Below are 136,121 nucleotides of genomic sequence, written 5' to 3' on the forward strand. Positions count from 1 at the left end.
AAACAAGCAAAGAGAAAAAACTGCTAAAACTATGATTAAAACTCAAAAACATATTTTTTTAAAAAAAGATTTAACATGGTAATAAAATCTGTTGCGTCCAGGGGATGGAGGGAGTTTATTGAAGTCTTCTTGGGCTCACATGGGAAATCATTTAAAATATAAACTTGATATTCAGTCTAAGGAAACTGCAGAGCGACAGAAGAACCAACAATATCTCCCGTTTTCTCCTTTAATGAGTCGACGCTTCTTGCGCTTTCAGACCAAAGAACTACAGACTCTTCACAACCTGCTCAAACTCTTGGTACAGGACCTCACCACACGGGTCAAGAAGGTTTCCGTCTCATTTCTACTCTGAAGCTCACCTTCTCCTGCTCAAACTGCTGACAAATGTTTCTGCTGCTCTAAAGTCTGCTCTCCAGAACTTCCTAAAAACTCTCAAAGTCTCTTCTGCTGCAGGTTGCTATGTAGAACTGTTCCAGAAAACCTCACTAAACCACATGGAGGAGCCTCAAGATAGTCGTCCAAATGAAACCGTACAAAAACCAAACTAGTACAATTCAAACGCTAAAGTCTCCTGCAGCCTACCAGAGAACCTCTGAGAACAGAGAATCAGGACAGGAACTCTTACCTTCTGGACAACCAACGTGGGTTCACAAACAAGAATACAGAATGTGTCTGACCAGAAACCTCTAAAGACTCACTACAGCCAAGATAAAGACACAACTCAGCTGTACCAAATCCACTAATCACTGCACACATTAGCACCATGTGCTAACTGTGGCTAAAGAACCACCTTTACCAAGACAACTATCCAGTACAAAACCCTAAAACACACCAAGAAACACATTAAAGACGATTTTACTGCTGGAAGCTGCAAGCCAACGTCTAAAGAACAAGCTAAAGCAATGGAGCCAAACCCAGTTCAGTGGTGAAGAGAAGCAGAGGAAATGTTTGTCTGCAGCTAAATAAAGCAGGAAGACACTGAGGTGCTCAGGTGTTCCTGATAATACCAAGCAGCCACCTGGACAGCCAATAGGAACACAGCTTACTGGAAGTCCAGAGGGCTGGGTTAGTGAAGGAAATTTAGTTTAAAGTTGAAGCAGAAAGTTAACAAAGAAAGTTGAAAACCACCTTCTGATACCTGAAATCTCTGAGTTTTCACACAGATAACACCTGAACATGTCAAACTGGTTCCATAGTAGAACCATCATTGTAAAAACGTCATAGTATGGTGTGTTGCTCAAAAAACATTACGACCCGGCTGTCTAGGGTTGCCGAGGAGCAACACAAAAACAGGACAAACGCTGGTTTCCAGGAGGTTAGGCAGCTATTTATTTGAAAGAGTAAGTTTACAACAACACAACATGTGAGCAGAAAAATCACAAAGTCTGTCTTTAGTTCAGCTGAAAATATTAGTTTTTGTCTTTTTTTTTATTGACCAAACTTTTCAGGAAGTAGATGAAGAATAATTAAAGCTCTCATGTAGAAGTCCAACTTATTTTGGATCCTTGTGGAGAGTTTAATCTTAGAGTTTGTAAAGCTGTTGAGTTTTTAGAGTCACATGGATTGTTTTGACATTTAATAACCGAGTCCTGAAATAAAATTACAGTTGTGGATTTCTGTCATTTAGTCTGGACTAAACAAATAACAGCAGCATAAATCTCAAATGTCATTATGAGGAGTCTGGATTGAGGTTTCTCACTTGATAATGATCAAAACATGAAATTTAGGTTGGTTTAAAGGAATATTCCACCTTAAACCTTTGAATGTTGACCTAAAAGGTTGGTTTCAGGAAGTGTTCCACCTACAAGGTCCTCACACATCCACCTTAAAGGAACATTCCACCAAAAATCCTTGGACATGCACCTAAAATGTTGCTTTAACTGAGTATTCCATCCAAATTCCTCAGAGACCTGAGGGGCTGGTTAAAAGGAACATTCCACCCAAAACATCAAATAAAGACCCGAAAGGGTGGTTTAGAAAAAAATCCTTCAATGTAGACCAAAAAAGTTAGTATGGAGGAATATTCCACCTGAAATGTAGACCTGAGAAGTTGGTTTGGAAGAATATACCATCCTAAACATCCTTAAATGTAGATTAAAAGACGGTTTGGAAGAAAATTCCACCTAAAATCCTTCAATGTAGACCTAAAAGGTGAGTTTAATGATATATTCCACGTAAAATTCACTACTGTAGACCTTGGAGGTTGGTCTGATGGTATATTCCACCCATCATCCTTGAACATAAACTTAAAAAGTTCGTTCAAAGGAATATTCCACCTAAAATTCTTCAATGTAGACCAAAAAATCTTGGTGTAAAGGAGTATTCCACCTTAAATGTAGACCTAAAGGATGGTTTGGAGTAATATTCTACTCTAAAATCTTCCAGTGTAGACCTAAAAGGTTGATCTGATGGTATATTCTACCCAACATCCTGGAACATTTACCTATAAGGTTGGTTTAATGGTATATTCCCAGAAGAACCCTTGAACATTGGGCTTATTGGTATATTCCACCCAAACTACTTGTACATATACCAAGAAGTCAGTGTAAAGGAAATGTAGACCTAAAAGGATTGTTTAAAGGAATATTTAAACGATTATTTTCATTATTTAATAATCTGTTATCAGTCAGAACCCTGGCAAACTTATTTTCATCAGTTTTTTTAGTGGAAGTCACAAATAAAGGAGCTCTTGGTTTTTCCCGGCGTTACTGAGTCCAAAGCTACTGTTTCAACACAGAACGTTCACATGCATCCACAAACCTCTCAGCACTCAAACACCCACAGACAGGAGGCCGGCTGGGCCGAGGCTAGGTGGCGTCCTCAGACCCACGAGTTGGGGAGTCGCTGAACTTGTTGGTCCGGTTTGAAGGCCTCTGTGTGGTGTAGTAGAAGTCCACGTAGTCGGTGTTGGCTTTGAACCACAGTGACTGGCCACCATCAGGTGGACCGGCTTGTCCTCGTAGGGCTCCTCCTGTAGCCTTGAGGGGACCACAGGAACATTCAGTAGCTGTTGGAGTTCTTCCTGTCAGGCTCGTGGTAGAACGGCTCTGAAGAATCTTGTACTTGTCTTATCTGGAACACTCTAACAGCCTAAACTGTTAACAGCGGTGTAAAGAAGCAAACACACAGGCATAGATTAGGACTCAAACTAGATTTATTTTAGAAAACAAATCAACTTAGAGGCATTTGTTCACACGTGGGTGAATAGGAGGCCGTCCAATCAGATTCGAGGTCTTCACTCTGTAGGTTGTTTGTTGGGTGAGACTCTTGGACCTCCATCAGCTGACATGGATGTTTGATGGTCTTCCTCTCTAGTGCCAGATGATTCATCCATGAATTCAGCAGCTACAGACTGAAATGAAGCTCATGCGGCTGTTATTGAATTCCTGTTCCAGATCAAATGTTCAGGAGCTCACCTTGAATGCAGCCGTCTGCTGTCTGGATAGTTTTTCTCATTCTAGTCTTCAATAAAGTCTTTTTCCTCATGTCAGGATGTGGTGAGACTCTTTCTCAGTCGCTGCAGACATCCCTCATTGTGCATCTCCAGAGAAGAAACAGAAAAACTGGTCACTGCTTCAGCATCACAAACGCTCTCCAGCATTGAGAGTGTTTTAGGAATTAATTCATTGTGTTGTGAACTTTGAAGGAGCAGAAACTTTACAGCTGCCAAAGATATGAGCTCCAATTCTGGATGTTTTAGAAATAAAGTTCATCAAATGAACATTTGATTTTTGCTGATAACTCATGAAATTAGTGAAGAAATCTAACATAAAAACCTGTAAACTCTCAGGCAGCTTTTGTTAAAGTTTGTCTATAATTCTATCATCATGTTCTGGAACCAGGACTCTGCAGAAGTTCCTTCAATCAGATACTTGTGTGTTTCTATTTCAGGCCTCAGGTTTGAACGTACAGCAGAGGATTAGAAAGGAGTGATTTTAATATTTAAATCAGTCCAGTAAATGTTTGGAGTAAAAATGATTAAAATTTTGATTTACAAATTTGTGTCAAATAATATTGTAGAGTCTCACTTAAATATATCCAAATGAGTTCAGTGTATTTACATTTTATAGAATATTTGATTTCTTAATCTCAATACTGTAAGGTCTGACCCTAAATATTCTAATAATGATGTAAATTTAAATAAATAATGTAGTGCAGAGTCATAAACTTTAATCAGCTAAACTAATGATAATAAATATCACAGCACATTCTTAACCTGAACATTCATACTGAGGTAAATTTACATAAATCATGATTGTCTAGCATCTTAACTGGAATATTTCTAACATGAATATTTTTGTATTGCGCTGATAAACAACAATAACCTGACTTTCAGATAATATTTATTGTCTGATTGTGAGACTAAATTCCTCCACATTCTGGAACTTTCCGTGTAGCAGCTGTAGGAATAAATGAAAATAAAATGTGTTCATTTCCACATTATGCACATCTATTTATTCTTAATATCTCAGACTGAATGGTAGCTGGCAGTAAAAACAAACTCATCTGCTGGACTGAATTTCCCACAATGGAAACATGGACAGAATTTAACACTCATGTATCCATGGCAACGCTAAAGTTTCTGCTTCTTACCAAAGTTCACAACACAAGTAAAGCTTTTAATGTAAAACTTCAGGGATGACTGCTGACCATAAGTATTCTGATCAATACTTCATTATCAATATCAGGACAGATGTTACAACTCCAGCTGTTGCATTAGACTGCAGTTATTCACAGAGAAATTAAAACCTCACATTCCTCATAAAAACTAGATGGGACTTTTATTAAATAAAGTGTTGGTGAATAAACAGTGTAAAAAGTGCAAAGCAGCTCCATTAAATCAGAAGATGTGAGACTTCCACAGCATGGATCACCATCTGCTGTGTTGATTCATAGCTGAATGTCAGAATGAACTGAGCTAGAAAAGCTGCTTTGAGCTGCAACATTACGGTCTGACAATCCAACACCATCACAGTTTTCATCTGGTTGTTTTGCTTCAACATGCTGTGAAGTTCAGTTTTTACCTGAATCAATACAGAGATTCTATTTCCAACCAAGACTGGAAGAAAAATTGGAATGTTATGAGGTTATTAATACAACTAGTATTAAAGTAAAATAACTTTCTTAAAAGCTAAAATACACAGCAGAGAAATACAGGTTGAGAAGTTCATTCTAATAATGACGTACAGCTGTTGCAGCAACTAACACGGGTGTTCAGCGGTAAGTTAGCCACCTGCGTTAATTAGCCCGCTAGCTAACTTAGCCGCTTAGCTAGCTAACGCGTCCGGACCAACTGCTCAAACACGACAAAACACAACTCTTCACAAGTCGCTGACTTAACGTACAACAAAACAACGCTCCTGGTTAGAAGTATTTATCTTCTTACCGTGTTTTACTCCAAAAATAAGGTCAACAGCAGCCAGAGACGCTACCACACTGCCGACCATAGATATATATAGCAGACTAGATACGCTAGCGCGCTGTCGTCTGTATCTGTCTATGGTCTGACCAGTCACTGCTCTGTGGCTCCGCCCTCTGAGAATCTTGTTGTCGTTTGGCTCCACACTTGCTGATGACCACTTCCGGTCTCAGAAAATGAAAAAACGGGCCTTTTTTCGTTTCTTTCTCTTACTTATTTTTATTTTTTTGTTATTCTAAATATAAAAATGAAAATCAAAGTATTTTTAAAATTTCGTGTATCCCTTTTTGATCATGAAAAGGAAATATGCCTTGTATTTCAATTTTAATTTTTGTATTTTAAAACGAAAATGAAATAGCCACTCGTTTTTTGTTTTTCAATACCCGTTTCAGAATGGAAAATCCAATTGCCAAAATATACACGGACCCTGAAGCCTATCAGCAGAAGTTTAGCAATCAGAGAAATTCGCCTAATCAGAGTTATGTTGAGTTTGCCAGGGAGGAGTGAGCTCTCTTTCATAAATGGTGCGCGGCCTCCAGAGCTGCTGATTTTGTCTTTGTGAGAACTGCTGTTGCTGGAGAAATTCAAGAGGTCTCCACCAGAGCACATAGTTATGCATTTAAATGAACAGAAGGTAGCTTCACTCATTGCTGTTAGGAGATCTGTCTGACCTGACAATAACTATGATGGTAACAAATTAAATTCATGCTTTTAATGAGCTTAATTCGTAAACTGACTTCCTTAAATACGTTGAAATCGTTTATGAAACAGAACAAATAGTTGAATTTAGAGGTTTTTTTGAAGTGATAGAATGTTTTGTGGCCCATTTTAAAAACAGAGTTTGGGTGATATTTATTGAGGTTTTTGTTGTGTAAAATTGTGTTTTCTGGGAAGTATTGAGAAATGTGAAAATTGTGAAACAAAGTTTTAGTGACTGAAGAAATGCTGATGTTGGATTGAGGACACTGAGTTTGTTGAAATTAGTGTTAAAAAATAGGAGACAAGATGGTAACTGGGCCTTTTTTCATAAAATGTTTAAAATAGAGTTGATTTTTTTTTTTAAATCAACTTATTATTTTGTGAGACAAAGCACATGAACAATTTTTGTTCAATTTATTTGGTTATACATATATTCACAAATAATCCTGCAGAATGAATGACATTTGATCTGTTCATGCAGCAGAAGTAGAAATGTTGGTTTTGTTTCTGTTTTCAGAGTCATCAGCACCACACTTGGACTGAGATCTTGGGCCACAGCTCTAACTGGCCTGTTGGCCCAAGACTAATGTGACTACCAGCTCGCCAGCTGGTGGCTCTCGGCCACAAAGGTCCACAGCTTGCAGTTCGCAGGCTGGTGGCTCGAAAGGCTCCAAGCTCGCAGCTTGCAGGCTCACGTCCAACATCTGGGGTCCACCTCTCACACCTCTTAGCTCCTCTCTCTCCTGCTTCCTCCCTTTCATCCTTGTTTTCAATCCTAATCCTCGTCCCTGCTCCTTCCTCCTCCTCTGGCTCTTCCTCCTCATTGGAGGTCCTCAGTTAAATGTCTTTTGTTTGATTTATTTGATTGAACTCTGTCCTTGTCACTGGGTCTTTAGTCTGGGTGTCTGTTAGAGGTTAGGGTGGATCTGGTGGGGGAAGAAGCATGAAACCTTCCTCATGTTACTCCGTCACAGTGAAGCTCTGCTGTCAGATGTTAAAAAGGATGCAGACCAAAAGTTGTGGAGGTTCATATGTAATAATGTGCTCACCCTCGACCAAAAGTGGAGTCGACAGTGACAAGGACAGAGTTCAGGGGTTGAACTGGGAGGAAAAGAAGTAAGTATTAGTTACTGGTTTCCTCACTGCCAGCAGAGTCTGCATGAAAACAAGGTAAGTAAGATGAGTTGGGAGGGGCTAATTCAACAGGTAAAAGCATCACCTTCTCACATTTCTCATGATGGGCTCAGTGAGACAAAGAATCAGGTGAAAAAGTGAGTTTCATAGATGGTGATTGACACTTTTAGGATATTGTCAGCTGCAAACAGGCTCCTTAAAAACTAGTATTGTTCCCTTAGAAAAATATATCAGATTCTGCCACGTTGTTTTCTTTGTTTTCTTGGACTGATGCTGGATGGACCCAAAATGAAGAGAATGATCAGAGACTTTATAGAGAACAAGGAGGAGCAGGATGTACAGCTAATTTAAATGTGCTTTAGTCAGAATGACCCTACAGATACTGTATGCTTGCACAAATACTTGGTATGTAGTATATAACTGCCTGTGAAAATCTAGTTATTTAAGTGAGAATCAATCAAAAATGCATCTTTGTGTGTTGTTTTTACTTTACAACAACAAACTTATATCCCACAAGTTGTAATATCAGGCAATGTCTGTGATTTTCAGATATTTTTGTTAATGCTCCAAACGAAAAGGCGACTTTAAACACTGGACTGCACCATTCCTGTGTCTGTTTGTTGATCTTTGTAATGTTTTCACCCCATCCGGTTGAGGCAGATGGCCACCCTCCCTGAGCCTAGTTCTGCCGGAGGTCTTTTCCTTCCTCCCTGCTAACAAGGAGTTTTTTTCCTCCCCACTGTCACCAAGCGCTTGCTCAAAGAGGGTCGAAAGGAAATAATTGATCTGATCAAAATATACAAAAACAGAGCATGTAGGGAGTAGAATTAGAAGTACAATATTTAGGTATTAGGTAGTACAAAACAGGAATATTCGTGTAGTTTTTGAATGAATATACTCAAACAAACACTTTGATATGCAGCAGCGTTAAGTGTTTGCATCTTTATTGTGATCCTGGTATATGACAAGTCCACCAATTATCAGCCATTTAAAAATTCAAGTAAATAGACAAATGTTCACTTGATGGTCATGTTAAACACAGATAGTGGATGTTAAAGGGTATACTGGACATTTTATGGAGTGCTAAAGATGAAACGCAGCCAACAGGCAGCAAGCACATGTCATATTTAGTGGATATAATGAATATACACCAAAATGTAAAACAAAGTTGTCAGATTTCATCCACATTCATGAAAAATAAAAGATGCTGCCGTGTAACTGCAGAATAACATGCCAGAATTATGAATACTATGCTGAATATTTTACACATAAAGTAAAATATTTCTTTACGTATCTAAATAATTTTGAGTAACATCGGGACTGTAGAATTCCCCCTTCTCACGTACTGAAATAAATAAAAAAAGAAACACTTAAAACTACTTACAGAAACGTACACATAAACAACAAATAAATGCCAACCAGGGCTTCACATTAAAATAAATAACTTTCAAACACACATTTGTCTCAGGTTGTCAACACGTTAAGAAATGATACATTCAGAAAATGAGGTCTACAGGTTAGAAAGAAGGAAAAGTAGATGAAGTGACGAAGCAGATAGCTCACAGATTTACAGTTTAACAGAAAAATGTCCCTTCCTGTGTGGAGTCACACACTTATTACAGCTGATATCGCTTCCATCCAGGCATGCTGGTTGTAGATAATGACCATTTTATGAAGTATTATCATTTGGCATGCCTCCGCGTTTAAATTCTAATCATTTATAATAACAAAAGCCTGACTGGATAAAAGGATTACAGCTGAATTATCATTGACACAGAGTTGTGGTTTCTGGGATCACAGTCTCATCTACCTTAATTACATCAGCCTTAGGGACGGTCCTACCGCTGTACCACTGACGGAAGATAATCCGTGTCCGTGAATGATATCATTTTTGACAAATTTAAACAATTCAAGGTTGACTGGTAAAAAAAAAAAAAAAAAACGAGCAGAAATACAATCTATCTATAGACGATTAAAAAAAATGAAGAGTTGAAGTGACAGACCTTCACTATTGCACTCAAATTCAAACTCACTACTTGGCACAGAGCAAAGTTTTACCCAAAGAAGAATAAATGTACAAGGACGAAAACCTTAAAATCATTTCTGGAGCATGGCCACACTTATCAAAATGCCTACAATCACACGTTTAAGATAACATGACATTTGGCGTCCTGTGTTTTCACAAATTTAGTGTTTGCAGGTTAAAAAAAGTTTCTTTAAACGCACATTTTCAGTTTGTAAGTTGGAATGTGGGTTTAAATTGGCCAAATGCACTTTTAAACCCATGTGACTTATTTTTAACCAAAATTCAATCTAACAGGAATGCGTTCCGAACACTTTTCATTTACTCACAAATGTGTTTTTTCTTTTTTCCAGGCTTCTTTTTAACAGTCAACTCACCTAAAAAATAATCCTGAAGACTAAAACATTTTTAATAGGGCTCTTAGAGGGAAAATATACATATTAACTGAAATGCCAAATAAGATTAAATAATAAGGGGAGGAAAATTATCTAAACTTTTAAAAAATACTTTGTAGAATATGGAAATGTCACTCATTAGCACAGAAAAAAAGGGGAAAGTGGCCCCAAATGAATCAAGTTTTACTAGATTCTGAAAGAAAACTGATCCTAAAATCTACAATCATTAATGACAATCAATCAATATTAGTAATCTATAAAGATATTTTTAAAAAATCAAGCACAGTAAATCCAGGCCAGTAAATTAAAAAGAAATAAAATTCATTCTGTCGTTAAGAAAATAATTTTTGCGAGAAAAAAATTCAAGTTTGGACTACAAACCTTGTGTGTCTTGTGCTTTTTTCAATGCTAAATTGGGCTGAAATTAAAAGTAATAAATACGATGATCATAATTAGAAAAAAGAAAGTCTGACCATCTCATAACAATCAAGTCTCTGTCGCGAGTCGGACAGTAACACACACAAAAAAACGAGACAACAGCAAAAGGAAAAACAAAATGTGCAAAATGCTGTTGGAAGAAGACCAAGCTGTTTTCCAAAAAGGATCTTAGAGCTGAAAATCATCATTGCTGCTTTCAAATGGTGGAGGAAATTATAGGAAATATTCAGATTTCTTCATTTCTTTTTTCGTATCAAGTCATATCTCATAGAGGGGATTTTTTGACATTTGAAAAACTTAAAGAAAGCTAGAATCAAATGTCTGGTTCTAACCTTGTGACTTGATGCAACTGTTTTAGATTAAACTGTAACTGGGCCAGTATTCAGGAACAGTTCTTTCTTCTAGAAGCATGTTTCCAAATTTCTTAGAGCAGAAAGTTTTCTAGTCTTGTATGAAGTGTAAAATGTAAAAAAAAAAAAAAAAAAAACGTAAAAAAATACGACACTGTCCTATTTATGAATTGAACTTTAGAAAATAATTCAAACAATAATTCATCAGGTTGGTTGGGAAGATAAGATGCTAGTCGACCTACTTATTTGTGGACAGTGATGACAGCCCGAAGACACTTTCTGAAACAAAGCAGATCATCCCAGGAGATACAGCTACAAAAGTACAAGGCAGTGTTACAACATTTTAAAGCAATGTAGGACAACTTTACCAACAACTGTGATACAAAGTTGTTCCACAGTTGCCCCTGTAGAGGTTAATATTTCACACCTACACTGCCTTAAAATGCTGCTTATGTATTGTCACCTTCAGGGCAGAGACGGTAGTGTCAAAGAAATTGCCTCAAGCCTCGCTGCTTCCATTACAGAATATTTATAAAAGCCTGGAAACTTGTGAATGGGGTGTCTCACGTTGTTGCCTCTTTGTGTGAGCGTTGCTCAGCTGCACTGCCCCCAAAACATGTGCCCTTACAGTACTGTGAAACTGGAACAGTAAGAAAAGAACCAAACAAGCCAGCTTGTCAGCCTCCTTCACAATGCCCTCAACCAAAAGAGCGCAAACCTCAGAAAGAGAGAGAACAATTCAGACTCTCCTACACCCCTCCTTTACTTTTTTCAAGCAGATTTCCCTCCAACTGCTGGATGCAAAGGGGTAGTTTATGAGTTTACTTTGAGCCAAATGCAGCATATATTCATCCAAAACATGCTGGACCACTTGTGTAGCCACATTCGAATTGTCCTTCAAACCTAAAAGGGATAATCAACACTCAAAATAGTGTGTGGTTCAGTTTCTCAATAAATCCAAATGCCATTTAGCAGCCATTTCTACTTTAAAACTACTTTTTGTGTGTAAATTCCTTGCAACAAAAAAAAACTGGCCCATCAAAGCAAACTCTACATCCTTTGCATGTGACTCAGGGAAATGTTTTTTTCTATCTCCTGCTCATCAGAAACAGGAGAATGCTATTTTATGTCCCTGACGACTTCAATAAAAACAGCTGCCCCTGGTACTCTGAACCCTTACAGAGCTAAACTATTACCAAGACACCAGGAGGAGCTGGAACTACCGACCCACATGACCATCAGGAGGGATTTCCAACCTCCTGTTCATCATTCAACCAAGCAAAAGGGGCTGAACATCTGTCACCTAAACCCAAAAACGGGGCTTAAATTGACTCCTGTCCTCAACTTGCTCAGATAACACAAGGCAGGATCCTTCACAAGAGAATCGTATCCCAGAATTCCACAATTCATCAGAGCCTCACTGAAACATCTCGCCTCCCATGGAAAAAAGGGGGAATCCTCCAAGTTTAGAAGTAAGTCAGCGCAAGTCTCTCTCTCTCTGGATCTCATTTGTGGATCTTCCAGTTCCTGAGGAGGTGAAGCTTCCAGGTCGGTAGGGTCAGAGAAGAGGTGGGAAGGTGGAGCTGCCCCCTGAAGGATGACGAGGAGGAGGAGGAGGAGGAGGAGGAGGAGGAGGAGGCCAGTAAGAACCTTCCTGCCCCAACTCTGCCGTCTGTCACCCAAGCCTTCAGACCTGCGGCTGCAGACAGATACCCTGCAGAGGAGATACTATTTATTTACACAATTTCTGTTAATTTATAATTAAATAACAAAGTTTGAGTTCAAAGAAAGACGGAGGTACCACATTAATGCATTCAAAATACAACAAAACACTGAAACCTGATATGTGGAACTTTTGTTTTCCCTTTCGATGCATGTTTATGACATTAGCGTCAAGCGTAATCCTTCATCTGAACACTGAGCTTCTTTATTACACAGAGCCTTAGAAACTTTTCTCAGAAGGTTTTCTGTCCGAGGCTCCTCTATACTCTTTATTTCCTGTAGCTTACATTGTCTCTCTAGCTACAGTTGCTCTTCAAGTCTTTGCCAACCAACCATTACCCTCATTTAACGCAACAACACTGGTGTGTCAGTGAGGAAATTATGGTAAGGGCAATATGACAATTTTATATTGTGGACAGTTTTAACTTGGCATATGATCTGCTTTTCAGAGCAACTGTCCAAAAACGTTCTAACTCTACATTAACTAATTCAAAGTGTGATTGGAAAGCCTGATTGGTTGTGATCCTGGGTGATGCTCATTGAACGCACTTTACACCTTGGGGGTGTAACTTATTTTTTAGACAGACGACAGCATAGTGGATGAAGAACAGTGGCTAGTGAATCATCTTCCTTAAAGAAGAGTCAAAGCAGACGTACGAAACACCACTTTGGTCACTTTCAGAATTAAATCACAGCAAAAACTGGATGCAAAGATTTGTAAATTGCAAGCTTTGATCACCTGTTGCTCTGTTGAGCAAATAAGATCTATATGATGCAGATTTTAAACAAAGAAAAATGGGCATTTGCAAACGTTTTTGAGGAAGAAAGTTTTACACATTTGTTCGATACCAAACCATAACTGTGAGTTTGAGAAAACTCCACAAATCACCTTTAACGAAGGGAATTATCTTCATATGGTCTGTCACATTTTTAGCACCATATTTCAGACCAAAAAATCTGAACTGTTTGCTTTTTGATCATCATTGTTTCCCATGTGTGAAAAAACACTAGGTTTCATGCTTAATCAGAAACATCTCGGCAAAACTCCACTCCAATATTTAACACATCACATCTCTTAAATATTGTGCATGCATCTCTAATACGTCAAACCTACTAATATTCCATCCATAACCTGCCTGTAGTCTACCAACAGAAGTGGCACCTTAAACTTTTCTGCTCACATTGAGTTCTCCTTGCATAATGTTAGAGGTTAGAGACAACATACGGTACCTCTGTTGTCTTTCCATGCACAGACAGCAGGCAGAGTGTGAGCCTCACTCCTGGAGCTCAGTCAGAGCCACACAGCATGCAGCTCTATCATCCTTACTCTGGGCAGGACCGTCCACTCCGCTGCCAGTCGTCATGCTGCGACTGCGACTGGTCAGCTTCTTGAGCTCGCTGGCAAAAGAAATGACTTTCTTTTTGTCCTCCCGCACCACCTGTAAGCAGGAACGGATTTGTGTTAATAAAATGCATAAATGCCATAAGAAACACGGTGCCAGTCGGTTTTGAGTAGATCTTGAAGGCAGATAACAGGCTGAGCAAACACTGGATAATAAAAACCTAAATAAACAAAGCTTGCAAAATCATTTAACCTTTATTCGGCGAGGCAGGGCGGTTGAACACATTATTTTCAAGGCATCACAGTAAAAGACCTCCAGTGTAAGAGGTTGATGAATAAATAAAATGTTGGCAGAATTAAAGTATACAGCATAAACACAAAACAGAATAAATACATTAAAAAAATAGACTTACACTACATAAAAAAAATACACAGATCAGCAGCATAGCACATGAAAGACACTGAAAGCAAATGCAGCAACAAGCGACAGGCAAAAGATACAAGTTGTGTTAAAATGCAGGATGAACATGCAACTACTGTGACAGAACAACATGTTAGAAAAACAGGCACTGAAGCAGTTCTTTCAAGCACATGCAAAGCTGTTTGCTTCATGGTTTTTAGCTCATGTTTGCAAATGCAAACGTACAAGGATTAAATTAACACACTTTGTGGTGCACTTTTAATGCAACCGCTGCACAGTGGTTATCTCACAAAACTACAACACTAGGAACGTACAAAAGGGCGAAACACATGCTTAAAGTAGTAATGCACATGAATACAGAATAAAAAATTAAAAACAAACACTAAAAAGTCTCTAGAACTGGAAATAGGTTACCATGTATAGAGCTACCTGCTCTTTGAGTTTAAGAATGAACTTTCCGGCGCCCCTCCAGCGGTTCTGAGCCTGGTAGACGCACTCGTGGTCCAGCAGCACTCGCTGAAGAGGCTTAGTGGCCGAAGATTTCTTAGAGCCGGCGTCCTTGGTCACCTCCTCCATCAAGACGTAGTCACAGGGGTTGGGATTAGAAAGGATACTGCAGGAATACTTTGCCTTTGACAGGGTCTGGTCCAAAAGAAACAAATAGACAGGATATTAACAGATAAAACAAAAAACAAAAACAGAGATGTACAAAAATGTGTGGTTTCTATTGTAATCAAAGAGAACTAGAAAAAGAATTTGTTTGGTTTTACAATATAATATGTAGTATTAGAAATTATGTAGCTTTAATTGTTTTTTAACCCTCTGAATCCCAAGCGGCTACAGTTATTTTCTGTCACATTTTTTATTCACTGTGGGCTCATTTTTCACTGCAGTATAAAGTCCAGCCCCTTTGGAAACAGCACAAGCATGGCTAGACATAGAGACAACAAAGTTATGTCATAAATGATATAAAAAGAAAATGTAAAACTAGATTTGTTTTTGATCATTTCATTTAGAAAAATTGAAAAAAAAGAATGAAATCAACATGCACAATGATTTTTGTGTTTAGGCGTTATCAATACTGGAAAGAAATTCTAGAGACTCTACATACTATATATATTTTACTATTTTATTTGATTCCATACTAGTTTCCTACACGTTCTGAGTAAACATAGCTGCAGTTCAACCCAATTCAGTAGAAGAGCCCCTCAGTTTTTGTCACAGGACTGTTAGTTGCAGCTGAGGCACTAATGGCTTCATGGTTGTGTCAGGGAGTGCAAATTTTTTTAGTTTTTAAAAGAACCAACCAGAGCAAATGATATATTTATGGCGAATTCTAAAATGAGATGTGTAGAATAAAGAGATTTGTTTTAAATATCTCCATTTTAAGCCTAGATTTGGTCAGTTTTCAGACAAAACAGCCCATAACAGATGACTAGTTTAAGGAGTGTCCGAAGCTTAAAAATCCAACAATTTTTCCTGTTTGTACAGTTTCTGGCTGTGATAAATGGTGAAATTTTGGTAATTTAAAGAAAACATGCCTCTGAAGCTTCCTGCTAAGGGTTAAGAGGGTTAAGTTAGGACGCTTCCACCACTCACCTGCTGTATGATGTCCTGAGCAGTGCTGTATCGTGGAGCCTTGATCACAGTGTGAGGCTGTTCTGGTGAAACTTCATGGACCTGGACAAAAAACATGTCGTCTTCTCCTCCTCCTCCTCCTCCTCCCCCGCATCCTCCTGCTCCTTCTCTGCATCCCACGGTCATGTCCTCCTCTCCCTCCAGCACTGTGTTTTTTTCATTTAGGTTCTGCAATTATAACACAGTAACACTAAAATTGCATACCTGAAAAGAAAACGTGACTTGCATGAGAAAACCACAAGGGGGAGCCACACTCTACCTAATAGGATTTACCAAAAAAAAATGTTTTTTGTGATAGTAATGACACACTTATTATGCAGATAATGTCTACTTTAAGATCAGTTCAGATGTCGGTTAGTGACCAAATCTGCTGAAGGAATTATTTTGCTTCATGTTCACCTCCTCTCTTGTTTTGAGGCAGATTCTCCCCACATATCCCTCCTCGGTGCTCCAGCTGCAGACCAGCCTGACAACCTCCTCCTCTGGTGCTAGACAGCGAAACTGAGCACAGCGCTTCACCTCGCTGCGCTCCTTCAACAGAGGAACCTTCTCCTCACACAAGAAGTACTCTGACGGGTTTCCTGCTGATGCCACAACCTGTGGAGACGACACCAGAGGTGAAACTTAAGGTGTGCATGACACATGACAAATACAGATCTCTTAACACAGAACTAAATGTGCACATGAGACTTTCCTCCGCTGGACCTGCAACTGCATCACTGAAACATCATAAATCTTTGTCTGAAATACTAACCATGTCCAGCAGCTGTTTGGCAGTGGTCTGCTCTGTAACACTGAAAACTGTGAAGGGTTCAGGACCAGGAGCTCCATGCACTGTCACCCTGTGCTGCTGGGACGCATGTTTCTCCTCTGAAATGAACAGCTGTGTGGAGGGCAGGAGAGGTGCACAGCAGCAGGTTATTATGAAACATATTGACGTGACATTTCTGCTTCATCAGGCAGTCTTTCTTACTTTCTCCTCTGAGAGCCTGATAAAGCAGAGCCAGAGCGAACAGGATTCAAAGTTATGCTGTTGCTGATGGTGCCAGCAGGATTTCTTTTGAACATTCTTGGACTGCGGTCTACCACGTTTAAATATTAATAAGTGTGTGTCATTGAGAAGGTTTGAAGTTTTTAAAGTGCAGTTAAGCGATCAGACCTAATCTGAACTCTTGCTACCTCAGCACTGGGTCTGAATGAGGCTTACCATGGATGAGGGTGTAGCGCCCCCTGTGGGACCTTCCTCGGTTCTGCGGCTGTAGATAAACAAACTGGACACTTCAAGTGGCTCGTTATGCTGCGTCCTCAACTGGACGTGTCTGTAACCTGAAACACACACAGCGAAAAACAGATTTAGGATATACATTATCCATTACTAGCTAGTGCTATTATATTGAAAGCGTTTAAGATTCAAATATTTGTTGTACCTTAAGACAGGGTGAGTTGTATATTTATTATTGGTGTATGAAATTCCCATCTACAGGTAAAATCAGACCTTTAATCAGTTTTACACTAGTCTGACTCACTAGATGTAGACTGTAGGTACAGGTCTGTCATTTATGCTGCACATTTCATGCAGAATTCTCTTTCACTTCTACTCTGTGTGCTACCGTTTTCAAAATCCCCTTTGCTGCAAGAACCAACAACAACTTTCAACCATCAATGACAGGACTATGGATCTTAGATTTAGCTTATCTATGTATCAGACCTGATTCTAGTACAGTTTCAGAACCAAAACAACTCTTGCAGGACTTGATCAATCTGTTTTCTGATTTGACCATTGTCAGTTGGAGCTGATTTGCCACATCTTTTCACTCTGGCAGCAACATGCTCCAGTGGCATTAACTTGACCGATGTACCAGTCCATATAACTTCACATAAGCTTCTGTCAAATCAGTTTAATACATTTCTGCAAGTGTCACATAGAGCCAGCAAATCATCTGTGGTTTTAATGAGTACAGTGAGCTCCTCCAGAGCTGAAGCACAGGCAGGCTTCACCTTTAGAGCAATGGTTATCACACCCATCCATTCCATTATCTATACACCGCTTAATCCTCATTAGGGTCGGTGCTGCATTAGGGGGGTGCTGGAGTCTATCCCAGCTGACTTAGGGCGAAGGCAGACGACACCCTGGACAGGTCGCCAGTCTATCACAAAGCTACACAGAGGCAAACAATCACACTCACATTCACACCTAAGGACAATTTAGAATCACCAGTTAACCTCAGCATGCAAACTCCACACAGAAAGATCTCAGGCCCAGGCCGGGACGTGAACCAGGAATCTTCTAGCTGCAAGGCAACACTGCTAACTGCCACTGTAAAGCCCAGTTATCATATAACAGTATTTTGCAGGGGTACTGTCATAATATGTTGGGCTCGCAGTACCCAAGATGACTGTGACTGGTTTAAAGAAATACAAAGCAGACTGATAATGCGTGCAGCCACACCAAATTGCACTAAGTTAGCGCTATGGGAGACTAGTTATCTGGGATTCTTACCTGATTTGAGGGCTTTTAGAGGCAGAGTCCTCTGAGCTGTCGTCTGGGAGCTGTTGTTCTCCACCACGGCAAACCTCAGGAAACACATCTCTTCAAAGTGCACAGTGAACTGAAAGTGCTCGCTCCACATGGGGTTGAGGGTGTTGCGGTGGATGGGTTTGGTACGGAAGTGGCAGCTGTCGATGGGCATGCCGAGAACATCCACCTCGATGCAGGGGCTGCCAGCGCTGTTAGCGGGACAAACATTCTGACCAGAAACAATCTGAGGAGAAAATAAAGACAGTAAATGAATGAGCACCAATATTCACACTATGTTTGAGCAGCGCTTGCAATTGCTCTCTAAATTAAGCTCATCTTTTGCTCGTTTAATGAAAGTAGGCCAGACTTTCCAGCAGAATCTCTGTTTTACCATATATTAGTTTAATTCCCCAGGTTTCCCCTCAAATACACAGAAACAGGCAGGTTTATATGTTTAAGGTCATATGAGATCATTCCTCTGCTTGTTTTATCGCATCGGTGTCAGCGTCTTTCCAAATATTAATACAAACTGGCTTTATTGAGGTTGTTACAGAGCAGCATGATTAACCTACAAACAGTATTTGATTCTACTAATCCAGTTAAATTTACATTTACAAGGATGTAACTTCTCTTTTTTCTCTTGCAGTGACGATTATAGTCAAAATGTACTCAGTGTCAGATCCTCACCCACATTGGTGGATCTAAATGAGTACTTAACACGAGTCTGCATGTTTCAGTCTCTAGTAACAATACAGTCATTGTAGGTAGGCAGGTGCAGAGATTTTAGCTCCCCTTGTCTGGGGGATTGTGGCTAAAATTATTTATAATAACCAAATAATTGCGGTGTCTACGGGGAATTTGAAAGAAAAATAATGCTATCATTTAAATTAATTCTGTTTTGCTCTTTTTAGACAATTGAATTACACTAGAAATACAAGTACAGAAAGATGGAGAGAGAATATAAAACTATAAGTTGTACAGTTAATAGCACTGGCAATATTCTCATCTGTATTATTAATGTGATATCCATGTTTCACTTCTTAAATATCACAGTTAACGAAAATTCCAGTATATTGCGACTCACCAAATTTCCTTTTTTATTTAAATGGGAAAATTTGCGATAGATAGACAGTGAAAATGCAGCGAGAAAACGAACAAGCATGAAGCGGTCATTCTGACTGATCCGTATGACATCCTAACTCACCGTTAGGGAATAAACAGCAGGGCTCATTTTCTCCACATCCCTCTCCATCGGACAGAACTGCTGATAAAGTGGACAGCTACGATCCCACAGCACTGCTGGCTTCAATACGTAGCCGCAGCCACCATTGGCCTCAAACAACGCTGTGTTCAACTGCATGGGCAGGTCTGGGATGAAAAGAAAGAGAAAGAACGCTGAATTAGGAATGCAAAAACGAAAACTTAAACTCACACCAATGCTCTTTGTGAGCTTGACTAAAGGAGGTATTAAAGACGATTATCCAGTTAAGGTATTGTCAGCTGCAGTGACTTTTCACCCACATTTGAGCCGCTTTTTGGCAATTAGTTCAACCAGCTGGAAGGAGTGTCATATATATAAGAGAGTGCATGACATTTCTTCTTGAACACAACTGGGCAAATTTAATTCAAAAGAGAGAAAAATGATTTGAGAAGCAGAGGAAGGCAAAGGAAACACAAAGAGTGAGAGTGGGAGTGAGACAGACCTTAAGAGAGAATAAGAGAGTTGTTTAAATGTGATATGCCTTTTAGAGAAAATAACTTCATCTGTCAGAGAGCAGACAGCAAACACTGACAACAGAGAATTTCTGGGAATGGAAAGGTAGAGAGCAAAGTGAGAAAACAAGAAAACCAGAGGGAGACAAAGACAGAGAGAGAGAGAAAAGAAGAGTTGGAGAAAGACAGGTGAAGAGAAAGTGCTGCAGAATTAAGAAGACATTTAGAGAAATGAAGAAGAAAAACAAGTGGTGGATAATTTCTCTGTGTAAACTGGGCATCAGTGTACATGGGGGAACCTCAAATTTAAGCTTTTCAGTCAATTTTAAGGCTCTGCAAAGTTGGAAAAAGCTAAGATTATCATGCAGAAGAGGCCTAGGGGTTGTTTTCTATTACAACAAAATGGAGGAAAAGGATCACATAGAATGCATTAGGCATTTCAACTTCCTTTTTCACTGGCTACTCTTTGGGACTAAGTGATTTTATTTTAAAAAAAAAAAAAAAAAAGGAAAAAATGGGTAATGCTTGAGTGCCAAATTCCTAAGAAGTACTGTCAAAGTCTCAAGTATTGTATTGTTCCCCATCTCTGCATGTTGTCCGTACCATCAGTTTGATAGTTTAGTGCCACCAGCTGGATTCCATGCAGCCAGAACAGCAGAGGGTTGGGGTTAGTAGAGTCAATCCTGGTGGCCGCTGGATACGTCCTCAGCAGCTGGCACACCGTGTGCTGGATCAGCTTCTGAGAGTAGCGACGACACAGGCGTTTGGCAGCGTTCTCGTTGACTGAAGAGATGTGGTAGCACTTGGGCGTACGGATGATGGCGCTGAGAGACGTGGGGGGGTTGAGGACGGGAGACGTCTGCTGCTCCTCCCAGCTCAGCCGCTCAGAGCCACCTTCAGGGAGGACAGAGAGAGACTTTGAAAGGCACTGACATGTTTTTTGAATCAGTTTTTTACTCGGAGTGACTCGGTCCCACATGAAGACCCTCTTTCTGCCAAAGTTAGAACAGCTCAGAGTATGAAATAGGATTTAGCAGCAACTAAGACCAGTTGGTGACTTTAAAATGAATATTAATACACAACAGCAGTATCTAAATTCATCCTAAACAGGTTCTTTGTTTAATACAAGCAAAAAATTAACAAATGCACCTAAAACAGTGACTTCTTGTAGTGGGGTTAAAACAGTAATGTGCACATTAGTTCCTTTTAGTGTCCTGATTATTGAAAAGATTCGTTCAATGAATTGCTTAGTGGTTGACAAGAGCTCTGACTGTTTAGTCCAACTCACTGAACTGAAACCCAGTGGACAGATGACGCTTGGCTTTGGGAACTAGGAAGTACAAATACATTAAATTCTGTTTACTGAGTTTACTGCATATCAGAAGTGAGCTCTGATTTTAAATGACTTAAAAGTATTTTTAAATGGTCGATAGTTCAGCATCATTCTTGAACTTGCTGAGCCTGATTCTGACTATTGGAGCTGCTGACTCAGGCCTCATGTTCACTGTGTTGTATGTTCAGTGAACATACAACACAGTGCACACTTACTCCAAAGGGACAGAGACCTCAGCTGTACAAAGGAATGAATGGATTACTGAACTGTCAGTTCAGTTCATCCATCAACATTAACATTAATGCAAGAAATTAGCCTAATTTATGACCTGTAAGCCATATTTTACGATTTCCATATGTACGCACACTAACAATTGGCTCAACAACTCCTCGGCCCTGCTCACCTCTCCCAGGAGTTCGGCTTTGAGTCATGACCTCTCCTGTTGTGCTGCAGCGAGAAGGAGCTGTGCCAAATATGGACTTCCTGCTCTTTCCTCGGTCCTTCCCTCGACCGGAGCCGGCTGGAGACAGCGTGGACAGGCCTGGGTTCAAACACATCATCAAGAAGACAGAAGAGAAGAGTCAACAATGCAAAGCATGCAGTCACATTAGTGTCTCTCTCTCCTCTTCTCAATCTACATTTGTCTTTCAAAATTCAGATAGCATTTTCTCTAAATGCAGTCAGTTCATGTCATGAAGAGCAAGTTGGCCCTCCGTCTGTAAGGCGTCACTTCAAGTGCATTTGGCTTCAGCACAACTTGATTTGGTTATTATTAATGGCACTAGTTCCATAATACTGTTGTTTGAAAAAGAAGCCTATTTTCATTCTAGTCTTGAATGTTAGTCTTGTAGATTTTGCTTGAGATCTGAAGGACGACATAGAAAATGGAGGAAAGGTCTTTTTTTATGATAATAAAACTAATGTCATTATCATTTGATTTCTATTATCACAAAAAAGTTTGCATCGAACACATTTAAATGTTAAGAATCTTTTATTTCTCTACTGTTTCTCATTCGGTAAATATTTTCCTGCTTCTTTTTCTAAAAACATTAGAGATGAGAAATATCCCTTATATTTTATGAGCAATTTTTAAGATCATTAAAATTGTTGTACACGAGTTTTTCCAAGTAGCATGTCCTTCTAAAATAACTCCAGACAACACACGACAGCAACCAGTCTGCCTGCAGTCTGAACTGGGCTACTCGCTCTGCTTCGTCTTTCTCAGATCTCAGGTCCTTGGAAAATGTAAACAAATAAAATACCAGTGGAAACACAGGCGGGTTTATAAGGGCAGATGTCCTTTAAAGAAAAGAGGAGACAAACAGAGAAGAGGACACTTGAGGGAGGCAAGAGGTGATAAGAGGTTTGACATTTTAGGACCAACAGAAATATTTGAGATAAGTGGTAGCGAGGAATGAAGATAGATTCCAATAAAGAGGGAATAAGAAATGTTTTATAAGTGTGCAGAAAGGAAAGTCAAACATTCAGACCTGCTGAACTAAAAGCTCTTTCTGTTTTTTTGTGTTAAACCAACAGTTTCATTTTACCTATTTTCATTTTTAGCTTATATCAAAGGAGTAAAATGTGGGTAAAAGTGAAGAGTGACATGTGAGAAAGGTCCTGGGTTCAATCTGAACTAAACTACGCCACCAGGACATCACAAAAACATTTTCTTACTGTACAGTAACTTTACTGTTGTTGTGTTGTTTGGGGAATAACAGCACAATTAAGTAACCATATCTTTCCCATGGGGAGAAGATGATTCATCATCTTAGTGGGTGTCCTGTGTGGGATAGGAATGGAGTGTAACACAGGGGTATTAAATGTCTCACAGAAAAAAAAAATCAAAAACATGGGGAAAGGTTTGACCTCTTAAATATAACATGGGAGTGGATTAGAGTGAGACAAGATATAAAAAAGAGAAATCAAACTGACAGCTTCTCAGAAGTAAAAGAAGAGAGGGAGGAAGGAAGATATTAATGCAGAATAAATCAGACTTTACTGGGAAAAGGAGGAGGGGGGTACAAAAAGAGGAGGCCTGTACAGGAATACAGGGAAATGTCTATTCAGATGAAAAGTAAAAGAAGAGCAAAAAACTGACAGAGAGACAGAAAGATAAAATATTCCCTACCAGGGAATTTCACAGCCTGGCAGTAGATGACAAGGTCAGACAGCTCCTGGGCAATCTGTCGACTCTCTTTCTTGTTCTGAGGAAGGTAAAACTCCTCACCCAGCTCCATGTCAAACACCTACAGGTGTAGATAGACACAGGACATGGAAAACCCTGTTAACACTTTTCTTGCAGAGATAGTGATGTACTGCTGAGGCAGAGACAGAATTTCATGGACAACCAGACAGAAGAAGATGGGATTAAACTTCTTCACATGTTCATATTCAAATTTCATACTCTGACGCCATTAACAAATTCAATCTTCATCATGTATTTGCTTTTTTTCATGTTGAATTCAAAACCCTTCTTTGACGAATATTGACAGAAAATTAATAATTAAATTAAAATAAACAGTAATTATTTCAAACAACAAACACACCCAGTGGCTCCTGCTAGCTATAAAGTGAAGTTCTTATGTTTTCTTTTGTCTTGTTTTCTTTCTTTTTAGAGATTAGGTTAGTTTAACATTCTAAATCCCAAAACCCGCTGGTGGGTATAAAAGGTATGTTATCTTTAAAAAAAAAAAAAGCCAAAACTACATCATTTAAAACAGTAAAAGCAGAAAGAATTGTCAGATTTTCAACCTTTGAACTAATCATGTGTGCTGTGCAATTTGTCAGCATTTCATCAAAATCACTTTATTTTACATGTTTCAGGTTGCCATTTGCCAAAAAAAAATGTTTGCATGAACTAGATTCTGTAAAAAACTAAAAATTCTGCACTTCTGTGCACAACCAAGAAGCTATTAGTGACTCAGCTCCAATAGCCATATAACAAAAATTGAGTTTTTTTGGTTGATCTGGGTCAAACTGCAGAATGTGTTCCCACAGCATAATAGAGCACAAGTCATTAAACTAATTAGAATGCTAAGCAGTAAAATACATATAGTATGTAGTCAGATTGTTTTTTCAGTACTGGAAAATCTTGGGGGCAAAAATGTTGCATATGTTGATCCCAGTTGTTTTCAACATTTGTAAAATCCACAAAGAAATTCAACCTTTGCATTTTCAGTGGTTATGGCATTATAACTGTAATTTGCACAGAAGACATTTTTGTGTTCTCTCTGTTCTAGCCATGGTTGTGCTGTTGCCATAGAGGTGCATGACTTTATATTGCAGTAAAAACTGCTTGAAGTATTTACCTTTCCTTTGCTCTGTACAGTGCTGTCAGCCTTCTTCATCCTCTTGGGCAATTCATCGACAGGTTGCTCCTCCTTTTCTGCTGAGCTCTTCCCCTCTGGCTTGTCGTCCAGGATGTTATCTATGTAGACAAAACAGGATATTACTGAAACAAAATCTGATACCTGAGCTTCAAATTAAACAAACCATAATAACTTGACACAAGGACTACACTGTAATCATATGAGTACATGACACATTCTTAGCATCTGTCTCTGTGACATTGCTTAAAAACTGCATGTCAACATGCAGCCACCATAGTTAGTATAACAGATGAATATCAGTCAGGCAAGTTAACATCCAAACATACCCATGTTTAAGTCCTTCTTTCTCCTTAAGGTCAAAATCTGTTCTAATTCAAGTCATATGAACATCACTCTGTATAAAGTTATATTAAAATCTAAGTATACTAAATGTAATTCCTGCACAGCATCCCTAGTCCATATTCTTATGTAAAATGTCAGCAGGCAAGATTAGATGCAGTATATTTGAAGAAACTGAACTGTCAAGGATCCATAAATAAAAATTATGCAATGGAGTGCTCTTGATTTACTGTACGTTAAATCACCAGTAAGGCATAGATCAGAAAGAATACGTTTAGCAGCTGGGAATCCACTTCCTGTAAAAACAAACTGACTTTGTATTTCAAGTGAGTTTTTCTTGTTACTTTAATAAAGTCAGAGCATTGGCTGTCCAATGAAAATATATGCACATTTTCCCTAGCTTCCACATCCAAACATGGTAGCTGTCACTAGGTTTGAAGCTTCAAGTTCATGATTAACACTTTTCTTTTTTTTTAATGTTGTGATCACACAGGTTGATCTAGTGACTTACATTAGCAAGTTTATAAAAAGGAATAATGAGACAACAAACATGTTCACTAGGTTTTTCATTGTAGAATTTCCACAGAAAGAACTATTCTTTAACTCTACGGTGGTGTAGAATTGTTCATAACAGGACTTTCATTTTGGAACTCTAGCTCCTCTATATGGCATAAATCTCAAACGCAAGGAAGTCTTTGTGCAGGTGGGAACAATTAGAGAACAATTTTGAAAGAAAAACTACAAGCAGTTATCCAGTAAATCCCTGACTACTTGCAGAGCTCATCAGCGTGTTCCCAAGCAAAGACCAACAGAGGCAGCTCCTTGCTAATATTCAAAGCAATGTCTCTCAACTGTAAACAGGAGCAACAGTGGGGAGTTCTTCCCTCTGCTCCCATTCCTCCTACACATTAACCACAGCCAAAACCACAAAAAGAAGCGAATCAGCTTGAAAATGCAGAAGCTTTTTATCACAGAAAACTTGTCTTGATTCTTGACATTTGGAGTCTCCCTCTTTAAAAATGGTTCAGCAACAGAGCTGACCCCCGAATGTCACGCTGTAGACAGCAGTCAGAGAAGTGAGCTGGAACAGAGTGTGACTGGAGGGAGCTACCATTCAACCGGAGATGGTAGCAACTTGGCAGCTTAGTGCTCAAGTGTTTGTATTTGCTCGGCCAGCTGACGTTGAGTAGTAACCGTGCATAGTAAAATGGAGACAGTCAGGGTGGAGTGTGTTTTACTTAGTCTGGATGTCTTGTTTGCCAACTGTTAATATTAGCTGGTTAATATTTCACAACTACAGGTTTCGCACAAGGCACCAGTAGCAAAGCTGAACCAGGCTGCAAGGTTTGGATTAGAGATGTTTAGGAAAGGTCCATGACCGGTAAGTTCTGCCGACAGGGATTAGGAGAGAGCAGTGGTGGGACTGGGTCTGGGACAGGGTAGTTTCCCCTGGTCCGTTGTTTAGCACGGGGGCAACATAGGGCCTGAGAAACCAGATGGCTTTGTTTTGCTTCCCTGATGAGCCTGCCCAGCCGCTGGCGAGGTCACAGACAAATACAGTATATGGAGGGAAGGAGGAAGGGAGGTGATGGCGTTTGTGGGAGAAAGAAAAATCACGCTGACAGTAAATTGTTTAAACCCCGAATGTCCACGGTTTTCTACACACGCATCAGATTTTGATGTCATTCACAATCACAAGGACAATCAGTATCAAGGCAGACAGCACGTTCTCTTCCTGTCCTGACTAAGCACTGCATGTATATTGCAGAGCTTTTTTAAGAAATTATACTTCAAGCTGGTTTCATGGTGAGGCAGATACTCTACCTCACATCACGACTAACACAAAAAACAATGTCAGTTTGCAAGGGATTTAAATTAGATATTATTTTGGATGATGGCTACATAGGCTGTATATTGTTATTACTTAAACTGAAACATGGCAACCTGGGGGGGTTGGTATGCTTGCTATTGCTACAAGTACATAACAACGATAAAACATATATAAATCACAAGTAGCTATTCCTTGTTAGCCATCTAGTCGTGAAAAATATGCACATGATAGCATCTTGATGAGCTTAAAAAAACTGTGTGAATTAGAGCAGCTATAAAGCAGAACATAAGCAGAACTTTTGTAGTGTTGTTAAAACACATGCTGTCTTTTTTATTAGCAACAGTGGTGGGTGAGGGGGGAATCTCTTGCAATAGGAGGCAGAAGTTCAAGCTGTCAGTGTAAGCAGCACATTAATTATTCCTCATTCAAGCAACGCAACTTCCAGAAAATGTTTTACTATCATATACAAGATTAGATAGAATATATGTTTTACTGTGTTCCAGATATTATGCAACAGTACTTTTTTTACTGCTTATTATAATGCAAGATAGTTACAGTGCAGTTGAACAGAATCTCACAAAAAAGCAGAAAGCCAATAGCTTGAATAGTACACAGAAAAACATAGGCATCATTGCGTTGCAAAAATGCAGTTCATAAGCGCTCTTCTTCATGCCAATGTTTCCTCTGTAGAGATTCTGCAGTGGTAGACGGACATTGCAATGAAACTTATGTGAAGGAAACATACAGTTCCATTTAAACCTAACTGCAGGGTCAATATCTGAATGTAGCCAGTGATTTTATTAAGAGGGAAGTTTTTCAAGAACAAAAATGAATGAGTGAAAGAACAGCAGCTGTCACTACACAACAGAAACAGATGGAAATAATGGTTTTCAGAGAGGGCTTCATCAGAGCTGTCAATTTACCTTCAAGGCCATACGAGGCAGTAGAGGCTGCGAGGCCATCAGCTAAGAGGAAAACAAGCAAGATAAAACAGGAAAGGAAAGGAGTGAGAATAGAGTGTCAACGTAAAAAGAGACTCAAGTGTTAAAAAGAAAGGAGACAGAAAAATAGTTCTAAACAGAAACTGACTTAAAGGTGAAAAAAATCTGAATTTATGTTTAAGTTATGTTGTATTTAAACCCTTTTGTGTTAGTGTTTCAAATCACAAAATCCACTGCAGTTCTTCTTACCATCCGATAGAGACTCATAGTCGTAGTCGTACTCGTCTTCTTCTTCTTCCTCTTCCTCGTTGGTATGGTTGTTGGGTGAAGTGACCCCCGGTGACCCGTTGCTTGCCTGGGCCTGCATGTGAGCCAGCTGGTGAGCCTGAGAAAGGATTATAAGAAAGATTATACCTGCATCTGAAGAATGATATATAACTATCCATTAATTGCAAATACACAAGCTCTTACCTATGGACAATCTATAGCGTAGAGGCTATTATTTTCACATCTATTATTGATGTAAAGCAGCACTCTAATGATCAGCAGTGCTAAATATTAAATGTGCTGAAGCTACCTGGAAGGGTCTTCAAAGGATACCTTATATTAAATATAAATTGTGCACATGTTGATACTTGTGAGTTCAGGATGTGCTTCTTCTCCACCTTCTGTTTGAGAATGTCCACCGGCGCCTGATGAGCTTTGAGCTTCTTGTTCTTCAGCAGGATCCTCCCACGCAGCTGCAGCGGTGACGGCAGGTGAGGGTCGTCGCTGAAGTCGCTTTCAAAAAGGAATCGTGTCACAAGACGTTCCCCGAACACCGTCTAGTGAAGAAATATTTGAACAGGACAGACGACTTCAACATAATCCAATACAATGAAATGGCAAATTAACAGAGGGGACTAGGAAAAAAAAGAAGGCTGCAGGAGAATCCTCAGCTTGAGAAAATGAGTGTGCTTTTATCAATGCAAAACAACATTACAAATAAACAAGACCACGGTGATGTAAGTTGGCCTGAGGCACAGAGCTGTCTGAACATAAAAGACTTTTCTTTATCAAGCTACTCAGAAGTCCCATCTCCAGGGAAGATGAAATGCTGGGAAGTTTCGTGAGATGAAAGCATGATGATATTCCATGATGTAGCCGTCGTGCCCAGATATGTGTGGACTTGAGTATACTGTGTAACTTTAAAAAAAAAGAAAAAAGAAAGGGACACTTGTAGCCCGAAGATTAGAAAAGCAAGCTTCTGGCTGGGAAGTCTGCCAGTTTGAATGCCCAGAGCAGCTGAAAAAATGTGGCCAGGGAAAACAAATGAGTGGAACTCTATTCTTGCTCAAAAAGTCACTGCAGAGAGTATCTCCACCTGTTAAACAGTTAACGGTCATTCAATGAAAAATCCATCAGTGAATTCCACTTGACCTCCTCAGAATCAACTGATTTTTTTATGTACAGTAACTTTAGTATATTCAATGGCTCCATGCAACATTTTACCTTCCTACTACGAATTTCAGGCCCTCGAAGTACATAGAAGTAGGATGGATTTTTCATTTTTTAAATTATTTTTCTGGCAGTTTTGAGACCTCAAAATTTCATAAGCAGAGGAGATAGTCATATGGAATATTCAGGAATGAAAAACACATTTCAGCTATATTTAAAAATGCAACCAAATCACTTTTATATTCTTTCCAGGCGTCACAAAGTATAACCAGAATCTTGTTTTGCTCAGCTTTTTCTATAACCAATTTTGAGAATCTTTATTATGGAGTACATCATAGTTTCAATTGCAAAACTAAAGCTATTCTACGTAAGAAAAACCTGCTGATTTGTTGAGGGTCAGGAGGGAACTTGTTCAGATTTGTTGGATTGTATATGAAATGGCGAATGTTTAATTTGACTGAAATTTATTTTCATCTTTTATTAGCTATATTACTAATCATGAATCAGCAAATTAAATACCAATAACACCAGAAATAAGCTGACAACACATAAAAAAATGGATATGCTGACAATTTAAGTCATGTTTGTGTACAAAGTCTAAATTTCAGACAGAGTGGCCGTCATACCTTGAAGATTTCAGCCATCTTGCGTTGCTGTGGGAGGGAGCAGTGGTTCTCTATGGACAGGACGACGGGCATGTCAGAATTGACAAATGCGGCCCGGTTAATTGCCTCCACCACATCCTGAAAGTTCAGGAGAGTGAATAAATTCTCAGAAACAATAGCTACAAATCAAACATGGGAACTCAGTGAAAACTAATACAAATCTGATTTTCAAAAAAAGCACTGAGTCACAGTTTCAGACTAAATACAGGCGTTGGTCTAAAAATCCAATTACATAATACATAATATGATGCTGAAAGATAGCCAGCTGGTGAACTTAAAAAAATTCCAATATGTTTAGTTTTCTGAAACAAAAGAATTCCTGCCTGTATTTGTCGAGATGAATTCATCAGCTGTGTTTGAAGACAGAGCTCTGTTCTTAAAACTTCCGCCAAGACCATTAAATGAAGCATGGGAGCGGTAAGTAATGAGAACTAGTGACTGACTGTTGCTTTGCTGACAATGGACATCTCCTTTATGAATTAAATTATTCATGTGCATTTCGAACCTTGAAGGGTATCTTAGTGGTGAGAGTGTGTCCGTGGTAAATAACCGGCATTCCGTCATCTCCATCCCAACAGTCCAACTCGACACTCCTGCAGCCCTGTAGCAACACCTGAGTAACCAGACATTCACAAACAACTGTCAGCTTTCTACGAATATGAGTTAAGGATAAAATATTCTGAGCATACAGGGTAAAGAAACACACAAAAAAATATTTGTGTTAACCCACTTGACTGTAAAGCTCAACAGAGGACTCTCCTTTGAGCTGGTGCCCAGTAAGATAGGTGTTATGAGAAGACTCGATGTAGTAGTAGGACAGAGGGTACTGCAGCTCCTCTGGATTCATCTGGGATTCCTCGTTACGAGAAGCAAAGTTCTCCTTGTCCATCAGGAACCTGGAACAGACAATTTTATGGTCAAGTAGCAATACATGATGACAGACTAAAATGATCAAACAATCACCAAAGTGTTAATCAAAATGTCATACTGTACAAACATACCATGCAGAAACATAAAGTTGCTTATTTTTCACAGTTGTGTGATACGGTATGGCATATAGTTGTCTATATGGGTGATTTTTATGTATTTTGCAATATTTAAAGTTCCGCTATACCTTGCAAAACCTTCAAATGACATCCAACCCATTTGTTTCATGGATGATGAGGGTTCAAATTTCTGCAAGAGAAATCAAATAATTAACATTATTGATCAGACGGCCCCTTACTTTTGTTACATCTCTGGTTTCACTTGTATTCTATTAATGCAGATGCAATGAAATTCTGAATTTGTTAAATTCACACATCTCCCACTATCCATCTACTTCAATGTCATCCTTGCATTTATTCACTCATTTCTCCAGACATTACCTGTATAATGCTGAGGATCTCATCATAGCTCAGGTGCTCCCTCTGACAGTTGACTAAAAAGTCATTGAGCTGAGGAATAGCTAATCCCAGAACCCCTAACGATGCGTTTTCAACCCCTGTTCCATTGGTCACAATGCTGGCAGCTGCAATAGCATCTGAAATCTGCTTCTGGTTGTCAGACATCTGCTGCCTCGTCCGGATAAACAGGCCAAGATCTGAACCGTTTCGGGTTAATAAGTCTGCAGAGGAGAGGAACAGATTAAGAGTAAGGGAGAAAAAGTGCTTGTGAGCATGATTTTCATTGCTGTAACTATCTGTTCTTTTACCAAGGTCTGGCTGGAGCCCTGTGTCTTTGTCATCTATCCTGAGGTTGGTATAAAGAGGAGGGGATTCTGGACTTGAGCGACTGCAGGGGACAGCAAAGGTGTCAAACAGCTCTTTCAGGTCTTTCCTGCTTCGGATACTGTTGAGAAAAAACAATCCCAGAAGTTAGTTCAATTTCAGTCACCTTAGAACGACCAGCAGATAATGTTAGGACAAGCGTCTGTATGCAGATAAAGTTACTAGAATACAAACACTTTGAGAATGTGAGAAAATTAGGCAGACTGTGCATTGAATGGATTCTTTTAATTGTTGATGACGAACTGATGCAAGAGTCTGAAGAGTCGTTCGAGCATTAGATTCAAAATCAAAACTGTAAAAAGTGTTAATAAAAAATCTAATGTAATAGATTTCAGCTACTAACTTTACGTATTAATGGAGGATTGCCGATACACTGGTTTACTGAAGAGGTTAAATTTTTCCTTCATGTCTGTAACTGTGTTAGAGCATAATTCCAAATGAGACTGTTGGGCAGCAGATGAGAGGACACACCACAATCTAAGAAATGTAGGAGGACTGGTATGAGGATAATCCTTTGTGTCCATTCATTTGACACGGAAAAATTTAACACAAGCTAAATATTATACAGACAAGAATGCTTGGAAAATGTCCAAGGCATGAAAACCTCAAAAGGCTGAATTCGTTTTATCGCACTGTCGTTAGCAGCGATTGATAAGAACACCACAGTTACATAACAAGAAGGAGTGAGATGGCAAAAATGCTGAACAAAAAAATGTACAATACACATATATCAATGCTTCAGGCCACATTGATTATTGAAGTATTTCATATAAGTACAAAAATGTGTTTGATCCAGTTTGGCGAAACAGAATAATTCAAATGCTAAGTACTTTGAATTAAGCCAGCAACATATGTCAAAAAAGGCAGATCTCATCTAATAATTTACCTGAATGACTTGAAAAGCTCGACAAACTCAATGAAGCTCATTGTGCTGTCAGAAATCATGAGATTCTGGAAGCCTTTGAAGCAGCCTTTACCTCGACCATGCCACGATCTGCTGCTCCAAGCACTGCAGCACAAAAAGAAAAGGGAAAATATATTAACTCCAATGAATTAAAAGACAGTTTTAGATATCTGTGAGGTCAAATCACACCTCCGCTGCTTTTTTCACATACCCTGGCTGAGACTTGGCAGTTCCTGAAAGGATGGGAGAAGATTGTGGACGTGACTGGTTGGATCCTACCATGCTGGATGAAGAGGAGGAGGAGGAGGAAGAAGCCAGCAATCCAGAGCCCTTGCTGGATGAGAGGGAGAATGGTCCAGGGAAACTGTCTTCTGTGGCGGCAAAGGGGGACAAGAGTAAATAAGCATCACACAGACAGAAGGCACAACACAACAGGAAATAATAAGATAGTGATGTCCCATGAAGATTGTTTAATTCTTTAATTTAGGTATTGTGTAGTTTTTTTGGAGTACTAAAATATAACACCTTTCCAAGACAGTCCAAATTAATCGATCTGGCCGGGTAACTTCTGCATTATGCATGAGTTTAATATTTAGCTAAATCCTCACTTGGCATACATCTACATATTTTTGATGCTATCTGTGAATATAAATGGCTCCATGAAAGGTCACCTGGATCTTCTTGGTCGATGCTGTCAGACTCTGGTCCGTTCCGACATAATCCTTCCTTACAGCTTCGAGTTTTCCTGGAAACCATCTCGTCATCAGTGGCATCTCCACTGTCTCCCTGTGTCAGGTGTACAAACACAGATGGTAACAATGAGTAACTATTCAGTAATACGGACAACACCTGTGTGAGCAGAACATGTACTGTTCGAAAAACTGTAGAAAACAGTGGCATTTGTAAGGGCCCTTAGCCTTTCACACTAATGGCATAATAATAGAAATGAAGTGTGCTGTTGAAGATAACAATGAAACAGACTGGCCTAAATCATCTGCAGATCAGCTCTTTGGACACTTCCGCTTTACTTGTTCACCCACATTTTATTAGTAACCTCAGCTACATGTGACCATCAAAGGCACTACAGACACAGAAGCAGAACTTGTATATTTACTGACCCTGACAAGAACTTTCTTCTTCTTTTTGGACTTATCATTGATGCCCAGAGGGCTGTTTTTCTGGGTGCCAGGTTTCTCCACACCACCTGTACCCATGTTCCACCTCCGCCCACCAAAAAGCTCAATGGCCTGGGCTAGCGTAGGGCCTTCATACCTGCCATCCTCCTGCAAGAGATGAACACACAGACATAGAGGATTACAGGGACAGGAAGATGCGTTAAAATACGTTTAGCTCAAGACAATCTTCACCCTTTCCTTTAAGTTAAACATAACATCCTCCTTTCATCTATCACCTTTTTTCATATAATTTTTATGTTCTGAATCCATATTTAACGATTTTATAAAATACTAATGTTATTATTTAAAACCACATAATCCTCACTTTTGTCCAGCAACATAAGCTAAGGAAAAATAGGCGAAGAAGAAGAACAGTTAGATTGATTTAAGTTGACTTTAGGAGCAAGCTCACTGGGGCTTTCAGATTTAAAGAGCAATAAAGAACCTTTTATTGTGATGGATAATGCATAGCCATGCAGCTTTAAAGAATGTATAATGCTGAAAATACACCTATAGTGCTTGGCTTTCACTTTATCAAACATTCCCTTTGGTGGTCAATTGAAATTCATACATTATTAATTCAGACATTGATTGAATAGAGTCATGTGTGCACAAGCAAGTTTACCTGATACAAGCTGACATACTGCTTTCTCAGCCACTGTAACCTTTGGTCAGGAAACTTCTTCAATTTCCTGGTTGCATTCACCAACTCTGACAGGCCCTTGTGAAGCATTTGTGCCGTGTAATTGGGGGCCACAAAGTGCAGGAGTCTAATGGTGAAAGAACGCTTAAAATATTTAGTAAACAGCAAGATGTGTTTGCAGAGTACCAGCACTGCAATGCATAAGTGAATTTCATGGTACTTGCCTGTTATCCGTGGTACTGACACCATAGAGGAGACTCAGACCATTCTCCTCCACTGTCATCTGGCACAGCTTGTTTTGCAAACATACAGCATGGACATCGACTCCCTGATGACCCAGAAACACTGCCTGCACATTCAAATAAACACAATGTTATGAGAACATGTCAAGCCATGACTGCCAGACTTTATTCAAGTGTAAAACAAGATGCTAATCTAGCAAAATCAAATCACTTCACAATATTCAAGGGCTTAAAATTCAGTCTGGACATCAAAACAATACTTCTTTTCACAACAAACCTTCACCACTGATAGGTCCAGCAGGCCTTCTGCAAGTCCTGCTACTACAGTCTGTCCTAATCCCAGTGGCTGCTCTGTAGGGGACGCTCCTCCACTTTGAGGTTTACCTGCCATGAATCAACCCATTTATATGTTTGAAATGTAATAAAGGCAGAGGAAATTTAGAAACTCATGCACGGATGCACACATTTGCAACTAGTTTAAATAGTGCGTGTTATGAAAGACATGGGGCAAACACATGTACAGTACTGTATGTTTAAGACATAATAATGCTGAAGGATATATAATTTTTCATATCATGAATGCCTGTTCAGCATTTGTTTAAAGAGTAATAATGTGAGAGGAAATGGGGCTTGTCTGCATGGCAGATAAAAATATTCATTATGTTTAAAGTACAGTGAAGACAAAAAGAAAATGTTCTCTACAATATGGAGAAAAATCTCACAAGCCATGTGAATAATCCTTAGAGAGAATAACAATAAACTGACTCACCGGCGAGAAATCCTATATATTATAAAACATACTGAGTAACACAAACTGTATACAATAAGGCTATATGAAAAATCAAATAATTAGACAAGCAGACTTGTTGAAATGAGAAAAATGATGTACCCCAGGTGAGTGTAGTGTTGTCAGGCTGTAGTCGCAGCAGACAGCGAGCTGTCAGGTGACTGTCCTGGTCGTAATGAATGACTGTAGCCCCCTGCAGCAGAAACTGGTGAACATCTGGTTGAAGTGACAACACATACCTAGAAAAAGAAGAAAAAGATTGTTGCGAGTCTGTTGAAGTGCAGCGGCTGTGTGTGTTTGTAAGTGTGAGTGTTTCCTACCAGGGAACGAGCTCCGTGCCATGGCAAAAAGCTCGGTGTGTCTCCTCAGTCCCCTGAAACTCCACCTCTTTCACGATTGGCTCAAGCGACAGGTCACCCTCCGAATCGGACAAGTCCCCAACCATGAATCTGAAGATGTTCCAAGAGCAGACGGAAAGAAAGTTTAAAAGACACAACTTAGTATCTGGATTTCAAGATGATGTCAAAATTTAGTTTGATGATTTCCATGGAAATCTGCAAATGCATGTTTCAACATTTAATTTCAACTACTGCAGAAAACATTGTAAGTCTGATATTTTTAACATGTCCAAGCAAACCTTATCTAAAGTAAGATAAACAGCAAAAATGCACACTGTCCTGAGTGCGTCAGTTGACCAAGCAAAAACAAAAAGGGCCATGCATCTGTTATTGCTCATTCCCTCATTAAACAACCTTTTATTCAAATGGAAACTTAAACTATGTTGATGTTAGCAAACACTGTTCAAACTCCTGTTACTCTTATTGTACAACCACTTACAAAACACGGTTTGTGTCTGGCGCTGTCCTAAATGAATGGGAACTAGAATGGGAGAAGGAAACAAAGAACGACGAGAGGAAATGTAAGAAGAATAAAAGAGGACACATGACGGTTTTGACAGTCTGAGGTGAGCAAAAGAGATGCCAGTGGAAACGAAATCCAGAACACAGGAAAAGAAATACTAAACCTCTCTGAGTTAGGTGATATTTATCTGCATCCCTGTCCAGATAGATGAACAGCTGGCCAAAATTAAGTTGAGCTGTTATCCGGAGCGCTAACATGCAACAATATGTCAGAGTCAGAGCAAATGGTCTAAAAACACAGAAGATAATCCAGGTTTCCTTAATACAAATGTCATAGATCAATTTTTTACGTTGTCAAATTGTCAACTTGTGTTTTTAGCAACCTGTCACCAGTGTGCTGACACATAGCAGAACTCTGTTCTTTCACGTCCTGGCAGGAAACTAACTTGTTATCTTTTTATGTGAGCATACCTTAATCGCAATAAAATCTGCAAATGTGCTCCTTTACAAACATGTTATCTGTGGCTGGTGTTTATGAAAGAAAACTGTATTTTGAATGCTCCTAAATGCAAAATATTGTTGCATTCTACCACCTACGTTGAGTATATCGGAGGACAAAATCTGTATTTGTATCACAATGAATGAATTTGGTATTTAATTAGGAAGATCTTTGTCATTAAAAACTGCAAGCATACAGTGGCAAAACAAATCAGAGAGTCAGATAAGTTTTAGACTTTTGTGCATCATTCTTTAGCAGTCAAGTTTGTTTCACAAGAGATTTCAGCAGTTGTACATCTACAAATTCAACTTTGCAGGCATCGTGTTTTTATGCAGAAGTAAGTGATTACTCATGGCAATTACTCACAACATGGAAGAATTCGTAGTTCTGATAATAACCAGAATATGACAATTCTACTTTAACGAGGAGTTCATCAAAGAGGTTTTATGTGACTTACTCTAAAGATGCCAGTAAAGTGATAGCATGCGTTATATCAATACAAACCGAGACAGTGATAGGTATGTGTTGTTGCTAACTTTTAAGCACCATAGAACATGTAAAACAACATGAAATCAACCATAGAAGTTACATGAAAAGTCACACTGGAAAAAAATAGCTAACACTGTCATGTTTTAACATTAAACCAAACACAAGATTGAAGAAGTAAACCTCAGTAAAGAAAAAGTGAAAACAACTCTAATATGCAATCAAATCCTGTGCTGATTTGATTGCACTGTACTGGATCAGGTGCTACGAATCACTACATACTCCTTTATATGCTACTTAATGTTAAAAGCCTGGTTATAACTTGCACACATCCATTACATAACATTAAAATACAGAAACCGCCTTTTGGCTAGATGGGCTCACACCCCCAAGACACAAAATACTCCCTATACAAACATCATGGAACAAGACACAAGTTTTCAATGAAATCTATGTTTTCAGTTAAGAACTGGACTCTATATAAATACAATATAAATGAGAAATAGTGCAAAAATGGGGACAAAAAAGGAACTAACTGATTGCGGCAGCGGTCCCTGAAGGAGTTGTTTCTGGATGTGGGGGATGGGCCAGTAGAAGAAGGACTGGTGGATGACTCATCAGGATCTTCTGCCTCCAAACTGCGATTACAAGATCTGAGGAGCAGGAAGAGGAAAAGTCAGACAGACAAAGAGCAAAACATTAGAGAGGACTGTGCCAAACACTTCATAGTCTTTACTTTCTGAAAACATGCTTTGAAGGATGCAGTGTACCTGATAATCTGAAGGATGTTGCTGACAGTGGCTTCTTTCTCCGGGACATGCAGTCCGTCTGGGCCTGACCGCAACATGAAATTGTGCTGACCGCTGTAGTCGGACACAAACTGGAGAAAGATCAGACAAAACAGAGTGAGATAGATTAACATGGTATCTGATTCTTCATGTTTGGGTCAGTTGTATCAGATGTGTGTAGAATTTGTGCATGCTCAGAGGCGTTTGCTGTACCTCTATTGAGTCCTCTGTGTTATCTGGAGGTGGTTTGAGGCTGATGATGCTTGCTGTGCCATCCAACGCATCACTTAGCTCCTTAAGAAAAACTCCACAGAACGGCACAACCTATAGTGTATGGAGAGAGGAGAAGAAAATAAATTATACTGTAGCCAATCAATCAAAGATGCTCTAAGTAAACAGAAACCCACCTTGCATCCTGGGATATTGAGTGCTCTGGTCACAACCTTCTTGTACTCAGAGGAAGACTCGTGCTGAGCCATGGCATCCTTTAAACTTCTCATGGTCTCGATGTCTGACTGGTCCATAAACTGCCACATTTTCAGCACCTTCCGGGACCTTAAAGACAAAGAAAAAAACAAAAAGTCAGCTATTTCTTAACAAATCCAAAAAAAATACATAAATGACTCATGTACACAATATCTGTACATATAATATGTGAGCATATTTAAGTTCTGTGTTTCTTAAAACCTGAGTCCAGCCAGGAACTCCATGACACCGTTGTAGTTCCCCATGTTCCAACAGCATTTAGCGACATGGACCAGATAGGAGAAAACTTCCCTCTTCTCCTCCATGGACCCTGCTGTCAGGATCAGCCACGTCACCCATGAACTCACCTGCATGATCAGAAGTTCATAGATAATAATATTAGTTACTTTCACACCCAAACTGAGTGTTCTTGCTTCTCTGCTAGGTTTGTCACCCAAAACCCAGGAGAGTAAAGACAATTTTCTGTGAAATAGTGACAAGCTGTGCCTTGTGAAAGGCCATATTATAAAAATCTACTTAATTTTCTGAATAACCTGTTTATTAAAGTTAAGTTTATACAAGTTTTCAATATTCAAAGTGAACATATTTTGAGAAAACTATGAAAGAGCCTTATGTTGGACGAATTAATTCATATACTCTGGTAGAGGCATAATGTGCTGCACATTTACGCAATAGCTGTGGACATTTCTGATAACAGGTGATGTGTCAACCACAGGATGACTGTAAGTGTGTTAGTGTGTTATTACAGGGCTGTTACTAGGTGTGTAAATAAAAACCAGGGAACCTGAGACAGCATTCGCAACCATCTTATGGTCAGCTGAAATGCTTTATTGTGAATGCCTAATGAATTCTGGTCTGGAGACCTGTGTCTAAAGTATGCAAAGGAGTGTGCCTGCTGACCACACACTGAGATCAACACACACACGCACGCACGCACGCACGCACGCACGCACGCACGCACGCACGCACGCACGCACGCACGCACGCACGCACACACACACACACACACACACACACACACACACACACACACACACACACACACACACACACAAGAAAGAAAGAAGAGATCAGATGTCTATCAGCTGTGCGCTCTGTCTGTGCACCGACTACCCAAAAGACACGGTGGCAGAACCAGATATGTATCAGGGTCAGCTTCCCTTCACATTCTTGGCAGAGAAGCAGAGAAACACACAAACCCCCCATACAGGAAAAGCCCAGATTTCAGTCTGGCTGCTTCTTAGCTCTCTGGTGTTTTTGTCTCTATGCATTAGAGCCTCATGAATGTATCAGCACAAACATAAAAACACACCTAAACTCCTTCACCCCCTTGCAGGTGGTAAAAACATCCCCCCTGGCCCAGAGATCTATTACTGGGTTATGTAAGGACTTGTAAAGCCCACCACAATCTGACTTCACAGGAACTAAATAAAGCCACATATACACACACGCACGCACACACACACACACAGATTCTAAAATATGTAACATAGTTTCACATGTACTATTGTTTCCATTCTGGCACTGTCTGACAGAGAACTGGTAAAATGTGACTTTTTTCCCATGTCACCACTGACCTCAAGCACATGCATAATGCATTCAACCAAACCTCATGTTTAGAATACCAACTTTTTAACATTCAGCATTTATAAAACCATGAATACTCATATGTGAACCCAGGGCACAGACACGAGTGGTGCATTATTGCTATATAGTGGTTCGGAAGCCTACTACTCCATTTAATGCAGTAGATTAGATTTCCATGTTTTTTTTTTTGTCTTTTTTGTGTCTGCCTCTACTTTTACTGTCAATTAAAGGAAAAAATCTTCCCCCAAAACTTGAATATCATCATACAGAAATATAATACTCAATTCTCAATGGATTTCTTTCTTGGAACACGCTCATTGAGTATTTTCAGTCATTTTATCATAACAAATTGCACATCTAGGTGTTTTTTTTTTTTAACAGGATCACTGTGTTTAACTTTTTTTAATACACTGATTTTATTCTAAAGTCTTGTCTCACTTGTCAAAATTGTCATACAGATCAGATACAATGCCTCAGTTCCACAGAATCTCCCCCAGAGTTTTCAAAAAAGCAGCGTTACTACATCAATGATGCAGGAGCTTGTAGTAGATCGTACTGTATATGGCTTACTGACTGAAACCCTGCTGCCCAATAGTCTCTTATCTGTTACTCCCCTGCTCTGTGTGTGTCAGGATGTTCGTGTCACGCATGCAAGTCTTGTATCAGTCGGTTCTAGCGTTATGACATAATGCAAAGCATGTCAGCATTGGGTTTGAATTACAATCACCATCTAAACCATTCTGACTGTCTGCAAAGTGGCTTTTGGAAGTGCCACAGGTCAAGGGATTGCTCTGAGTTGGCATCTCTTCTGATATTCCAGATAGCAGAAGTGAGTCCACAGTGTTGTGTGTGACAGATAATAGACAGGATATGAGCAGATGCTATATATAGAGTTAAAATGTAATGGCACAGAAGAATGGCAAAGAGCAAAGAAGAGATGAAGAAAGAGTAGAACAGACTAAAAGTATGTAAAAAGTGTCCTCAGACAACAGCCTCCCTTACATGCATAGCTCATGTCTTATCAATAGCAGTTTGATAAAAGTTCAAACACACACAGACACACAAACACACACTCTGAACTGGAGCTGGGTACAAGATGATCTCCCCTTTGATGTTTGTATATGTGTCCATCTGTCCGTCCTTCTGTCTGCCTGTCTCCATCTGTGTGTGTGTGTGTGTGTGTGTGTTATTATTTGAACTATGAGGGTCAGTTTCTCCTTGATACAAGAATTACATAACGGAGGTTGACGGAGAACTATTACAAACTCAACGCATGAGCACATACTGCTCCTGTCAACGCTAAACACTTCGGACAGACATGAAGAGGCCCAAACTGCTCACCATTCCCTGCCTCCCGATTTTCTCTTTCCCTGGCTATCCTTTTTCACTGCATAGTGCTTCACTCCCATACATGGCTTGAAAATGAACAGGATCGAAACGATTAGATGCTTCTGATTTAGAATTACAAAGTCTTGTCTCTAAAGCTAATAAATGACTATCTGAAAACAGGATGGTCCTGTTTAATCCCAATATTACCCCTCTTATCTTACCATTTTAGTAATTATCCGTTTTTTAGGCATAGCTTGTTTTCAGGCATGCATTTAACAGTTATTTTATTTTCCAACAAGATATGTTTAATGTCAAACCCAAACATGTCCAGTTTACTAAAAACTAAAAACACAACATTAAAAAATGGAATATAAAAGCTGGAATCCATGATTTCTTTTGCCATTTTAAATTATTTGATTGCCAAAATAGTTGCTAGAATAGATCTGCTTAATTTGGACATTAACTAATAATTTCTGCTTAAATTATGACCGTGCTAATGAAGGTTTGTTGAAACTGTCAAATCATAAATGCAAAAATTAATGTATTATATGCTCTATGTGGCAAGTGTCTGTTAAAGAAGTATTGAAAATGCATCCTTTAGGACATTTCTTTGGTAAATGTTTGACACTGTACAACGTTGTTAAGAAAAATCTCAGGGAATGTTATGCAAACTGTGGCATACAGTCTAGAGTGTCACGACTTGAAGCCACTCCAAGGTCTCATCAGTGTCTTCAGGGGAGAATCACTGTTGTCATTTGACTCTTGTTTCATTGTGCCCATATATGGCTACGGTGCACATTCGGAAAACTATTTTTCGTGTCTCTCCTCTCACCGACTTAAATGAAAACCAGCTGATGTGAAAGGCATGCAACTTAAAGATGACATCACCATCCCCGATCAATCTCGCTCCCTCCAACACTTTCTCTTTCTCCGCGGTACAGTGTTAGGATTGTTTATTCTCCAAGTCACTCACCGTGAAAGACACAAGGCTCGGGAGTAGAACTTTAGCTAACTCTCACCAGCATGAGTGAGTGTGTTTGTGGACATAGAGCATGCGCTTCAGTCATAAGCTGATAAGTCTGGGCAAATGCAACAGGGCAAAACCAGCCTGAGGAAAACACAATTACCGGCCGGCTATTCCTTTCAACCTTTCACATTAATGTCAAACTGCACAACCTGCATTCTCACTGCCTCTTCATGGAGAGTCACTAAAGGGCACTCACCACATCCGAGTGCAGTTTTTTATTCAATACCTTCTCAATAGCTGACAAGTGATATCTTTGAGGTATGAAATATATCACCAAAAGGTCGTGTTTAAAAGCTTCTCAAGCCATTCAGGAGTCATACCATTTGCTGATTGGTATCACCAGTTCTCAAGTGACTGAATCAAGTAGAAAACCCTGAGGTTTGGAGATATAAACTGACTGCGACCATCAAATTTGAAACCGATCTTATCGACTTCAGAAGGTCATACCAAAAAAAAAAAAAAAAGAGCTAAAGCACGTACTACTGCAGCCTCACACACATTGGCAGATGCCTCACCTCATTGAACCGGGCCACCAGGTCCTCCACAGCGTTGCTTCTCTGAGCACTCTGAGTAGGCATGGTGGGCGCTGACAGCGAGGCCTTGAGGTTTGGGTGACGTTTAGCTTGACACTCGGGACTGCCTAAGTCACGAGTAAGGAAGCAGAGGTAGTCCAAGGGGAAGACCTGCAGCGAGACACAGTCTTACTACACCACCTTCTAAAGTGGATTAGTGAGCATAGACTGGCATTAGAGCTATAATAGAAACAATCTTGTCTTCTGCTATTCTCCACATTCTTTCGCATTCATCTTGCAAGAACCATTTCATCTAACGTCCTTGCAATAAAATACTGCTCTATAACTTCATCAAAATGTATTACTGAGCATACATTTTTCTGCTTGTGTTAAGAAAAACCTTCAAATGTCAAGTTTTTTAAAATTCAAATCACCAGTTGACAGCATAAGGAAGTTTTTTTTTTTTTTTTTTTAAAAACTCCAGTACGTATACTCTATAGAATCTTTCCTACCTGCTGGTAAAGCTGCTGCTCTTGCTCAGTGAGGATGCAGGCGATCTCCTCAGGGAACTGAACAAGGTGGCGCACCTCTGCCAGCTCCTTACTGATCCCACTGACACTGGGAGGAAGAGAGCTGCTGCTGGTCATGCTGTTGGCCAGCTGACGCTCTGGAGGAACAGATAAAGAAGGTAGGAGAGACAAGATAATGAACTTGAAGCTATTTGTTCAGGTGACATTTACATCCCACTAGCATTTTGTTGAAGAGAAACAACACACAGATACATGAAGGTGAAAGAAAGAAGCGAAAAAAGGGTTGAAAAGGAAAGAAACAAAGGAAATCAGAGTACTCATGTTCATACCAGTTAAAAATAAAAATACGGCAGACCAGGAATGAGATAAGGATTAAAGGTGAGACATTATCTACTCTGATGTTTCCCTTTCACCATAAAAGTTAAAAGCCTCAATAAACTGCACATCTCTTTTTTCAGGATTAACCTGGAAGAATCCAGTTTTCTGATCCGTCAGATACTTTATATCACGCGCTCTATTCCGAAGCCCACCAAGTGACCCCACGTCAACCGTCTGGAAGTAGACAGCAATGATCACCTGCCAGTTCCAGTGTTTGGATTTCAGTTAGCTCCATTAGTCTGTCTGTTTACACATATACACACGTACACACATAAGCAAACCTGTCCTCATCTCTACTAACAAAGGACTAATGGACAATTTCTACGCTTGTGCAGGAGCTGCCAGGTAGACATACAGTACATTGTCGGGATGGATGCCACATAAACAGACTTTTTTCACCGCAGGAGCCTGTCCAGGAATCATTTGAGTGACTCTTGGAGGAGTTTCACCTGCAATCAACTTACAGATCCTATTTGAAATATTGTACCTGACCCCGAAGAGCCTGTGATCCTAAGCAGACTATTGGGATGAGGTTTGTAGCACTGGTGACTAGTGGAGCAAAAGAAAGCAGATGTTACTCGTATTAATATGGCTCAAGAAAAAGACTTATGCACGGGTGAGTAAAGTGTTTGTGAAGTGCTTGCCATAGACCTCTCAGTTTAGCAGTTTGATGTGTTGAATTAACGAGCTGTGCAGATAGTAAAAGGCAGGGAGATGTATGTCAAATAAAGTGGACACCAGGAATTACACAGACCATCTCTGGTCATTGTCAACTGTCATACACGGAAACCTACCTGCCCCCCCCCCACTCACAACTGCGCAGATACAAAACTGTGCATGCACACACATGCAGGCACACACTTAAACGGTGTCCTTGGTAACCATTGAGATGTGCAACAGGTAGGCATGGCAACAGTGGTGACTGCTCTGCAGGAACAAAACTTGCTTATTTACACAGTTTGATTTGTGGATCCGGTGGCGCAGCTTCTGTAATGAACTCACAGTGTGGGCATACGTGTGTGTGTGTGTGTAGGATAAGAACACAAACACACTAAGCATAAGAGAGACAAAGAGAAAGCCAGGATGAAAGGAGCATGCTTGGAAAACCGGAATTGAGGTCGAAGCAGGAAGAGATTGTTTAAACACGGAAGTTATTGGTGGAGAAAAAAAATCATACAAGCATAAAAAAATGCAAGATAGAGAGGGGAAAAAAGTGAATGCTAGAATAGAGATGGGAGGAGAGGAGAGAGATAAGACAGAGGACGGAAGGGAGATGTGGAACAAGTGGAAATTTTGTAGTTTACATTATGTGGCAGGTGTGAGTTATCTATCACAGTTAGAGAAGCAGCATAAACCACTAAATCCTTTAAATGTCCTACGCAGAAACATACAAGGTATAAATGATGGCTCATTAAACACTGCAGGGCAGAGCACATTTTTCCTAGATACTTTAGCAATAAATGAAACGGAATGAAAAAAAATGTGACTACTGAAAAACAGGATGGTGTTTCCGAAGGTCTGATGTAGTCAGACTACAGAGAATAAAGGAGCTGTGAATAAATACTGAGCAAACCCAAAATCCAAAGCATTAATACTGTATCTCTTTAGCATGGCTTTTTACTAAAACAGAAACAGCTGCACCTTGAATAAAAATCCAAAAATGAAGAGCTGAACTGAAGCATTATATATCATACTAAGCAGTCAAGATGTGAATTTCCACCAGATTTACAACATTTGTCATCTGTCAGCTCCTCTCTTCCAACTGCGTACAACAAGTATGCAAAAAAAATGCCATAAAATCACTTTAAAGATTGCTTTTTATCCCTGGCTTTCTGCAAAAATACTAATACTTTTGAGGGGAGATCTCTCTGGCTGAACTAATACAACCTAAAAAAGTTAAACTGGTGTTAAATCATTACAATGTAGATTAAAAACACAGTAGAATTAAATGAAATATGAGTGTTTATCTTTTAATAAAATGTTGGGAAGAGTTTTTGCAGCTTCAAACAATCTAATCTTCCATCTCCCAAACAATTATGACAATATCTCCACATCTGTACAGCAGAATTTTTATTACAGGTTTCCCTTGTGAAGTGGAAATTGAGACACACTCAAATTAGTTATATGAATTTCATGACCGTGCAACAGCCTCAGTCATTCATTTATTCATCCTTTAAATGAGGCAAACACACGGGCAGACAAAGCTGTCAGCCAAGATGCTAACAAAAAAAGGTCTTAAGAGATTCTGGGGAATTAATGAAATGCAAATGTGCATTAAAACAGAAACTCCCTACTTATAAAGCAATGACAATCATTGTTTTGTTGCCAAAGCAAGTTTATTAGATTCAGCCACCGTGCTGCTTTATCATGTGTTAGTCATGTTCCCCTGAAATTCTACTTGCAAAGCTTCACTCAAACCGTGCAATATCACCAGTGATAAACACACTCAGATAAATAAACATTAGGACGGTTTAGGGGATAGAACAAGGTTTTGGATTCCAGCGTGACACGTGTACTTAATATAATTTGTTGTGAACCCATGTGAAAAAGGCCCCTGCAACATTTTAGAGTATAAACAGTGGTTTGACAAACATTGATGAGTAATATTGAACATGCAGCTATTGAAATAACATGAACCTGGACTAATTGACCATGATGCCTCTGTGATTTTTATGCATGGGTCTACTCATCTATAATGCATACTGAATATAAATACCCTGATATTGTGTGTGGTGTTAATGGAACAGTTTCTAAATGTGGCGGCAGATGTAACAGGTTGCCTGAACATCCTTTTTAACCATTTTCATGACATTTCTGTTTAAAGAAATACCATGCCCCTGAGACAGGCAGGAAACAGAGGCACATGTGTGGTAGATACATGAAAAATAGCATTTCAGTATTCCATTTAAGTCTCATCAACAGGACCAGTGAGCCAAAGTTCACATTAACATTAAAAATGCCTATTATTTTGGAAAAACTGTGCAACACTGTACATCACAGTAAACTTAAAGCTTATGTTTAAAGCTCACTGAAAATGAGAAAATTCACTTCCTTCTGTATTAAATTATGTAAAAACCTTATTATTTGTCATAATTTTTTGTCACATTTTGCCACACCTCTGATTATAGCAGCAGCATAATATTTCAGTCACAATCATCACTTCATTAGACACCATGTGAGCCAGCACATTTTACATTTAGAGAGGAAGCGTTTCAAAGGGTTCACCTAATGGCAGGTCCAAAGCAAGATGAGGACAGTCTACTCTGGATCGTCAAGCACTGATTTTGTGATTGATCTTTGAGGCTGCAAACTCAAGATGAAAGGAAATGCGTGAAATCTTTCATCAGTGCCTTCAGGATTGTTTTGTTGAGCGAATCACAGTTATTTATACCAACCAAAGGAGAGGAACCTTGAACAGCATTCATTCTTCAACTGATGACAACTTCCATGCTGGAGTATGTAGGGCACTCAGACAGGTGCAGCACGAACAGCCTGAGATGAAGGACTGTTAACAAAGTAGTCATTTGAACTTTTAAGTATATTATAATTGCATGTACAACATAATTTTTATCCAAAACAGTCTTGGCGACCTGAGGGTCAGCGTGCACACCAAGTGGGCAAAAGAAAATCCCTTTACCTATTAAGGGCAAAAATGCAGAGGAAAATACCATTTAAAAAGCAAAAAGGCTTATTGTAAAAATCCTCTAACCAAAAAGTTCCTCAGTTTAAATGCAGTAGAAAAACATCTGGTGTAAATAGCCCTTACTGACACATGCGCTCGAAAGCACATACAAGTAAGGTCAGATGCACCCTTATCCAAATAAAAACCAACAAGTAGCAGTAAACAGACTAACACATACCCAGCAGCAAGTGTAAACAGACAAGAAAAGCAGCGCAATGACTTAAAAATACATAGGTCACAATGCAGCAGCAGAAGCAATAAACATTGATCTTTCTGACTGCTGACAATACTGACTCATCAGGGAGTCTCCCTTTGGGATCACATATGTGCACTGTTGCACACACGGAACCAGGTGCAGAAATAAATATAACATCCAGGTCCTTCTGTCCTTCGTCATTAAAGGTGAGGTCTGCGACAAAAACCAGGGTAAAGATAAGAAGTTTGAACTAATCAAGCAAACAGTTTATTCTTATGACACCAAGAATCACTCAATCTAAATATTTATAATGTAATTATGTTAAGCTATGCTGTAAATGAGGCCCAGCTCAACTTATGGCATGTTTGCCAGCCTTTACAGAAAAGAAACTCTCTCATATCTCTGTGTAATTACAGCGATTTGAAATCAGATTGAACACGCGGGTGTTACTGTATTATCAGGGTCAGAACATATCCATAGCCACATGTGACATTCACAGCATCAACGCAGTGTGACGTTACCCAGAAACCCTGAAGTTCTTCACTGTCATGATGTCACAGTCAAAACATGTAACACTTATTTTTTTTATCACATAGTTTTCAAGCTGTTGCATCACCTATTGCATATTCAAATAAAACATTTCCTTTTTTAAAGCTAAATCTATATTTGCTACTGCTCTGTAGCTTAGTTTGGATACAGGCCATCACAGTGGAATGGTGGTTACTATGCCTTGAAATTATGGGTTACCAACATCTTTTTATTCAGATTGCCAAATAGAAATAGACTAAATACAAGGAATCAAAAAGGGGAAAAACATAGTCATGCTCTGTGAGGTAAATAATCATTTTTAATAATTAATCATAATTAATTTGCCAGTAAGCAATTTGCCATGAAAAACATAAAAAAACCCACAGATATCGGCAAAACATAAATCACACTCATAGGTGTATCTCAAAGACCACAAGTGCTGCCAAGACACACACAGAAATGTTGAGCCGACATTTGGTACTGATTGGACAGCAAAAAAGAAAAGGTAATGCGCATGAACTGCATACTCAACAGAACCAGATTCTGCAGTTTTCGCAAGTAATAATAAACTTAGGTAATGAACTAACGTATCAGCATATGTGACCAACGTGATCCAGACTTAAGATAATAAATATTACTTAATCTAATTTTAATCTCACTGAAAGTAATTTTTTTTTTTTAAACTGGCGGCAGGAATAAGATTTCCTGATTACCATGTGCATAAACGGCTCCAATATTGTACGAGTCACGTCTTCTGGATTTCTCATTTCTGCATAACAGCTGAGCAATGACCACACTAGACAACTTGCAACCCTCCCTATTGACACATACTTTGCATAAAAACACATGAACACACATGCAGTTAAACTTCAACGCACACGTGCACCACGGACTCACTGACAACCACTTTAAAGTCCCAGCTTCCCTGCACAGCTGTGTGGGTGTAAGTCACATTTCCTTTACTCACTGATCAGCTTGAAGTCCATTCTGTTGGAGTGCTTCATGGTCGCGAGCTACAGCCGGCCGCTCTGCCTCCCACACTGACAGCTCAGTGCCGGGGTGACCGAGGTACACTTGTTCACATTTGAGCCGCCAGACCCGACTCTCCTGCAGCTGCTCTCTCTCTCTCTGACTCTCTGTTCTATTTCTCTCCCCCCCTTACTCCATTTCTAACTTGGACTCTTTCCAACTTGCACTTTGTCTTCTGCTCTCTTTCGCTCACCTAGCTTCTCTCGCCGTCCTCCCAAAAAGCAAGCAGTGGCTGCTCGATCTCTCTCGACTACATTCACGATTCCTCTCTCTCTCTCTCTCTCTCTCTCTCACACTATCTCTGCTTCTCTCTATGTCTCCCGCCCACTCTTCACTGACACCATACATAGTTCACAGCCATGTGCTAGAGTTAGACCAGCCAGACCATCCCCCTGTATAAACATACACTGTCATAATTCATGTGTCCATATTAACAGTCAGAAGCAAGTAATTAGGTGCAACTAGGCGCCCAAAAAAATCTCCCCTCTCTCTCCAATTTTGTCTTATTTTGTAGATTACAGTTTAATTCATTTCCCATTATGCAAGATTACTTCTTGTAAGGTGTTTTGGAAGTGTTGACATCATACCTCACTTCCCTAAAGTGGCATTAACGATTTTATTAGGTAATGACTATTAATAGGCTTGTTTTTTGTTAATCACTTCAGCCAGTTCTTATGAAGAAACTATAAATATCTTATATTAATCACTGTAAACTGAATTCTCTATGGATTTTCATTATAAAGACAAAATAAGTTAAATACATAAATCTACTAATCTAAAAGAAAAAGAAAAGATGGACAGAAGTACAGGAAAAACTGAAAATAGTTGCAGCCTAACGTTGTATAAATATGTATTTTAAATGAAATATACTGCCACTTTTAGTTTATTTGAAGATAAACATCGAAATCGCTTCAATTACATGGTGAAAAACTTTCATTCTTACTGTATGTGTGCATGTGTGTGTATCCAATACTGGTCATAAAACATTCAGATGAGTATATTTAGCAATAATGGCCACATAAACAATGTGAGTACTTGAAATCCTTGAGACTTCCCTTCACTTTGATTCCCAACCACATTTGCTGTTAATAGGTCCTAAATGCTGGCGTGCAACACAATGTACAATGCCTGACTGAGAGGAAGCGACAGAACGAAAGAAGGAAGAGAAAAGACCCACCAATATTGAGCTGGAAGGATGGCAGCCTGTAACTGAGCTGCCCACTTCCTTTTCAGCAGTGCAGCACAGTAAATTGTGTTATAAAGGAAATGATCTCAAGAAAATCACTTAAAACAGCTCCCGTTTTACAGTTGACATAAATATCGCTAAATCCCAGTGGTTTTCAGTAGATTTTTTTTTGTATGTAAATGAGGACTGTGTCTGGTTCAAGAGTAAAGGATGTAAATTAAATCAATGCCAGACATCTGCAATTCAAAGAGTGACACCTACTCAACAGACCTAAAGGATGCATCGTTCTATAATTGTTATCATATGTATTGCACATGGATTGTAAATATTAGTGCTGCTTTAGGTCTTCTTATTTCACAGTGATGCCACTGTTTTGTTTGTGAATTTGGAGTTTCTTCAGTTTTGACTTGCTGCTTAAAGCTGTTTTTTTAATCTAATTAAATGGATTGTTGCACTGCTGTCCTTTATTTCTTTTTTACACCTTGCAACTTTAACCCATTGCTTATTTGTCAGATCAATACTTCAAACGATGACCTAAACAATAAATGTCCGTATATGAGGATTTGGTTTCTTCTAGGGCTGCAACTAATTGTTTTTATCAATTCATACATAAATTCGTTTATATTTGACTTTAGAAATTTATACATACAAGAATATGTCCCTCCTCCTTTGTATTAGAAGCACATTAGGAAGGTATCTTTTCATAAACAGAGTAATGATTGCAGCGAGAACACCTGGTTCAATTTTTATATCTGACTATTTATTGAAGACAGCCTTCAAAAATCCTTTCCTACAACCTAAAGAATACTAAATAGTATTTCCTCCTATATGCAATATACACATATAGGAAAACAAACATGATGCAAAAATCTATACAGATTACAAACACAAAATCACATAAATGGACCCATGAATTAGTACTTCACACACATGCCTCAGGTAAATCTATTCCGGTTATGACCTCAAACATCAGCAGTGTTTGAGCTGACACAAGCTTGACAGGCATCAGGCTTCAAACAAGACAAGCTCTACAAAACATAAATAACTGATTCTAATTATCACCAATGATTTATGGTCTCACAATGCCTTGGTGTATCTACACGTGTTTAAGCAGCTCACTTCACCTTGCCCTTGTCTTTCCCAGTTGACAGTTATTGTGCAGCACCAGTACTAGTCTTTATGGGGGTCGACAGTTTCCGTCCAACAAAAACCTGCCGCACTGACCCGGACACGTGCCACTTCAACTTGTAAAATATATTTTATCATCTTTAATATGTTCCTTTTGACCTTCCTTATAACCTCATGATTGATGTTACAAAAGTTGTGTCATTCACGTCACAGAATTCAGCAAAATGCCTTTACATCATAATCGTGACATGTAGAGAATGTCGAGAAAAACATTCTGCCTCTCACCACTCACAGTAAAGCTCTAAGAATACACCAAGGCCAGTCAGATAATTATTCTAGTAAGCCTTTAAAGCATTTGCACCAAAGCCAGCAGCTGAGTTGTGCACGCTTTATCTAACATCAGCACCTTACAGTTTGAAAACATTATGATTGGAAACAACATACAAACCCACTGTATTTTCTGAAAAACAGACTGGAGATGTTTTCTCGAAATCCTGATCTCCATTTGTCATTTTTATGGGAAAATATATGAGAACCATATTTCAAATGCAAATGTAATTATTTAACTACTGCACTGAAAATGAAATAAAACCACTGACACATGCTTATTTCAAAATAAGTTCTATTTTAAAGAATTTCCAGCATTTATCGCCAGCAAAAACATATCTTTTATTTACGGTTAAGATCTAAACAAACACATCTGCCTGAACTACCTGTGAAATGCAGTTTCTATCAGAAAGAGTTTTATTTGAGAATAAAGAACCTCCTGTATTGTAAGATTGGTGTTAAGCCAATAAGCCTTACAACTAGCAGTGCAATATTAAAAAACTGCCATAATTTTATATGGGCAGTAAAATAGTCACTATGGGTACTTGGAAGGGAAAAAGTGAATGAAATTGCAGCTCTGAATACAGTTTAAATCACAGAGAACTCTTATGTAAAGCAATAAGAGCAAGGGAAAATAGATTTCATTTTTTCTTTGTGAGAAAGGGGCATTCTTATTTTAGAGAGAAAACAAAAGCAAAAAAATAAATAAATATGTGTGAACACACAAAATAAAAGCCTTTCTATGGAGATAACACCCTCACCAGAGGCGACAGCCAGTGGTTTCCAGAAACGATGAGTCACATCAACAGATAGTGAAGAAAACCATGTTTCTAAAGCTCTAAGATTATGACAAACCCACAAGTGACACACATGCATGACATGACTCCAAAAGTTAAGGAGAAAGTTAAGAGAAACACTAAGTGAAAAGTGGAAAGTTGAGGAAGCCACAATCCACACTCCAAGAGAAGAGTTTAGGGAAAAGTTAAGGGACAAATTAAGGGAAAACTTAAGCTAAACATTAAGTGGAAAGTTGAGGAAGCCATTACTACTGTAATCTATTACAGTTTTTTAAATAACAGTATGCGCATCAGTTATATGGATAATATCATTGCTGGAGTCAGACATTGCTCTTTCTGGTACACAGATTGTTTCTCAGTGTGTAAAAGACAGAAATGTAAACACAACAATGTGAGTCTAAGTCCTAGAATATTATGTTCAAGCGTAATGTCCAGTATCTGGGTTGCTTTGGTACTGGGTTACAAAGGCAACAAAAGTCAGACAGGGAGCCTCTCATGCTATGTGTGTACCAAATCCTAGTCTTGCCAAGACTTCTAAGCTGCTATGTGTGCACGTGTCCAGCTCAATTCTGTTTCCTGCAACACCCATTAGAAGAGAACACGGTGTCATGTTAAAGATATGCACTCTGTGTGTGCCTGTGTGTGCTTGTATATGAGTGTTTGTTGTCTCAACAAGGTAGACTGACAAAAATGAAAGCTCTGCTATTAACATGACTGATAACATAACAAGTCGCAGAGAAGCGCATGCAGAAATGTATGTTTTTGTGCGCTTGTGTGTGCATCTGAGCGTGTGTCTCCGTGATCCTGCCAGAGACAGCCTGTCCCCTGGCCCGCTGCCAGTGGAAATTAATGTCAGGATCAGCTTACATTTAAGTCATACGTAACATCATTGTAGAGAAGGTGGACAGACAGTTACCAGCTGAGCAAGTGATCAACAAGCGGACTGGCTGGACGATGAAGTCATGTGTAGAGAAAGTGAGAGTGAAAGGAAGAGGTGAAATACCACAGGCATGAAGAGATTTTGTTGATTTTCTAGTCTCATTGGGGAGATATGTTTTACAGATCACTTTTTAATTTCTTTCTAGCTGCTGCGCTCAACAACAAAAAACAAGAATATATTTTAAGAGCTTGTTATGTCGAAAAATGGCAACATAAATAAAGATATAGCACTCCTGAGCTTTTAAGAGGAGCATGTTTGAAGTGCATATAACCTCTTTTTGGATGCTTAGATATCACCTGAAGTGTGTGCGTAAGTGCTGAGAGGAGCCTGTGATGTCAGGAGGCCTTTTTTTATTCCCTACACCACTTGAGCATCCTGTGTAAATGAGTGGCTAAATCAGAGAGAAAGAAGTGTATGAAGAGGGAGAAAGGATAGCAAGGGATGTAAGGAGAAAATGAAAGAAGGAAAGGGCAACCACTGGGATCAACTGCAGACCCCAACTGACCCAGATCCCACTGTGGATAAGGAACCATGTGGGAAAAGAGCAGAGAGTAAAAGAAAGAGTAGACCACAGGGGAGTAGTGAGAACCTTAGTCTGCACAGATTAAAACAAAAGTCCCTCTTTCACTTGTCATTCAGTTTCTGCACCTCTGTTTATCACCATTGCTGAATATCATACTACATGTCTAAGTTGTGTTACACATGTAAGCTACAGTATAACGCTCACCTTTCAGCACAGCGTGGCCGTTGGGGCACTGGGGCAAAGGGTAAAGTAGAGAAGAACGGGCACCTAGAGCGGCTGTAGCTTCCAGTAATGCTCCGGTCAGCAGGGAACACACCGATGTCCTCTGGCCACAAGCACGATAAAACCTACAAATACATTCATCGGTGATTTTAATCAGAATATCTAACGTCATGTTCAGTGTTTCCATACTGTATAGCAATTGTCTGCTTTTGCTTTTTTAATAGAAATAATACAATTCTCTGTTTAGTGTAATCATATATAACTATCATATACCTAAGGATTATCTCTAATATACTAGGGCTGGCCCGAATAGCAATTTCTGGGCTCCGGATATTCGGCCCCAATTAAGGACGAACATCCAAATATTCGGATTGCGCAACATCATCTGACGATGGGGGGGAGTAGACGAACGGAAGAGCCGAATACTTGGATCGCACCACATCGTAGTATACCACAGTAACGACCGAATATTCTGATATTCGAGTCCAGCCGTACAATATACAACAGCAAAGATTAATATTGATTTTTGGGGTGCTACAAATCAGCAACTATGGCCATGTTTTAACATATATACAACATGTAGAGCTGGCAGATGAATTGGAGTGTTTCAATTAAAAAACATGCAGGTTTCTCCAACTTTCTAGTAGCCAGTGTTTGAATTTGGAAAATAAATCTTAATCTTCACAATTATTTCAGTAATTAAAAATAATAATGCAAAAAACTTTACTCATCTTTAGCTTGGGTAGGTGTGCAACTACAAATTTGCTGCATTATCAATTATTCTGCCAGTTTTTCACTCATCTATCCATTGCTTGATAAAGGGCAAAAAACAAACCGCAAATGAGTCCAAAGCAATGTTACCAAATTGCCCGTTTTTCTTTATCCACAGTCCAAAATGTTAAGATGTTCAATTCATTATTCTTTTTGCAGTAAGTTCGCTCATTTTTTAAGCACCTTTTTAGCAATGAATTAGTCTCTTTCATTTAACACCTAGACATCTTATAAAGCCAGAGCACAATTTTTTCCACCTTAATTTTTTTGATTTTCTAAAGTTTCACTAAAATCACAAAAATAACAAATGCATTCCTCGAATTCACACAAAACATTTTGGTTCCAATCTGCTGACTACGTATAAAACTAGTGGAGGTATTTTACATTACTGGAAAAATTCTGTCAAATGAAAATGCAGCCAAACCTGTGTGGATGAGAAGGATGACAACCCCAGGGATGAAGGCAGGAGCTCAGATCAGGTCTGGCTGGGATGGCACTGACACCATGTAACTCCCCGAGACAGATGCATCCAGGGCAAGACAACAGGAGCTTCTTGGCAGGATGAATCAGGTCGACTTCCTCTCTGTCCTGATCATAGTTGTTAACCTGTTGAAGAAGCCATTGACAAATAGGTCATTTGATGGAAACCAAAACTGGAAACTCTTTAGTTTGAGAGGGTGAAATTACGATTCTGACATTTTGAAATCGTCGATCAGCCACAACACTAAAGCCACCTGCCTAATACTGTAGATCTGACATTTGTGCTGCTAGAATGCCCTGAGCAGTTGGAGAATGGACACAGGAACTCTCAGGAGTCCTGTGGTGTTTGCAACCGGAACACTGGCAGCAGCTGTGGGCTGCAGGGTGGGGCTAATGGATTGGACTCGATCAGATTTGGACCTGGGGAGTTTGGTTTTGGCTCTTTGTTGTGGAACTCGACCTATTCCTGAGGAGTTTTTGCTAGGTGGCAGGGTGCATTATCCTGCTGAGGGAGGCAACAGCCTTCTGGGAGTGCTGTTGCAATGGAGGGGGGTTGTGCTTGGTTTGCAACACTGTTTTGGTCGGTGTCCAATATCATTCACAAGAATGCCAGGACCAAAGGTTTCCCAGTAGAACATTTTGTTGTTCAGAGGCGATCAATGTTATTTTCTTCACCTGTCAGTGGTTTTAATGTTATGGCTGCCTAGTGTTTACTCATCTATGTTGTTCGCATACAATAAAATCTGAAAAAATAAGAGGAAAGCAACATACGGTTGCAATTTTCAACAAGACAGAATAAAATTAACTCCATCAACATGATGTGAAAGATCACATACTTTACATAAGGCAAGCTAAGCTTTGAATTAATCTTACATTCATAGAAAAATAGGTTCCATTTTTTAATAAAGTGTCGACAATAACAGTAGAGCACACCTTATACAGTGTAAAGTGATGAAGCCAATCGTCATTGCCAACCTTGAAGCAAGTATTAACGGAATAACTGAGATAAAAAAAATAAAAAAATCCATCATCCGGTGTCATTCCACCTTTCAGACTTTTGTAGAACATTTGAATCAGAGGTCATTGTCATCAGTTCCTCTGCTGTGCTTGTTCACGGAAGCAATTTCCTCTTGAAAGAACAGAAATCAAAGCGTGAAAAGAATGAATTAACGGAGAGAAACGCCACTGAGGCACAAAAACAGACAGGAAGAAAGGTGGAAGAAGATTCCAAACAGAGTGAGGCAGACACATACGCACTGTAGGTACACAGAGAGGGTGACTAATAGGGAGATAGAAAAAAGAAGGTGCGAGGCAGCAGACAAAGGTAAAAAGAGAACGCAGAGCAATCAGTGAGGAGCTTTAACTGAGTGAACATTTTGACCTTAAAGAAGAAAAAACTCCCACTCTTTCAGTTCACACTCTTCTTGGAATTAAATCCATCTAACATAAAAGGAAACACTTATCCAAAACGATCAACTTCTTCTCTGTCCTCGAGCGAACCTGCAGATGGGCTCCTCTGGCACAAATTTCACAGAAAGCCATTAAGGCAGCATTTTGTGGGACTGTAAGTGGGCACTTATGCCTTCAGCGGGGATGGAGATTACAAAATCGGACAAAATCAATAATGGAGACAGAGTGGGAAATGAACCCAATACAAGTTTAATGAGGAAATACTGCTCGAGTGTAATAATCAGTAACGGGGTCTATCTGCGGTGCTTCATAATAGCGGTGGGAAAAAGGTGACTGAGAGGCATATTCCACTGAATTCTCATATTAAGCACATGTCGTTTTTGTATTAAACACTGATTGGCAACGCTGTGACACAACAGGCACACAAACATGCATAGCATATAAAGTACACAGCCAACTAGTTGTCTTAGTGGGATGGGTTTCCTGCATGGGGTGTAGCCTGGCTGTTGTCAGATCTGGGTCATCCCCCGGGAAAGGAGACATACCAGGCTGCACGTTTAAAAAGGGAGTGAGTCATAGTTAGAAAGACAAAATAAGGGGGTTATGCATTAAAAAAAAAAAACAAGAAAAAACAGACATACAAGCACAAGCCTCCTTTCTCAGTAAGTAGTTGAACATAAGATAATATGTAATGACTCTCATTCCAAAAACAAGCTTATTACAAAAAGGTCAAACTTTCATTAGGAAATTAAAGAAAAAAGACTGAGAATAGACATTTTTGTACTAATAGCTCATCAGACTTTTGTTTTTTTTATATTCCTATCCAGAACATTCACTATCTAATACTGCTCGTAAAATACTTTTTTTCCCTCCTGGCATTTAGAGATTGTACATATCCACTGCAGAGACACAAAGTCTACTACATTAACAGGACATTTTTCCACATTTAACATGGACCTAAAAGCAAAAATTTGACCTGAGTCAAACAGTCTTCTGGTCTTTTCGTATCTATTCTGCATTTAGTTGGGCAGAATTTTGGTTAATTTAGAGAGGATTTTTCTGTTTCTATTGCTACTGAACATTCATGTGTACAGAAGATTCTATGCTAGTTAACATTGCATGAGTATGGTATGATGAACTACCTGTAGAAGTAGCTGCAAACAGGCCAGAACAAAAGATAATATGTACTGTGAGTTTATGTCTATACCCTGTTTAGAGCTGCAATAACATGTCAATGAATCAATTAGTTGATGAACAGAATTATTTTGATAATCAACTAATTGTTTTTGAAGCAAACATTAAAGCAAAATATGCTGATCAAGGCTGTCAAATGTGAGAATTTTCTGCTTCTGTTGGTCTTACATGTACTGTTGTAGTATTACTATAAACTAAATATGTTGAGGGTTTTGGATCTTTGGTCAAAAAAAGATATTTGATGTCACCAGGATATGGCCTGATTTTCATCAGCAAGAGATCTATTCATATTTTCTGGCAGTAAAAGAATGCTACTAAAGGAACCAGAGAAGACGATGATCAAAATCAGGCCTCAGCAAAGCCAGTACAAACACATATTCAACTAAAGTCAGTGATAGTTTACATTTTGTACTCTGTAAGATGGGTTATGATGAGTACAACTTACAGTGATAAAGGCTGACAAGTACCAAATGTTTCCTCTGGGATTTTTATTAATCCCATCTACAGCAAAATGAAAGTCTTAAACAATGAATCATAGATTAATCAATTGTTCATAGGTCTAATAGCTGTTCAGGAGAGAAGAACCAAGTCAGTTTAATGTATTCTGTGGTAACCACATGGGGCGAGTTTTGTTTTCCAATCAATCTACTTACTTTAAGTACTTAAAGTAAGTTCTTCTCCCATGATACTTTCACTTTCTCAACAAACATTTTGGTTCTACTGTGGTACACATATCCAAACTTAGAAAGAGGCGAGTAATTAAGTAAGAGAAACTGTGCATTGGAGTGTAGAGGTGCATAAAAGTGAGCTCGACTCCAAAGAACACTGCAGGGAATGTAGTGCTGCCTTTGATCGACACAGAGCAGCTGTCTTCACACACACAAACAACCTCATTTTCAAACTCCATGCAAACACATGGGACATATAGACACACGCTGAGTCAAGATCACAAAAACACATGCTAATAGCAGTTATGTATGTGCGTAATTGCTCTTAAATATGACTTAAAATAAAGCCAGAGAAGAATGAGGGAGTGAATGTGTGAAGGAGTGAGGGGGCGGGGGAGTAAATGAGCAAACTATTAACTGGTTTTAACCTCCATTAAGAGAAAAATAAACAAAAATTTCACTGTAATTGTCCATTTTTGCTAATACTTTTTCAATCTCAGGATTAAAAAGAGAGACAGCGATCCCAGGCATGCAGACAAAACAACACAAAGTACTCTTTTCCAAGTTGCCATAGTCATAGCAGACATGGGGGCAATAACTGTATTTCAGCTCAACTACATACGTACAGGTCATCCAATATCAATGCGTCCAGGATGTTCTTCTTCATAGTAAATGACTGTAATACTGAGCTTGCCATTCAGCCATTTAGCAGAACTGTAGCTATATAGGACGGCTGCCACTAATGCAGCACTGTATCTCACATTACAGTGTGTGTGTGGGAAATATTAAAGGCCTGAGCTCTGCATAAGGAAACGCTAGAAGCAGCTGCACTATTCAGCTCAAATAAATGTTAATTAAATATTATTGTCTTGACTAATCACCTGATTAATATTCATAGAGAACAGCTTGGAAAACGATTTGTGTGTGAGGACATTGTGGAGACAAACATATATTGCGCTCCAATACTATACACAACACATTTTAATTTTAGCTATAATATCTCACACAACTCACTCTCGCCTCTCCATCCTTGTAAAATTGTAAAATGTCATTTACTTCTCCCACTAACAGTATGGTGCCATCTTTTCAAGCAGTTTGGCCACCAAAGTTAGAAAGTGACAGCTCATATTCCTCCATAACAGTTGGTCCAAAGTAATAAAAACTGTGTGTATATATGTATATATATATATATATATATATATATATATACACATATATATATATATATATATATATATATATATATATATATATATATATATATATATATATATATATGTATATATATATGTGTGTGTATATATATATATATATATATATATATATATATATATATATATATATATATATATATATATATATATATATATACACACATATATATATATATACATATATATATATAAAAACAGCAACTCCTGGGATATTTCTTCTAGTATGTTATTATCCTTCTCTTGGACAAATACTTTCCTGTCTCACCATGACTGAAAAAGCTCCAATGTGACTGTCCAGGGAGGCCTAATGATCCATGAACATATCTGTTTGACACTTGCTGACACCTGTAGAGTTAAGAAAGAATTTGCCCTTGTCAAAATCAGGGACTATGCATGTGCCGTTTAATGACAGACTCATGAATTAAATACAAGAAATAAGTGTAAATTGTAAGCTATGACTTTCATATTACCGACAATCAGTGCACGTAACCTACAGTTATGAATGAGTGTGCCATTAAGTCCCATTAGCGCCCCGTTGGGTAATTCCTCTGCCTGGCAACAGCCATTCTAGGAAAGGATTAGCAAGGGGCACTGTGGGGCACCGCACAGACTACTGAACTTTGAGCTGGAATGCGCGTGCACACACAAAGACACACATATACAAACACATGCGAAAATGCAGACATGCAAACACATTCTGACTCATGCCCATGCCTTTATGTATACCATACCAGACGCATACATTAAGTATGAGCATGCAGGATGCTGGAAAAGCCGATGCTATCTCCCTGAAATCCAACCACCCACAACTTGAACTCTCTGCTTTGATGTCTCTGACCAACCAAACTCAATCACATACTCTCACAGTGACACCCTCTCCTCATACTAACAGTCGCTTTATATCAATTGCACACTCCTCTTCAGTTACTCTGCATATTCTACAGTGTTCCCAGGCTTAGGTACCACGACACAATATAGCTCAGATGTCTGCAAAATGTTACGACAGCGTATGTTTGTCTCTGTACAGTGAATTCTCCCTCCCACTATTGCCATTTATGTGCACAAACCCACGCAAGGCCACAAATTTTAATTTGGTAATGATATCATGCTGTTAAATGAAGTGATCACATGGGACTATCACTGCAATAGCACCATACCTCCCAGATGTACTCTCCCACGAAGCTGACTTTCAAGGCACAGAAATGCATCATTTCGGTTGACGTCTACTTTTAGAAGCATCATGGAGGGTCGAGGTTAGTTGAGGTTAGCAGGGGGTTATTCTGTTATTCTGGTCTGTGCTGTGGAACTGAGGTCACTGGAGAGATGTCAGTCTTAACCCTTCCCGTGCTTGTACATTTTTCAACAGTTTTTAGGATGAGTTCTGGTAGGACAGGAGAAGATTCAGGTATTTGGTTGGAGTGTTTTAGTGTAGAAATGTGTACAATTTCATGATACACCTGATTAAAATCCTGCTTAAAACTACAAATGTGGTAAATTTGGCCAATTAAATTTAAACCACAGTAAAGACTAGCAGCCAAACATTACATGTCATATGTTTAAAAGCAAAGCAACTAAGGAGTCATGACATTTCAAAGACTTCAACTTGACAAATGAGAGATCAAATAATCACCTCTACTGCATAGTACTCCACCAGGTTCCAATTGTGCCAAAAAAAAGTTTGGCAAAGCAATATGAACCCAATAAACGTCCGCTGAATCTCTCTACCACTTCATTCGTGAAATGCTACAAATCACAAGAAGATTTAGGTCCAAGCCCCATGTTCCTAAAATCCTTCATAGCACTTGGACGGTGTGTTTGCGATAATGCAGTGAAAATAAAGCCGACAAAGCCATCTGAGGAAAAATGAAGAAAATGTGCACCCTGCCCACCCAACGCGACAAGAGTGTTTAAATCAACTGGACCTGGTCTATTTGAAAACTCGTTGAGAAGCCAGGTATGTTCAGCAGCTCTGGTATCTCAGCACCCGGACACTGAGACCCCACCCATCCTGGAGAGTGTAAACCAAATCAAAGGACATAAACCAAGCACACCCAAACATGCCAAGCGCAGATCCCACCACTCAGGTTGAACATGTGATAAGGCGCTTCGAATGTGTTTCTTACTCTGCAATCGTTGGATTTATGTGTACTCACACAGCACACCACTCTCTTTATCCCAGCAACTCCTAATCCTGGTTTGCATCACAGAGAAACAGACAACCTCTCAGAACTGTCCTGTTCTGTTCTCAGTTTTTCTGCCATCGCAGTCTCCACAAGGTAATGTTTGCTTTCCTGCACCCTGAGTCTGGACTGTCTCACTGCAGGCTGAGTGCAGCACTCATTTGTACAAGCTCATGAGCAAAACAGAAATGTGTGTAGTTACAGTTTATGCAACAGGAGCGCTATACGTTTAGTTGATTTTTGAAGTAAATAGAAGAAAGTGCTGCAAACAAAAATTCAAAAAAATAGTCTTCCTTCACATGTTCTTTTTTATTCCATTAACTAAAAATACAATAACTGCGGCAGGTGCAAACATTACTACTTACTTATCCCCCATCTTTATCAGTCACTGCACTTTGCATCTTTTTTTTTTTTAAAGAGTTTTTCTATTCTTGATTTAGGATTTTCATCCACTCTTCCTCGCAAATCTGACATATTCTTACGTTGTCTTTCACATACAGCATGTGTAAAATCTTTTCCACACAAATTTTCAAAGCTTCAACATGTTTGAAGTCGTCCATGGTAGATTCTGAGGTCTGCTTTTAGTCACTGTCCTGCTGCAGAAGACAAGCTTTTTCCGTTCCAGTGTCTTGACTAAGTGTATGACATTTGCATCCAGAATTTGCTGATATTTAGTGCAATCCATCCATCCATCCATCCATTATCTATACACCGCTTATTCCTCACTAGGGTCGCGGGGGGTGCTGGAGCCTATCCCAGCTGACTTGGGCGAAGGCAGGGGACACCCTAGACAGGTCGCCAGTCTGTCGCAGGGCTACATATATAGACAAACAAGCACTCACACATTCACACCTACGGGCAATTTAGAGTAATCAATTAACCTCAGCATATTTTTGGACTGTGGGAGGAAGCCGGAGTACCCGGAGAGAACCCACGCATGCACAGGGAGAACATGCAAACTCCATGCAGAAAGATCCCGGGAAAGCCGGGACGCGAACCAGGGACCTTCTCGCTGCAAGGCGAAAGTGCTAACCACTACGCCACTGTGCAGCCCTTAGTGCAATCCATTCTTTCCTTTACCTGTGCAATATCTCCAGCATCACAGACTGTAACACACTCTCAAAGTAAAATATTTAGACTCCAGTGCTTTGTATGCTAACTTTTCATTCTGTCAAATTCATTTTCCGTTTCTTTTTTTTTTTTCTCCAAATACAACTTAGGGGAGTTTGGCCAAAAAAGGTCATTTTAACTTCACTTTTTTGTCAAATGACTCTTGTTTTGTCACGTCAGTTTTCCCATTGATGACTCCTTCATTTATTAACCATCTATGCAGTTATCCAAACTGAATTTATCAGCTCTGGAAGTGTCATCAGCTGAAAATTTCTACTTGAAGTTTCAATAAGTTATTTGATGCCTAATAAGTTTAAGGTGCCTTAACTGGAGCACGTGTCACAATCACATTTTTTTCTATGTTTATAAAAACTTAATAAATAGAATAAAAAGTAACGGTGGTATGGTAAAAAGGTGCAGAAAGGCTCACTATTTTGTGACAGCAGTTGCTTCTTTCATTTCAAAATCAATAATGTGCACAGGGAGGGATGTCCAAACCTTTGCATAAAACTGTGTGCAGACATTGATGCTGTATGTATACATGTTTTTAATGCGTGTAATCACAGCCTGTGTATACACGTGTATTTACTGCATGCTGTGTGTACATGTGCACTTTTGATCAATGTTTTATCTGAGTGTATACTGGATGAGTGTAGGTGGTCTGTGTCCATGAGGGTCTAGTCTTTTGAGAAAAAAGTGTTTAGATTAGAGCGGCCTGATGTCGGAGTCTGAGTATCTGTGCAGAGAAACAGACAGTTGAGTCCATACGGTGGGTTATATAAACAGAGAAACACTTGAGAAACTCTCCCTTTTTAAACATACTAAGACAATGATTATCCAATTAAAAATTAAGTTACACATCCAGCAGATGATTGGAAAGGCTCAGCTGGAATTCATTTACATAATTATGCAACTATAACACATTAGGGATGAGCACAAATCATTGTCATGGAAAACTGCCCATAACATACACAAAGAGAAATGCTCATACACAAAAGCTCCTTTTGATGCACATATGAATAGGACAGTTTCTCTCCTGATACCCTACTGATATATTAATGGTGGATTTTCAGTGAATTGCCTTGGCCTCAACATTACAAAGCATTATCCTTCTGAGAGACGTGTCTGCAGCACAAACTGGCAGCAGCATCCACTCAGTGGACACAGAGGCAAGAAACAAGAGAGAAATTATGCTAAAAAAAAACTCTAAACTGAAGAGAAATTAATATAATATGAGAATTGAAAAATAAGATGCCTTCTGTTATCACACAAGAACCAATGCAGTTTGTTGTTTCTACAGAGGAAGCCTCTCGTGTGTGACTCTCGCCTCACTGTAGATTAGGCTCTTAGTGGTTCAGTGGGTGGATTATGACGCCAACATTTCTAGGGATTAGACTCATGCAATACTGTTCTGAATATGTAATGTAGATGTTGTAAGTGTGTGGGCTTGTGGGAACCCCCAAAAAGGAAAGACAGTTCCATAGGATTACCAGTGTTTGTACTGGACTACATTGACTGTCACATGAAGAAAGCAGTCCACATTAATGCATATACTGAAGGGGAAAATAAGATAAATTCTAGGTTACAGCAATTATGAAGGTAAACACAAAAAATCTGGATTTCAAAACTTGTATTTTATAACAGTGCATAATTCATTATAGTGTCTAATACCACTTATGACCTGTTGGCTCAGAGCTTTAGTTACACAATCAGGTTTAAGCCTTCCATACAACATCTAAAAACTTGTTTCTAAAAAGGAGTAAATACAAAGTAGCCTCAATAAAATTGTGAACCAGTCCGGAACAAAACATGAAAAGCAACTGCAGGCTGTAGGCCCATTTCCAATGACAGGAAATCAAAATGAAATAATGACAGATAAAGACAGAATGAAAAACAGTTAGAATGATAGGAAGGACAAAAAAAACTAAAAAAAAGATCAACAAAGTTTGAGGAAGGTTTGCCAAAACAGGAAGAGAGTTTGAACAGACAGCAGGAGGAGAAGCAAAGATGAAGTGGAAGAGGAGGTGAAAAATAGAAGATGAGAGAGAAATATATGAAAAAGACCAGAGTGGCAGGAAAGACAAAGAGGGGAGGTGAAGAGAGAAAAACACAGGGGAGCACAACAGAGGAAATGGAGAGGGAGGCCGAGGGTGACTTGAATCATAATCCCCTGTTGAATTTCACAAGGAACTGTTTCACCAAAGATCCAAGAGCTGGGCCCACCTCCCAAGCACTGCCTCACACCTTTAACAAGCTTAGGGTATTATGGTGTGTACTTGTGTGTATGTGTGTCAAGAGCAGTGCAGAACTGGGAGGTGATGGGCAAGAAGAGAAACGAAAAAACAAAATGCATGCAGTTCTTTAGGATCTCAAACAATATTCTGTCAAACTCTGTCAGCTTCAACACAAAACAGCAACATGCTGCAGCCTTTCAGACATGAAAACAAACTTAGAGATAATCAGCTCGTGGCTGCATTTGCTGGTCATTGACCCTGTCTGGAGCCACCACTAACAACAACAAAAAAACAACACACAAGTAATGAACAAGAGGAAAGTGCAACATAAAATAAACCTACAGAAAAGGACTAAATAATGTAATCTGCAGAGAGCAAATAAGGAGTAGAAAGGGAATCAGAATCTGAATCTGAATTAGCTTATGGCCAAGTACGTACAAAACATACAAGGAATTTGGTTTTGGCTGTTGGTGTCACTAAAGGAATAAGGAAAGAGAAAACTAAAAAAAAAAAAAACAGAAAGAAGAAAAGGGAAAAAAACAGTAGTAATGAAATCAAATGGAACACAGTATATAGAGATATTTACAAAGCTAGAAGGAATATATAAACACAGTAGTGCAAAATGATAATTGCTAGAGTGATTATACAGTGCTAAAAGCAGAGAATGCTGTTCTTAGTGCAAAAAGTAATGTACATATCCATTGGCATATTTTATATTGTACATGTGTGAAGGAATGGCTCAGCTACTTATCAGGGTGATGGCAGTGGGGAAGAAGAAGAATGACAAGTTATGTTTGGTCACATTTTTAAGACCAACAAGTTAGTAGAAAATGTTATGTGCATAGTGCAACAGTTTTGAGGAAATTAGATCAAATTATTACTATTACAAGAATCATAGTAGGTCATTCTGAATGAATTTAGTTAAATTAAACAGAAGATAAAAGGTAGGATGAAGGGACTGTATGTCTTTAGTAAGCCTTGATATTAAGTAACTGCACCACAGCAATGTAGGGGACTGGGACAAAAACATAATGTAGTAAAGCAAAATAAGGCACATAGTGATTTCTAAATGCCTTATTTGAGAATTGAACTTAATCACATCACAGATCTACTTCTTCATCATCATTTTTAAGCATATAGCAACAGAAACAAATCAACATGTGCAGCGGGCAGAAAGGAAACATGTAGAGTGTCCTGCATGGCAGCTATAAGGCCGTGGTGTGTTTCTGCAACAATCAATGGCAGTTAAACGACACACTCAGCCCAGCAACATCAATGGAGGAATCAAAGAAGACAGGAGGTCATGTATGAAGTCTAATTAAGGCACTTAGAGCTTTATTAATGGTTGAACAAATGAGTTAAGACTTGGAAATGTTGAGGTCCTTGTCGCAATAAGTCCTGCAATGTAGTTGGAAGTGCGTTTTCATTCCTAACAGATGATTTAATTTTACATTACAAGGCAAAAAAAAACTCCCAAGTGACATAAGAAAATAAAGCAAGAATGAGACAAAAATCTACAAGATGAAAGAAAAGAGAAGCAGGAGGTTAACAGCAGAAGTGTAACAGAAAGGAATATGACAGCGGAGTTGGAGACTGAGTCGGAAAGAGAAAAAAAAACGTGGGGTCATCGTGAGGGCCAAAACAACCTGGAACCCATTACCCAGAGCACCCGGCGGGACCCCTCGAAACCACCACACTCCCCCACTTACAGTTCTCATGATGTCATACTACAGCGAGCCACCACATTCTCCTCTACATTACAGCGCACAGTCCTGGTCAGACAGCCAGAGATAAGCTTGACAAATGTTTTTTTTTCCTCTTTTGAAAGTGCTAGACATAAATTAGTCCTGATACTACATGCTGCGGAGAAATGCGGTCAGTAATATGTGAAAGTGGTTTTAAAGTACATTTTTACTTGGATGAATCTAGAGACCCACAACATTACTACTGCTGCAACGCGCTGTACCTTTCTACATTTTCAACGTCAAGTAAATTTAATTTCCCTCATCTTTCTGCACAACTTACTTAGCTTTTTCGTTTTTCACGTTCAAGTGAACACAAGAGCAGATAAGGTCAAATTTATTTGACATAACTACATTAATACTTCCCCCCTGTTCAACTTTGCATAAGACATTAAGCTTAATTAACTACACAAATTCTCTTGCAGTAACATTGATTAGACAGTAGTATAAATCTCACAGGACAGTTCATTACAGCAACCAGACATAATGAATGAAAAGGTGCTTGAAGCTGAAAGTTTTTCCTCTAAGTACAGCAAGAACTCGTAGTAAACAGTTTACTTACTGTAGCACAGAAAGAGGGTTGATATATTGAAGAGAAAGGAAGAAAAACCACCAAGCTCCAGTCCCTCTTAGCCTCTAAGTGAGAGAGGGGAGGCTGGAGCGAGAGAGCATGAGAGGGAGAGAGAGAGGACGAGAGGGTGTGTGAGAGATCTCCACAACAGTAAAACCAGCAGAGAAGGGGAAAGCAGAGGGAGAAAGATAGAGGGGAAGGAAAACGAGAAGAAGGAAGAAGACTTGGAGATCTCTCCCCTGACACAGAGGGCACCCCCATATTAGGTTATGAGGCAACAAGCCCATCACAGCCCAGCAGTAAGAGGGGAGATTTTATCAGAGAGCTCACTCTAAACACACAAAGACACAGGAGACGCTGGCATACAAGGTTTCGATCGATCCTTCTCTTGGAGCCGGTCCAATGTGTAAACAATGTCAAATAAAGCCTCTGTGTTTTGATTAGGGACGATTACACAGAACCTGAAAACGAACCTTAAAGCTACTCTTCTTCATAACCAACATCAGCCATTTGGGCCGAGGCTAAGCCTGCACCACAAATGATCAATTTAAAGTCAGTGAATCAAAGACAAAGCGACGTTTATGTCACAATATAGTGCTCTATTCATTTTAGCAATACAACAAGATAACTAGCAGGAAATCAGGAAATTAGACTTAGCAGCAGCCTGCAGCTAAACAGAAAATATTGCTGTGCCAATTCAATTTGTCTTGTGCAAACTAAATATAAGATTAACCACTATCTCCTACAATCTCATTAAACTGTAGTGTCTGTTTGACCTGGGCGACATGTGATAACAATATGTGAGGCGGTGCATTATGTAATAATTACATTTATTCTTGCAAATAATTAATGTGCTGATTCAAGTGATGCATTTAAATGACTTTTTTTTGCCTGACCAACAGCCTAAGATAAAAAACCTGGATAAGAAAGGCAGCAAACCTTCACCTTCCCCTTCACCATTCTCATCATTACATACTTATTTAGTTAACCTGGTCCATATTGAATAACTGGCTAATTCAGTCATGCTACCACCCTGATAAAAATCCTCTCCTGGGTAAAATCTGTGGTGTAACTGAGCTCAATATAACTTTCAGGACATCTTAATGGCTAAACAATATCCATGTTCCAGCTCGGCTGTTCAGGTGACGCCGTGGGGCCATTAGACCAACAGAGACTGAGGTGCAGCCACTTGATCCTTGCTATTAGCTTCGCTCGGGTGAATGTTTCTATGCCAACCTCTAATTAAAGACCAGAGCTGTGGCTCTTCTGCTGAGGTCAGCCTCTTCATTGTAGCCCACAGCCCTTGCAGTTTATTGCAAACAAACCCTCTATCATCATTATGTCCATCAGCATGCTCTCCGCTGACACATTAGACACTGTTAACATATAAACAGTGGTGGGGAGTTAATGACAGTGACCTTTAAAACATTAACAGAAGTATACACTGATTATAGTTACATGGATCTGCAAAGCAAACAAAATATAAATCAAGGAGATGGTCAATTTCCTTAACAAACACAATTATGTTCATTAAATATTTGAATTATACTTAATGTTTTAAATTCTACAAGCCATTTATGTTTTGAAAAATTGCTTTTGCTAAATTAGAAGCGCTGCATCCTGCTGATGTACCCTCAAACAAGACACTGAACAGAACCTGACCTCTAACCTGGGACAAGTAAAGCAACAATTCACAAGCATATACAAAAGAAATACTTAGCTACTACCTCTCTACAGGAGAAAAATGAATTTGGTATTTTGGTAAATATCCAAATTTTGCTCAAACCAAACCCATAGGGAATTTTGTATCCTGACACACATGGACACATAATCACAGCAGTCACAGGTCTAAATGAATACAGTGTGTCCTATTGCATCTGCCTAATCAAGTGGAAAAACTAATCTGTTTCATGCCCAGTTGACATCAAAGTGGTTTTCAGAACAAAGCAAACAGCTGCCCTGCCCTCCGTCTATGTTTTGCATTTCTTTGATCAATACTCCACTAATGAGGCTGGTCTCCTGAGCCTGTAACAAGAAGTCGAATTCGTGTGTTACACTACATTTATTATGCTAATTGTCTTTAGAAGATACAAAGTCACTGATCAATACGAATTAAGGCAATAATATGATGTAGTCTGACATGGTGTTGTCCATGTCTGTGCAGCAAACAGAGACACCAGCATGCAATCTCTACCCTTTCCCTACACCATGGAGTGACAATTACAGTGTAGCATTAGAAATTCTACATTTACACACAACTTGTAATAATAATTCTTGAAAAAAATGTAATTTTTAAAAGCATGCTGCCCTCTGGTGGACTAAATATACACACTAAATCTTGCATGTGAATACTACTACCTATATAAAAAACAACTGACTTCCCATGTTTGATTGTTAGTTGAACAAAACACGCAATCAAAAGACTTAATTATGGCCTTGAGAAAAATGTGATTGTCAATATTCACTATTTTTGCCATATTATATAGACCGGATAATTCATCAGCTAATCAGACGAATAGTCAGCAATGACGGTGACATTAATTATTTCTTGGAGCAACCGATTAAATTCTTGATTATTGTTTCAATTAAATTATGAATCCTTTAGTCTGAAAAATGTCAGAAAACATTAAAAATAGCCATCTGATTTTCCAGGACCATTAGGTGACAGCTCTGACACACACACATACACACACATACACACACACACACTAAATGCAGATCAAAGCGTAGCAGAAAGTACAGCTGGTATGCCAACAATTTGTAATGAAACTCAAGCTTCAGCAGTCATAGGTGTTCAAATTCCAAACATGTTTATCAATGTTCATCTGCAGGATGAAAAAGAAAATCTTCTCCACTAGATGGCACCAAAGGATGATCTATATGCCAATGCTCATACTCATTTAAATCGGCTCTCTCACTTTATCACAGGTAGTTCCACTATATATTTTACACAAAAAACAGAGCGCAGGAGCGAAAATAGAGTATATTTAAAGCTTAGTATGTGAGTAGAGTATGTGCACACTGTTGTTGAACTCTTTAGTGAGCTACATGCTGTTCATCAAGGTTTGATTACAGTATAAACCTTCAGATCTACTCAGATGAGCCTTATCAGTTCAGCCGTCAGTATTCAATTTTTATTTTAGACTACAATGAAAGATACTTTAAGCCTCTCAAAAATCCCATTTTATCATTCATCTCAATGATGCTGCACAAAAACAGAAGATGCACTCAAAATCATCAGCGCACAGCATCCTGTGAGCTTCAGGGTTTAATTTTGACTAAATCCCCACTGATTGACCTCTTAAATTTGGGCCAAAGAGTTAGGAAGGGGAGGTGACTGACTATTTTTACACCAATTGTGTTATTCTTTGAATGCAACAATAACAGCGTGACCCACAACTGATTCTTGCTTTTGGGAATATTGCTGGTTTATTTTCACACAAATGGTTTATCAGTGAACCCAGTAGTTACAGTATATGTGGTGTTTTGAGTTTATATTCAACACTAAAAATGTGATTACGTCACTGGAAGAGTACAGAAACTGTGACACATGTAGCAGCCATGCAGTCAGAGTGTTGTGAGCAGAGACACTAAATCACATGAAAGTGATGAAACTGGGAGAAGTCAAAAGATCAGAAACTTTAAGCGTCAGTCACCAAAATACCATAGAATGATACACGATTTCACATAATAATGCATTTCCGAGGTTATAATCTAACAAGTGACACACGCAGTCCTTTTCAGACAAGGTATATGGAACATTGCTGGCTTCGTCAAACTGTTAAAGTAGCGGCATTATGTCATTCAAACACAGTTAACCTTTCTGTTAATGTTCCTCCTTACTTCATTGAGAAATATCCACCACAGTGCCTGAGAGAGCCAGTACATGCGCAATACTTGTCATCCATGACAGATTAGACAATACACCAAATGAAGTATAATGCAATAAAAAGCTAAATCTAAACTCACAGCAGTTTATTAAAGTGTCACTCCTTTTTTCCACATCAGGGATAATCTATAATTATAAATCAATAATGAAGTCACCACTGTTGCTTTGTGCGTAAATGTACACAACTCTCTCTCTTTGAAGGCCCTTGTGGATCCTGATGCTGTCTGATGCTCTAGGTTTTCAGCAAACTTGGAGGAAATAGTCCTTAACAGCTGGAAGCAACAAATTTCAGCTTCTGTTAAAGTCTTGTGGGGGGAAAAAAACAGATTACACTCATAATAGGTATTAATAACCTAAGCCGTTAGTGCCTGTTTTTATCGCAGTAAAGTTTAATTGTTAGGGACATTTCATTTATAGTTCAATAGATTTGGAATGTAGAGCAAAGTTAGTGAGTATTATGCCTTTGTGATGATTTTGGATGAATACTGGTGCTGAAATACAGAAAAAGCCCTCCCTAAATCGCTTCACATAACTCAAGGTATGGTTGCTCTGTGCATCTGACAGCTACAATGACAGTCTGTTTTTGTGACTTGGGTCACAAAACACACTTTAACAATCCACACTTCTAAATCTCTGCAGGGATGCTGTTACATTTCTGCAGCAGTGAGAATTTCCAGCAATGTCACAGAGATGCAAAAGGCCTAAACCAACAGCAAACGTAGACACACACACTAACCCAGTGATGCAAAAACACACCCACATGCAGCTTTGACACCCCTCTGTCAGTGCACAAAAACAAACAGATAAAATGTGCCTCAGCAAGAACAAGCGCAGCAGCCACATGTGCACCTGTGCAGCGGATTCGAGTAAACTTATAAAAAAGCAACGGAACTGAGTCTCACCATGTTTTAACAGCCGACGGGTCACATTGTTCGAGATACTGTCAATGTGAAAAACAGTACTCCTTACAAAGGCATGCTAGATATTTACAGTCCTACCCCTTTTCTGTGTAAGCGGACATCTGACTAAACAAGAGTGTGTCCCAACATACACCCACACACACAGACACGCACACACACTCTCTCTCTCAGTGTAATCTGTGGGTAAGCCATAACACCCAGCTGGGCGAGAAAGTGGCCTGCTCGGCACATTCCTTTGTAGTGGCACAACACCCAGAGAGAGAACATAAGAGTGACAGACACAAGGTTAAATGAGTGTGACATACAAGGAGGCTACCAGTGTGTGTGTGTGTGTGTGTGTGTGTGTGTGTGTGTGTGTGTGTGTGTGTGTGTGTGTGTGTGTGTGTGTGTGTGTGTGTGTGTGAGTGAGTGTGGATGTTTATGTGCATGTAGGTTTGGGGTCTGATGGCAGGTCTGATAAAATCATAATCCAGAACTGAAAATGTTCTTTTGTTCCCTTATCAAGTCATTTTATAGAAGTTTTCGTTTTACATTATGCAAGTAAGATATTGTGCTTAATTATTTCTTATTCAGCGGGATGCTCTTTGCTAATAAAAACTGAGATCTGAAGGAAGATATGGAAGATAATGAGATTTATGAGATTGCTTAAAAGCATAGGTTCACCTTTGTATCTCAGATTTGTATCAAAAAATACTCAGCTGCTTCTGTGAAAATTGAAACAAGTTTTGTGTCACTTTAATAATGCTGGCCATTAAAATATTTCTTTAAAATGAGCTTGGAAATAGAAATGATGGGAGAAAAATTCCCCAGTCATCACACCACATCAAAACGTATTCCAAAGTTGATGTGAAAGGAATAAGAGGCTTATCTTCTAACACTTAACATTAAGTTGAGTATATACTTTTTTGTATAGAATTAGAAAGTTGGAATATAACAGAAGGAGGAAAGACTATTGTTTTAAGATATACTTAAGAAATTGTGAATCTATCCATTTAATAAATCCAGTTATTTAACTATCTTGTACCACATCTGAACATCCTTTTAAAGCTATTTTATTAACTCTCTGCCATGGTATCAATCACCACTATAACTAGAGTAAAATCCTAGCTGGCACTCAGTGACCCTTCAAGTGAAATTTTGCAATAAGTTTGATATGATCAGCATTCATGGTGCAGTACTTAAGTCTACCAATAAGATAATTTATACAAAAGTTGCTTACTGATTTAGACCAACGACACAAAGTGTGTAACACAATACACAAAAAATATACAAAAAAAATCATATTTTTTTAAATAGACTTTCCTTGCTGATTACAACTGCACATACAAAAAAACCAAAACAACAGAAATCCTGTACTACACTGCAAGCTGCATTGTTTCTAAACTCCTGTTCACCTTGTAAAAATGTATGCCCCATCCCCTGCCAGCTGTTACAGCCTGGCATCATCTACATCTTTTTTTTTGTCTTGTATTTTTGTCATCCAAACAGTGTTTCTATGGTGCTCTACAGTAAACACACAGTAGGTTAAAAATCCCTGCTTTCAAAAAAAAGGAAACACAGTGGATGGGCTGCATGTGGACTAGCTCAGTCTGTGATTGTAATTAAAATTTCAGTCAGTTCTACCCTTTTAACAACCCTAACCTAATTAGTAGAGCATTGCTTAAATTGTCAGTGTTTATGCACAGGAATCAACACCTCACACTGTAAGCCACAGATTCCCACATCCATTTAACATGGTCATAAAAAGAAGAAAAAAATATCTTGTTTTGCACATATATAGCACGTGTTGCTATGCCCTTATTATTCCTTGCGAGCATACACTTAAGGAAAACCACTGAGATAAATGATGCTGACTCTCCGATGACCCCAGCAATGAAGCAACCCAGTTTATTTACTAAAACAATTACCTGGAAAGTCAATCAATGCAACCTCACCTCATGAAAACGTCTGGCACTGAACGAGCATTTTATAACCGGATATTTGTTGGATATTTTATCTGGAAACACTGCCTTCCAAACAAGCACTAATTAGTAACCAAGAGGTGGATGTTGTTTACAGAAGCGGTTATCTGAGCTCTTAAATGACCTGTTTTAAATGAGCAAAGGGGTGGAAGGGACACAGCATTAAACAGAGCAAACAAGAGTAAGTATAACAAGAATTTCCATATTTCTGAGGCTCTATTTTAATCGAATTGCTTGGGAAGGTAAAGTTAATATTTGCTCACCAGAAATAACCCAGCTAACCCCAAAGTTAGACACCAATAGTCAGCACTGTAGTGTAGTACTGTAAGTCATAGTAGCATTAGCCGTAGGTCTCCGGAAGGTTATCATGTTTGTCCTAATTTGTTCCAGAGAATTAGCGAGAAAAAATGTTTTCAATCATTATCAGTCAATTCACATATAGAGCTTTCATAACAAACTGGGTTTGGGACAAAGTTTAACTTGGTCTACGGCTACAGAGAAAGGCAGAAAATCTGATTTGCTTAATTTGATATTTCAACAGCTTGTATTCTCTTTTGATATAATGCAGCAATTTACTGAAGAGACATTCTGAGATTTAGTATAAACAACATTTAACACACTGATATCTTCAATTTGCAGAGCATTGAGAGCTATATTTGCAGCTTACACATGAGATGTGGTTTAATAGTCGTACTTAGCTTTTCAAACTGAAAGGGAAAATGAATGAAAGGGAATGTACTGAGCGTGCAAATGCGTGTGCGAGTCTTATTATCACCAACAGCAAAGCAACAACATGGAAGATGGAGTTAAAAGTGCATGTGTGTGTGTCTCAGAGAGAAAGAGAGGGAGAGTAGTACTACCACAAGAGCTGATAAACTCCTTTCCCCGTCTATCAATCCACCCAGGCAGGAAATGATGCACATGTTCAAGATTGTCGGTCTTGTGAAACAATCTCGACACTGATTGTTTTTGTTGAAATACTTTTCTTTTTGAGCTTTCTTGCCTACTGTAAAAGTAATAACAACAGACATACAAGAAGTCAAAGTTATGAAAAGTGATGCCATGCTGTAGATTAGATAACAGAAAACCTCCAGTGTAATCAACAGTCTATCTGGGTGTGACACTTCAGTTCGACCGTTCACCTTTCCAGTTACACAGATAACAGCTGGAATGAAAGTGAGCTACAGTCAGTCGCTTAATTTGTATAAAGCACTCTTACACAAATTCCTTAATAAGCAGGCATTTCTGAATCAAGCAAATGTGTTCAATGTGAGAACTGCAAAACACACCAACATTTATTTAGTACAAATTTGCTACTGCAGCAAAGGACAGTGTGGGGTGCAAAGAAGGCAAACATGTTATCACGCTTGAATCTTGAAAATTTAGCATTGGAAGGTGTAATTTGGCCTAATTAGCACTATTTCAAAGTGAGAGGAGCTCAGAGTATTTGAGGTGACAGACTGGAGCACTTGAAAGCTGTGAATGGGTCTTTTCTTGGCTGTATCATCAGTACAAAAGGTTAATGACTGAGCAGGAAAATATCTGCATAAAGGAAAGAAGTCCACTTTGACTCCCAAAGAACAATCCAATCACCAAGGTGAGGCTGAATGAGCTAAAGCTAATGAATACCCTTTGGAGAATACTGATAACACAATAATGACTTCTGAATGTGTTACAAGTTAAATTTGCAGGACTGACTGGCTTCTTCCCCACAGCAAGAGGTGAGGCTTATGTTATATTCGTACCAAAATCGTGTAAAAAGAGGTTACTTTTAAGAGATGCTGAAGTAATTAACCTGCTGCATCCCAAAAGGCATATTTTGTTTAAAGAAATCATAAAAATCACACCCTTTACAATTTATGGAAATCTGTAAAAACTCAGTACATTTTCAACATTCTGTTGGTCACTGAACTCATTTTTGACATGGTTTGGTCAAAAAGTTTGTCCAAATCTCAGCTCAAAATTGAAATATTTAATCAAAATCATCATATTCTACATGTTTCATTTAATTATTCACCAAAAATAAAGCATCTACACTGACAAGATTCTGTAAAACAAAATAAATAAATAAAATTCGGCATTGCTCAGGACAACCGTGAAGCCATTATTAACTCAGCTGCAACCAACTGTTACATGACAAAAATTCAAGGACTTTTCAGCTGAACTGGACTAAATTGCAGGTTGTGTTTGCACAGAGTAGATAGGAGACATTTTCAAGCCATGGCTGTGCTGTTTCCATAGAGGAAGCTTTATATTGCAGTGAAAAAATGAGCCTATAGTGAGTAAAAATGTGAGAGGAGCAGAGGTTTAAAGCAAATGACCATTACATAGACTAATAATTTCATAAAATTAGTGGGTTTATAGTCCAACTATAGTTACTACTGTTGGGTTTAAGGTGCTTTGTTAAAGAATACAGTCAGAGCAGTTCATGAAATACAGCACAAGACATTTATATTTGCTTTCCCACCACAGATATTCCTGGATTTGATCTGGCAACCTTCTCACTGCAAGTCTACTTATGACAAGATATACTGAGGGAAACAGGAAAATACTGGCGTCCCTTTAGGGAAGAATTCCTGCTCCTAAAAACTACTTGCATCCCAAGTGATGGGGGGAAAGATATATTTACAAGCATCCATCTCCCATCCCAGTTCCCACTCAGCCCAAACTGCTTCTGTTAAAGTATTTAAATGGTCACTAACCACTGAGCCTGACATCATTTTGAGTTAAATGAAAGGACGCAGCAGGGCTCTGATTGCTAGACTCCACTAAGGCAAACAATAAAATGCTCCTGGTTTCAGGGACTGTTTGATCCCTGCACCAGGTGTGTGTTCACGAGAGTGTTTTACCGTTACAACAGCATAAAGTAAGGAAACACTTCCCTATCCTGCCTTAAACTTCCCTAACACTTAATGGTAGAATAATTTTGGAAAAGATTGTTGTTACACTGATTAGTGTATCAACAGAATTGACACAGCTGTGAAAAAAATATTTACTACATTTCAATGCATTTCAATGACTAAACCCAGAAAAAGACTACATGGATGCATTCCATGAAATTAAATAATAAAGATGTCAATGGAAGTAGCATTCTGAGAAGTTAGCACGACTATAAAGTTGAAAAATATTAGACATATTGGCACCATGCTCTCTGCAATTAGCCAACTAGCCCCAGAAGACACATGGAAGCAAATTCAGAGATATATTCTCTAAATTCTCTCATTTGCCCAACACTATACCTTTGGTGCTCCTCTAAGAAATCACTGTATAATCTTTAAAACGATTAATAACACTTATGTTGTTTATTCAAAAGTATTTGGACCAGCATTTTTTGGTTATTGGCAGCACAACAAAAGCTACATACACTCAGGACAATGCAAAGACTCTCATAAGCTAACTAATTACACAAAAATGCACACAAAAACACTGAAGTACAATGCTTTGTCTTGGTCTAAACTTTCTCCTTGCTTCCTCTCTCTATTCCCTCTTAAATAGTCCCCCACCACTAGCATGATCGCTTTTCTCTCATGGCACATTTTCTTCTTTTTCCACTGTTAAAATCTCATTTTCTCCCCCTTTTTCTTCTAGCATGTTACCCCTTCTATTACTCTTTTCCTCTCTGTCACTGTTGCCCTGCTCCAATCCCTCCTCCATATAATCCTGTGTTCTCTGGCTTGCTTCGTTAGTTGTAGCAATAAACACACACGGCCACAGGATACATCTAGAAAACTCCTCAGCATGATTACTGCACAGTCAGGCTTAAATCCAACATACAGGGGGCCCATGTACCATAAAGTGTGACTGTGTGTGCCAAAACGCTTGCACATTTCCATGTATAAGGTTGTGTGAATTGTGTGGAGAACTAAGCAATCATTTATAATCTGTGTGTGCAGAACACTGCATACATAATATTATTCTGGCAACTTATCGACTTTAGTCTGACCAGATGGTTCCACGTGAAAGAAACATGCTGTACTTCTTTGGTTTGCACACTGTGTAAGATTTTGACTACAAATCTGCTTGTTGTGACTTTTTCTGTTGTATATGATCATAAAAAACAAATGCATGACTGTATGACTCCCATTTGTTTGTAATGGGATTTCTTCATCCTCTTTTCATTGTGTTTTTTTCTTTATGATCCTGATGACAACTCTGCTACAACTCCACTTATTCACCTCTGCTCAATGTTGTCTGAGTTTCTCTGGTGATCCTTTACTGAAGGAGCTTAGATTGTGTTTTGACAAGAGAAGTGCTGGCAACTCCCCCACTTTCAATAGGTTCATTATTAAAGCAGCTCTCCCTGGACTTAACTCAGCCCGTATTTCTGCAACCACAAAGGAGTCATAAAAACACTTTGGCAAAGTCAGAAACCACACTGCAGCATGCACATTGAGTCTCAGTATATGTGTTTTTATGAAGCGAGTGTACGAGCCCCCCTCCACACGTGAGAAACTTTAGACAGTACAGCTCTGTTGTAGCTATGCATGAATCCATTAAAAAAAGACAAGTACATATCCATCCATACTATGCCTGCAGTGCACATGCCAAAATCCCATCATAAAAAGGCAATTCCAGAAAAAAACGCAGTCACATGCACGCTCATGTGCCCGAATGAACACTCTTCTACTTTTAATATCTGTGACGACCTGATTTGAATGAAAAGTGCTTTAGAAAAGTGAGTTTGGAGAATTTTAGTGAGAGATTAGGTAATCACATTAGTTAGCTTACTTTTAAGTTAGTTTGTTGCAATAACATCAAATGCATTTTAAAATTATACACAGCCTGCAATCAGTAGGTGGCAAACATTGAGCCAAAGGAGCAAAGCAATTGCTATTAGATATCTAATTAATTAGCATGAAAATTTTTGGTATACTGCATTCTGCAATAAAAATTAAAGACCTGTCATATGGCTATACCTACACAAAGCAGAAAAGTAAATATCAATATAATATGCCATTAGGTAGGGAAAACAATGAACTAACTCTTGTACAATTCAGTGGTTGGTATGTGTCTTCAAGGCACTGGGTTTCAGCTTCCATGTGCTTTGAGTTTTTACAGGAAGAGAAGGGATAAGATAAGAAAAAAACAACAGGAGAGTATCCTGCGTGATGCTGCTGATTCTCAGTCCTCACATAATATTTGCACTTCTACGAATGAAAAGCATGACTTATTAGCTTCTCTTGAAAGACAGGGATAAGCAGCACATTTTCTAACTTGTAGCTGCCAAGGTTGCTGAAGTTAAACAGTTCCTGAGAGAGGTTTTCATGTTTGTAAAACTCTCCTGCTTGGAAACTTTATAACAACAACAAAAGTCCCAGATCTCTCCACGTGTCACTCAGCCTCTTTTCCCTCCATCTTCTATCTCTTTCTTTCTTTCTTTCTTTCTCACTCTGTCTTGCTCATTCAGCCTCCCTCCAATTTCCATGGCTATAACTTCAATGCAGATGCCAACTCTGCTCAGTCTCGATTCACTTACATGCACACACAGAAGGCTCAGTCATTCAGTCTGTCAGCAATATGGGGAGCAGAACTAACAGAGAATAAATCATTTTTCCGCAGCAGGGGCCGGAGCTGAACAAAGAGCCAGTGTGTATGCGTCTCTGTGTTGGTATATTAACATATTCCTTGGACAAATTATTCATCTTCCTTGCATTACAGGCATAACATTTCAACCCAAACAGAGGAAAGCAAAAGCCAAGAACCACTTTTTCTTCACTGAGTCAAGAATCAATCCAGTCATAAATATGCTTGTGCCACTGCAGCTATTAAGTATTGCATTTTTATTTTTTATTTTTTTTAACTTGTGGCAAAGACAGGATAATTTAAGCAAACCAGATATAAGCCCAATATCTCAAGGATTAAACACACATCAATATGGCGGTGGGGGCCCATTGAGGACATGGATTTCTGCAGGTTTATGTTGCAGAAATCAGAACTGGGTTTTGGGTGGCATTCCTAGTCCACTGGTATTTCTGAAATTCCATTACAGGATACCAGCACTAATGAAATTTCCTTACATGTCGGCCAATAACATATCAGACACCAACCTATCATGCATCCCTAATAAAAACTGAATAGTTTTCCACTGCGACATATTTCCTAAACTCATAAAAAAAAAACCTAAATAACCCTCAGCTGAGAACAATTATGGTAAATGAGTTTAATTGTTTAAATTAAACTTATCTGAAATCCTTTAAAGACATTCTGGAACAGCTTTTTATTAATATGAGTGTGGTAACAGTAGCTTGGATGCCAAAGATAAACTATTCAGGACAGCACAAGTTCACTGCACTGCTGTCCTCGTATGACTTCATCGGCAGCTTCTGCAGCAAATTTGAATCCTTAAAGTCTTGAATGCTTTTACTACCCATCTCAATGTAAGTTTGTCTTATGAAATATATACACAGACACTGCATGCATTCATTCTCTTACCTGCTGCAGCTTAACTCCAACAAAGCATAGCATCCCTCTGCAGACTCTGAACCCTTCACCCATACCCCGCATTAAGACTGGCCATATATCCTTCTTGGTGGGAACCCAGAATCTGTGATCGACAACAACCATCCAGACATCCTCTGAGATACGTCCTGACGGCAGAGTCCTGACAATAGCTCTAGTCCCGGTACACACTGACTTTGTGACCTGACGGAAAGAAGTAAAGTATCTTAGCATTTCTAATTAGTTTGAAGCATAAAGTCAATGAAAAAGACTGTGAATATGTTTCCACAGCTATGAAGTAAACAGAAAATGTTAAAAATTCAATTTTTTTGACAAAAACTGTCCCATAAATACCTTCTGATTATTCTTGAAGAACCGCCTGACCAGGACAGTGGAACGCTCTTTACGGTTCCTAACAAACTCTGTGTTATCTGGGTGCGCCTCTCCATCCTCCTCATCGGTACTGCTGCCCCTGCTGCAGTCCCTGGTCCACTCTGGGGAAGACCTCTCGTCGTTTGCTGTCATGTTTTCAAGAGATGATCGCCGAAGGAATAGTTTATCCAGGGAGAGTCTGTTACCTCGAGGCCTCCTGTTGAGCCTCTCCAAACTTGAGTACGCATCTTTGAAGTTGTGCTGGTAGATGTGCCCATTTTTGCGATGCTGCCGGTGGCTGGTGAGAGGGGAGTTGCAGGGAGATGACGTCAAAGAGCTTGGTTCACTGGAGGGACTGCCCTGAGATGAGAGGAAAGGTGATGTCTAAAAGCAAAAAAAACCACAATATTTTCTTATTAATTTTCTCTAAAGCATTACATTTACAGTTTAAACATTGTGATGTGGTGCTTATCTTACACTAAAAAACATGGCTAGCATTGTCTTCCTTTACTACCTTGTGGAAAGCCAGCATGGACACAGGGAGGCTGCCACGGCGGATGTGTCTCTTCTTGGGGCAAGCAGGGCTGGAGCTGAGGTGAGGACTGAGAACAGGGCTGGAGCTGGGACTTGGACTGGATCTAGGGCTGTGGCAACAAAACGTGTCTGGACTTGTGTAAATGCTAGACGAGGTACATGAGCAATGGGTGCTGCCAGTTTTGTTCCTGCCTGCATCCACACTGTCTCCAGAAGTGTCCAGCTGGCACACAGACCCCTCTGAACTTTTCCTGGATACCTGATTTACTCCTTCATTGTTCACGCCAGCCGACAGCTCTGGATATAGTTTCTCTTCGGTGCTTTCAACTTTTGAGCTGTAATCAAAGCAGTCGTACTCTTCGTCCAGAACTGTCCCTTTCCCGCTGTCACATGACAACTTCCTGTATAAGAGTAGGGAAGGGCTGCTGCGCTGTTTTGAATGCCACAGCTGGTCAGAGCATCGCCACGCTTCCTGGCCGTCATTTGCATGTTTGGCTTCTCTGCTGGGTCTGCTCCTGGTGGATGCAGGTGAAACATGCTGAGCCAGTACTGCAGGCCCAACTTGTGTCTGATTTTCTTCTGTGGCCATCGTGTCTGTCCTGTGGCGTCCTGTTTCGTCCTTTGTCTCACTGCAGCTTTGAAAAGATGAAGCACTTGACTGTTGATGACAGCATTAAAGAGAAATTGTGACATTGACTTGTTTTTATCTGTTATTAGAGCGGGAAGATCTGGCTGATTGTATGATTTGGCAGAAAATTAGTCATCAACTTTTTTTTTTTTTGCCTTTTCTACCATGAGAATCTTTATATGTAGCAAGATATATGAACATTTTTTCAGGTGTCTCTTGATGTATGGGAAATTAGTACAGACAAATAAATACCATTTTAATCAAAAAATCTAGAGATTGATCTATAATCATTATTCGTAACACTGTATATTTTGTAAAGTGGCAGCATTCATGTTTACTAAGTCAACTGGTTTGGATGACTACTTCTGAAGGGAGTGGAGCACATTCTGTCTGGGCCTATTAACCTATTAATTTACATAACAGTAACGTAACTTTAATCATTTCATCAGTAGTTATTAATCCTCAAGATTAAATGTATTGTTTTCAAGCCCAAGTTAATTAGATAGGTTATTAAAAAGATCCACATCAAGTCATGCTACACAACAGTCGTAAGTTTTGTATTCAGTGTCAGTGTGCCATCATGGGCATAAGCCTGTACTGAGGCAAGTAATACCTTCAGCTTCCAGTGATTTCTTGAGTAGCTAAGACAGCACATCCATACAGAGTGTGCTCTGTCTGTGTGTGTTGTGAAAACAGAAGCTTGTGCAGCTGTACAAACCGGCAGATAGAGAAACCCACCGAGGCGACCCTGGAGAACTGAGGAATTTCCTTGATAGCGTGGTCACAGTCACAGCTTACAAGCCCATGTGTGTCCCTGTGTGCAGGAGCTCTGTCTGATCCCAGACTTGTTTATGTGACATGATTATCCACTTGCAGGCCCTGAAGAACAAAGAGAACACACATGCAGAAAATATTATTTTTCTGGTTGTACATTTTTACTCTTTCAGGCCACTAAAGCATATTTGAATGGGATATGATAAGACCGCTAAATTAAAAAAAAAAACATGACAGAGTCAAAGCAAACCTGAGAGATGTGAGAAGCAGATAAAGCAAAAGGCATTTTTCTCAGCTTGAAAGATTCCAGATTTTCTTTCATTTCTTACTCATTTCTTTCATCACATCAGCTATTTTACCCATACCTATTCCACCAAATTATTGCACAGAGCGTAACTCATTGTGACAGAAAAAAAAAGAAATAAGACTTGTTTTTTACACTCATCACAGCTACAATAGGAATACAAATAGTACATTTTAATTTCTTGACATTGAGATGAACTAAATGTTACATTCATGGTACAGTTAAACTATTGTTTAGAGAAACACCGTATTGAGGTAGTTTTTTTCCCATTCTTCGATAAAGTAGTGCCTTAGAGAACAGTATGAATTAACTCCACACTCTGTCCAACATCATCATCAAAAACAAGAAAAAGAAAAGTCCCCTAAACACCCCTCATCCTTAACCACACAAGCTGGTTATCTTCATCACCATGGTTTCTGCTTGCCACTATCACAACTCTTTATTCTGACACTGTCCAGCAGTCTTGAAATACAGCACTGCTGCCTTGAAATGAAGGCACGTACTGTTTAAAAGAAGTCATTATGCAAACTCAGACGACCGCCAGTAGCTGAAAAAGAAAAAAAAAAAGAGTGACTGATGATGTACATCCATAATACTACACAGCATGCCAATGAAACCGAGTGGTCCACTTTATGGCTGGCATTCACCACACAAATAAAGAGTGGCGATTCAACAATGCTTATTTCACTTCTGTCTATATGAATCTATCACAGCAGTAATCGAGTGCATCAGAGCTGAGCAGGGAAGGAAATACATGCTTAACACACATTTAGCCACAACATGCACGCATACTAATTTGTGTGGTTCTGGTGTCGTGACGGTGGCCAACGATGAATAAATCTAGAAAACTAGTGCCTGGAACCTTATAATTAGAGTGACCACAACCCCTAATTTCCTGCCAAAATGTGAGGGCCACAGTTGGAATGTGGCATGTTTTGTGTGTCTGTGTGTGTGTCTGGGAGGCACACACACACAGACACACATATCAATGTGTCTGTGAATGTCTCCAGACAGTTTTCAAGGCTCTGTGCAACATTTACACAGATAGAAATTCAGTCAAAGGGATGAAACAGACAATTTCTTCATTCATAAACTAACAGTGGCATAAAACTTCCTCTGCTGTGCAGCTTAGCAGTGGCTTTTTGATGACACTGACTTAATGGCTCAAAAATGATAACCTGTGATGATGGGACATTAGAAATAGGACTGCCAAATGGCGCTATTAATCAAATGAGTCCTGCACTCCATGACAGGCAGATGTAAAAACAAAACAGAGCTCCACTGGTCATCATTATACCATCACTGCTGAGGAAGCTTTAAAATAATAAACCATCTCACATAAAGAGGAGACATGCAAAGATTCTGAATTTCCTCAGAACTAATAAAGGCCAGTGATAATGGATATATGAAGCGTTTCTATTCAAAACGTTCTTTAGCAATCAGTATAATAAAAATATATAATTTTGCATGCAACATAGACAAAACTATCTGATAGAAAATAATTTGCTAATTCATTTACAATATTTACAGTGCATTTTTGCAGCACATCAATACTGCAAAGTGAGTGGCAGTGAACACTGTGGAAACTTGTTTTATGGCCTGTCATAAAACAGATTATAGATGTCAGGGTTCACACAGAATTTTTGTAACATCTACGTTTAACAACACAGCAACCTCTCACATATGAAAACACAAAAAAATGCATCTATTGTTAAGTTTATCGTCTCTTATCCTGTCTAATTTAATGGAGTATAATGAAACGTAACAACAAGTCCCAAGGTACATTTCACTGTGCTGGTTGCACAATGTACAGCAGAATACTGCACCACTAGACTGAAACTGCAACACATGGGGGCTGCTTCCCTGGAGCAACATTGTTATGACATTTGACCCACTGACATGCTGACATGACAAGGAAAGGAAAGGATTTTCCCCTCAGTTTCTGAAAGTTTGTCAGAAAAAGCTTAGCCGCGGTTAAGCTCATCAAAACAAAGTCAATTTGCAAGCGCTCATGTTTTTATCAGCCAGTTTTCATCACGTCAGACTGCATTTTTAGAGCATGCTGTTCTTGATTGTGGAGAGAACCCAGGCCAATTCACGACACTAAGAATCTCACCAGCATGTGTCACAGTTAACTAACAGGTCCAACCAGATTGATCAAAATCTGGCAAAGTATGCGCAACATTAGTTAAGACATATGACTTTATACAGTATCTCTTTCCAGCACTTGTGTTAATTTTTGGCATCAAATCATAAATAGGGATCGATTTACTTACAATTACAACAATGCTGCATCTTTCTGCAAACCTGTATGAACTCGCCTATATTCCCTATTGCCTGAAATCAAGTTTGGTATGTATAATATTGAGAGCAACTGTCATCAAGTTTAGGTGTGGCACAGACAAGTCATGGCAACAACAACAAATGGAAGAAGAAATGAGAAATGAACGATCAGAGAAATACATAATCTAAAACATGTAAAACAACATTTTTATAATTAGAAACCATCACTGTGCAGCTTCTAGTTATGTTGCGACCACACAGATGTTAGCCGTCTCGTTGAAACCAATGTCATGTGAGGACACACAACACGACACATGTCAGAGCATGGACCTGCCCTATTATGGGTCAGGAGGGCAGCACTAGGACAACATTTTGGTTACTCAAGGCAAGAGGTTCCATACTGTGGCTTTAAATCCTGAAGGCATGCACTGAGAAGTATGATGTACAGCTGTGTTTTCCATCAAGCTAATTTAAAATCACTCAGAAATTAGCAGCGGGATAGCTTTTCCACACAATGGAAACTTGAAGTTGATACATGCGTATGTAAAATGAGGCTTGATATAGATGTGCTGTGCTTCATTTAGTGTCCATCCTCATTTTTATCCTATAATTTACAGAATGTGCAAAAAAAACAGCCAGAAAAAAAAGGCTTCTCAACACCACAACCACGGCTGATCTGCTATGTGTCTGTCTCAAAAGGTGAGACTTACAAACACACAAAAGAAACCAGCAGTAATCAAAAAGAACTATGAAAATTCTGCAGAAAGTAAACCTAAAAAAAACAACTACACACACTTTATACTGTTCAAAGTAGCTCTTATTATCAGCTGAACTGTGACCCTGACTGGCAAAGCAAATGGCTCTTCCAGGCTAAATCTCAGCCTAAGGCTAAAAATGCAGACAGACAGACACACACACACACACACACACACACACACACACACACACACACACACACACACACACACACACACACACACACACACACACACACACACACACACACACACACACACACACACACACACACACACACACACACACACACACACACACACACACACACACACACACACACACTGGAAACCAGGCCACTCAGAGTGACAAGTGCACTGACCAAGATAACACTCAATCACTTCTACTTCACTTGCCTTATTACATACAATATTGTCCAACACATCAGATTACAATCCCTATATGAAGGTTTGCTTCTAATACAATTCTTCTATCTAACCTTCTGACAGTACTTACACGTCATGTGGCTTTATGGCTCTATAAAAGTAACGCTCCAAGTTTTCCAGGTGATACAGGATTCCTGCTTACTATCTTCTCGTAAACTGAGTGAAACAGTGTGTGGCTGAGAGAGACGGAGCAAACAGACAACATGAGGGATGGGCCTTCCTCACCAGGTTCAGCAGCCAATCAAAATGCATTTTGTCTTCAAGTTTGGACATAATTTATTAACAGACATGTATCACCTTGACAGTCGTCTGACCGACAGTTCCAACACAAAACAAAAGTCTGCAGTGACTTATAGTGACCTAAGTTCCAGAAAAAATTGCAGTGCCAGTATTCTTGCTAACAGCTGGAAGAGAACACTGACACCATTCTTATGTTTGTACTGTAAATATGAAGCTGCGATACAGAAAGTGAGTTTAGCACAAACACTGAAAATATGAGGAAATAACTTCACCTATCCAAAGGTAGTTAAATCACACTAACTCTTTTGCACATTCATTAGTGCATTACATTGTTTTGTTTTGTTTTTAAATCCATGAATAAAACAACATGTACAAGCTACGATTCAAATGTATTTACAGAATAGAAGAAATCCCATCCTGAAGTCAACCAGCAGAAACTTCAACTGTAGCACATATGTCCTTAGTTGTACTTCAAACACAAGCTGGAAATTCAAAATTTCAGATTCATCAAATATTACTAGAGGCAAGTATTCTCTGAAAAATGGCAAAAGTTTCAAGCAAAAATGGGCACGTATATTGTTTTAGAGAGCTTATATACTTTAACAGAAGCCAAGGATGTCTCATCAGCAATAACCACACCACCACAAAACCTTTAAGAAATAAGGACAGACAGTTGTCTGCATTTATCTTCTGCCTTCTCTGTTCTCTCCAATAAGACCCGATATTTCCCATGATGCAATAAAATGTAACACATGTTGATGAAAGCAAAGGGGTATGATCTCAGCACCTCTGAAGGGTCCTGAAGAAACTGGATATAATCAGAGTCAGATGGTTAACAAAGAGCTGTGTATATATTTTTTTTTTATTTGGGTGTGCGTCAGTTGTTCCCTCATTTATCTCTAAAGGTTACTTGCACTCTGCCATTCTGTGCACAAGTAGTAGTGAGGATGCTTTCAAAAATAATGCCATGCATGGTTTTGATGATCATTTAAATCTGGCACAGCTACCCCTTGTCTTTAAAACAGCACCAACCCTAAGAGGTACCCTTGTGTGCAGTTTTTCAAGATATTTGGCAGGCAGGTTGCTCCAAGTACCTTGGAGATCAGTTCTGAGGATTCATACTGTTTCTGCTTCTGTCTCTTCATGTGATTCCAAACTGAGTCAGTGATGTTGAGATCAAGGTTCTGTTTGGGCAGTAATATCTGTCACTCGATTCCTTGTTCTACTTTTTGCCAAAGATGCTGTAGTTTCTTAGAACTCTGTAACTATTTGAGATTGTTGCAGGATGACTTTGGTATGAATCAAACACATGCCTGATGATGTGCGGTGAAACATCTAATAAAGTAGTTGTACTGTATATTCGAAAAATGAGTAGACCACGTCATTTGTCACTCAATCACTATGTAGTACTAATTTTGTGTCACATAAAGGATGCTAATATGTTTAAAGTATAATTCAAATGGCATCAAAGTACCATGATCTTCAGAATTAGAACAAATGTACTTCATACTCTTGCTTAGTAATAAAAGACCAGAATGCTGATATCACTCTTTGATTCAGCAGTGGGATTATAATTTCAAGTATGGACAGACCAACTGTCGGCCTAAACAGAACCAACAGCATAAACAGAACAAGAAGCACCAAGTTGCCCTGAAACAGAGTCTTTAAAACAACAATTAATAATGCTTTAAGATATGGACATTGGTGGGAAATAAATGTGACAGAACAGTGAACTATTAAGAAAATAGAAAAGAACGGCAGACATAACTGTAGGAGACAAATTGATCAATCTCAGTCGATCCCACATCAACAGAGAAGAGCCTAGGCTTAGGTATAGGCCCTAAAAAAGTTGTCAAATAAAACAATAAAATAAAAAACTTCGTCAATCCCTAATTTCAAGAAATATTGTACTTAAATGAAACAGGTGGCGAAAAGCAGGACTCTGTTAACCATTAGAAACTGATGAACAACAGGTAGCTCAGGGCAAAATTATGGGAATAGGATTAAGGTTAGGATTATTTTTTTTAGGGTTAGGGTTATTTTTATTTTTTTTTGGGACACTCAACCACTCAGCTATGTGTAATAACCTCTTTATTAATAATGGGTATTCAATCATAATAAGTGACAATTTGTTTTAATGAGTTTGTGTCTCAGGACTGGAATAGTGTTTGAACCCCTGGCCAGAAAGCGCTGTTTATCCCCTCAACACGGGGCCTTCACTCCTACATAAAAGCCTTTTTCTAATGTCCATTCATGAGGGATTATTTCACAACTCATCCAAACGATGACTCACAGCCCGTTATATGATTAGATCCACCGTCACATGGGGGCACAGGAAAGTAAAGCCCACTCAGTGAGGAAGCAAGCAACAATGCGGTGAAAACCTTTGATATGCACAATTATTTTTTTAGGCTAACTTTAAAACTGCACAGTCAGTGGGCAAAAGAAAATAAACGGCGTGTAAAAATACAAAAACGAAAGCTGTATTCGAACCAAGCTGAAATGCCACTTATCCTCCTGAGCCTCCAAAATACTGGACTAAATACTTCGCACTAAGGTTTAGTATTGGATCTTGAACATTCCACTGGCATACTAAGCAGGTCAGGGAGAGAAGGAATCCCCTTTTCTGTTGTGTAGAGGTCAGAGAAAATAAAGGCATGCCATGTGAGTACAATAGGGTGACGTTCCTGCTGGTGTCACCAGTGAAAATTTCACATTTCAAATAGATTATCCCTTTAGTCACAAATACTTTGCTGATGCCAAGAAGACTAGTGACTGTTAGTACCGCAAAGAAAGTGCTTAAATTAAAATTAAGAATGCAATACAACTAGGCATGGACAAACCCCTGGACCAGCAATTTGAGAAAATGGACTTAGATTCAAATGCTAACTATAGACAAGTATTTAGTGAAGCATTATGAAAATAACATTAAATTTACACTGGGCCATGAAAATCAGAGTATCCATTAAAAGATATTTTTTGACAATCCATGCACCCTGACAGCTACGCAAACCACAAAGTACATTAACAGATTAGCACATAGTCAAGAGGAATGAGATTCAAAGTAGATATTCGGTAATGTGGGGCTGCACTGGAATTAAAAATGTGTTATACAGCCATCTCTAAGTTCCAGTAACACAAAATCCTGCACAGTTCCTTTAAAGTCTTCAGCATTATAATGCAGTCTTCAAGACATAGAGCCCCCCTCTCTTTAACACAGGGGGTCAGAGAAGAAAAGACGCATCATATGACTACAATAGAATCACATTCCTTAAAGCTTCCACAGTTGAAAAGAAACCAATCAATGTTACCATGCAGCACAAAGACCTCAGCATGGACACGGGTCAGTGTAGCTGGGAAGTTTAGAAAGATATGTGCTTTGCAAGATAAAACAAAGATAAGAGTGTTTCTATTTTACAACATATGCAGCATATTTAAATGTTATTGTGGATTTTTGGGGGCATATTGAAAGAATGACTGTGGGCAGAGGAATTTTGATCTGGCTCAAAGAAAATCAGACCAGGGGGTAATCAAATAATAAGCACCTGAAAAAATTCTGAACCACTGCCACAGCTAACGTGTCGCAACCTGGCGTGTTTGATTGTTATATATATAAAAAAAACTTATAAGAATCCTCTGCTATTAAGTTTTTAATCTATTTATAGAGTAAGAGCTGTCACACATTAACTAATAAGTTGTGGATTTCTTCAAAAATCAACAGATTAAACAAGTAATTGCATCACTTCTGTTTACTGTTGTGCTTTTAAAACAGAAGCAACTGAATAATACGTTGATTTAATAAAGCACTTCAGCTATTTAATAGACACTTTATTTTTACTCAATCTTGAGCAAATTTAAAAGAAAGCCGGTGGCGCCCAACTTTGGGCAGAAAATCAAAGCTCAACTGGGTAAGAACTGATGAAAAACTGCTTTCCACCGGCTGGCCTGAAAATTTCAGCAAATTAATTTGGAAAAAATGTACTTTTTCCAGATATGCATGATGGCATCCAATTTGTTAGGAGAATTTAAAGCACCAATTATCAATCGTTTGAAGAAAGTCTTATTAAATCTTCGGTTTTGGACGCAAAATGAGTCACTGGTAGGCAACCATATAAAAGAGAGCTGGTTATGTTAATCATAGACACTTAATTGCTCCAAAATGACAGCATTTCTTATATTTATACATGTAAGCAGCCTAATTAATGCCTCTAGTGCAAGATGATCTGTTAATAATAAAGACTGATTCATCTGAAGAGGCAACGCAGATCTTCACACACTAAAAATCTTCAACACTGTGATGTCTCCGGAGTGATTGAGGCTATGGACTGAAATAGCTTAGATTCATGAAGATTTTACTCCAACCAGTCACAAGAATAGCTCATAAATACTCAAACAGCTGCAGGGTGGAAACGCAGGAATATGAGTGATTTAAGTGAGAGAAAACTGCCATCCCATTACCAATTTATAATGCCATCAAGTTGACACGGACAGCATCAGTATCAGACAGACAGGATGCAACAAAAGAAAAGGAAAACAAAGCTAATATGATGAAACATCATCATGCAGTCTTTTGCAGGTTACCTTTCATTGTGAACAAGCACTCCATCTGTCAGTAACAAAGTGAGAGGCTGGGAGCAGCGTTGCAAACAGAACAGACTTTTCATGCAAAAGGGATCTGCAGAACATATGGCTTTGATTAGAGGGCAGGGCAGAGGGAGACGCCAGTGGAAACTGCACAGAAAGAGAGAGAGCTGCTCTGTGTGTGCACATATCTGTTTGTGTGTACATCAGTGTAACAACAGAGCGAGGGGCTGAATCAAGGAGTGACTGTGTTTTCACGGTGGATGAGCGCATGAATGTATGTGGGGTGTACGCATGCACTCGTTAACAAAGGCAGAATAAAAGATGACTCAGAAGGGGGAGACTGCTGAACTGAAACAACATTGTTGTTTGTGAGTTTGTGTATCTGCAGCAACAGCAAGAGTGCTATAGTGGTGGTGTGACAAACGTGAACGGTGCCAATAGAAATCCTGGTGCGTGTCCATAACGTATCTTGCATATGGGGCAAAATTTACACTGTGATCATCAGAAAGATAGCGCAACATACATTTTACTGTTGATTAAAATCCACTGAACAAAGTTTGTGTGGTCTCCTTCCAATGCTGTTTTGCATATAGGCTACACACTGTGTAAGAATATAGTCTAGCTACAGCTACAATCAAGGTTTCAATAGATAATTCACCCAGTGCAATGCAATCGATAAATTCACAGTTGTTGCCCAGACAAGACAAATCCAAAATAAGTCTATATCAGACACAGGTCTGAGCAAATGGAAAATTGATTTCAGCACAGAAGCATGTTGCGTGGGATCTGCCTTATAAAGCTGAATCATTTTTACAGTAATTGCTTTGTTTACCATTTTCGCCTTTGCCTACCATTTGTTCATGTTTGCACGTGTCTGAACTATCCCAGACAGCATCAGTTCCATGAGGATACATTACTGCAAACAGTAAAAATATTCCAACTTCAGTATGGCAGTTTTTAAGGATATTTCTACTTTTGTGCACACAAACTGTACAACAACAAACTTTGCATGTTAAACCTTTTAAACCACACTCATTTTCAGGATTCAACTGCTTGAAAGCTTGGTTTATAGCTCAAGCAAGTAATTCTCAAAAACAAGAAGGAAAAATTCAACTATGCTTGGGCAGTTCCACGGTATGGCATGGTTGAACTACCAGAAATCATTCATCAGATAAGCAGCTGGCAGTGGACAAAGATGGTGGTCAATGGTGGGGATACGGGACTCCTTAACTGTGTCCCAAGTTATAAGACAGCCACAATTTATATTTTACATATTCAGTTATAGCCACCTGGAACCCTAGTTATGAATGACGGGTTCCTGCTATCACATACTGATAAAAGATTACAATTCATGTATATTGGTTCCAAATATATCGGTCAGTCAATAATTTGAAGTAACCTTGTTGCACCGCTGTCTCACATTCAGTCCTCAAATGCAGCCTTGGAGGGATGCAGCTCCTGAATTGAGACACAGCTCATGTCTGGGAAAATTCTGGATTCAAATGCAATGATATAAGTGAGCCAGCGAACATTTGCTCCGAGAGAAAGTCTTGGCCAAAGCGGGTAACACATCATTCAACTGCTGTCCAAGGTAGCCTGCAAGTACCTCTGCATCTGTGCTTCAAGTACAATATAATATTCAGCACCGCAGAGGAACACAGCCATCACTCAACATTCCCCCAAAAACACACAAAGTAAATATGCTCATCTCCTTGGTAACTACACATATAGGCGTTAAAATCATAGAATGATCCATTACTTTTTCTTTTGTAGTTGTAGGTTAGTAGGATTTAAATAGTGTAAATTACTAAATCTTTCTTTAAAGATTTTTTTTGTCTAATTTAGCAACAGCTTTCACAGAACTACCTCACAGTGTAACTATGATATATTCTTGGCTTATAACAGACTATCTGTGATGGCATGTAGCTCCAGTGTGGTCATATTGAGCTATTAACGGCATTTTATTCTTTTTCACAATGTATAACAAAAAAAAGAGGTCAAAAGTATTTAATCCCAACAAAAAGTCTACAGCTGTAAAGATGAGACCTACAGTTAACCTGTGATGTTTTACCATGAGTGGGTCCCTGTTTTGTTTGTGTTGCTCACCTGCATAGGGATGCACACTCATCCACAACCACGCCAATGATGCAATGCACATTCCTGCCACTTATTTATGGGTATTCCACTGAACAACAGCTGGTGCAGGTAAGACCTAAACAAAGATAACATTATACGAGGGTGAGGAGGCAGAATGTGTGCTGGTAAATAATTAAAACCTTGCAGAATTTTAAATGTTCCCAAAATAGTTGGCTTTGCAAAGGCTGCATAATGAAGGAAATGTGTTCAACATGTAAGTTAGAACTCAGGTATGCAAACTCCAAGGCTCGGCTGTAATTTCAGAGGTAATCAAAGTGCAGCAGAAGTTTGATAAGAAAGAGGATAAAATGATGACTTACACAGTTGCTATCCATTTAGATTAAAAGTCAGCTGTGACTGCAATCAGCACTACCCTACAGTCAGACACTGCAAACATTGTGATGGCACTGAGACAAGTGTGGAGCTGCACAACAGCAGAACAAATGGGAAGCATATATTGGAGTTTCTGGAAGCGAGGATGCACAGACAATAGCGACTTTGGACACAAGTCCAACCAGTCTCCCAGTCCTTGTATGCTCCAGACGTTTTATTTCAAGATGCTACTTTCCCTTTACTTCCTTCAAGCCATGATGTTAAAGCGCTCATACTGACTGGAAGTTGAATAAATATACTGGATGCAATACTAAAAAATACTAAAAAAATACTAAAAAAAAACCTTTTCACCACAGTACTATAATAACATTGTTTTATTGAACAGTTGCTGATCGAACTGTCTAGATTATAAGCTGCCACTTTATCACGCTGTGTTAAACGCCTTCTTTCATGAAAGTCATAATGTTCTGTTTTTGCTGAAACTTTTTTCAATTCAGATGCTGCAGTTTGTAGTTGTGTCAAAATGTGTTAGTTATTTTGCCCACCTCGTCAAAATCAAAGAGAATAGACCAGACAACAGAAAGTGTCTCTATAAATGTAATACAGTACCTAACCACCACAAACTAGTGTTACTCTCTAAAATGACTGTAATAAACTTACTTAAGCTATGAAGGTAGAAGACAGACTCCCTGCATGTAGGCTGCAGGTTTAACCTTGTCATTGACTGCAAGTTTCACAATCCCCTGTCAGGAAGCAACAACAGGACCCTCTAGGCTAGTGACCTACCACACTGAAATTTTCAAGTAAATTCTCGCCTCCCTTCAGGCAAATTTACCACTAAAACAATAAACCTGTTACTATCTTGAGGGAACAATGAATCTACATCCTTTACTGAGCTTCATCCAAGCATTGTTACTGGTTTAAAGAAATCTAAAAAAAAAGCCAAAGCATTTTTCCCTATAGCAGAGTTATAATGAGGTGCAGTCAGACCATTCTGTGATGCAGAATGGTCTGACTTTGCGAGACAATTTTGAGGGAACTGTGTAGCTGCATATTTGGCTTAGCTCCGCCAAATATGCAACATAATATGACTGTTGTGTTTACAGAAATACAATTTTCAAAAAAAAGAAAAACTCAAAGCATTTTTCTCCTATTGCAGAATGATAATATGAGACTGCCAGACCATTCTGTGCTGTAGAATGGTCTGGCAATGCAGGAATACAACTGTGGCAACAGTATATATCTAGCTATAGACCAACCACAAACAACATTTAACACAGAATAGAATAGAACATCCTTCATTAGTCCCACAAGGAGAAAATTTGCAATTTCACTGCAGCAAAGTAACAGTAAGAAAAGCAAGAAAACACAACTACGGTATATTTAAGAGGTGAGGTATACACACTATATATACACAATATAAATAAGAAAAACAGAAGGACACAAGGAAACTAAGATATAAATTTAAGAATATTTACATCAATGAATTGCACTTGGGTTTATTGCACATGACAGTTGGCTAACTGTCATTATGTGTGTGTGTGTGTGTGTGTGTGTGTGTGTGTGTGTGTGTGTGGTCTATTAGGAGCAGTGCTGATTATAAAGTCTGAAGTTGTTCATGACCTGTTTGATCAACATGACCAAGAGCCAGAGATGGTGAGCCACCCTCCAAAACCCTCAGATCTCAGTCAGTGAATCATTTGCAGGATGCTGGATCCGTGGAGGCCCTAATCCTGTAAAACCCAAAGGATCCACTGTCAGCATACTGGTGCTAGACACCACCGGACACAGTTCAAAAGCTGTTTTCATGGACATCAATCTACCATAAAAGGCAGGTGGTTTGTCTGCATCCTTTCACTTTGCATTGTAAATAAGAGCTGCTTATTCTACTTGTATGTCAAAGTTGCCCATGAGTCTCTGCACGACAGACACCGGGCAAAAATTCTTGCCCTTCTGAAAGGCTGCAAGATTCTGATCTGGATTTGATTAATCTGGCAGTGTTTCTCTTTTCATTTCCATTTGGAACTGATGAATGTCTTTTCTTTCGAGCAGCAACATCACAGAGAAGCAGGTTAAAGGTCACTATTCTCCAGGGATGCCTGGGGGACCCTTCCTATCTAAACAGTGACCTCACCTGTCAGACTAAAAACAACTAACAGCACATTTCAAAGGGAATGCATGAGAATCATTGCCAAACACTTAGCGTAGGCAATAAACACAAACAGTTCTGTTTTCGCATACAGCAGTGCAAACTAGGAGCATTTACTTTTCGTTTTTACGTGACAACCTCGTACATAAACGAACAAATGAACAAACAAATTTCGCCTTTATTCGCTTCTCGAAGTGCATAAACACGAGTAAAAGCCCCAGCTTTACTATGAAAGCTGTTTGGGGTGACTTCAGGGTTCACACACCACTTCTGGGAACCACTGACACAGCGAGCAACTCCACAAACCGCCTTCTCGACCAAAACACACACGAAAAGTTGTTTAAACTCCTGTCCTGTGGTGTCAGTTTGAGGAAACTGCGGCACAAACTTACCAGCCAGTGTTGTCTAATCCACTCGGCATCCACAGAATCGCCGCATGAGGATTAGTTGAACACGTTCTGCTGAAGTTCTCGTGGACTGAGTGGACAGTTGATGCAGCAGCTCGTGTTGTGGTGGGAAACCGCTCAGTGTGCTGCGGTGCGTTCAGGGCTGCTCGGAAAACTGAGCTTCCACTGAAGAATCAGGTCTGCAAGGCAGAGGTGTCAAACTCGCTTTAGTTCAGGAGCCACATACAGCACAGTGTGATATCAAGTGCGCCGGATCATAGCATAATAATTGATGGTGACTGATTTTTTTTATTTTTATTTTCGTCATGTACACAAGCGTGCCCTTGGATCGTAGGCAGAAAGCTCCCACAGGCTGACAATGTGACAACTGCCCAGAATAAATGGCAGTAAATAACCAAGAGAGAACAGCAATAAAGCACCAAGAAATATTAGGTTTCAGCGTAGATAAAGGAAGCTTCTTGGGACTGCAAAAGTTGGCAAACACACCAGGAAGTGGTTATAACAGAAACACACTCACTTATTGTGGTCATTTTTAAAGGACAAAGTATCTACTGTAAGTAATTCAACAATAAAAAGCAAAAATGATCTGAAAATTACTTTTTTTAACCTATACTGCCTTGTCTTAACAGTTAACAGCTTCATCAAATACAGATTTTTTTTTCCCATCTAAACTTCTCACATGGTTTCGGTTCAGCAAATGTTTAAATGATTCAAAATCTCATCAAGGAAAAAAAATCAAAGTTGACAAACTGACGACAGATTTGTGCAGCAGAACTTGTTTTCTTCTTCTTTCTATTAATCAGGGCACAGCCCCTCACATTTTACTGGTGTCTCTGTATATTTAACTGTGTAGAAAGTAGTGCAAACTAGAAGCAGCCGTTAAAACAGTTACATGCTGCTTCATAACTTCACATGTTCGCTGTGTCTCTGTTGTGTTTAGAAATTTGCACCACTAAATAGCAATACTTGCAAATGTGGGCCCTGTGTCAATATGGTGTCTTGTGTGCTAATATGAATGGGAATTTCAAATGATAAGGTAATTACAATGCACACAGAGGTTATATCATATGTCAATAACAGGCTGTTTACTTCATATGAAATCAGCCTAATCTGTGAAAAGTTCCCCTCAGAATCAACTGATGTCTTCATGTAGAAACAACTTTTGCATATTTAATGATGCCATTCAAAATGTAACCTTTATACTATGAATATTTTCCGAGTTACTGGCCCTTCAAGTAGGTGCGGTGGTTTTAAATTTTTCATTACTTTTTCCAGCATTTTTGAGGCCAACAGCACAAACCGACAGAACTAGAATGGAACACTATCAAAGTGGAATTTGAAAGTATTTCAAACAAACACTGGGTCTCCAAAACTGTTTGATCAATGTGATTTGTCCACACTATAATATAAAACATGTGAACATCAGCGTTGTTTCTCCATTTCACGGCCACAAGTTTGGAAATATGACTGTATTGGAAAATTGTTTTGACACAAAATGAATAATGGCTTGAAGATGAGCCTGCTATCAAAATGTAGGTAAAATGAGACATTCCTGGGCGATAACTAGTTCTGATCAATTACCTATCTTACTGGTGATATGGCTCTTAGAAGCTCACCCAAAATGCATTTTTTTCTCCAGTAAACTAATAAAAAACAGAAAACACATCCAGGATTGTATATTTTACTCTGTGCTATACACACTAAACAGGTGCAGTTTTGGTATTGAGACCATTGTGTACATGATATTAACACTTAGAGTTGGTTATAGAAAAAATCGTGCAGAACAAAAACTAAATTTTGGCTTTGGATTGTGGCAATGGAATCGATTTAAACGGATTTAGTTGTAGCTTTTAACAGAGTTTAAATGTGTTGTCATCCCTCAAAAATCCACGTGGTTATCTCCTGTGCTTTGGAAGTTGTGAGGGCTCAAAAATGCTGCAAAAAAGTTGTGTGAATTTAAAACCTTGGTCTGTAACTCAGAAAGCATTCATAATATGAAGGTAAAAGTGTGCATTTATTCAATAAATATACTCAAATTACTATGCAAAAAAAAAAAAAAAAACATGACCTCATTCTAAGTCACAGTTCCTTCGCTGTTTGGAGTGTGTGGCAAATGCAATTTGCAGTATATCAAATATTTAATAGTGCTTTTATCATTAGTTCAGCGCAAAACTTAATTGCAATATATCCAACGGCACCCGAAGGCAGCACCGCCTTTGCACTCAGTAGCCAAAAGAGCTGTGGACAGGAGGACAATAACTGCAGCTCAGTAGTTTGTGTGTGTGTGTGTGTGTGTGTGTGTGTGTGTGTGTGTGTGTGTGTGTGTGTGTGTGTGTCACTACATCGGAATGTCTGGCAACAGTTTCTCACCGTAGCCAGTCGTTCCCTTTATGCAGCATGTCCTATACATTGTAGCCTCCAGCCTGGGATGATTCGCTACAGCCTTCAGAGTTAATGTTTGCTATGATATAGATTTAATACCTATTTGGTTTTACTGAAGCGAGAGCACAGAAATCATTTGACCTGACTGCTACAAAGAAGCTGCTCCAGCTAGTTTATATCCAGTGCAGGTTGGCCTCCACTCAGACCCTTTAGTCATCCTCAATCATTGTCACACTTGGATGGGTTCTGGCTCGTATAAGCTAGAGCCAGATGTGTCTCACCTCAGACAAATCAGTCAGATTTCTTCCTGGAATGGGTTCAATCGGCAGATGAATAGCATTTGTAATGGAACAAGTCTTGTAACATGTTCGTTTCATTGACAAAATGATGCAGGGAGTTATGTTGCTTCTCTCTTAATTGCACGATCGTTTATTCTCATTATTGTGAAAGTAGAATAAAAACTAGGTTGCCAAGGTGCAGTTGTTCCTCCCCCGAGACAGCAAAAGCACGTGCCTGAGAGAAAAACCCTTTTCCACTTCACAGCCTATAACTGCATTTATTTCAACTTGGAAAATGAGGGATTATTTTCCAATTCCCTCCAGCTCCACTGATGGGAAGTCTTATGCCATCCGACAGGAATGTGCAACCCTTCCATTCCTGCAAGTCTCCTCCACCCGGGAGCAAGCAAACCTTTGGGAATCCCCAGCTCCTTTTTCCAGTGTTATTTATCACATTTACATATCAGCACGTGCTTGCAGGGAATTACTCATATAGAGCTCTGTCCCATCCCCTCCCTCCTATCAAGCACTGTGCTGTCATGAATGGGACATTTTATATGATGCTGCTGGAATAAATAACAGGCATTTAATGTTCCAGCATATATATATATATATATTTTACCACTCCATAACATCTAATGTAAATAGATGTGCTGCAAAATTACATTCAAAGAAGTACAATTATGAACCCAAAATGGACCAGAGGATCTCCATCTGCCTATATGTATGTGTACTGAGTGTATTAAATCATGTTAAAAAGAAGAAGTAGATAAGGAAGAGACACACACTGACTATAAATACAGAACTCACCCTGCTTTCCATCTTTCTATTCATTTCAGATTTCTTCCGCTGTCAGAAAATATTATAAGATAACACAGAGTTTTGCAACCTGATGAAATCTTGTGTTCAGCTTGTGCACACATGCGCACACTGAGAGATACAAGCTTATCTGAAGACTACAGATTGCATGTGTGCAAGCGATGAGAGTATGAATACAGCGATGACAAAAGTTTTTTTAGAGCCACACACCACTAGTGTGAAATAGTGCAGCTTATATTCCCTCTTCCAGAGCAAGTTACTCAACAATAAACAGCATAAATGATCTAAAAACTACTTTTTAAAAAAACCTATACTGCCTTGTTTTCTTCTTGTATTAATATATTTGGTTGGCATCTAAATAAATCATAGAAATCTGAATGCCAGTTTCACAAGTTTCACTTTACTGCTTTGATATTTTCTGTCTGCATGGAACATTTCTCTTCGATTCATCCAGGTAAGCTTAGATTGTAGGCAGAAAGCTCCCACCTGAACCGCTCCCACAGGCTGACAATGTGGTAACTGGCCAGAATAAATGGCAGTAAGCAAACAAGTGTCGGAAAAGGGAAGAGCAATAAAGCACCAAGAAATATTAGGTTTCGACGTAGACAAAGGAAGCTTCTTGGGACTGTGTAAGTTGGCGAATACACCAGGAAGTGGTTGTAACAGAAACATATTCACTTATTGGGTCATTTTTAAAGGACAATGCAACTACTGTATTTGTTGTTGCAGGTTGAAGTTTTAAAGCTGCAGCCATAGAACGATGCCCAACCAGGTTTTCACCTCCATGGATAGATAACAACTGTGAAAATGTGACCCCAAAGATACCATGTAGCAGCAGCATTTAAAACAAAAAAATTGCACTATATGATTCTCTATCAACAAAGCGTTGTGAAACACTGTAAATCATCTCAGTTACTGAATTTATGACTGTGGTAAAGATGCATTCAAGAGCAGGTCCTTATTGTTGTGCATCCTGCCCTCTGCTGTCAGAAAAAGTTTACTACATATGCATGAAGATAAAGCAAGTAGATTACTAAAAGTTCAGTAACAACTGATACAGCAAACGACAAACATAGATATGTAGATGACTGCACTGCAACTGAGCATAAATTCAAAAATAACGCTACAACTATAGGTGGCTGCCTTAATCCTGCAACACTGTTCTAATTCAGCTTTTTTACTCTTTATCACAGTAAGTCTGGAGTTCGTAGCTCCATCTGTATGCAGTTAGTCCTCTATGGAAGGTACAAACCTTTTTTTTCCATGTTTTTTTTTTTTTGCAAGATATGAGTTATACAGTGACACAATGCGATGCCTTCCTTCACAAATTTGTGCTGTTTACAAATAATAAACAAAGGCACAGTATGGCCACACAAACGCACAATGCCTGCAGCCCACTGAGCCAGGTATTATTCCAAGCAGCACCATCGACAGCTACCTGACTCAGTGTTTTGTGAAAAAGGTTACATAGCCACAGCCTGGTTGCTACTCATTGTCACCTTTTGAGTCACTGGCGAAGCTCCGGTGACAACATGAGCTTTTGGACAATGCTTGTACACGGCTTGGACGAGTTCCAGAGTTTTCAGTCGTATTTAAATGATTTTAGGAAATGTATCGAATGAGTTATGGGAGAAAAACTGTTTTTCAGAAGCAACACAGACAAATAATGCAGTTAAACACAAATGCTGTAATCAAGACCCCAGACAGCAAGAGTTATAAATTCAAAAAGAATTTATTATTAAATTACAATATACTAAATATAACCCATCACTATGCAGAAATACGTAGATCTTAATATATAGATGTGTTGATGAAATACCTGACAGAAATAGTTAAATAAAAAGTATTAAAGCATAGTATAAAAACCCTAAAACAGCTTTAGCAGGTTTATAAGGCTTATAGGTCCTGAGACTGTTTACCTACAGTAACCATTTGATGGAAATACAACACATTGTGCTTCTACTACCAGCATTCAAGTCAACTAAACTAATATTCTGAGAGAGAAAAGAAAGTCAATGTGAAAGCAAATCAAACAAAAGAAACGGAAAATGAGCGTAAGTGACATCCGACTGTACTATGAACAATGATGAATAAACGTCACAGTTTAATGGTACTCGGATCACAAGTGGTGGAGTAATTTCATTATATTTCACACTTGACCGCTGTTGCTTCACGTTACTTTAACAGTAATTACACCCCAGTGCTTGTTGTAAGATTTAATCATTTAATTCCACTCTGCTCTTTTGAGCCCATGGATGGAATCAATATGGGGCTGAAAAATAAATAAATAAATCTGAAACCCATGCTAGCAACAAAATATACTTTCTAATAAACTGTCTCTTTTTTTGCAGTGTGCTCGTGCACGGATGAGATGAATTTCAAACCACAGCAAATTACACATAAGATAAATTCAAATAAACCCTCAGGTTAGTCTAAGAGAACGTTTTCTCCAGCATAAAATAAGGTGCGATGCTTAGTTCAGCTTCAACATATCGCACCCTTCTGTGCCTTAAAGGACTGGTTTATCTCAGTTTGACTTCTCAGAGAAGATAATTAAGGAAACAAGCATTTGTGCGTGTTTGGTAGGAGGCGTCACTTTAAATTAAAGAAATAATGTGCAAACTTAATGAAGTGCGTAAAAGGAAGAACTACAATAAGAATCCGTTCTGATCAGGCAGCTGTGCAGGTCTTAACACGTGGAACGGCAGCAGAAAGTGGAATTTGAGAGAAATGAAAAAGAAAGAACTTAAGCAGCAGGCTAGCAGCACTGATTTTCTTAATTTCTGAGCTGTATTGCACTCAATTAAGTTGTGTCAAACAGAAAACTGCAGTTGCTCTATGATTTCATCAGTAACTGCAGTGGGAGGCTGTTAAATGCTCAAATTACAGTATGATTTATACGAGATAAAAACACAGAACACACACAGAAGCCTGTGGTGGAAATCAAAGGTTTCCAACAAATAACAGATCAAATCAAGAACAAGGAGGCGTGAAAAGAAAAAGACAGTACGGCTTTTAGCACAACATCAAACACGCTTTGAAATATATCAATGCAATACATTTTACGACTTTTGCAAGTCTTGTTTTTTTTGCCGGCAGGTTAAAAAAAAAAAAAAAATCAAAATCAAAAAGCCTGTTTTCACCAGAGACTCAACCACTTATTGACAATCACAATTTGACTACACCCAGCCTCAACTTGGCACAAGAATCACACGCGACTCCTATTAGTCACTGAGGATGTCACAAAAACAGTGGCGCTCGAGCGTAAACCCTCAACATCCGCTTTCAAGTTTGCGGACAAACTCTGTTTTGCTGCTATTTATGCGATGGGCGCCATTGTACTGACAAACCGGCAGCGTATTATGCATTCTGCCTCGGGTCCTTGAATTAATTGAGGAAGTTATCATCAGAAAACGCTTGAAGCCATCCTTGTGCGCAGCTGTTTCTCAGCTGATTTGCTGGATTATAGTGGCAGCTTATTGACACTCTCTACCCTCTCACAGAGACAAAGTAAATAACATCCCACTCCGAGCATCACAGAAAAGGTACTTTTAGACTGTTGAGAACACTAATTTGTCGATTTTGTTCTAAGATAACATTAAGTGCTAGTAAAGATGAGAGAGCTCACTCCTGTGCTGATGAAGAAATCAGTATGGTGGGATACAGGTCTTAGGTATATCATTAAATATACTATTAGCACCCGACTTTAACTAACGTGCACGTAAAAGCTTCCCAGCACAAATTGCTGGTTATTGAGCAGCTACACTGAGGGAAGCTGGAGGTTAAAGTTCCAACATAAGGCACTTCAAGATAAGATATTGTAAAGGAATGGAAAAAGGATTGTTATAGGTAAGACGGCTGGGTTGAATTTAGGTGTTTGGGTTGTATAAACAGGTGAGAAATCCCTGAGAGAATCACAGTATGACCCTGATTTTATGTAAAACCATGTAGCCAATTTAGGGATTTACTTTCAACTTTTGTTTTTGGTGACTTAGATACTACCAAAGATTTTTAAATCAATGCTTCGTCTCATAGGTCAGACTTACTCGTTTAACATTCCCAAATAATATCCATAATAAAATAAAATATGTACTTTTTTTGTGTGTACTATGACTTTTAAATCATGTAACAGTATGAACAGTCCAAGCGCAATAAAACCTTCTCTTTGGCTATTTCATTCTGGTTAAAGCAAAAGGAAAATGGGACTTTGGAAATCCTTTCTGAAACTGTTTCATTCAGCTGAAACTCAAATTTCAGTGTTTTTTATGCTGCATAAATTTTGTCAAGAGGAAATCTGTGCAGTCAGCAAACCAAGTCGGCTCCTTAGAGCAGGATGTGGTTTTGGATAGAAGTCTCTTCTTGCTCTAATTTCACTACAAGATGTGCTCATTTATATAAAAAAAAGAACATAAAAGCTTACAGTCAGTTACACAAGTTGACTCATATGAATCAACATGTATAGAGCTACACAATCCAGCTTTAAATTTCAAACTACTACAAGTGCAAACTGACCCCTAATAGATAGATTTCTGCTTTTAACTCTCCAAAGAGCTTCAACCTCCTCACAGGTTTGCATGTAAGTAACAAGTAAAATACAGTAAGTAAATCAAGAACATAATATAGTGGTAGAAAAAAAGGATACTTAAGAGTAAAACTGCAGCATTATACGCTGCTTCTCAGGTCTTGCGAGAGTTCCTACACCACTTCCTAACTGCGATCCCGCTGGTGCTCACCACGATGCACAGAGCCCCTCCGAGGCTCCACAGGGTGGGCGCGCGATTAAAGAAAATGAACTGGAAGATGAAGGCCAGCACCACATCTATAGTCCTCATCAGGGCCACGGGTGCGGCTTTCTCGATCTGCAGGGCCTTGGTGAGGAAGGTCTGGCCGGCGATGCCCAGGAGGGCGATCAGCATCAGCATCCAGCGATCGCGGCCGCAGGATGGGATCTTCCATTCCCCCAGGACGGATACGGTGATGATGCTCTCGACAAAACCGATGACGGCGTAGTACCAAACGGAGAGGTAGTAGTGGACGCTCTTCCCCATCTTGCGAAGAACAACAAATGTACAGGCAGCAGCTATTGCTCCTGTAAATAAATCAAATAATAACACACAGAATAAACGCAACTATCTGTGGAATACTGGGAATGAATAAATCCACAAGAAAGACATGAGATTTAAAGGCCAGATACTTCCAATTATTGAATTCCTCATGGAATTACTTGAGTCATTTAATTTTTTTCACATAAACTTTGAACACAATTTCCTGATGGCCATAATATTCTAAATTCTATAAATATATCCCTAGTCTTACTGTGGTATTTCTGGCATGCATCAGATTTTTACTCTTGAACTCCTGTAATTTAAAGGATCCATATGGTGAAAATCCATTTTTATCGTGTTCTGTAGAGATTTAAAATAAAAGCTGTTAAGATATGAAGACATGTACTTGGGCCATTCCTCAAGCCCCTAGACAACTAGTTAGCATCCCAGTTTTGCAAGCAATCTAAATGTAACATCTAATTAACCAATAGCCATCCAGCATAAACTGTGACTGACAGCTCTCACAGCGTCTTCTTACTGAAGGGGGCGGGAACAGTAGCAGCTCACTGGAGTAAAACAGACGATTTACAACAGTCCTAAAACCACGGGTTACACAGTCATGGTGAAATGAACCATCTTTGCAGTATTTTGATGTGTTTTTAATTAATTTACTGAAAAGGGGACACAATATGGGACCTTTAAGGATGTGCAAAATATAAATTTTCCTTCATTCTCTATAGTAAAACTTGCCACTTTCCCATCTTGCCACTGCCAGAATGACAATATTTTTTTGTTTTCAGCAAACACAGAAAATCAGGGGAACATACACTGCCATGGCTGCCATAGCTGCCGCAGTGAGCACAGACACACACTCCATTGAAAACAGTGAACTCTCTCTGCACAGTGTTGCTCTCGCATATTTAGTGTGAAGCGCAGGATTAGTCTCAAATGAGAGTTGAAAGGGAGAGAAAACTCAGAACTAATTGTTCCATAGCCATTTGGGATACACTTTGAGATGCTTGGGTGGCACAAAAGAAAACGCAATTAGAACTTCAGAGCCGCCATTCAATTTCTAACTGGGTGTTTCGAGCATTATATTTAGCAAACTGTTTGAAAGTGAGAAACCAGCGAGGGATCACGACTCTGCTGCTAAACTAACTAGCGCTTTCTGCCAAGTGGAAAAATCGAGCTTCAAATCCCAGCAGCTGGAACTTCTAGTTTCTGATCAGTCACTGCTGTAGAAAGTATATTCAGCTTGTAAATGTTGAGCACCGTGGCAGGGAGAAGACTGCCCCAGAGGAAAATCATGATTAATTAGAAAGAGCACATCTCCCAGCTGGCCCTCATGTGCCAGGGGGGATGTGCTATATTCAGATCTGGTATTTCTGATGGCAACTGTGAACAAAATTCTCAACATCATTCCTCAACTTGAATGATTATTTTTGACGTATTACGATCAAACAAATCAGTAGTTTTATCACCTGCAAAGGCCGCAACAGTCCCCTTGATGTGGTTGGTGTAGTTGCCCTCGATGCCGTGGACGCGTTCGCCAAACAGGAATGGTGGTCTGGCAATGAGGATGACTCCGGTGAGGGTGAAAACAGTGAAGACACAGTCCCAGATTGTGCATTTCTCCTTCAGGAAGACCCAGGCCAGGAGGGAGGTAAAGACTGGATTACTGAGAAGTCAAGGAAAGAAATGGTTTAACAGAAGGAGATGAGAGAAAATTCAATAAACAACATATGCAGCTGAATAAAAAGAGCAGCTGTAAGTGGTAACAAATTATTGTCTCAACAGATTTGTCTTATATGAAGTGTGCAGCTCGATTTTCCCTCATATTTAATGAATGATTGAAAAAGAATATAGGAGAGTCGGGAAGAGAGAAGCAAGTTGAGGAAGGAAAATGTAAAAAAAAAAAAAGTGAGCTAAAAAGACAAACAAGACTAACAGAAAAAGTGACAATTGTAGAGTTTAAAGAGGATGGAATGTATCTGTACTCTTTGTATAATCTCAACTAATCCACAGTCAATTAAGCCTTCGTCAGCTCTCACCTGAACATGATGACAGTAGCATCCGCCAGCGGCATCTGCTGAACTGCATAGAAGAGCAGGATCATGGCATTGGAACCGATGAAACCCCGGAGCACCAGGAATACACGTTTATCTCGGGGACCCAGGAAACCTGTCCTGGAGGAGCAGAGATATGAGGATGATGGATGAATGGATGACTGAATGGATGGATGGATGACTAGACGGCCTGATAGAGGAAGTAATAAACAGGAAATTTCAAGAAAAGGGGATGGATGGAGAGAATGAGAGTGGGATAGAGGGCTGAGGGATGACAAATGAGTGGAGGGTCGGAGAAAGGAATAGATTCAGGTAATGTGGAGATGACAGTGATGAATGGACGCCTGGATGGAGCTGAAAAAAGGGAACGGAGGCAGATCTGTGGGTGATGAATTAATGCGAAAATAAAGAGGAACGTAGAGGGTGAATAGATGGAGGGATGAGTAGGTAGGTGAATGAATAGGAGTACTGGAGGTAATCTTTGGGAATACAATTTAATTTCATGTATCTGTCAATGCGATTCTCAAGCTGTATCTCCCAATACAAAGAAAATCATAAAACGAGAGTAAAATGAATGATTTCAAGGATCAGTATTTTCATTTCTTTCAAAAACTTTCTCATAGTTATTTTGGTATTACTTTCATTGGCCACATATTTGTGTATTGTTTAGGCATCAAGTAATGCGTTATTTTTTTATTTTTTGCAGGGCAGATAATTAATAATCAAGGACACCATCAGACAAATACCCAAAAAACGAAAATGATATACATTTGTAGTAAAAAAAAAATGATGATCTTGGTGTTAAAATTTAGAATAACACAAACTCCAAAACAACAAAAATTTGTTAAAATGCCTTCCTTTTTTTGAAGTTTTACACATGCTTAAGTAAAAAAGAAAGTTTCCTCATTTTTCCTTCAGTGTTGATTGGCTATGAGGCTTGAGATCTGTAACCAATCAGATAGTGCTGTGAGCAGGACTTTGAAGGAGATCACAAAGTTAAAATTATTATATTTTAGTAGGAATCTTTTTATTTCTTCAAATATTACTGATAATGTCAAAAAAAATGCTGGATATCGGATGTAATAATCAGTCAGGTCGATTGTCAGGGTTCTTTCCAACAGCCTGAAATGATCAGTAAAACACCAAAATCTGCCTTAGAGCTGGCAATAACTGTATTTTTGCTTTTTGGTTCACTTTAATGTTGCACTAAAACTCATTCAACCATTCTCTCATACTCTTATGTAAAGTAGCAGTGTCTTTCTGTTACCGGTTTGGTCTTGGTGAAGGGCTTGTGTGCTCTATTTTCATTTGGACATACCAGAGTCAGATTCCTTCTATGTGATCACATATGTGGCCAGCAAAGCTGATGCTGATGCAAAACCTGTTTGTGTGTCTGATGCAACTCATTACTTTTGATTTTGTTGCACCAGGGAACTGATAAACAGATGTGTGGTTCATTAGATAATTTCATTGTTGTTAAGTGACAGTGGCGCAATAAAAAAACAACTGTTTGCCACTTTACAGTAACATCTGTGGGTATATTAAAACCGCATCATAATTTAATGTGGGGAGGGATAGTTTCAAATCTTTCCAACACTCCATTTACATGGCATATTTTCTCATCAACAGCAGTGAGATGACTCGCACATATCCCTCAGAATATTTTGACAACTTGATGACTGAGCAGTGAAACCAAGATATTTAACTATAAATAGTGAGAAAAGAAGTGAACACAAAAGCAGGACTTCCCCCAGAGACAAATTACTAGAAGGTGCTACTTCACCGAGTTTATGCTCTTGATCTAATCACAATAAATAAATTGCTGGTTTGAAAATAAAAAAACATTAGTTGGGAGTGTAACAAAAGCCCTAATTATGTCATATAAACTTTGTGAGAGTCTTGAACTCTGCTATTAAAGTGGTGCTTACTTGTGGTAAATGAGTAACGGCACAATGAAGAGCATCTGGAAGAAGCAGCGAATGGCGCTGATCTCTATGGCGTGGATTCCCTGAATGGTTTTCACCAAGAGGGCGATGATGGAGAAGAAAACTGTGGCCAGGAAAGCATAGAACAAACCCAGGCCTGGACATTTCTTTGGTTTCTCTGAACCTGTGAAAAAAAAAGAAGAAAATAGTGAAGGAACATGGAGTGAGTGTAGAGTATCCCTGTTCTATATTCCATTTACAAAAACACTGCTTATTGTGTTGACACTGTGAGAGCAGGACGGAGCGGTGAAGCTGGGAGCATGATATTAAACTCAGTGTGGACCTGGGAGAAAAAAAAAAAATCAGTTGTGAACAGCACAAACAAAAGATCCGCCAGAGACTGTGGTGAAGTGTTTGCAAACCCTGCCTGTGGGATAACAAACTGATATGCCTGCAGAGATTACATTTCAGCCCGAGTCTACACAGCCATCATTCTCTGCACTCACCATTCTATCTATTACATACGGCTTGTTGCTTTCTTAACCTCATATCAAGCCGAAAGGCATGGATGAACGGACACCTCTCATATTTAAGCTGCAATATTTGGGGAGATGTTGTAAGATTTGCTTATATGGTGATATTTTCTATGCTTATAGTACCTGCATTATTGCTTGGAATCTGATATATGACCATTTTATCGCTTCACAGTCCCACATGAAGTCTGTAAACAGTGATAAACGCAAATCAGCCTGCACTTTTATACCCAGTGCTTTCTTTGTGACATTGGGATTTGATACGAGGTGCAATAAAGAACTTTCCATCATGCAAAACTGATATGCAGGAGCACTGAGGGCTTTTCTTACTTCCTTAAAAACAACTTGCAAAACTCAATCTAGTTGAACCAGATTCTTAAACAAAAGATACCCAGATGTATTACTTGTTTGGATGAAAATGCAAAAGAAAACCTTATTTATCAGTGGGGTTTGTTAGTTTTGCCTACAGGTAGTAACCCTGATAGTGGAAAAAGTGCACAGTCATCCATCCTCTGGAAGGATGATGTAAACGATAAGCTGGTTTACAGCATGATTTCCAATCAAAACGGTTGGTATTTTCAGGCACAGTATAAAACTGTATAATGTTTTTGGCATTTTTTTGGACACAAAGCACACATTAAGACGTTTACTTTTGGTGAGGACGATCTTTACAAACACCCATAATCTGAATTAAACACAAATAATACGTTTTACTTCACATTCTGCTTCTTTGTGGAGGTGGGATTGTGATTTGTAAGATAAAACAAAGATGTCTAAACTTTACAAAAACGTGCGTAAAGCGCGTCCCTGCGACCACGTCCCGGTTTATAGGCCAAAAACGCACACGTGACATTTCTGTTATCGCCGGTACATGACGTTACGCGGTTGTATAACGTGATATTACGCAGGAAGTCGCCAGTTCTGTAGCCGTTAACCGCCTCGTTTCTGCATCTTCTCAACATCCCCAAACTTTATTGAGGATGATGAGAAACGCAGACACGTTGGTTTCAAAGTCTAGAAGCGTGCGCTCCTCTACCTTCACATGCGCCTCCCTCTGTGGATGCGGGGTCGCGTCTGACGCAAAACACCCGCGGGCACAGCGTTTTCTCCTCGCCGCCTTCCAGTGAATTTTCGCCTCCTCTCGCATCGTCTTCCTCCTCCTCCCTCTCCTCCACATCATCGCCATCGCAGTCGCACGAAACGTGACTTCGCAAGAGAATCCTCTCCGCCGTGCGCTCGTCTTCGTCTGCGCCGCTGCTGCGTTCGTCTCGGTCGTGGCGGTTCCTGCTGCTGCTACTGTTGTTGTCATGGCTGTCAACTTTGTGAAACGCCACGGTAACGTCGTCCTCTACGGATAAAGCCCGCTCGTGTGTACAGTGGTTACAGTCGCCCATGGTAAGATGTGGCGGCGGCGCGGCAGCATGCCTCGGAGAGAGTGCCGTGCGCCTTCCCCGGTGTCCTGAGTGACTGAGAGACAAGGTTAATGACTAATCTTGGTGGCAGGACACTGGCTCCCCATGCGCTGGTTACTTTACCCACAGGGGGGCAGAAGTGAACCCAAACCAACTCTGCTGTGCAACTAAACCTTGACCCAACGTTTACGCCCATTTCAGAGGGAGCTGCTGCGATGTGAACCAACCAAAACTCAGCTTACCCTCATTTGGCTCCACAGTGATCCTTATAAAACACACATAAAGTTAAACTACATAATTACAGGAAACAATGAAGTTGCTCAGGCCATAATTTTCGCATCATAATCATCATTGTACTTAGTGACGCATTTAGCTCAGACATGATGAGACTTTAGGACAAAATACAAACTCAGTCATAAGAATGAGCTGTAATTATATCATTTTAAGATCAGAAAGTTTTTCAGTATTTTTTAAAATCTGGAATTGGCTTAGAAATATGTTTTGTACACAAGCAGATTTTTGGGGTAATTAATGGCTTCACTACTCTATTAAAGTCAAAGTTATTTCATTCTTAAATCATTTCCATTTGGCTTCACAGACATAAAACACACGTGAAAGTCTGGCAATCTGATTCTAAGTAACATTAAAGCTGCATATCATCATTTTCAATCAGTACTCAAACCTATGTCATAATTATTGTTACACCTTGTGATACTTTTAGCTCAGAAATAATGAGATTTTAGGACAAATTACAAATCCAGACATAAGTGTGAGGTCTAATTATGACAACTCAGAAATTTGATATTATGATGTTTTTCAGCATTTTTTTTAGCGTGAATTTCCCTCCGGATTAATAAAGTATCTATCTATCTATCTATCTATCTATCTATCTATCTATCTATCTATCTATCTATCTATCTATCTATCTATCTATCTATCTATCTATCTATCTATCTATCTATCTATCTATCTATCTATCTGTCTATCAGTTTCACTACTCTAATGAAGTCAGAGTTTTTTCATTACCAACAACACTTTAACATCACTTTCAAATGCAGAATTAGGAGTTACAGCACTGTATTGTAAGTCAAAAATGCACACTTTCATAATGAACTCAAGAACAAAAGGTTATCAAGCAACTGACTATAACCTGGATGGGTAGGAAGTGATGACTGCTTTGATTAATATGTAAGGAAGAACTGAAAAATCTAAGAAAAACATCTCCGTTTTAGTGTTTTTAGTGTTTTATTACCACTGTACATAAAACACAATGATCAAGATGACAAAGGAATGGCTAAAAACCTCGATCCTTACCTAACTACATTAGACTGATACAAGTAAGTCCAAACTGTTTTGCAGAAGTAGCATGTTACACTGCATTGAAGGAGGTGATCCATGTTTTTTCACTAAATCTACACTAAAACTACACTAAAAAGGCTAAATCTATTAAAAAACAAAAACAAAACACCAAGTGTGGTGCCCTTCAACATACAAAAAAAGTAACATCATAAATTACACAGTATTGTAAAAACACATTTGGCAAATTGTTTTGTCAGTGAAGTTTGTTAATTGTTATCGATATTCTGTTTCCTTTTGTGTGGGAATAAGAGGGCGGTGTGAAAGCACAGGTAGCATGTGCCGCACAGTGGTTGGCTTTTAGTTGTGGAGTAAAGACAACAATGGTTTTTGTCAATCAGGGAGAAAAGGGGCAAGAGTGCAGTGAAAGAGAGAGGGCTGGGTGGCACAGTGGGATGCTTCTAGCTAGTCATTCATCGGAAATCAACACCACCGAGTGTCTGTATCACGCATGCGGTTTTGTTTAACTGAGAGAAAGCAGAACAGCGGGTGTGGGTTTTTTCCCCCTAAAGTTTCTCACAGTTTTAAGTGGGATTTTTCACTTTATTGTGTGAAATAATTACAAAACCTGCCAAAGAATGGACGTAACTCTTCGGAAATAGTCAAATTTTTACCCATACGGGAAGCTCGTTGTTCTGTTACTGACAAATTCCCCTTAATATTACCAACTACATCACCGCCGCTGTCATTAAACCGAGGCTAGATTCCAGTGTGAGGAGGATTCTTGCACATTTGTGAGATTCTCTGTTTTCTACAGAGTATCTACTAACACTCTGAGGAACTCTCACAGTCACAGTATGAGATTTAAATGCCCAGGACTCAAATCGATCAGCAGCCTTGATGGAACACTGATGTTCTAAACTTCAGTTTGGAATAAAAGTAAATGAGACCAAACCTACAGATATCTCAAGAGTTTAAAACCACATACCTATTCATAATTTATTTTACTCTGGAATTAATTTGTCTAAAAGAAGACTTTAAAATTACAAAACCCTTCTCTCCTCCCTTTTATCAAAAAATATTCCGCTATTTAGCAATTATTGAAAGGTCATCTGCCAATTCCTATTGAAGTTCTACAAGAGAAGATATGGAGCTGAATAGCAGAGGCATATCTTATAAGAATAAAAGCTTCAGGGTTTAACAATAATCCAAAGAAGTAACTTTATAGCTTGTTTTTCCTGAAAGAGTTTCAAATTAAGTTTAAATGGAGTATAAGGATAAGAAATGATATAAGAAATCAAGATGAAAATGCAAGGAATTTATCAAAAATTACCTAGCTGCTGCAGGTTTCCATACTTTAGGGACTGTATAAAAAATACTTTCAGTCATAATGATGGAAATTATGTCAAGACCAGCCGAAATTAACAAAAATAAACCCAGGCAGCAATTTCACCCCTTGAATTTCAGCCTAAACTAACCTAAAGGTCCCGATTTATATTTGAAAAACCTCTTTAGATTGATGGCTTGAAACTGTTAGTGGATTGAAACGGGACTGACAAGTTCAACAAAGTTGCAGAAGAAAGCGTGTGAATGGTAATGTGTCCCAAAACAAGCCACGGGTTTAATTACTCAAATCGATCATGAGATGCTCATATATCTGAGTTTTTCCCTTGAAGCTGGACGCGAGCAGGAACACCCGGTCGTCAATGGCAACCAGGGAAAATGATCGCGGCGCCTGGATATTCAGCTCCTGAGATGGGACAAACTGGCCCCTCTTGGTGTCCCATTGGTAGACCTGTGTCAGTGAATAATCGCTGCCCATGATGGCGTACTGCCAGTTGCCGATGGAGACGGGCTGGAACACCATGGAGCCGCGGGAAGGAAATGTCTGGACCTCCTTGAACATGGCACCGTCCCAGCGCATCACCTTGGAGTCCCCGATGAATCTTGTCAAGCATATGAACAGATCACCTTTGAAAAGGACAAAGGTTCAAGGGACTGTTCAGTTTACACATTCAAGCTACTAAATCTGGACCTGAAGTAGAGGAGCTCACAAAAACTGTTTACGTAATTCCAAAATAATTCACTGCTCGTTGTCAATAGCTATTCAGGAAGGAGCCGCTAATAGGTGAGACTGCTCCTTAGGAGAGAAATAATACAGATAATATTATACAGTAGTGATTTATGGGCAGGTTTTATAGCAGGGACATTGGCTTTTACCACTTTATAATGAAAGCCTGTGACATGCTGAGCAAGAAGGTAATAAATTACAACTAAGAGTGTGAGTCATGAATGCTTTATTAAATTAAGCACATGAAGGAAAATGTTGACCCTGGATTAAAGCCCCCATTAAACACATGACACACCCTGGACTGACTGAATTTTAGCTTTAAAAACGGAGTAATGGTGTTCTAGGACGAACGTGAGGTGAAAAATCACTCGCAGTGTGCATAAAAATAAACCCTGCGTATGTACATACACTGCTATGTAAGTCGCAAGTCTCACCTTTGACCCGAAAATGTTTTACGGAGAAGACGTCCTCCATCTCCGGTATGTCAGTCCTGCGGTCGAACTGTTTCTGGCTCCTGTTCCACTGGTACACGACAGGCCTCTGAGAGCTGCTGGACAAAATCAGGTGGGGTTTGTTGGAGATCTCCAGATATTCTACATCTGTGTCCCGGTACCACGGGTGCAGGGACTGGTGGGAGTAGAAGCCATTTCCGTTCCATTTGTACACCGTTGTGGAACCAGCCTGTGAGAAAAAGTCGTTGAAACGTCAACTCAGGTTTCACTTCATTCAAAACACGTTTCCGGTTTTTGGATTAGGGGCTCAGCAGTGATTTACAGCAGCAGAAAACAATTAAAGACGCCGAGATTAAACAGCGAAATGCAAATTTTAGATTATGGAGCCAAGTGTGTGCACGCCTGAGTGTCCCCAAGCATATGTGTGAGCGTATGCGAACATTTGGTAATACAAGGCTAATCAGCAGGAGCAGACACAAGCCGACATGCTGCAGAGAAGGACACCGGGGGAAGGACTGGCTGACACGGTGGGTGGCTATCTGCCATAAAATGTTCCTGTTTATGCTCTGCTCACAAGCTCGAGTGCTTTTGAAAGCAGGGAAAGGAAAAAAATGAAGAGGAAAAAGCCCGACCTTGGAGCTGTCAGCGATGACAAAGAAAGACTCCCCGTCGATCATGAAGGTCTCGATGTCGTTGGGTTTGCGGATCTTCAGGATGTCGATGTCCTGGATCTTGATGAACTTGTTGGCCGATGTGTCGCGTTTGTAAATGTGTGAGCCGCCGAATAACTGGGCCACGATGACAAAGAGGTGGTTGTCAATGACCATGGGCTTGCAGACGACAGTGGAAGTGCCTAAACAGTAGCACAAAAAAGATTATTAATACTAGACAGATAATTATTAATTTGAGAGAAATAGATAGTTTGCTAGCATTTGTTTAGTATCCCTTAAAGAGCGTCTCACCACAACTCATGGAAGAAGTGGTCCTTTACTTAAGTAGAAGTAAGAATACGTGATTGTAAAAATACCTCATTATAAAGTATCGTATTGTGAAATGGCCTCTGTGACTGATATATTATTCAATATTATATCCTTATGCTTGATTACATATGGGTCAATATATTACATATACATTACATGTACATTTTGGCCCTTGAAACAAAAAGTCAAACTGTACATAACGTCCACATCAAAATTCACTATTTTTTTTAAAAATGGTGATTCATTCTTTTACAAAGTTTGGATGTAAATTACACAATTTTATTTACTCTATTTAAATCAGATAAAAAGTATTATTTTAATCACAGTTGCTGTTATTCAAGAAAAATTGTGTATCATAAGGATTGAAAAAAGATAAATACATTCTTTATCACTGTTGTTTTACTGATATTCCCATGTTAAATTACAGGTAATGTGTGGTAAAAATCACTGAAAAAAATATAAATTTACATGTTGGCTGTAAAAAACACAACTGAACAAACAAATAACAACAACAACAAAAAGACCTAAACTGTAGTAATTCATTCTTTTACAATATGTGACCATAAAATTACACAGAAAAGTATGATTATTTTACAGATATTTTCCTATGTTTTTACTTTGACTGGTTTTACCATTTTGTTTTGTTTTAAATTTCTTTTATATCACTGCATGCCATTTTATAAACATTTTTCTTGCACCCTTGCTGCTAGATTTTCACCACTTTTTTTTTTTTAATATTTATTTTACAGTGTAGCACCACGCTTTATTAAATGTACCTGTGTACTTTCCACCACAGTTAACCAGATTTACCTAATACAATCAATATATAGTTCCTCCTACATTGTCATCTAAGAGGGAAGCAATTACACGGAATTTCTCCATTACACTCATGCTGTTGTTTATTCGTTTTAAACTCACTTTCAATGGTGTCATACATTCTGAAGGTCATCTCTACGTGATCCCATTCCAGGAAGCTGCAGGTCCCGGCAAAGGGCTGGGCAAACACAACGTACTGCTCTTTGCCAAAGGTGAACGCCTCCACCGATATGGACTCAAACTTCAGCGACTGATAGGAGGCGAACTCTGAAAAGCATGACACAACCACGATTAATTTTTATGCCCAAGAAATCCACTCAAACTCACAAATTCCTCTGACAGGAATAAAAAGGGCGATGCGGTCAGCTGTGCTACTGCTTGTATGATACCTATATGAGAAGCGGGAGCGATAATAGCAACTGTTACCTGCCGTCATGCAGTCAAAGGAGTGTGGCAGCAGGTCGTTGATCTTCTTCCCCTGCTGGAGCGGCGGCCCGCTGCAGTAGATCTGGTCCAGGGTGGCGTTGGTGTGATGCATCCACTCCACCAGCCACTTGAGCTTACAGTCACAAATCAGGTTGTTGCCTCGTAGATCTCTGCACGCATGAACGGATGCTCATGTAAATGTTACAACATAATATCATTAATAGTTACACTTGAAACGTGTATTCTAAGCGCAGATTCTGTTATTTCCAGTCACTGCCCAGTGTCTGGCTGCACTTTGGCTTCCCGCTAACAAAGCCACAAGTGTCTGCTCATCTCCCACTCTCAGTCTGAACAGCTATTAACTTTTGATGAGTGTATTGAATTCACAGACACAGGCATTATTCCGTTTGCTTGTGTCCTAAGTCAGGATCCAGTTCTTTTTCTCCGTAATTGACTGGCTTACCATTTATCCCGACAACCTGGCACCGAAACCCAGCCTTTTTCCTCCTCTCCTCTTTAGATTTCCATCTTCTTTTCATTTTCTCCTTTACAGCAGTAAATGGCCTTTTGTACAATCTTTTATTTCTTAGACCATTCTCCTCAATTTTCTCCTCTTTTTTCACTTTTTCATCCTATTATCTCGTGCTGAAATTTCTCCGTTCTGCGCCGTGACCTCATAATATTACTGCGTTTAATCCCACGGTTAAAGAAGAAGAGGGAGCGGGTCCAAGGAAGATTTTGTTCGTTTCACAGTTTGGCCTGTCTAGACTACCCTTCCCCCACAAATTGCTTTGTAGCCTCCAAAATCTTACATTTGTGCTCTATTGTTCCACTGTCCTAATTTCAGAAAAAATGCAAATGAAGCCTATTACTAATTCATGATAGTTTGTACAAAAACTTCTTCATTACACACACGTCCGCCCACATAAAAGGATGATAAATGAACTACTCGAGCAGAAAAATAATTCTAAATCTACTGAAAGAGTAATCACGTATGAAAGTATTATCACATAATTACATAAATAATATATATAGTTTATGTATGCATGTCAAGGGTGGAATTACTGTGAATACACTGTCAGAAATATACTCACACTTTGGTCAAAGCATCCATGCCCTTGAACACATCTTTGGGCAGCGTCTCAAGGTTGTTGTAAGCCAGACTCCTAATCAGCAAAAAGAGGGGGGAAAAATACATCCAGTGATTGGATTAGAAGTAGATTCTCCACACAGTAGACAGAGCCATTTCCAGTTTTTGGTTGGTAGCCAGACTTGCTTGAGAAAGATAAGAATAAACCAACAAATTACAAGCCACCCAATACAAACAGTGAACACAACAATGACAAGATAACAGGTGTGGACAACAAAATGTTAATAATTAATTTCCCTAACATTGGTCAAACTTTATGCCACTTTTTGACCAACCTAAACAGCACCACCGTTTTTCCAGCGCTGTGGAGCCGACGGCGTCTTTGCCAGCCAATTAGGACTAACTGACACAACTGCAGAGATATTTTATTTGTGAGCGAGAGGCTCAACTCCAAAACAGAAAGAGAGATGTGAATGAAATGAAATGTCAGCGTAATTCATGGGGGCTGCATTATTTATTCAAGAGTTGGTCCTCCGGGGGAAGAGAGACCATTTTACTTTGAGTTTGTGCAAGAATGCACTCTCCAAACAGATTGGGTTGGAGCAGAGTGGTCAGGATTGTAACAAGGACGTATTGCCTGTTCCCATTAATAATGTATTCACAGTGTGCGATGCATTTAAAATAGCCTGTAATATCACATTTATTCTCCTTTTTTGGGAGGATAAAAGTTTTCCGTAAAACAAGAACGAGAAATGACACAAAAAGATTGAAAGATTGCACAGACATTTTTGTTACTTTAGGGCTTCATTTACGTAAATGACTGCAGGTCGCCCCGACAGAAGACAATATGACCTCATATGTTAACAAAGTTGCAGCTCTGCCAGGATCAAAACCAAAACGAGAAACAACTCCTTGTTTGTTATTTATGTTGCCAGTGACATTTTCTGTGTAACTTTGCATATCTTGAATGATTTATGCTGATATTATTTTATCCAATTTCCTCATTCTAGATTCATTATAATTTACCAACCAGTTCCTTGTCAGATTCACACGACTATTAAAAAGGAGCATTACAAGTTTTGGTACAGTACGAGTCACTAAAACCAGCCACTAAAACTTTCATGCTGAAGTTAACTTTAGCGTGAAAGAAGAATTGCTATTTTTAAAGAACACTAGTAGAGTACAAGTTGCTGGTAGTGACTCAGACCTTGTTAATGTGAGGAGGTTCATTGTCAGTGGGTTTCAGTAAATAGATGCTTAATAAATTGTGTTTTGCAAAATGTGGGCGTGTTGCAAGCACTCAGATATAAAAAAAAAAGTCATGATCTTTACTGTTTTATATATTCAATTCAATTCAATTCAATTCAATTCAATTCAATTCAATTCAATTTTATTTATGTAGCGCCAATTACAGTCAAATTGTCTCGAGACGCTTTACAGAACCCATATGCCTATATCATGGGTGAACTGATTGCTGAGAAATATATTTTAAAAAATCTAAGTGCATAATGATCTGGGTCATTTGAGTATATGTTTACATAGAGTTAATAGACATGTAGAAATATATAACACATAATCAGAGGGTTGAAATGCATCAGAAAAGGGTTACAGGCTTGTGACTTAACAAGTGAACTGTCAAAGAAAGCTTGTGTGAGATCACAAGATAGACAGAAAAGAGATGCTATGAAGACTGGTGTAAACTTGACATGCAGTTAATGGCATGAGGAGACATTCAGGTGGTGATTAATAGTAGTTGGCTTATATGACACACGTTGGTTATTGCAAAGCTGATGAACTGCATTGTTTAATCAGTTATTTCCAAGGTAATTTTTTTCTAACATTCTCTGCCTAGTGTGCAATTAAACTGCAAGTGACCAAAGATCAGTGATTCTGCTTGTGTTATTCTCTGGTTCAGTGAATGTGACAATCAGAAAACACTCAACAGCAGCACATACAACATGAATTAAAATGCCCTCAGCAGCTGAGTCCCCGTTAATTGTTAAACTGAAGAAAACAGTTAGTGCTCCTGAATAAATGAAAGCACCCTGAACACTCCGATGAAATGTCTTTTTGTAGGAAAACCCATATGAAATATCACTGTTTACCTAACAAACTGTGCAAGCTAATGTTTGTGCCACTTCTAATCACTTCTTCTTTATCTAAGTTTACTTTGCCTCACTTCAATCATGTCTGAATAAATGTTGACTGCCTCTCATATTTGACTTCCTTCCTGCATGGTGCAGTATTTGATTAATGTAAATACATGACAGAGCCACTCGTGCATCTGTTTACACATGATGAGAAAGTACGCAAATATTTGGTGGCATTGGGCTGCATAAATGTGCACGGACCAACCTGTCAGAGATTCACATTATAGGTCAGTCGGTTTAACGTTACAGGACAGTTATGTTTAGACTCGACCTACAGGTCACTCACATTTCAGCTATCTTTAGTTCTGGCTGCTTTGCAGTTCATTAAAGGGAAACACTGATTATGAAATCACTGTTTAGAAATTGTTCTTCTGCTTTTACTTGCATTAGGATTTTGTCAACATTATTTCTGTTTACAGGAGACTCTCCTTTAAGACATCATTGATCAAATACCATAAACACACACATGCACTCAATGTGTTTGATTATCACACTCACATTATATGACACCGATCTCCAAAAGGTCCCACTGGTGGCAGTCATCATATTGGTCACATTAGGTTGATTTTTGACATAGCTCTAACAGCTATTTAAAGCATTCATTTTCCATTTTGAAACGTAAAGCCAGAGTTTCATTGACTACTCTGCTGGTCCGCTAATACAATGAAAAATCCAGATCTGCCCTTCTGCAACCGGATCCAGCTGACACCTCCGGTCACCTTGGGGAAATGACCACTTCTGCCTACCTTTGCATTTTCGACAGTGACAAAGTGATACAGTGACAGAAAAGGGAAATTGAGGCCCAGCGTATGTTGAAATACCTTGAATACTAATATCCCATTACCTTTTCTGACAATGCTGCCTCAACAGAGAGCGTGTGAAAGTGGCTTTGCAGACTGTTAATGTCAGAGAAGAAAAGTAATAAATCATAACAACTGGGGAGGAAGGAAGGAATGAGATATAGGGAAGCTGAATTAAACAGGAACAAGGGAGGAGATACGGAAGAAAGAGGAGGAAAGCAGAGAAAAAAAATCACGTTTTCATCACTGTCATTGCAAAAACTAATTACTTACAGATGTATCAGTGTTTTCAGGCCTCTGAAAGCATATGGGGAGATGGATGCAATTTTGTTGTTCTCAATAAATCTGTGGGTGAGAAATATTTCATTAGCTTTTGGAGAGATTAAGCTACATTAACACAATAAGAGTAAACAAATATGACTGTAGTGTCATCTATTGTGATGATCCACAGCTTTCTGCATCCTCTTGCTTTGTGGCTGTGAGGCACTATGGAGATTTTTGGGTACAGAAAACTCAGTCCTGATTGCACATTATACTGTTTCCAGCATATTGGAAAAATGTCAAAATACTTGATACTGTAACATCCAGACACATGTTTTCATTTATTCTAGATAATTATATTTACGTTAAAGTTCCCTGCAGTGAGGCTGGGAGTTTAATGAGAGCAGCAAATTGTACAAACTAATAAAAGTCATCAGGATATAGAGTAAATTGTTCTGCCCTAACCAGGCAATTAAAGTGAAAACATCTCTGTGGGTGATCCATTTGTGTATATACAGAGCTTTTAAATGATTTTTGAGTGTGGTATAGAGACACTGTTGTCCCACACTGCAATGCTAAATGGCTGAAAGCAGCAATAGAATATAAATTCATAAATTATTAGGGAAGCTGGTTACTACAGTGACATTTTTGGATTGATGTTTGCTGTTTTGTGCTTTGCATCTGCTCCCATTAATATCCGATTAGGACACAATGTGTATTATGACGCTCCACCACATAGATGTACTGTATACATGAGCCATTTACAACTTAAAAATAAATACTTACAGGTATTCGAGATGTGTTAAACCCAGAAATGCATCCTCGTCAATCAGGTCAAAAGAGTTTGCTGTGAACAATCTGTGAAGAAAACACAAACAAGACTATATAACATCATGAAAAGAATACAGCTACAGCACTCCTCTAGATTTGGATGTAGTTCCCTTGAAATTTCCACAAATGTTCCTCCCAGTCTGTTTCATAACTAAACTGAGTTGAACTCGAATTCAAAAAGTCACATTAAAAATTGATTTGTGTGTGCTATTTTTTGCTATCACCAAATCCACGAGCATACATTTAATATCTGCATATTCTGTTTGATGTAAATGTCCCGATTACCAGCCACGATGCTAGTGGCAGTAATTCTGAATCAAAAAACTGAAAAATATAAAGAGACAGGGTGTGAGACTAACAGACAAGAGACTCTTTCAGCGTTTCCACCCACAGCATGTGGTTAAAGAATGAACAAAATGAATTAAACAGAGGAATGAGTGCTCGCTCCAGCATATTTTTCATGAAATGAACAAAAGAGAGAAAAGGATACCTCCTCCCACTTGTTTGTGAGTCACCGGTTAGACCACTACACTTAAGTGTCGTGTCCAACAACAGCATATTGTGCACCTCATCTCACATAGAATCACATCATGAAGGGGTATTCATGCACTTTCTATCCAGTGGAAGCATTTGGATACTGCAGGGTGAACAACTTTTACAGAAAAATCTCTTTAGTATACTACTTCAAGCTATGAATATAAGATTTCAGATATAAAACATCCTTTAAAAATAAGGCTTTAAGCTCATATTTCCCAAAATATGAACATTTTGGAAATCTAATTGTGGAATTCTGTGACTTTTTCTTACTGTTGGCAATAGGATGCTGAGGAAACCAGTCACAGTGACTTTATACACCCACAAACAGGTAATGCTGGCCCCAGAGAAGCCCCCACTGATTAGACAGTGCTTTAATAAAGGTGAAGACAGGCCAAATCACCTTGGCAGTAAATAATAACAGATGGGGGCAGAGCCTCTCATTCACTTTCCTCTGTTATATTTATCCTGCTTCTGGTCACGAGCTCTGATGCACGATGCCACCTCCTCCTGCAGAGTTCAGACCGATTCAGTGTCAAGGAGCGGATGCCAAGACGAGATATTTAGCTGAATTAAAATGATGCTCTTCGACAGCGTGCTATTATTTTCGGAGCACAGTTGAGCCTGTCCTTGCAGTCAGTTAGTGCATCTGCAAATTGCTCAACAGACTCAATCAAGACACACGATAATGTCAGATGTGACACTAAGTGAAAGCATTGATGGGATAAACTCCACGGTGACGTGTGTGGCCTTTATTTGGCTTTTTCTGCTGGTGCATTCTTGCTCGTTGCTTCCATCTCTCCCACTCTATCTCTACCAAACACAGTGTTTTTCTCTCTCTCCCTCATCCCCTGCTGTTAGTTGCTGTAGCCATGTGGTGTATTGCATAATCCTGACACCATTACAGAGAATCCCCCCCTTTAAATCTGCATATCAGCCTCCATGGAAGACCTCTGGGGAGACACGGCTTCATTGTTTGAGCACTGAAAATGGATTTATAGATAGATAGGTTGTACTCACAGCAGTTGCAGGGCAGGTGTATGAACAAAGCTTCCTCCAGTGATTTCATTGAATCCAGACTTGACAAAAGACCTGAATAAAGTGAGAACATGTGCAATTAAACAACAAAAAATATGCGCAGCTAACAAACATTTCATAAAGATGACACAGTGATAGGGTGCCACGAGCTTTCTGACAGTGTATTTGGATGGTATTTGTGGCACAATGAAACCCCAGACTACTCACAGTGAAACGACGTCCGATGGGAAAGTGTGAGGCACGGATCGGACATTCTCACACAGGGCATTGTCTTTTGTGCAGGTGCATCCAGCAGGACATCTGGGCTGCCTCACTCTCCGTCCATCCGCCACCAGCACCAGGCTGACAGCGGCGACCCAAACCAGGAGCGTCAATCCTCTCCATCCTCTTCCTCTCACGGCTCTGTCCGGGTATCCCATTCCTTCTGTCCCGGTCGGATACTACCACTCCTGCACATGCAACTTCTCAGGCAAAAAAAAAAAAAAAAAATCCGCGAGGTGTAGTAGAAGTAATCACAGAGAAATCTCACGACCGTGACGTTTTATGTTCTTTCTTTTCTCGTGCGTAAAAAGCACAGTTTCTGTGTTTTTTCTGAATTTTTTGGGGAGCTGCAGAGGCTCAGATGCAGCCTTGTGTCTATGCTTCTTGCTTCTCAATATGAAAGGCACCAGTCCAGCGGATTTGTTCTGCGAGGCGCAGGATTACAAATGCGGGACAGACGGGACATGAGAGCAGGAAACATCTCCGGTTTGATGCAAAGGAATCATCTCATCCTCCTCCAACAACAAAAAGAAGTCGGAGCGCAAAAAAAGAGAAACGTTTCTACCTGCCCCCAAAGTCTTGCCGACTAAATGCTGTAGCCATGAGAGATAGAAAAGAATCCCGTCCGAGAGAAAGGGAGAAAGAGGGAGATGGAGGGGGGAGAGGCCCCAAGGTGCACTTTTTTATCAGCTCTGCCAGCTATTATTTATGCGCGCTTCAGAGCCGTGCATGGCTAATGGGAAGCTGCTATTCATGAGCCTCTGAGCAAATGCACCTGCCCCACTCATTCACAGGCTGCCTCCTTTCTTTTCCCCAGCTTTGGCACAATGATGACTGAAAATAAGATAATCCATAACACCGGAAGACAACATGCATCCTGTTCACTCATTAAAAGTAAGATTACAAGCACTACTTGTAATTAAATTAAATTATGTTTGGTGTTGAGTAAATGGAGACAAAAATGAAGCCCCACAAGCAAAATGAATTGAGACCTAAACAAATATATTGAATTGATATGAAACACAGAAACCCCCTAAATGTGTAAATTGCAGCTACTAATAAAAATCTAACTGATTCTATCATGTCAGCGATGACTAAGTTATAATCAGTGTAGAGATTTGAATTTACATTGTAAATTTTAAGGCCACATGTTGTAAAGGAATTAATATTTAGTGCATGTGTGTGACCATCACCGGCCCTCCCTGAAAGCTAAGCAGACATTCTTTATTAGAATTCCCTATTATGAGCCAGGGAGGGCAGTGCTACACCTCAGTGATGTGTGGGGGAAACAAAGACTGGACAGGACGAACAGGACGAACAGGACGGTTCGGGTGGGCCCATCTCGGCCTCTTGCCTCTGGGCTCTGGGGGCCCTCTGCATCAGTACCAGTGGTCTTACTACCCGTCTCCCCCGCTGCTCTGTCCTCATGGGCCGGATCCACACCAGACTGCCTCTTACTGTGCACTTCACATACTTCGCACGTCACTGTATATAGTTACTCTTAGGCACATATAGGGACATGACAGTTAGGGCCCTGAGAGCAGGTGGGGGCAGGAACGATGGGCTCTGTGGTGGGGCGGATGGCAGGGCTCTGCGGCCTTGTCTCTTCCCCATCACCCTCTTGCTTGCCTCCCCTGCTCTCTAATTTGTTTTTAATGCACTACACACACTCACACCTTGGGGGTAGGTCTGGGACGGCTCGGGGAACTTGGGCCAGGGTAGGCTGCAGAGTAGCCATCCTCTGTGGTCCTCTGGCCTGCCCCCTGGACGCCTCGCCCAGCCTCCCCACTTTTAATGCACTACATGACACTCAGGGTTACACTATCACGGTGCAGGGATAATGTCTCCAGTCTGGGATCGGGAGACATATTAATAGGGAGTAATGGGGGAGATTTCACCAATATGGCCTCGCTGGTGGGACCCGGCCCCCTTATGGCTATGGGGTGGCGGGGGTGGACCATCACCCATGTTGCTGTGGCTGGGGGGTCCCCGGAACCTGGGGGCTGTGGTCGGGGGGGGGTTCTCCTGCGTGCCCGACGGGTCCAGGCTGGTGCGATGGCTCTTGGTGGGCTGCGGGGGCTGGATTGGCCGTCCTGGTGGGCGCTGTGGCTGTACTGCGGGCTGGTGGCATGTGGTGGCCCTGTCCTGGTGGGCTGTCAGGGCGCGTTGCGGGGTGTGGGGGCCCTGGGTGTACTGCGCTCACCTGGGGCCTGGTGCGGGGGGTATGCGGGGTGCCTCCCTGTCGGCGTCGCCGGGCCCCACCACACTGTCCATTTTTACCCTCTGGACTCGCATCGGGTCTCGGCTCCGATTTCCTCTGACCGGCTCCCGGTGGTGGCCTGCCTTGTGATGGGCTGGTTGCCGCCCTTTCGGTGGGCCGCTCGGCCCCTGTGTCTGGCTTCCTGGCTGTGTGGGGCCGTTGGCCCCCTCGGGGGAGGGGGAGGGGGTGGGGTTGGGCTGGTCGGGTAGTGGGGTGGGGGGTTTGGTGGGGACTGGGGTGGGCGGGGTTGGGGTTTGGGTGGTGGGTGGGTCCTCGTGCCCCGGGCCGCCTGGGTCGGTCTTGGTGCGCTGGGGGTGTCGGTAGCTGCTCCCTCTTGTTCTCCGGGTTCGCGTCGTTCACGGTGGCCCCGGTGGCTCTCTGGGGGTGCCACCCTGTGGCTCCTATGGCCCGGGGGGAGGGGTGCCCTGTTGGCTTGGCCCTGCCTTGCCGTGATTGCTGTTCTGGACTTCGGGGTCCTTCACACTTGCATGTTTGATCAGGTCTCGCCAGCTACTGCCGAGTCTCATTTCAACGAATGATGGGACCCGCCAGAATGTGCTGAGAATCTCTCCAGAGTCTCTACCCTAAACTCATTCTCTCTTGCACTAGTATCCTCTTCTGGCCTATTCTATTATATTCTATACTATCAAGACATCCACAATTATGGTGCTCAGTACCGTTTGTTTAATTATTTATTTATTGATTTTCTTTTTCTTTTGTGCTGGTTTGGTTTTCTTTTCTTTTTTCAAATTTTTATTTATTTATTTATTTTTTTTTATTCATTGATGGAAAGTTAGTAGTTGGGAATAACACACCACCTTACAATCTTTAATTGCAATAGCACCGCCTGTTAATTTCTATCCCTGTTCATCCTGTTCATCCTGTTCGTCCTGTTCGTCCTGTCCAGTCTTTTTTTCCCCCACACATCACTGAGGTGTAGCACTGCCCTCCCTGGCTTATAATAGGGAATTCTAATAAAGAATATCTGCTTAGCTTTCAGGGAGGGCCAGTGATGGTCACACACATGCACTAAATATTAAAATATTTGGCTGCAAGACTAAAATATGCATCGAACTCATACAATGTTGACTCCCCTTTTGTGGAGTTAAACAATGAGAAGAAATGCAGACAAAAAAAAAAAGAAGAAAAAAAAAAAAGGACCAGGTGCCTTGCCTGCTGGCATACTGTCTAATGCACATTGTAATTCTTTCATAGTCAATGGAGCATCTAATATGTCTCTGTAATTTTACGTTAGTTTGGGCATGTTTAAATTGTTGAGAAAATTATGAATATCTTCCATGTTTGGGTTAGCTGCTGCTGAGTATAAACTCTGGTAATAATTATAGAAGATCTGGTTAATTTCCTGAGGTGACTGAGTATATTTTCCTGAGGGATCCTGAATTGCTGTTATGAAGGATTTTTCTTTATTGTGCTGGAGTTGGTTCGCCAGAAATTTTCCTGATTTGTTATTGTGTTCGAAATCATTATATCTTAGTTGTTGTAATAAAAACTCTGTTTTCTTGGATAGGATTTTATCGAGGTTTAGTTTTGCATTTTGTAGTTCGGACCATAATTGATCACTTGGGTTTATTGCATAATTCTCTGTAAGTTGTTTAATTTTTTCTTCAATTTCTTTCTCTGTTTGTAGATCTTTTTTTTTCTTGTATGAGGAGTACGATATTATTTTACCTCTGATTACAGCCTTTCCAGTTTCCCAAAGCAAAGATGGGGGTAAGTCATTAGAGTCATTGTTTTTTAGAAAGTCTGCCCACTCACTCCTTATTACTCGATCAAATTCTGGGTCTTTGAGTAGAGAGATGTTGAGGTGCCAAGTCTGAGGAGGTTTAGGGATGGAATCTGTTTGCAGGCTGAGAGATATTGGTGCGTGGTCGCTGATAACGATTGGGTGGATTTTAGTGGTAACTTTATGTGCGATAGAGTTATTTAAGAGGAAAAAGTCAATTCTTGAAAATGTTTTGTGTACCGCAGAGAAAAACGTATAGTTTGTCTTTGTTGGGTTTTTGAGTCTCCAGATGTCGTCTAGTCCAAAATCTTTCATATAATCATGTATGACTTTAACTGATTGTGACTGTTTTACATGTATTGGTCTATTAGATCGATCTACTGAAGGGTTTAAAACTATGTTGAAGTCACCACTGATAATAGTTGTTGAGTTAGCAGATAAGTCTGCTAAGTGAGAGAAAACAGTGTGAAAGAAGGCTGGATCTTCATTATTCGGAGCATAGAGGTTTGCAATAGAATATAATTTATTAAAGATTGTTGCCTGGATAATAATATATCTGCCCTATGAGTCCGTTACTGTACTGTTTAAAGTGAATGGTACTCTCTTATGGACTAGAATGGAGACCCCTCTTTGTCTGCTGTTATAACAAGATGAAAAGATGATACTATAATTCGAGTCTGATAAACATTTTTTTTCCGACTGTAGTAAATGCGTTTCTTGGAGGAGCAAAATATCTGCTTTTAATTTAGAGACATAGTCCATGATTTTAACTGTTTTTGTTTGTGAGCGTATGCCATGAACATTTCAGGCTACGATATTAAACTTGAACATAGAGAGAAAAGATGTTGTGTCACTGAGTATGTAGCAATATAATATAACATCTGTGTGTGTCCTTGTGAGCTGTCTGTTGTTGTCTGTGAGCTGTGAGTGTGGGAGAGAGACGTATACAGCAGGTCAGGATCTATATATACATTATATAATAGCACATCATTGCCTGAAAAACTATCAACAAACACATTATAAAACATACAAGCACAATAAACATGGGGGGTACATAGAGTGTGAGTGAGAGTGTGGAGGGTGAGTGTGTGAGAGGGGGAGAGGGCTAAAGGGAGACATATATATATAGAGAGAGAGAAAAGTAGAAGGAGGAGGGGGTTCTCCAGTGGGGAGTGTAGGTTAGGAGAGTGAGACATTTACACCTGTGAGATTTTTTTTTTTTGATAACACTTTCTAGCATAAATGACTAAGTGATATATTAAACGTTTAAGCCAGTTTTTTGTCTTTTTTTTTTTTAGAAGAGACAGGGGGTAATGGAGGGTTCCCGAAATAGCTGCCCATCTATGTACAGTTTGTCCACAACCAGTGCAGTCCGTTTACCTTTCTGTCTGTGTTCTTTCATGATGGGATATAATACTTTGCGCCTCTCGTTGATTTCCCTGGGAAACTGGTCGTTCATCCCGAACGACGTGCCTTTCAGCTCCCGTCCTTTGCTTCTTACGAGCACTTTCTGCTGGAAGTGCTCGAACTTTGCAATGATAGGACGGTGTCGGTTTCCTCCTCGGGGTCCGAGCCGGTGGACGTGGTGGAAAGTGATGTTTTTAACAGTTTCCGCAGGGATTTTAAGTGCCGACACCATAAAGTTTTTAACAAGAGCCTCTGGGTTATCCGGTGTGGAGTCAGGGATACCAGAAAAGATCAGGTTGTCCCGCATGCTCCTCGACTGGATGTCCAGGACGGTCTCCCTCAGGGTTTTGTTTTCCTTTTTAAGTGTATTCACCTCTGAAGTGACAGCTGTCAGCGTGGACCGGAGTTCGGTGTTGTCCCTCTGCAGATCCTCTATCTGCTGGTGGGTGAACTCCAGGCTTGCTTTCAGGTCTTTTATCTCCTGGTGAAGCAAACTAAGGATATCGAGCTTCTTATTAATAGACTCGAGAACACTTACCTGGATATCCGTGACCTCCAAGTCTTGTGTGTCCGTCGAGTCTGCCTTCTTCCTCTTGCTCGGGTTGGCGTCTTCCATCGTGCACTGGACGAAGTAGTCGTCAATAAAGTTGTCAATGTCCTCCACTGTGAGCACTACCGTTTCCGATCTTGAGCAGGCTATTTAGTTAGGTTGTTGTTTTTTTATTTATTTTTTTTAATACAAATACGTCGAGATAACGGCGATTTGTTTACTTCTCATCTAGCAGCTGGGAGCCGCCATGTTGAATGTCGTCACTCTCGCTGAATCTCGCGATGTCAGAGCATCTCCGCCTCCTAATGAGTTATTGATGGTGGAAGTGTGAATCTGTGAATATCTTTCCAACTTTATTGAACTTGGGGCCACTACCGCCTATGGAGTGATATATTGAATTTTGAAAAAAGCATTTAGCCATACTTAAAGCTTTAAGTGCTTTATTAACACAGAACTCAAAATTTGGTATTGTTTTATTTTCACATGTTCTGTCTGAAAAGAGGTGGCATCATTTTAAATAGTGAAATGAAACTAACAAAATGTAATGACCAACCAGTGAGCAATACTGGATTCGGAAAAACAGAAACAACTTTTTTTTAAAAAAAATCTAAATGTTAACACAGTTAATGTGTTAAATTATTTTTGTGTGTATCCATGTATTCATTGATTTATGTAGTACTGTTAACATATCAGAGTTTTGAGGGAATTTTTCTGAAGATGGGCAAAGGCCATTTATTGATTACATATAGGCTGTTAAATGTTTATTAAAGTATTTAAATGTGCTTTTTAGCCACAGTTAGCACATGGTGTTAATGTGTGCAGTGATGAGTGGATTTGGTGCAGGTCAGGTGTGTCTTTATGTTGGCTGTAGTGAGTCTTCAGAGGTTTTTGCTCAGACACATTCTGTATTCTTGTTTGAGAACTAGTGTTGGTTGTCCAGAAGGTAAGAGTTCCTGTCCTGATTGTGTGTTGTCAGATGTTCTCTGGTAGGCTGCAGGAGACTTTAGCTTTTGGGTTGTGCTAGTTTTGTACGGTTTCATGTGGACGACTATCTTGAGGCCCCTCCATGTGGTTTAGTGAGGTTTTTCTGGAACAGTTCTACAAAGTAACCTGCAGCAGAAGAGATTTTGAGATTATTTGTAGGAAGATCTGGAGAGCAGATTTTAGAGCAGCAGAAACATTTGTGAGCATTTTGAGCAGGAGAAGGTGATCTTCAGAGTAGAAATGAGACAGAAGGCTTCTTGATCCGTGTGGTGAGGTCCTATACTAAGAGTTTGAGCAGGTTGTGAAGAGTATGTAGGTCTTTGGTCTGAAAGCACAAGAAGAGTAGAGTCATTAAAGGAGAAAACAGGAGATGTAGTTGGTTTTATTGTTGCTCTGTAGTTCCCAGTTTTGTTAGATTGAAAATTAAGTTAATATTGAAAATGATTGACCATGTGAGGCCAAGAAGGTTTCAATAAATGTTCTACATCCCCTGGGCACAACAGATTTTATGAACATGTAAAATATTTGGTTTGTGTATGTGTGTGAGTTTTCATCATAGTTTTAGCATAGTTTTTTTATATGTGCTTGTTTAGTTTTGTCATCTGTGTCAAAGGTGCTAAACAAATAATTTGAATGGATAAAGTGAATAATTGAGTAAGTCATGGTTGTTACAACAGAAGTATTGTCATTGTAATAGAAAGGTTTATAATATTGTTAAGGTTGGGGTCAGGGCTGGACTGGGACCAAAATATGGCCCTGGCATTTTTGGTCATGGTGGCCCACCATGAGAATTTATACAATATGCCAAGCCATACGACATACCAGAGGATATATGTGCATATTGTATTGTTTCAAAAATAAAAATAAAACGCAGCAGCCTACGTGGAAGAGAGTAACCATGTAAAAAAAAAAAAAAAAAGATACACTCTGTCACTTCTCACAGGGACTTTATGTAAAATTTTATTTCAAAGTGTCAAAATGACCAACTTGAATTTAAAGTGGAGCTCTTCACCAAAATGGAACCTTAAAGTATGAAGAGAGAGATTGAGAGAGAGAAAGATAGAGAGAGAGATGCATAGATGATCAAGGCAAGAAAAAGAGCTGGAATCAGTTAAGGTATAGTTTTAAAGTTAATGTGACCTCGTCGATCTGTCCCTGCTGTGTCACGTCTCTCCCTCCGTCCTCCTCCTCCTTCTCCTCCTACTCCTTTTCCTCCGACTCCCCCTGAATTTCGGCTTCTTTTTCTATTATGGCAGCAGCAGTCGCTGCCGCAGGAGAAATAGTGGAAGCAACGGCAAACATGTCACTTATTTAGCAGCATTTTGCTGCATCGACTTGCAGGCTTTTAAGCGGTTTTTCGCGCAATTTTTCAGTGCTCCCCTTTCGTTTGGGCCGTTTCTATATCTTTGCTCCTCTCCACTTCCGGCCAAGTCAAACGGCCAAATTTGATAACTTTGGTCAAGAGACCCGGGAGGGGCGGGCCGAGGAGGGCTGAGATATTTCATTGGATTAGTGCAATGTCCTTCAAGAAAATCAACCAATGGGCCGTCGCGATCGACAAAAAGGATTTATATGTATATATATGATGTTGAAATTATGACACCCCCTGTGCCGGCCCAAAAATGTGCTTCGGCCCACCGGGCATCGCCCGGAACGCTAGATGGCCAATGTACCCCTGGTTGGGGTTAAAATGTTGTCAGAAGAAGAAGAATCAAGAAAGAAACGACATAAGAAAATGCCCTAAAATGAAAGGGAAAAAGTTGAGACAAGAAAACTTGTATAAAGTCAGGGAAAAATAAAAGGCGAAGTAATTTAAGAAGTGTATTCAATAACTAAACATGTAACTTTGTAAGTAAGTGTTCTAATCTATGTTACTTATTTGATCGATAGGTGTAGTGAGAGACAGGCAGACAACGAGGTAGAAATAAGAATGAGGTCAACTCATACGGCACGGGGTTTGGAGCGGGAATCGAACCCGGGCCACAGCGATGGGGACCTAGTATATGCGCCAGTGGCTTAACCCTTTGCGCTATATGGACACACATGTTAGATGCATCTAAACGCGTATGCATGCAATAGAAAGTCTAGGGGTAGGGTTAGGGTTACAGAGGCAGGTCCTGACAGTAGCAATGTACAAAAATGGTTATTAAATTTTACATATTTTCATAATTTAATATTAGGTCAAACTAGCCAAAAAAATCGTAAAAAGAATATGGGGTTTTCCCGGTGGCTTCTGGCCGGTCTATCTCATATAGCACGGTCAGAAGCCACCGGGAAAACCGGGGATTATTTTAGCTTAATATTCGGCTGCTTCGTTTGTACATTAAAAATAATTTTGTATGAATATTTGTTAACCCTATTTTTGTTATTCAACTGTAAGGACCTTGGTCTGTAACCCTAACCCTACCCCTAGACTTTCTATTGCATGCATACGCGTTTAGATGCATCTAACATGTGTGTCCATATAGCGCAAAGGGTTAAGCCACTGGCGCATATACTAGGTCCCCATCGCTGTGGCCCGGGTTCGATTCCCGCTACAAACCCCGTGCCGTATGAGTTGATCTCATTCTTATTTCTACCCTGTTGTCTGCCTGTCTCTCACTACGCCTATCCAAACAAAAAGTGATAGACACTAGTACGCTTATTTGAATAGTTAAATTTTTCTTTACTAAAATCCATCTTAATTACAATAACCCTTTTACTAGGAATTCTACTAAAATTACTATAGAAAATTTAAATATACAACTTCTAATTAAAATCTACTAGTAATTTTTTTAATTACTACATACAAGAGTTTTTCTAAATATTTCATATTGAAGATACAAATTATACTCATAACAGCCAATAATACTTTTCACTCAACAATTACACATTAAAAACACAAAACATTTGAACATCTAATATAAAATAATAAAGAATAACAAAAGAACAACACTAAACTTTGAACATGGATCAAACTACAGACAAAAATTTGGAACACACACCAGTTACACTTTTGAATTTCTAATTACACAAAAGACACAATAACAAAATCAATAAATACAAAACAAAATTTTATCCCTTCTAACTTTTTCTAGTTTGAAACAAATACATCGAGTTGTTTCTTGAAACATTTCCTGTTTCAATTTTCTGTGTTGCACTATGGATTGATTTACTAATAACTCTTTTCTCAAAACTGCTTCCCTCATAAAGTCTACTAATAGTTGAAATCATTGATCTAACTAAGATTACCTTCTGATCACCACAAACTATACTTTTCAGTGAATACAATCAAAGTTTCTTGGCCATTTCTAAATAGCACACAGGTGAACATCTCACCAAAACTCAAATGGATACTCCAAATGTGAAATCAACACTCATGATCCAAACTTTTAATGCTTCGATTAAACATAAATTTCTAACTAACATACAATTACTAAGAAACTTTACACATTTCAGTGCTCAAACTATCTGCAATTTCAAACTAACACACAAATACACATGGACATAGAACACACAAGTCCTTGGACTATCTGAAGATTCTACTTTACAGACAACTACTGTGACACTTCGAAAATTTCAGCCCTCACACTGTGTCAAAGCTCATCTCCTCAGGACTCTAAACGTCTGTACACTTTGAACATCTTAGAAAACAGAGTTCAACCCTCCAACACAAAGCCTAAAGTCCAACCTCCTGACAAAAACAGAGTCAAAACTCAACTTAAAAAAAACTCACAAATGGCAACAATATAAATGATACATGCACAACAATAAAGAAGATTTAGTATCTGAGCAAGTAGCTCAGGGGATAACAACATGGACTACCAAGTGGAAGATTGCAAGTTCAAGACCCACTAATTCCATTTTTCTTTCTTTGTCTTTGTCAAGATATGGACAAAATTTAAGAAGGTTCTGGTCTTGAACCACCAACATACAACTCCACAAGCAAATGCTTAACTCACTGACCTACAGATCAGATGAAAATAAAATGATTTCATCCTCCCTTTATCATCGTAATTTCCAAGTGACCACATGGGTGGAGCTAAGGCACAGTCTGGGTGGAGTCAAAGCAGAGAATACGCAGGGAGGTGGGTGGCAGCCTCGCCCCTCTACTCCCCCTCCACCCACCACACCTTCCTCCACCCAACGAGTTCCTTGACTCTCCACAAATTCTTCAAGTCTCCACATATTCTCCCGAGTTTCTGGAGTTTCCACAAGGTCGGAGGCAGAACAAGTTGTCATGAAGACGTGTTGAAATCAGTCATGATAGACTGACTTTTTACTGAGACTAGAAGGAAGATGACTACAAGAGCATGTCTTTAACCACAATCCATAAAATCCATGCAGTCACTCCAAAGAAATGAAGCGAGGTCAACTTTTATAAACCTCCATCCAGATGTTCAACTCAATATCTTTACTTTGATATTTTTAGCACCACAAACCTTTAGTATCACACTTTATTATCATTTATTAGGACTTTAATGGAATCCACCAACATATTTCCTTTTTGTTGACAAACTTTATTCTGCAGTATTTAAAACTGTTCCTTCTATTTCACCTCATGCTTATTAGTTTTACTGGAAAAACTTATTTTAGTTGTCGATTAGTCTCTTAAAAACCAGATAATAAATTGGATTAGTCAAGACATTTCAATTTGTTATTTTGTCATATTTTAAATATGACAAATAAAAATATAAAAATAAAGCATCTTGACACAATTTGACCTGTAATTGGCGTTATATAAATAAAATTGATTTCAAATTGGATGTAT

General features: G+C 39.4%; 3 protein-coding genes and 1 long non-coding RNA gene across 21 annotated transcripts; all 4 read right to left on the reverse strand.

The window, feature by feature from the left end:
• Positions 1-3,139: 3,139 nt before the first annotated feature.
• LOC129347446 (uncharacterized) lies at positions 3,140-5,645 on the reverse strand. Its single transcript, XR_008599562.1, has 2 exons — positions 3,420-5,645; positions 3,140-3,355 (listed from the first exon to the last, which is right to left on the reverse strand). It is a non-coding gene; the product is annotated as an uncharacterized LOC129347446 (long non-coding RNA).
• Positions 5,646-8,182: 2,537 nt separating this feature from the next.
• Positions 8,183-97,065, reverse strand: plce1 (phospholipase C, epsilon 1). 18 transcript variants are annotated; one of them, XM_055004797.1, is made up of 48 exons: positions 96,946-97,064; positions 96,028-96,137; positions 94,042-94,147; positions 83,308-83,448; positions 81,922-82,576; positions 81,390-81,791; positions 81,030-81,239; positions 55,449-55,630; positions 54,236-54,378; positions 43,300-43,454; positions 42,791-42,958; positions 38,534-38,679; positions 38,254-38,401; positions 38,060-38,170; positions 37,829-37,938; positions 37,595-37,711; positions 36,051-36,092; positions 35,534-35,662; positions 35,316-35,452; positions 34,704-34,810; positions 34,409-34,533; positions 34,167-34,311; positions 33,485-33,649; positions 33,038-33,152; positions 32,578-32,737; positions 32,349-32,471; positions 31,387-31,523; positions 31,061-31,299; positions 30,808-30,869; positions 30,424-30,589; positions 30,199-30,306; positions 29,655-29,771; positions 28,257-28,415; positions 27,841-27,976; positions 27,574-27,615; positions 24,460-24,578; positions 23,280-23,397; positions 21,552-21,689; positions 20,419-20,709; positions 19,307-19,470; positions 18,085-18,346; positions 16,792-16,910; positions 16,339-16,467; positions 15,984-16,181; positions 15,546-15,752; positions 14,376-14,588; positions 13,511-13,622; positions 8,183-12,175 (listed from the first exon to the last, which is right to left on the reverse strand). In XM_055004797.1, exons 5-48 carry the CDS (start codon positions 82,528-82,530, stop codon positions 11,967-11,969), a joined length of 7,194 nt encoding a protein of 2,397 aa, XP_054860772.1. In that variant the 5' UTR covers positions 82,531-82,576; positions 83,308-83,448; positions 94,042-94,147; positions 96,028-96,137; positions 96,946-97,064; the 3' UTR covers positions 8,183-11,966. The 18 variants fall into 18 exon arrangements, with proteins under 18 accessions (XP_054860772.1, XP_054860776.1, XP_054860773.1 ...); XM_055004801.1 differs by lacking the exon at positions 94,042-94,147; XM_055004798.1 differs by lacking the exon at positions 96,028-96,137 and having other exon boundaries at positions 96,946-97,035.
• A 5,087-nt stretch (positions 97,066-102,152) lies between these two features.
• On the reverse strand, positions 102,153-111,571 carry slc35g1 (solute carrier family 35 member G1). Its single transcript, XM_023276986.3, has 5 exons — positions 111,045-111,571; positions 109,479-109,659; positions 107,536-107,670; positions 106,966-107,162; positions 102,153-105,528 (listed from the first exon to the last, which is right to left on the reverse strand). The coding sequence occupies exons 1-5, from the start codon at positions 111,400-111,402 to the stop codon at positions 105,116-105,118; spliced, it is 1,284 nt and encodes a 427-aa protein (XP_023132754.1). The 5' UTR covers positions 111,403-111,571; the 3' UTR covers positions 102,153-105,115.
• A 1,075-nt stretch (positions 111,572-112,646) lies between these two features.
• lgi1b (leucine-rich, glioma inactivated 1b) lies at positions 112,647-130,516 on the reverse strand. The gene is made up of 11 exons (XM_023276995.3): positions 130,376-130,516; positions 124,373-124,626; positions 124,148-124,219; positions 122,549-122,620; positions 121,775-121,846; positions 118,556-118,627; positions 117,462-117,631; positions 117,138-117,302; positions 115,872-116,092; positions 115,222-115,468; positions 112,647-114,687 (listed from the first exon to the last, which is right to left on the reverse strand). Exons 2-11 carry the CDS (start codon positions 124,582-124,584, stop codon positions 114,338-114,340), a joined length of 1,653 nt encoding a protein of 550 aa, XP_023132763.1. The 5' UTR covers positions 124,585-124,626; positions 130,376-130,516; the 3' UTR covers positions 112,647-114,337.
• Positions 130,517-136,121: the final 5,605 nt, after the last annotated feature.

This window comes from Amphiprion ocellaris, chromosome 18 (assembly GCF_022539595.1).
Source record: "Amphiprion ocellaris isolate individual 3 ecotype Okinawa chromosome 18, ASM2253959v1, whole genome shotgun sequence".
NCBI lineage: Eukaryota > Metazoa > Chordata > Actinopteri > Pomacentridae > Amphiprion > Amphiprion ocellaris.

Excerpts from the sequence above, each read along its gene's own strand:
- plce1 (XM_055004800.1), bottom strand. The coding sequence starts at position 82,530 with ATGGCCACAGAAGAAAATCAGACACAAGTTGGGCCTGCAGTACTGGCT. Across the intron at positions 38,171-38,253 it reads TCAATATCCCAGGATGCAAG|GTTGTGCCGTTCTGTGGAGT; the intron begins GTGGGTTTCTGT and ends CATACACTATAG. Across the intron at positions 31,300-31,386 it reads AGGGCTCCAGCCAGACCTTG|ACTTATTAACCCGAAACGGT; the intron begins GTAAAAGAACAG and ends TCTCCTCTGCAG.
- lgi1b (XM_023276995.3), bottom strand. The coding sequence starts at position 124,584 with ATGGGATACCCGGACAGAGCCGTGAGAGGAAGAGGATGGAGAGGATTG. Across the intron at positions 121,847-122,548 it reads TTAACACATCTCGAATACCT|ATTTATTGAGAACAACAAAA; the intron begins GTAAGTATTTAT and ends TCTCACCCACAG. Across the intron at positions 117,303-117,461 it reads CTTTGACTGCATGACGGCAG|AGTTCGCCTCCTATCAGTCG; the intron begins GTAACAGTTGCT and ends CATGCTTTTCAG.
- slc35g1 (XM_023276986.3), bottom strand. The coding sequence starts at position 111,402 with ATGGGCGACTGTAACCACTGTACACACGAGCGGGCTTTATCCGTAGAG. Across the intron at positions 109,660-111,044 it reads AGAGGGAGGCGCATGTGAAG|GTTCAGAGAAACCAAAGAAA; the intron begins GTAGAGGAGCGC and ends TTTTTTTCACAG. Across the intron at positions 107,163-107,535 it reads GCTACTGTCATCATGTTCAG|TAATCCAGTCTTTACCTCCC; the intron begins GTGAGAGCTGAC and ends TTGACTTCTCAG.